Consider the following 117,645-nt stretch of genomic DNA (forward strand, 5'->3'; position numbering starts at 1 on the left):
GGACTTTCAAGGGGACAAGCTAATTAATTCACTGGGTAAGTGGCAGTTTCAATACTGTGTTTCAGGCTGTGTTGTGGTTATTGCTGGCTGTTTCAGTCAGCTTTATACTGAAAAGCAGGAGAAAAAGCAAAATAAATAAGACTTGAAAAACTTCCTTTTAGCTAAAAAAAAAAAGCAGGTGTAGAGTTGGGGATTAAGGAGGTGTGGTTTCTGAAGAGGTTAGTTTCATTCAAGTTAAGCACAAGCTGGGCACTGGTGGTTCAAGCATGTTAGGTGGGCCTAATCTGAATACATTCATCACTGGGGGGTGAGGGGGTATGTCCTTGGGAGCTCCAGTGTTGTCTGTCTATCTCTCTCCCGCCCCCCTCCACTTCCTGTCCACCATGAGGTGAGCAGTCTCTTCCACAACATGATCCCATAGTCACGAGGAAGATAAGCGACCATGGATGGAACCTTCTGAAACTGTGAACTAAAATAAATCCTTTGTCTAATTGATGCTTTTCTCAGGCATTTGGTCACAGAGACATAAAGTTAATGAACACAAAAGTCTTGCAGAGAGAGGGCACGTGACCTACCTGGCACCAGGAATTAAGTGGCCTACTCTGACCCTCTTGTAGCCAGGAACAGAGGCCCTCGCCAGCCTTGGGCTTTCCCAGGAATATGATACTTCAATGAACATCCACAAAAACCTGTCACCACATCTGGACACCCTGCTTGTGCCTTAAAGACTCTGAGGGTCCTGCACCCTTCCGATGCTATCTTGTGGCTCTCAGGCTGGCTGGTACAGTGAAGTGTATTACAGGATTAAGAAGACCTGACCTACCTCCCTGAGCCACCTGGTCACTCCAGATCTAACTGTAGAGGCTTCAGAAACAATCTAGGGGTCCAGGACCAGAAGAAAGCTACTTGTCAGCTGTGTATGGTGGTGGTGAGCTTGTCTCCATGGCAACAGTGCAGTGTAAAGGCATCCTGGCATCATTAGGAAGCGCGCTGAGTAGTATAAACAGAGGCTGCAGTAGATTACACGCCTATTATGAGCAGTCTCGGGCTCTGAGCACTGGTAATTATGCCTAATTGTGCATTTAATTGTGTAATTGAAAACTCACGTCTCTGGTTCAGGCTGGGGCTGCAGAACCTACCCCCCTCCCAAAAGAAAAGAGGCGTAGGAGCCAACCCTTATTCTAAATATCTTAGGGCTGCCTTTCCTTTTCAGGCCAGGGGTGGCCAGAATGACCTAAGGGGTGAGCTGCCTGAATCCTCCTGTTTCCCTGCTTCCTGGGCCCAGAACTCAGCCAGGCTATGATCTAGGGTGAGGAACGGGGCAGGAAGAAACAGGCTTATGGCTAAGGGACTCAAGAAGGCCATGAGATGTCCAAGGCTTTTCATTATTCATCGTAGACAATATTAGTGCTGCAGGCACTGTCCTCTCAAGTCCTTGAACGAGCACCCGGTAGTTCCAGGGACCTGGGTCATTACTAGATTTATTACATGTCAAAAAAAAAAAAGCCATCCAGCCTACACAAATTCTTCATCAATGCCAAACAGGAAGCTCACCACCTGGCCGTTGGCCCTACCTCGGCTGAACTTTGGTAGAGTTTGAAAACAGAGATAGAATTCAATACCATCTTCCAATTTCCCATTTCACAGACTGGTAAAAAGGAAGCCAAGAGAGGGCCCAGGGCCAGCCCAAAGTTGCACAGCCACAGAGCCTACAACCCTGGGGTTCTCATCTGCAGTGACAGCAAATTTCACACCCTAAGGCAACTCAGCATCTCGAGTCATGCCTGAAACTTGGTGGGCGCTTCATAAATATTTGCTGGATTTTACTGTGGGTAGGGGTTACCTAGTAGCAATGAGTAATTTTCAGCCCAAGAGGATTTATCTTTCTGGAGTTCAGGAAGCTCAGCCATGATGGCCAGAACTCTTCCTCCCCACCCCACAGCCATGCTGAATACTCTGTGGTCTGAGGCTTAGTTTTACAGCCAAGTGTGCCGCAAGGGCATTTGAAGTAGAGACCATGTAGATGGTCATAGAGGAGGCAGACAGGGGAAAGAAGGATCACCTGAATTCCAGACAACTTGCCGTCCAGGTGTGAAGCCTGAAGCAGGCCACTAGAGGTAGAAGCCCCCTCCTCTGCTCAGGCCTTGATGACCCAGCAAGGTGCAACTCCAACTTCTGCTGGGACTGCCTAGTCAGAGACAATGCAGCCCACCCTCACCCCTATGGAAAAGGCTGGTAGCCAGACCAGGAGGAAGCTCCCAGATGGGCTCCTGGAGAACACTGGCCTTGTTCACAGCTCTCCCTGCATTTTCTCAGTTGCACATACTGGTTCTAGGTCTTGAACTCAGGGCCTCTCTCCCTTAGCGTTTTCGGCTCAATGATAGTATTCTTCCACTTGAACCAAACTTCTACTTCCAGATTTTTGACTAACTGGAGATTAGAGTCTCACAGATTTTCCTGCCCAAGCTGGCTTCAAACCAAGATTCTAAGATCTCAGCTCCTGAGTAGCTGGGATTACAGGCATGAGCCACTGGCACCTGGCCTCAGGCTGTACTACTATTCATCCCATTTTACAGAGAGAGGAGCAACAAGATCAAGTCCATGTGGATTAAGCAAAGGCTGCTCTGCTCTACTCTGGCCTTTCTGGCTGAGAAGGAGGACACGTCCCATTCCAGCCTTGCAGAATTCAGCTTTGCAGAACTGGCTGCCTCGTACCCTGAGTGTGCAGGAGCGCAACCCCTCTGAGCTCCTGTCTTTCATAACCAATCTCCGAGGAGCTTCCCGACCACGCTGAGGCAGGTTAGCACTATCCTCATTTACAGAAGTGCACACCGAAGCTTGGAGAAGTCAGGGTCTTATCCAAGGCCACCTCACTACAAAAAGGCAGAGCTGGTACTCAAAGCCCACATCCTTGCCCCTGCATCTGGCAGCTGCCCAGAAGGCCAAGGAGACCCATTCAAACCTGCAACCACAGCTCACAGCTCTTCCAGAGCCTTGGGGTTCATTCTCCTGCTCTGTTGGCAGAGGCTCCAGTCCCTGGGAGGCTACAGTGCTGACTGAGCCTCCCTCTCAGACTCCAAATCCATCACTGCACCTCTCCAGGTCAGGAAAAGCCAAGATGAAGGCCAAGACTTCCTGAGCTTCCTGACCCAGAGCCAGGTCCAACCCATGGCTTGGAAGTAGTTTTCAAAAATAGATCTCTGAGGCAGGCACTTGTGGCTCAAGCCTGGAATCCTAGCTACTCAGGAGGCTGAGATCTGAGAATTGTGGTTCAAAGCTGGCCTGGGAAGAAAGGTCCGTGAAACTCTTATCTCCAAGTAACCACCAAAAATGTTGAAAGTGGTGCTGTGGCTTAAGTGGTACAATGCCAGCCTTGAGTGAAAAAGCCAAGCAAGGATGCGAAGCCCTAAGTTCAAGCCCCAGTACATAGTATTGTGTGCACACACACTCATGTACACACACACACACACAGGCACAAACACACTCACACAAACCTACACAGAATAACCTGTTGTAGTTGGAGCTGATTATCTCTGCTTGGTCAGTTTGCAACAATTGTTGTCAAATCCCTTCTAGTCCATGACTCATCTGGTGCCCAGACTGGATCTTCTGCTGCCTTGGTAACAAACTTCATTCTTCGGAGCCTCAGTAAACAGGGACACATCTACATTCAGGAGAATACGGTTTCTAACTTGCCCATGCAGGTTAGTTTCTTCCCTGGGTGACTTTTCCCCCAGCCTGCACTGTTCCCTTTAGCCCAACACAAAGCCATGCATGAGAAGAGCTGGAGAGAGGCTGTATAGGAACTAACACCTGATGGCTGGGGTGATTTTCATTTCTGTTCCAGTATCCTCACAACCCTGGTGGGGGAGAGCAGGACACATGTGGTAGGAGAGGTACAGTCCCAGATCTGGAGTATTCAACACACACACAAACACACACACACCACCACCACCATCACCAGCAGCAGCAGCAGCAGAGACAGTAGTGTTTTAACTCAAAGCTAGGCAGGTGCTGTACCAAGGAGCCACACCTCCAGCCCTGAATCATAATTCTGTACCTACTATTTATATGGCCATGCTGACCACAGATAAGCCAGATAGTACTTAGAGCCAAGGAATGTAAAGTGCATCATAAACCAGACATGGTGGCACATGCCTGGAATCCCAGCACTCTGTGGGCTGAGGCAGGAGGTTCTCTAGTTTGACATCAGCCCAGGCTACACAGCAAATTCAAAGCCAATGTGAACTACATAGAGATGCTATCAAACACACACACACACACACACACACACACACACACACACACACACACACACACACACACACACACACCGAGAGCCAGGGACTGGTGACTCATACCTGTAATCCTGGCTGCACACAGGAGACTGAGATATGAGGATTGTGGGCCCAAACAGGAAAATCCGTGAGCCTCTTATCTCCAATAAACCACCAAAAAAAGAGAGAAAAAGACAGAAGTAGGGCCATGGCTCAAGTGGTAGAGCACTAGCCTAGAACACAAAAACTCAGGGACAGTGTAGGCCCTGAGTTCAAGCCCCAGGATCAATACAAAAAAACAACCAACCAAAAGAAGAAAAAAAAAAACAAAACCCACAACCAAGCAACACTAAGCCAAAGGACATTATCTCCAATCTGGCTCCATATTTCCCCTATAAAGAAACAAAGACTTGGAGCATTCATGGGACTGACTCTGATCATTAAGACCTCTAATTCAGTTGGGTGCCAGTAGTGCCTGTAAACCTAGCTGCTCAGAAGGCTGAGATCTGAGAGCCATGGTTCAAAGCTAGCCTGAGCAGATAAATCCACAAGAGTCTCATCTCCAACTAACCAGTAAAAAGCTAGAGGTGGACATGTGGCACAAGAGGTAGAGTGCCAGCCTTGAGTGAAAAAACTAAGGGAGAGAGGCTCTGAGTTCAAGCCCTAGTATTGGTGTGTGCATACACATGTACACACACACACACAGACACACTTTAATCTAGGCAGAGATAGAGCTGAGTGACCAGTCTAGGTCACTATGTAGAGAGCCCAGCAGTGTGTCATATGATTTACTTCATTGGTTCCCCACATTGCCATGGGGCAGAAGCAGCTGTTCTGACTTCACTGGTAAGGAGACAGAGGTTCAGAGAGGGTGAGGGACTTCATGGGTGTCAAAAGCAAGGCACTGAAGCTGTGCTTCTGATCCCTGTTGCTTATTTCAGAGCAGGTGCCACTGTCCTGTTTAAATAGGAAATCACACACCCACCCCTGCAAAGGGGCAGCACTAGAACTCCTTCCTCCCCAGCCCCGCCAGCTTCATTCCACTTTACTCTTGAGTCTCATTGCCCACACCACCTAAAAGCTTCAGGCCGTCCATCTGGAACGGGCTTGTACTGCACAAAGGCAAAGTGAGGAACACAAGGAGCTGGTGTGGCCTGCCTAGTGTCCTGCTCCAGACCCTGAAGCCATACCCACAGACCTCAGCCCCCAGCGCAGAGCCAACCCTCCAGAGCAGCCCTGCAGATGCAGCTGCTTTGTGCACAGGCCCCTCCCCGCCAGAGCTGCCCCCTCCGTCTGTCTACACCATCACCATCGCTAATAACAACATCAATCAGTTGACCATGTTTCACACCATTACTCGCAGCTCAGCTGGAAGCCACAGATCTTCCCCCCTCACCCACCCACCACCTTCCAGAAGGCCAAGAGCTTTCTAGAAGGGAATAAACAATGCTACCAAGGCTTGTGTGGGTACCAATGAGGAGTATAGCATGCAGCTCTAAGGAGGACTTTCTACACTCCTTCAGGGAAGGGACCATGCTTTGTCCTACGCAGGAAGAAGCTGGTGCAAGGAGTGAGTTCATGGGTCCAAGATCGCAGGGAGCAGGACTGAGGCAAGAACTGCCACAGAAGACCACCAGTGCAAAGATCTATCACTGAGAGCTCACTGGCTCACAGGAAACTGAGGTCACACACTGACCACCCAAGAGCAGCTAAGCAGCCAGGCTCCAGCGACTCATACCTGTAATCCTAGCTACTCAGGAGCCTGAAATCTGAGAATCAGGGGTCAAAGCCAACCCAGGCAGGAAAGGTGGTGAGACTCTTATCTCCAATGAAACACTAAAAGCTGGAGGTAGAGCTATGTGGCTCAAATGGTAAAGTGACAGACTTGAGCTAAAAAGCTAAGGAATAATGCCCAGGCCCTAAGTTCAAGCCATAGCATGACACTCCCATATGCACATCCAGGGACACTCACATGTGTGTATGACATGTACACATATACACACACACATATATACACACACACAAAGCAGCCAAGAGGCAGCAGGTGATTCTGTCATGACTAGCTTGGTGACCGTGAACAAACCTCCTCACCTCTGGGAGCCTCAACTTATTCCTCTGAAAAGGGGATGATTAAAGTGTCCATCCCATTGTGTGGAATTGCAACAAGAAAGATAAAGATGGTAAAATGGCCAACGCTTATTGATCATTTAACATGTGCCAGGCACTTTGCCAAGCACTTTACATATGTAAGCTCATTTGGTTAAATGAGGTAATGCATATAAAATGCTTAGCACAGGCCTCCGGAACAGGAGTGATGATAATGATGATGATGATGATGATGAAGAAACTGATGACAATTCTCTGGGGGCAAACATCTCTAGTTAGTTCCCTTCTCTTCAGGAAGACCAGAGTGACTGCAGCTGGAAGATTTCAGGGAGGAAAAGGAGGAGAACTAGGACGGAAGGGCATGGATTAGACAGGGGAGGGAAAAAAAAAACGTAAGAATTAGGGAGTGAGAAGAGTTAATCATGTCAAGATGAGGAAGTAGAAGAGTGGATCAGAGGATAGAGCGTCATCCTTGAGCCATGTTCAGCTAATGTAATGCTAGCTACTCAGGAGGCTGAGATCTGAGGATAGGGGTTCAAAGCCAGCCTAGACAGAAAAATCTGTAAGATTCTTATTTCCAATAAATTACTCAGAAAAAGCTGAAAGTGGTGCTTTGGCTCAAGTGGTAGAGGGCTAGCATTCAGAGGAAAAGAAAAAAAAAAGCTTATGAACAGAACCTAGGCCCCGAGTTCAAGCCCTAGGATGACACCAAAACAAACAAACAAACATAAAGCCAACTGAAAGTATGAGGTCTTGAGTTCAAGGCCCAATTCTAGCACTAATAATGACAAGATCAAAATGATATACCAAATAGGAACCAGGAAAGCAAAGGACATGCAAGTTCTACAGAACAGACCCAAGAAGCAATACAGGTTTCAGACCAGCCCAGACAAGACCCCAGAAGGCTGGATCAACGGTTCTTCCCACTTTACAAATCAAGGCTTACGGTGAGGTATAACCTTGCTCAACTTTGCAGGATGTCAGTGGCAGCTCAGGGCCTGAGCCCAGGATTCCTGCTTCTTAGCTCAGCACCCAGCGATCAGCTGCTTCCCACAAAATACTGGGCAAGGGGACACCTGGATATGCTTGGAACCCAAGACTGAGAAAGAACCCCAGAGTATGGTTCCTTTTGAGTGTGTATATGCCAATACTGGAGCTTGAACTCAGGGCTTCACTCTTGCTTGTCACTCAAAGCTGGCACTCTACAACTTGAACCATGGCTCTACTTCTGGCTTTTTGCTGGTTAGTTGGAAACAAGAGTCTCTCAGACTTGTCTGGCTAAGCTGGCTTCAAAACCTGATTCTCAGATCTCAGCCTCTGTAGTACCGAGGATTACAGGTGTAATCTGGATTACTGAGAGATAATAATGAAAAGTTACCATCTACATACAGAGTGATTGCTGTACCAGGCAAGGAGAAATCATTACATGCATTTAACCCTCCCAAATAATCTTAAGAATAACTCTTATTATTATTTAACAGTTGGCAATACTGTAGCTAAGAGAGTCAGCAACTAACCCATCCATGACCAAACCCCGGAAAATGATGGAGCAGGACCTAGAACCCGGATCCATTTTGGCAAACTCAAGACCCTTAAGCTCCTACCCTACACAGGTCATGTCCATGATACAGTCCCTGCCTTTTCCCCAGACTCCCACCCCGCAGGCTCTACCCCCTCACCCAAAGCAAAACTAGTCCAATACAGAGAAGTGTTTAGAATTGGCCTGCTTCACTGTAATGCTTAAAACTCCATTTGTAAGAGAAAAAAACCCGGCAGTTTCTCTTCTTAAGTTTTCAGCTGAAAAATATTCAATCACCTCTTTCATCCCTCAGTTCTTTGGCTGGGAAAATGCAGCCTCCCTCTCTCCCCTCGGGCTGGTGAATTTAGCATCCCAGGAGCACTGGCTCTATGGGAGCTGCCAGGCAGCCGAGGATCCAGGGGGCTAGTGACAGCTGGAGAGACCCTCTCTGCAACCAACTCCGAGCAGCGGAGCCAGGAAACCAATTTCCAAGTCCCTCCTCAGAACACCCTCCAAATTGTCTTACAAGCTGCCCACGCCACTCAGGAAGGCCCTGGCAGACGTCGAGCTCCATTCAGGTCCTATGCAACACACTGGGGTGGGGGGGGGGGTGGGGGAAGGGTCACGTGGGGGACAGCTATGGAGGCAGATACAAGGGGGACAGGAAAACCTTCCAAAGTGGACCAGGACACAACTGTTTATTTTATAATTAAGAAGGTAACAGACAGCTGGGCACTTCTGGCTCATACCTACAATCCTCACTATTCAGAAGGCTGAGATCTGGAGAAGGAGATTCTAAGCCAGCCCAGGCAGAAAAAGTCCATGAGATTCTTATCTCCAATACACTACTCAGAAAAAGCCGGAAGTGGCGCTGTGGTTCAAATGGTAGAGTGCTAGCCTTGAACACAAAGAGGCTCAGGGACAGCGCCCAAGCCAAGTTCAAGCTCCAAGACTGGCAAAAAAAAAAAAGGAAAAAGACAAACAAGAGCAAAGGCCCTGAGTTCAAGGTCAGTTTGGGCATGTGGGTGCACACAGACACACAGGCACATACATGCACACAAAGAAGGCAACAGAGGATGCTAGTCAGATGCCTGGATCCCAGATCCCGTATAACTCTGAGCAAGTAGCATCATAGGGTTGTTATGAAGGTTACATGAGGTGATCCATTGAAAAGTACTTCCCAGAGCTAACCCTTGCTATCAGCAGCAGTGGAGAATGAACACAGAACAAAGTGCTAACAGGTTCAACTATGACGAGGGGCCTAAGCACAGAGAGGAGAAAACGTACTTTTATCTTCTTCCCTTTGTGACTGTTTACTCATTTTGTATGTGTGTGCACCAGTCACGGGCTTGATCTCAGGGCTTGGGTGTTGTCCCTTAGCTTTTTTGAGCCACAGCTCCATTTTCAGCTTTTTTTTTTTTTTTAAGTTTATTAAAGAGTAGAGTTTCCTGGACTTTCCTGACTGGTCTGGCTTTGAACCATGATCCTTGGATCTCAGCCTCCTGAGTACCTAGGATTATAGGGATAAACCACTGGAGGCTAGCTTATATGTTACTTCTTAAATTAAAAAAAAAAGTTTAAAAATATAAAAATTAGCAAACCTAGAGAAAAAAATTCCTGAAAGGTTTCAAATTTTCTTGGCATTTCATTTTCTTCAAAGTACATTAAGGGGGGATAGGGTGAGTTCCTTCTAAGAGCCAGAAATTGCCAATAACAAATTCATTCATTTATTTTACAAATATTAATGGCATGTCAGGCACCATTCCAGCTGCTTGGGATTTAGCAGGGAACAAAACAGGCCATTTCTTCCCTTTTGGAGTCTCCATTTGACAAGGTGTAATGAATTCCCTCTGCAATCAGCACGGATGAACATTTAGTAGGCAGACCCGGGCAGCCAGCTGAGGAAGTCACCAGGGTCACAATGTTCAGATACCAAGGTTTTCCTAGTGCTGCTCAAGAGGACAGGTCTATGGATGGCCTATCTGGGGCAAGTGTCCCCAAAAGGAGAGAAGCAAGCTAAGAGAAAAGGTCTGCACATCCCCCCAAACATTCCTCCTCTGCTCCTGTAGAAGGGAGAGGGAAGTCAGACACAGGCCACAGCGGGGATCCAGATGATGGGGTCCAGCATCACGGAGGTTCACATGCCCACAACTCATCTTAATATCAGAGTGCTGTCCTGGGGAACCCCCACACACTTCTGCCAAGAGAAGAAAACACTGAAGGTCCCTTTGGGCCCTGATTCCAAGAGGGGTGAGGAGACCCTGGCCTCTCTTTGGCCACCTCCCAAATTCACAGGCCAAGGCCTTCCTTAAAGGCTACACAAATTCACTACCCCAGGCCTTCCAGAGACAAGGACCCGAGTTCTCCAAGCCCCAAGCAGGCACCTCCTCCTTCGATGCTCAGATGTCCCCAAGCATCTAAGTATTCTTTAGAGCGGCTCTGCGCGGCCCCACCCCGCTGCTCTGTGGAACAGTGAGTGGCCAGGGACCGGCCAAAGCAGGAGGGTGGTCTGGGTGCCAGGCTAGCTCAGGATGGCCCAGAACTCAGAGGCGGTTCTTGGTGATCCTGGCTAGGGAGGCGGCTCTCTATCCCAGGCCACCCCATCAGGAAGGTGACGGTCGGGAGGCAGAAGTCGCACAAAGGAGGGCTGAGCTTTCTTGGAGTCTGAGATCCCAACACATGGATGAACATGGACCTGAAGCGATCAGAGATCTAGAGACGCGCCCGAGAGGCGCACACGGGGGCAGACACCGTGTGAGAGATCCGGAGGAGGGGAGATCCACACAGACGGCGACCTGATGGAAGACCGGAGCCGGGGACCTCGGCGCACCCACCCAGCGGGCTCGGACACACCCCCGCCCCCAGGGAGCCCGGGCCCCAGGGCGCAGCCTCCACCGGGGGACGCGAGGCCACCGCGGGCTGGGCGCGCAGATCCCGGGCACGGGGCCGGCCGGGTCCCCGTTCCCTCCCTCCCCCGCGGCGCAGGGGGTGACGCCGGGGGAGCGCGGGGCACAGCCGCCAGGAGCGCACACAAAGAGCCGGCCGGGCCGGCAGCGGGCGCAGGCTCCGCCCGTCCGCCCCCCGCGCAGGACTCAGCCCGCGGCCCCGCGGCCCGCCCGGCCCCGCCGCCCCGACGGGACGCGCGGCTCACCCCGCCCCGCCCCGCCCGGCCGCCCCGACGGGGCGCGCGGCTCACCAGCTGCAGGCAGCAGAAGGCGACGAGCGTGCAGCGCCCGCTGCACTGGCCCATGGCTCCGGGGCCGCGCGGGCCGCGCGCCTCCCGCTCGGCGGCCGCCGCCTCTTCGCGCAGCGCCGCGCGGGGTCCGCGTCCTCCGGCCGGCGTCCGGGGGGCGGCGTGGCCGGCGCCTAGGGCCGGGCCCGGGAGCGCCGGGTCCCCAGGGCCGGGGCCGGCCGCCTGCGCTCCGAGTCCATGGTCCCCCTCTCGCTGGCCCGCGCGCGGGCTCGGCCGCGCCTCCTTTGTCTGCGGGCGGCCGGGAGGCGCAGCTCCGGCCCCGGGCGGCCCGCGCCGAGCGCACAGCCCGCAGCGCACGCCCCGAGCGCCGCGCAGCTCAGCCCAGCTGGGGCGGCCGCGGCTTCCCGGCCCACCACGTGGCTCCGCCGCCACCGAGGAGGGGAGGGGAGGGGAGAGCAGGGGCGGGGCGGGGCGGCCGCGGGAGGGGACGGGAGAGGAGGGGGAGAACGGGAGGTTGGGGGAGGGCGCAAGAGAGGCGTGGAGTGGAGTGGGGAGAGCGCCGGCTAAGACAGCGCTGCGCACTCGCTCTGTGACCTTGGCAGAGCACAAGACCTCTCTGGGCTTCGGTGGTCTCCAGAGCGAAGTAGGAACTATGTCTCCTTAGGCCGTCGTGTGAATAAAGCCGGGGCTCACACCTGTACTCCTAGCTACTCAGGAAGCTGAAATCCGAGGATCACGGTTCAAAGTCGGCCCTGGCAGGAAAGTTGGTAATGCTCTTATCTCCAGTTAATACCCAAATGCCAGCCTCTCCACTTGGGATAAGTGGAAGAACCACGCAGAATCTCTGCTTTCCTTCACTGAGCCCAGTCTAGTGACAAACTGTCATTAAAACAAGGCAACAGGGGCTGGGAATGTGGCTTAGTGGTAGAGTGCTTGCCTAGCATGCAGGGGGCCCTGGGTTCTATTCCTCAATACTGCATAAAAAGAAAAAGCCCGAAGTGGCGCTGTGGCTCAAGAGGTAGAGTGCTAGCCTCGAATCCAAGCCCCAGGACAGGCAAACAAAAACAAACCCAAAACACCCAAACAAACCAATAGCCTGTAATCCAGCTACTCAGAAGGCCGAGACTAGAGGACAGTGGTTGGAAGCCAGACTGTGCAGAAAACTCCAGCAATAACCAGAAAAAAAGGAGTAGAGTAAGTGGATTAAGTGGTAGGGTGCCAGCCTAGCAATTTTGAGACCTTGAGGACTAGGGGGCTGGAGATATGGCCTAGTGGCAAGAGAGCTTGCTTCGTATACATGAGGCCCTGGGTTCGATTCCCCAGCACCACATATACAGAAAATGGCCAGAAGTGGCGCTGTGGCTCAAGTGGCAGAGTGCTAGCCTTGAGCAAAAAGAAGCCAGGGACAGTGCTCAGGCCCTGAGTCCAAGGCCCAGGACTGGCCAAAAAAAAAAAAAAAAAAAAAAAAAAAGACTAGGTAACCCATGGCTTATGCAACTCAGGAGACAGATCTTTTTTTGTTTTTGTTTTTATGTGGTTGCTGAGGAATCGAACCCAGGGCTTCACGCATGCTAGGCAAGCACTCTATCACTAAGCCACATTCCCAGCCTGAGACTGAGATCTTAAAGATCAGAGTTCAAAGTTAGCCTTGACAGACACGTCTCCTGTTAACTATCAAAATGCTGAAAGCAGAGGCATGATTCAAGTGGGAGAGTGCTAGCCTTGAGCAAAGGCCGCTGATCAGGTGTTCAAGGCCTTGAGGCTCAAACACTAATGTTTGGCATAAAAAATAAATAAAAATTTAAAAATAGAAGAGAGATTAGGCTGGGCTGGGAATATGGCCTAGTGGCAAGAGTGCTTGCCTTCATATACATGAAGCCCTGGGATCGATTCCTCAGCACCACATATATAGAAAAGGCCAGAAGTGGTGCTGTGGCTCAAGTGGCAGAGTGCTAGCCTTGAGCAAAAAGAAGCCAGGGAGAGTGCTCAGGCCCTGAGTTCAAGGCCCAGGACTGGCAAAAAAAAAAAAAAAAGGAAGAAGAGAGACTAGGTGTAAAGACCAAGTGAAAGACACTGGGAGGAATATTCTGGTAGATTCTGGTTGAAGAAACAAGACATTCTTTTTTTTTTTTTTTTTTTTTGGCCAGGGGCCTTGTTTGGCACTCTACCACTTGAGCTATGCATCCAGCCCTGCTTTTTTGTAGTTATTTTAGAGATGGAGTCTCATACTTTCTTCCAGGTCTGGCTCTGAGCTATAATCCTCCAATGTCAGGCACCTGAATAGCCAAGATTATAGGTGTAAGCCACTGGCGCCTAGCTATAGGCTGGCTTTCTTTCTCTTTTTCTTTTTCCCTTCCTTATTTTCTCTTCTTTTCATGCCATTACTGGGGCTAGGGCTTAAACTTAGGGCCTGGGTACTGTCCCTTAGGGGTTTTGTGTGTGTGTGTGTGTGTGTGTGTGTGTGTGTGTGTGTTTTGCTGTTTTTGGTCAGGGGGCTTGAACTCCTGGCCTAGCACTGTCCCTGGGCTCTTTTGCTCAAAGCTAGCTCTCTACCTCTTTGAGCCACAGTGCCACTTCTGGTTTTCTGGTGGTTAATTGTAGATAAGAGTCTCACAGATTTTCCTGCCTCCGCTGGCTTTGAACCACAATCTTCAGATCTCAGCCTCCTGAATAGCTAGGATTATAGGTGTGAGACCAGCACCTGGCCGGCCATTTTTTGTTTTTTCATTCAGGGTTAGTGCTCTATCACTCGAGCCACAGATTGATCCACTTCTGGCTTTTTTTGCTAGTTATATGGAGATAAGAGTAGCACAGACTTTCCTGGAGATGCTCAGATCTCAGTCTCCTGAGTAGCTGGGATTACAAGCATGAGCCATCAGCACCTGGCAAGCCTTCTGGACCCCAGCAGCCTGGTTGCAAGCCCAGCACTGGGCCCCTATTTGCTACAAGCACAGTGGGCTCTAAATGTACCACATCTTCCCCCTGAGGACTCACAGCACAGTTTGTGGAGCCCAGCAAAAGGCAAAATTCCTTGTAGAACAAGAACTTAGTGCTAGTGACCCAGCAGAGCTTGAGACAAAGCGCAGGTGGCTCGGTGTGACTGCAGAGGTTGAATGTTCCCAAAGCCAGCCCTGTCTTCCTTGGATACTACAGTGCTCACCTCTTCCCCTTCTGCACCCACTCCTAACATGCTGCTCTGGTTTTCAGGTACAGAACTAGCTCATGTGTACCCCACATCCCCGGGCACACCAGCAGCAACAAATGTCCACCGAGAAGCTGGGCCTTGGTGGCCCATGCCTGTAATCCCAGCTTCTCAGGAGGCTGAGATCTGAGGATCGTCATTTGAAGCCAGCCAGAAGCCAGGAAGAAAAGGCTGTGAGACTCATCTGCTGTGGACCAGCAAAAAGCAGTCAGTGGAGCTGAGGCTCAAAAGATAGTGTGCCAGTCTTGAGCAGAAAAGCTAAGTAACAGTGCCCAAGCCCTGAGTTCAAGTCCCAACACTGGCGCACACACACACACACACACACACACACACACACACACACACCCCACAAAGGTTACTTGTTTGCAGAAGTGACTCTCCACCTGTACTAAGCTCTCCACCAGTGCTAATCACCCAATGTAACAGCAGGAACTTTTCTCTGATGTGTCAGAAGAATGGCAGCAGTGCCCAGCCAGGTTCTGGAACAAACCAGACTTCCAGGAAATTATATGCAAAGTGTTTAGGAGCCAATGAGGTGGCTCAGCTCTTATAACATCTCCAGAGTGTAGGAAAGAGGTACAACCAGATGGAAGGGAAGGGCCCTGCAAACCCCACCCCCCCAACCACTGTGGACCCTTCCAGAAAGCCTCCAATACTGCCCTCGGAGGGGGGGGGCTATTCATGAGACTCCACAATCCTTGGCCAGCTACCTTTATAGTGAGCTCATACTCCAAGCCAGGCAACTGATCCACATCATCTTATTTAATGCTTACCATGACCAGGGGTTCTCTGGGGTTCTGGCCAAGCCTAACAGCATCTTGACTAGATCATACCATGCCTGTGACCCTCCTGGTTGCAAGGTCTGACCTGTGGGACCAGGGATGGCCTACTTGACCTCAGTGACCTCACCTCTGACCTGGCCATCCCTACTCAGTTCCTGTTCTGCCCCCAGGAATCCAGCAGCCACCATTTCCCTGCTTGGAGCTTGTTCTGTCTTGAATGCATCTTGCATTCAAGTTCTCAGCCAGGAGGACTCACTCAGCTTCCAAATCTCAGCTCAGATGCTGTTCCCTGGGAGGCCTTCCTCGATACTCTGCCATGTCGGGGAGGCCCCCTCTTTCCCGCTGCCCTGCAGTCTGTGCCACCTCTCCTAGCTCTTCCCAGAACTCCATGCATGAATGGTGTGACCTTATTTCTGTTCCTCAGCGGACTGTGAGCTCCAGGAGGACAGCCACGACAGTGTGGTGACTCATCTCCATCTCCCTCAGTGCTTGGGTCACGACAGGACAGAGAAACATGGCGGGGATGAATGATCTCACTCCCATCACTTCTTCCTGGCTTCAGGGTCCAGTGACCTTGGGGGCCTCCACCCCTCCCGGAAGTACCGGCTTTGAAGGGGGAGGCAACCCAACCAACCACAGGCACAGGAGGAGTCATCTTTGGCAAGAGGTTGGGGGTTAGGAATGGGGTTTGTCACTGTGAAGGATGATAGGGGACCAAGGAAGGCTGTGGGGGAACTGAGACAGGAAATAAAGGATGCACACACACACTTCCAGAGTGTGACTCAGCTCTGGAGAGAGGCCTGGTGACTGTGACTTGTGATGGGGGTGCTAGGAAGTCCCCTTACTCTAAACCTAGGCTAGGCAGGGTCTGCCCTCTGGGAGAAAGTGCTCTCATAAGATAGCTGAATGTTAAACCAAATTATTTGTCCTCTCAAGTTGAGGAATGAACATGTTCACTAATTATGTTTTCTGTCACCAACCAATTCTTCTTACCAGCTGGGTGTCTGATAATTGGATTCGGTTCTGACACTACCATGCTTGGTGCACGCCACACAGGTGAAACGCTCAGTCCTACAAAACTTCCCCTGCTTCTGAGGCCAGTTCCAAGCCTCTGGCCACCACGGGACACTATCGAGCCATAGGCTGTCCCCTGGGCCATACAGCCTCTTCCTCATGTTCCTGATTGCTAGAACAGCGAGCTCTCTGAGTCCTTGAATGTACTTTACTAGTGTTAACTAGTTATAAAGGACACCAATCAATCACCTGCCTCCATTGTGTCAGGCCTGCCATCCCAGCAGGCCTGATTGGAGGATGGCAGTTCAAAGCTCGCCCCAGGCAGGAGATACTGATCTTCCGTTAACTAGCAAAAGTGGGAAATGGAAGTATGGTTCTCAAGTGATAGAGCCCTAGCCTTGAGTGAAAAACAAACACCAGCGCCCCCCCCCCAAAAAAAACAACCTAAGCAAGAATGTGAGGCCCTGAGTCTAAGTCCTAGTACTAGCAATAAGTAAATAAATAGCTGGGCACTAATGGCTCACACCTGTAAGTCTAGCTACTCAGGAGGCTGAGATCTAAGGACTACAGTTCAAAGCTAGCCCAGGCAGAAAAATCCATGAGACCCTCATCTCCCATTAATTATCAAAAATGCTAGAAGTAGAGCTGTGGCTCAAGTGGTAGAGCTCTAGCTTTGAGCACAAAAGCTCAGGCCCTGAGTTCAAGCCCCAGGACTGGCACAAAAAAATAAATCGAAATTGATCAATGATCAGATGAAGAGTGCCTAGGGTAAGGTCTGGAAGGCTCCCCCATGGCAGGGGTTTCTGTTCCTGAGACAGGGGTTCTGGATGCATTCACCAGCCCAAAGCGCTCTGAATCTTATGGCTTGAAGATTTTCATCCAGTACAGTACCAAGGCTTTGCCTTTCCCAGAGATCCATTCTTCCAAACTGCCAACTGCTTGTTCTTTCTGGGGACCTGGCTCCATTTTGACGTTCTCACAGGGCAGCGCTAAGCCGCCTCATTAGCATAGATTCAGGCAGGACAGAAAGCAGCTTATGACTATCAAAAGACATCCTGGGTGGTGAATGTGGCTCAGTGCCCACAAGGCTCTGGGTTCTAATCCCCAGCACCACAAGGAAGAAAGAAGAAAGCTGTGTCACTCAGAAGGCTCCAGGGGTTTTGGGGTTCTGTGCCTAGAAAGCAAGGACAAAAGGACCAAATATGTTTTTGTGTTGACAGTAGTTGACACTTCCCAAGTGCCACAAGCGATTTCTGTATATTTTCTCCCTGAACCTCACAGCTCCATGTTCTAGGTGAGGAAACAGGCACCAAGAGGTTCACTCACTTGCCCAGAGTCTACAACAAGCAAATGGCTGAATCCAGGTGTGAACCCAGGCAAGAGCTATTTTACATATATTACATATGTAAAACATTATATATTCCTTATAGTTTTCCAACTTTCCTGTTCTTCAAAAGAAAGCATGCACTTCTAAACAGAGGGGAAAAAAAGTGGAACTGGCTTGACTCAGAACCAGCCACCCACAGCTCTCTGACCTGGTCACCATCTCCTGTAAAAAAAAAAACAAACCCAAGTTCATGTCAATCCAAGATTCCTGAGGAACAAACTGGCAAGATTTCTGGTCTACATGGTCTTTTAGGCACTCTTTATTTACTGAAGAGGGGAGAGATAAAGAGAGAATCTGAAGGTCAGAGAAGGTAGGTAAGTTCTCTGAAGTCACACAGAACCTTAGGAGCAGAGCACACTGCCAGCAGGGTGACAATGTCCAGTGCCTTTGCCTGTCTGCCTGTCTCCTTCCTTCCTTCCTTCCTTCCTTCCTTCCTTCCTTCCTTCCTTCCTTCCTTCCTTCCTTCCTTCCTAGATGGAGTCTCTCCTCAGCCTCCAGAAGAGCTGGGACCATAGGTTCAACACCCTTATTTGAAGCCTAGCAGATTCATGCCTTGCCTCTGGTTCCTGATGGCATCTGAGTCTGTGACTCTTGGGCCAGTTTTTGGAGAGGCAGAGTTCTTCAGACAAGCAGTCTGAGAGGTGCAGAGAAGAGGGGCACATCCATGGGTCATGGAGTCAGGATGGCAGAAGGAAGACATAGCTTTGCTTGGGAACAGCTGGTGAATGTACACTTTCAGAGGAAAGTGGTGGCTGAAATACAGGTTTCCAGACAAGAAGGTATGTGGACGTAAGTGCCAACTGCAAGGTGAGCCCCTCTCTTCTTTCACCCTCATTGGCAGCCTATGCCTCCTGCTGCCTCTTTACTGCCACCCACCCTCTCCTCCCAGCTCCTTCCAAATCCCCAGGAGGAAAGAGCAGTAGGAAAAAGAAGAGGACAGTGATATTATGCTACCTACTCAGGAGGCTGAGCTGTGAGGATCACTGATCATGGCAGGAACATCTGTGAGCACCAAAAAGCCAGAAGTGGAGCTGTGGCTCAAGGAATAGAGTGCTAGCCTTGAGCCTGGGACAGTGCCTAGGCCCTGAGTTCAAGCCCAGGCACAAAAAAAAAAAAAGGAAAAAAAGAAAAAGAAAGGGTATTTCAAATGGACGGGGAGTGCCAAGTAGCATCAAATTTATAAAGCTTATAGAAAACGTCTTTTCTTCGGGTGTGTGGGTTGAGTCTCCAGTGGAGAATCTGCTGACAGCTGAGACTAATCTCCTTTTCCATCCGCCATGGAGGCCATGTGGGCCCCAGTTCAAGTCTGCCCCGAGGCTGGCTGAGCTGGGACATTGAGAGATGAGCGGAGGCCCAATTGGCCCCACAAGGCCTTTGGGTCCTCATTATGCGGCACTGGGCTTGTCCTGGGGCCAAGAGAGGACAGGAAGACAGATGGAGTCAGGTCAGGCCTGATCCCTCAGCAGGCCCCAGATGCCCTGATAGGATTGGCAATTCCCCGCTGATTCTCCTCTCCTTGTCATTTTCCATAAGTCCTTCCCCAGGTGTCCATTCTCAGCCAACAGTCCACAGAGTCCTGAGATCACCATCCTAGAGATGGAGGAAAAGGCCATTTAAAAAATGCCATTTAAAACCAGTGGCAGAGATGAACAGATCTTAGAGGCCATCTCATGGAGCAGTTCCAAATGCAAACGCACTGACACTGCATCTGAACCAAGGCACCTGCCCAGCCCAAGCTGAGCTGTCTCTGGGTATGGGGCCCTAGGGCCTGGTTATGGTTGTGTGTGTGTGTGTGTGTGTGTGTGTGTGTGTGTGTGTGTGTGTTCTTGCTCAAGGCTAGTACTTGAAGACTTGAGCCACAGCTCCACTTCTAGCTTTTTGGTGATTAACTAGAGATAAGAGCCTCACAAACAGTGGGGAGCTGGCAGCTCAGCCTGTAATCCTAGCTACTCAGGAGGCTGAGATCTGAGGATTGCAGTTCAAAGCCAGCCCAGGCAAGAAAGTCCAGGAGACTATTATCTCCAATTAACCACTAGAAAACCACAAGTGGAGCTGTAGCTCAAAGTGGTAGCCTTGAGTGAAAGAGTTCGGGGGTAGCACCCAGGCCCTGAGTTCAAGCACCACAACCAACCAACCAACCAACCAACAACAACAAACAAAAAAAAAAAAAACAAAGAAAGAAAAGAAAAAGGAGTTTTACAAACTTTCTTGCTTAGTCTGGCTTTGAACCATGGTCCTCATTTCTCAGCCTCCTGAGTAGCTAGGATCACAAGCATGAGCCAGCTTTTACTACCCACCACACACTGTGGGTCATTTTTGGACACAGCATGAAAGCAGGTGGCCTATACTATCATCTATGTTTTCTCGGTTTCCTAGATTGTCCTTACCCCATGGGAGCTGCCTCCCTTCTCCAGGATGTCAAGTCCTCTAGGATTCACCTCTATTGTCACTTCCTCAGGAAAGCTTTCCCCAACTCCTCCAGGCACAGTCCCTGGGCTAAAGGCCTGCCTCTGACCTGACACCTATTAGATTGCATTTCAATTGCTTGTTTGTATCTGCTTCTCAGACAAATTAGTGAGGAGACTTGAAGCCCAGGATAAATGTGGCACATCTTCCAGGAGTGTCAATTTTACTTGGTGCTCAGTCATTTAAAACATTTAATGTAAAACAAGCACAACTACATTATGAAACATATTTACACTTATAGTGAGTTTCACTGGGGAAAAAGGTAGAGGGACTTGCGTAGATTAAGAGACACTACAGGGCTCATGACAAAATCAGGGACAGAGCTTTTTTCCCGCATGCTGGTCCTGGGTTTGATCTCCAAAACAAAGAATAATATTAAACGAACAAATTGAGGTGGGTGCCAGTGGCTCACCCCTGTAATCCTAGCCACTCAGGAGGCTGAGATCTGAGGATCAGGGTAGGAAAGTCCATGAGAGACTCTTAGCTCCAATAAATTACTCTGAAAAAGCTGGAAGTGGCACTGTAGCTCAAGTGGTAGAGCCTAGGCCCAGAGTTCAAGCACCAGGACTGGCAAAAACCAACCAACCAATCAACCAAATCAACACTGTATGGTCTGAATTTTTGCTGGGTGGTGGTGTTTGCCAGCAACCTCTGTATTTAGGAGGCCAAAGCAGGAGGATCTTGAGTTTGAGGCCAGTCTGAACTATAGGAAGTTCTAAGCCCAGCTGGGATATATTGTGAGATACTGTTCTGAAAACGATAAAGAAAATATATTTGAGAATAAAGAGATGCCTATATTTTTGTCTTTATGCTAGTACTGGGGCTTGAACTCAGGGCCCTGGGCCCTATGTCTGAGCTCTCTTACTCAAGATTAGCACTTTAGGGCTGGGGATATAGCCTAGTGGCAAGAGTGCCTGCCTCCGATACACGAGGCCCTAGGTTCGATTCCCCAGCACCACATATACAGAAAAGGGCCAGAAGCGGCGCTGTGGCTCAAGTGGCAGAGTGCTAGCCTTGAGCAAAAAGAAGCCAGGGACAGTGCGCAGGCCCTGAGTCCAAGGCCCAGGACTGGCAAAAAAAAAAAAAAAAAAAAAAAAAAAAAAAAAAAAAAAAAGATTAGCACTTTACCACTTGAGCCACAGCTCTGCTTCTGACTTTTTGGTGTTTAATAGGAGATAAGAGTGTCACAGAGGGGCTGGGGATATGGCCTAGTGGCAAGAGTGCTTGCCTCGTATACATGAGGCCCTGGGTTCGATTCCCCAGCACCACATATACAGAAAATGGCCAGAAGTGGCGCTGTGGCTCAAGTGGCAGAGCGCTAGCCTTGAGCAAGCAGCAGCCAGGGACAGTGCTCGGGCCCTGAGTCCAAGGCCCAGGACTGGCCAAAAAAAAAAGAGTGTCACAGACTCTCTCGTCCCGGCCAGCTTTGAACAGAAATCCTCAGATGTCATTCTTCTGAAAAGCAGGACTTCTCTGGGTGCCTGGCTGTCAGAAACCTTTTTTTTTTTTTTTTTTTTGGCCAGTCCTGGGCCTTGGACTCAGGGCCTGAGCACTGTCCCTGGCTTCTTCCCGCTCAAGGCTAGCACTCCGCCACTTGAGCCACAGCGCCGCTTCTGGCCGTTTTCTGTATATGTGGTGCTGGGGAATCGAACCTAGGGCCTCGTGTATCGGAGGCAGGCACTCTTGCCACTAGGCTATATCCCCAGCCCTGTCAGAAACCTTTGAAGGAACCTATTTCTAAACAAAATTTGAGTCTACCAGGCAGAGATGATCTGTAGTTTTGGGTTGCACCTTGGAATCATCTAAGGGAGCATCTACCAAATACTGAAATGGAGATTTTGGCATAATTTGTCTAGACAATGGCTTAAAGGCCTGTAAACCCCTCCCTCCCAGCCTCCCAGCTTTTGTGGTACTGGTGTTTGAACTCAGGGCCTGGGTGACCCTCATGTATACTCCAGATGAGAGACCATGAAGGGCCACACTGTGGTGGTGGTGGTAGTGGTGGTGATCTAGCTAGGTTTCCATTCTGCTGTTGGCACTTGGCAGCTGGATGATGTCAGGCAAGGCTCTTTTTGAACTTGTTGCTCCCCACATGAGACTCAAATTGGACAAGAACATGTGTAGCAGTGGACTAAAATTAATAGCGCAGGGTAACTACTGAGTAAGCACAGCGCCCCTGGGAATCATTAAAGTGGGCGCTGCTGCTTTCTGGTGTACTTGGGGATTGAGCCCAGGGCTTGGCAATTGCTGGATGAGCACTCTACTACTTGAGTCACATTTCCAACCTAGAGCCTGTCTTATGAAGGCAGGATCTTGTTATACAGTCCAGTGCTGGTCTAGAACTCAAGTCCTCCTACCTCAGACTTGGGAGTGTTGGAATTATAGGCATCTGCCACCACACTCAGAACAGGATTAAGGCTTCTGAGCTTTAGGATGAGGGCTCTCAAGCATTCATCAGAATCACCAGGAAGATTTGTCAAACTACAATTGTTCAATTGTTAAACATCTTTTCAAAAGTGTGTTCTCCCCTTTTCCTTCCTCTCTACCCCCTCCTCCTTTTGTGGTGTTGGAGATCCAATCTAGTGTCTTGTACATTAGGTAAAACCTCTGGTGTTGAACTACACTCGTCCTTTATTCCCCCCCCCCCCCCCCCCCGCCCAGTGTCTGATTTAGTAGGTCTCTGGAAGTTGTTCTAACAAGTCTTCAGATAACACTGCTGCTGTTGGGCAAGGGTGCACTATGAGAACCACTGCTCCAGGGATTGGGAGCATAACTCAGTGGTTAAGGCACTTGCCTCTCATGCATGAGGTCTTGGGTTCTATCCTCTGCAATGGGGATGGGAAGTCACTGCTGTAAAGCAGGTTTTTTTTCTTCTTCCAACAGCATCACACTGGCTTTTTAGAAAGCTAATTGCTTATCTCTGACCTCTAGCCATTAGAGCACTGTCCCCAGCTATCTCCAGACATTGTCCAATGATCCTTAGGGGACTGTCCCTAACTTAAAGGATGCAGGACTCTAGGTGGGTTGCAGAGTTGCGCAAAAGAGAAGCGTGAAGCCTAGGAGTCCTGTGTAGCACAGGGCTTGATGCAGAAGTGGGGACCTAGATTCTTTCAGAGAAGTCTTTACAAACCCAGGGGCTATGTGCATGCTAGGCAAGCACTCTAGCGCTAAGCCACATTCCCAGCCCCCCGACCCCGGGGCCTATCCTTTCTAGCTTGAGCTAGCTCTAGCGCCTGGGAACTAGTCCTGCCTATTCTCTGCTTACTTGGAAGAGTAGACAAGTGGATTTTCCTCTACAGGACTCACCCTTGCCTAATTCTTTGAGGCCCATGGGGGTCTCCAGAGGGTCTCTTCTCCCAAGGGGTAAGTTGTCCTTGTTCAAGTGTGAGTAGGTGAGGGAAGGCAGAACCAAACTTTGCTCTGAAGAGCTAGTTTGAAAATCAGTTTTAGAGGATTAGGACTAGGAGTGGGGCTACTGGTTAGGACAAAACATAATTATACCACAGAAGTAGGAAGAAAAAAAATGGAGAAAATGACCTATAAGCTTGACAGTTTGACCCACAAAAAGCTATCTAGCAAAAAAAAATTTTGGTTCTTTGTTCTGGTGTCAATGGTTCATGCCTACTAATCCTAATTACTCAGGAGACAGATTAGAAGTATTGCTGTTTGAAGCTAGGTCAGGGGAGAAAATTCTGGAGACCCTATCTCAACCAAATAGCTAAGCAGGATGCATATTTGTCATTCCAGCTATGGTGGGAAGCACAACTAGAAGGATCTCAGGCCAGAGATCTTGTCTCAAAATAATCAGAGTTGCCAGGCACCACCAGTGGCTGTCTATAATCGTAATTACTCAAGAGGCTGAGATCCATATACCACAGTTCAAAGCCAGCCTGGGCAGGAAAGTCCATGAGACTCTCATCTCCAATTAACCACCAAAAAGCTAGAAGTAGAACTGTGGCTCAAGTAGTAGAGTGCTCACCTTGAGCAAAAAAGCTCTGTGACAATGCCCAAGCCCAGAGTTCAAGCCCCAGGCCTGGCACCTCTTCCTACAAAGTAACCAGAATAAAAAGGGCTAGAAGCATGGCTCAAGTGGTAGAACAAAACAGCACTGGAGTTCAAGCTCCAGTAATAGCAAAAAAAAAAAAAAGAAGAAAAAGAAAATTTGTTCTTTCAGTGCCAACAATATTAAGCGCCTGAGACTAGAAGTCATAAAGGGAAATTAACTGAAAACCAAGATGCCATTACTCATCCGGGAGCAATCTATCTCTCCCAAAGTGGGAAAGCGATGGGCACCCTCGGGGGACGTTTTATGCTCAGATCTCTATTCCCCAGGCTGAGGTTTCTATTCTCTTCCAACTCTAAGTGGCACTGCCATTTCCTGCTAATGGCTCCTACCCAGCTTCTTGAAGAAGGCTCTGGGAAGGCCTGAAGAGGCTGAGGTTAGAGGAGAGCCCCAACACCTCCAGGACCTCTGGTCTTCCAGGCATCATCCACTCATCAAGGGATTGGGAGCCCCTTGAAAGTGTAGGGCAAGCCAGGTATAGGTGGCTTCCGCCTGTAATCCTCGCTGTTCACAAGGCTGAGATCTGAGGATTGCTGTTTGAAGCCAGCCATGGCAAGAAAGCCCATAAGACTCTATTCTCCAATTAACCACCATAGTCAGAAGTTGAGCTGTGGTTCAAGTGGTAGAGCACTGAAGCAAAAATGAAACAAAACAAAAAAACAATGAAAAAACCTCAGAGACAGTGCCCTCGCCATGACGTCAAGGCCCAGGATCCAGGGCAAGCCCCAGGACTGACACAAAAAGAAAAAAGAACCTGAAGCAGAAGCTCTCCAGGACCTGGACCTGGCTCTTACTTAAGCCTACAACCTTAGTGTTTGCTGTTCCCCATCTCTAATTACACTCAGGCTGTTTGGCTCATGCAATCTGCCACACCTTCACGTTTGTACCTGCTGTTTCTTAGAATGCCCAAGTTTTTGTCCACCTGGCAAGCCCTATTCATTCTCCCTCTCCCCATCCAAGCATTAGTGCATCATCGGTGACATTTCCTCCTCTCTCCCAGGTACAATAAATCGCTTCCTCCTGTGTTTCCAGTGCACTTTATTCAAACTTCACTCTATTAAAAGTAATTGGTTTGAGGGCTTTCTCATTCTGCTGGTTCCTTCGTTAATGAGTTAAATAAATCTTGGCTATGTACTCATATACACAAAAGTAATTTAAAACAATCTTTTCTACTGGTTTGTGCATTTCAAGATGGCAAAGACAATATCTTTTTTCTGTTCTCAGCAACAACTATCATGCCTGCCATGTAACAGGGTTGGTGTTTGTTGAACAACGATGGCCCAAATTCTTTTAGCTCATACATAGCTGGGTGTGGTGGTATACACGTCACCCCAGCTGTGAGTGGGCAGTGTAGAATAGTAGTCTAGGCTAGGCTGAGCAAAAAGCAAGACCCTGTCTTAAAATAACCACAGCTGAGAGGCTGGAGGTGTGGTTCAAGTGGTAGAATGTCTGCCGACCAAGTATAAAAGCCCTAAAATAAAAATTGATTAGCACCAAACAACAACAAAAATGATAAATATGTATGATTCAAGTTGAGAGATAAAAATATAAAGGCAAACTGCTCAGAACAAACAAGAGATGTGATCACCTTTCCGATTCAGAAAAATATCCAGTGTCAGCTTTATCACTCAAGGCTCTACCACGTTAAGCCACAGCATCACTTCCAAATAATCATTTTCTTAACATCCCTGCCTGTGTAGGGAAGGGCAGACAGTCACAAACCGAAGGCTCAGATCATAGCACGGTCAAGTTCCATCAAATATCCCCATACTCCATTCGAGTGTGATGCGGAGCACACGTCATTTCTGCCAGCGGGGATGATGGCAACTCTGCCCACCTGAGGAGCTCCAAGCAGAGCAAGGAAAGTGCTGCGGGCAGGAGGCAGAACACACACAGGCCTGTCCATTAGTCGAGGGCAAGTACACCACAGCCAGGTTCTTTTGGATCACCTTTATCTTCTCCTGGCTGCTCTGGTTCTAAGAGAAAAGTATTTATTGCTAAAAGAAAATTATATTGTTTTCCATTTTCATAGGAGCAAGGAAACCTAAAAAAAAAGAAGAAAAGATAGCAATAAATCTAATCCACAGACTCTTGTAAAAAGGCATCTATTTGGCTTTTAGTACAAAATGTCTCAGAGAAAGAAACATAGAAAGAAAATATCATACAAGCCAGTTACTGAATTAAAAACAAACAAGAAAAATGAACCCCCAACAAATTGCATTTGTCCTTCTGGAAAAAACTTATTATATATATATTTTTTTTTTAAAAAGGGAGAAAGCAGTCCCTGAAAGCTGGCAGGTGGCACTGGAGGTCACTGGGGCTTGTCTCAATCATCCTGTGAATGGGGTACCAGTGACTGCTGCGGTTCGGCCACACTTCTGCTTCTTGCTGGTAACGACCATTGAAGGGAGGTCGTCAGTCAGGGCGCCACTGATCAGCCACAGCCGATCATGTGGCTGGAGGCCTCCAGGTCAAGCAGCCTCGGAGCCTCTCATTTCACCTTCACTGGATCTCTCCCATGTACAGTCTCTTGTCACTGGATGCTGAGAGAACTGAGGCAAAAGGATAGAAAAGAGAATAGGAAGTCATAAAGGTGCTGAGAGACTGGGTGCTCAAGGGCTCTTGTGTCAAGAGCCAATTTTGGTATTTGAGAACAATTGGGTTTCCTCCTAAACACCATCCACAGGACACTAGCTTGGCTTTTCAATCTACGTCCTCAGCACCTTGAGGATGGATGGGCTATGGAATGTGCATTATCGGGCTCTAATTCCCGATGTTCCTTGTTAGTCCAACTCCCAAGAGATCTTCCCAAACACTCCAGAAGAATGGACGGCAGTGCCAGTTACCTTTATAAATGTGCACCTTCTATTTAACCTTGGAGAAAGTTATGTTTTCTCTTTAAATTTAAAGTCTATTATTTAGTTTCACTAGCTAATGCAATGGGAGCCATGAGTTGTATGAAACATTTTTATCTCTAGTCCTAGCTACTCTGGAAACTGAGGCAGGAGGTTCATCTGAGCTCAAGAGTTCAGGACAAGCCTGGGACACATGGAAAGACCATGTTCAAAACCAAATAAGAAGCAATAACCAGCAAAACCAAATAAAAAGCAAACAAAAAGCAACAACCCCTAAGCAACCATGTGTCCAAATACAGTACTGAAGCATAAACTTGAAGCAAGGAAACACAAAAGGAGGAGACAAGGCCTAGCCAAACTTTCCTCTTCTCACCAGTCACAGCAACGGCAAGGCTGTCATAGCTACCTAGAAAGATGGTTTGCATGGAAATTCACAGAAACAGTTCCTGCCTCAGTCCTCACAGGACCTCACTTTAGAGGCTGCCCCAGTTCCTCTTTCCCAATAGTCAGGACAGACTTACTGATGGGCTCATCTGGGTGGAAGGCTACTTCATTGATGGAGCCAGCATGGCCAGGCAGCTTATACAGGATTCTCCTGCTGGTAGTGTCCCATACATAAACAAACCTGCAAGGGACCATAAGAACACTGGTAAGGCCCTAAGGGTGGAGAAAGGGCAGAGGGATGGCTTGCTGAAGGATAGGAAAAACAGCTGTTTAATCACCCCGTATTTACCAAACTGCAAACATATTTAATGATTTTTGGAAACCAGAAACAGAGTTTGAGTAAAGACTTGGACCCTGAGTAGAAGACAAGGAATAGCTGCATACAGAAGCATTGCTGGGTGGCTGGGAATATGGCCTAGTAGTAAAGTGCCCTGGGTTCGATTCCTCAGCATCACATACATAGAAAAAAGCCAGAAGTGGCGCTGTGGCTCAAGAGGTAGAGTGCTAGCCTTGACCACAAAGAAGCCAGGGACAGTGCTCAGGCCCTGAGTCCACACCCCAGGACTGGCAACAAAAACAAAACAAATAAACAGAAGCATTGCTGGCATTCTCAAACCCCTTCTTCTGGATGATATCAAGACCACAAAGATGAAAAGCAAGTTCCTTGTGGACCCCACACAAAACCTTCCTCCAACACCACTGGGGATAATTAAGCTACAGTCAACATTATAATTAGCTAGTCTTAAAGGTAACTGAACTTACTGCAGAGGTCAAGAATCTAGGTTTAGATCTGGCTGAGCTCCTATTGTATTCAAATCACAGCACAGAAGTTCAAGGTCCTAAGTTTAAACCCCAGTGCCACCTATGTGCCCCCCCCCAAAAAAAAACCCATAAAGCAAAACCCTGCATCGTAGTGCTCTACTTACTTTGTAGTATTGTATTCTAGCAAAGCCCAGAGAAAGGTCAGGCAATTTCTGTTGTAAAAACATAACCCCAGGTGCTGGTGGCTCACACCTGTGATCCTAGCTACTCAGGAGGCTGAGATCTGAGGATTGTGGTTCAAAGCCAGACTAAGCAGGAAGGTTCGTGAGACTCTTATCTTGAATTAACCACCAGAAAACCAGAGTGGTGCTGTGGCTCAAGTGGTAGAGTGCTAGCCTTGAGCTGAAGAGCTCAGGGACAGTGCCCAGGCCCAGAGTTTAAGCCCCATGACTGAAAAACTCCCTCAAAAACCAAAACCCAAAGGCCAAAACCCCAAAGCCCAAATACTCACTTGAACCAAACTTTACAGTGAATTCAGGGGCAGAAAATACTGAAATTCCAGAATAAAAGAGGCCAACAGAAACCACAAAGTCTAAGTCCCTCATGTTTACAGGTAGAAGACTAGGGCACAGTGACTTTTCCAAGTCAACACAGTTCATTCATGACAGAAATAAAATTACTACTCTTAACATAATCTAGTATTCTCTCTTATTACTTCAAACATCTTGTGGAGAAGGAAAAACAATGTTCCTTTAACTTTCAACCTTAGGTGAGACCAAAATATTTTCTATTCATAAGATTATGCAAAAGCAATCTGCTGGCAGATTAAAGGGGCTATTGGTTTTAAGTAAGTATCAGCAGGACTTACAAGACACTTGTTTTGTTCAATCAAAAGTTCACGAGTATTTAATTAAAAATGCCCCTTTTCCCCCCTAGTCTTGGGGCTTGAACTCAGGGTCTGAGCACTGTCCCTGGCTTCCTTTTGCTCAGGGCTAGCACTGTACCATATGAGCCACTGTGCCACTTCCAGCTTTTTCTGTTTATGAGGTGCTAAGGAACTAAACCCAGGGCTTCATGCATGCTAGGCAAGCACTCTATATCCATAAGCCACATTCCCAGCCCCGCTGGTCTGTTTCTTAAGGTTTACCTACTGAAAAATCTCTTAAGATCCCCTTAAGGCAGCTCTCTACCCCATCAGGACTCAAATCATCACTGTAGCACTGTTTCACCTGGACACCATCCTTATATCACACAAAACAAACCCACCAATGTCCATTTTTCCTGGCATTAAATCTGTTAGGCAGGGGAGCGGGGAGAAAAAGCAGACTCTGGGATTTCCTTGTGTACACTAGTTGTGGACAGACACCAGACCATGGGGAAGCTTCTCCACTCAGTGCTGGCTCTCCAGAAGAAAATCTGAGAATCTACAGGATGCCTGGCAAGCTGGGAGAGGCCTCCTACTTATCCCACAGTGATTACTTTAGTAGGAGACAAGGATAGGATCAAAGTGAAAACGGCCAGCACATCTCCTGATGGACACCAAAGCCAGAGCTTGCCAGAAGGTCTTCTTGCACATTTGTAGCCTATCAGCCTTTGTATGTGGACATCTTGATTCAATCTCTAGTTCCTGCCAGGTACAGATGGCCATAGATACATAGAACGCAGCAGTAAGGGATGGAAGAATATTCTTCCCAGTTTAAATTCACACTGAAGAAGCCTTGGGCTATTAATTTGGCACACCTGGTAATCCATCATGGCAGTCCTACTGAGCCCAGATCTGCCTCTGAATCACCTTCAGTACCCACAGCTATTACCCAACGCCGAGCTGATATGGAGGGTAGAAGTTGAAATGATATGCTTGGTCAACATGGTGTTTAAACCCCTTCGTGCTTCAGCTATGAGTACAGCTATAACTCTAGGTCTGTTCTGGTCTGTATGGACGTTTCATGTTTTAAACATGAGAAGACCCGCAGAGCTCCATCATTCTTTACCTCACCCCCAGTAATCCTTACCTGTCCGCTGAGCCAGCTGCTATTTTGCTTCCATCAGGTGACCAAGAACATCTCAGGAGATTCTATAATGATGAATAAGCAGGAACCCATTGAATAGTAATGAACTAAACTCCTCCTTGCTAGACTACAGAATCACCAACTTTAAATTTCCTAAGTAGACTTTTTAGTTATTCTCCCCAGAAAGATGATCAGCAATTTTGAGGCCAAAAACAGCACACTTTGTTATTTTATACCACATAAAAACTGTAGAAAGTGCTTAATTTACAGTTATTAAGATTAGACCTGGCAACAAAAATTTGTTCTGCCTATAAATGGAGGCTCCCTTTGCTCCATTTATCTTGATTCTTGTTCAATTGTTTTAATTTTATTCTTTGCTTTATTCTTTTCCTGTTTAAGAAAAATATAACCAAACCCAGCAAAAAGATTTGTAAAGTAAAACAATCTCAATGAATTCTCAAAAGAAAAATATTCATTCCTTCACTCTGACACGAAAGCTTCTGTTAACATAGCTGATGTGGGAACTTAAGGGTTTGAGACAAATTTCTGTCTCTCAGAACTTAGGGTGCAGGGTGATTTTTGAGGGGATGGATGCATTCTCAGGGTTCTAACTGCTGATTATTGGGAACATGAGGGAGACCATTTGATGAACAGCACTGGGAGTCTGGGTCTCATATAGAACGTAGATCTAACAGGATTGAAGTTCCCTAGGAATAAAAGGGTATGAGCGGGGCTGGGAATATGGCCTAGTGGCAAGAGAGCTTGCCTTATATACTTGAAGCCCTGGGTTCAACTCCCCAGCACCACATATACAGAAAACAGCCAGAAGTGGCGCTGTGGCTCAAGTGGCAGAGTGCTAGCCTTGAGCAAAAAGCCAGGGACAGTGTTTAGGCCCTGAGTCCAAGGCCCAGGACTGGCAAAAAAAAAAAAAAAGGGTACGAGTGTCCTGTGGAAGGTGGACTGTAGTCAGTGGGCCTCAGTATGAGGGCTGGCCCCATTGCTAGCTAGCTATGTGACTGCCTTTTTAATATGCCTCTGTTAGCTTTATTTCTGGCAAGAAGAGAAGAGTTCTGAGCTATGCATGGTGGCATATAGCTATAATCCAACACACAGGAAATTAAGGCAGGCAGATTGCCAGGTCCAGGCCATTTCAGCCTACATAGGAGAAGTCTCAAAACAGAAAAGAATAGTTTTAATAAAGATTTACTAAAATCTAGCCCATTCTTAGCAGAGCAACCACTCTCTATCATCATTACTATCAGATTGCTCTGAATAAAATGGACAGTAAAACCTATGCCACTGAGCACTGGTGGCTCATGCCTGTAATCGTAGCTACTCAGGAAGCTAAGATCGGAGGAACACAGTTCAAAGCTAGCCTGGACAGTAAAGGCCATAAAACTCTTAGCTCCAATTAACCACCAAAAAGCTGGAAATGAAGCTGTGGTTTAGGTAGCACAATGATAGCCTTGAGCAAAAAAGCTCAGAGACAGTGCCCATGTCCTGAGTTTAAGCCTCAGTACTGGTACAAAACAAAACAATCCCAAACTCCCTGTCATGCAGCACTCACCTTCTCAAAGTTGTGCACATTTCCTTGAAATATCTTCACACATCTTTCTTTGGGGGCAAATGGCCGCACATCCCAGACACGTACTGAAAAGCAAATCCAGACCAATCAGCCCACTAACACATTTAGTAGGCAGAGGCCTCTTGAAAACTAAAAATAGCATCATGTCAATGATAAATGCTATTTTTTGTGTAGAGGAGGTCCAGCTCTTCTTTTTCTGGCTGGAATAAATTATAGTAAATGCCTGTTAACTGGGGTTAACAAAACAAAGGCGAGCTGAGGGAGTAGGAAGGAGGAAAAATGTATCAAAAATGTATTCCAACAGAATAAATCTGGATATAACACTGATTTAAAAAAAAACAAACAAGGGCTGTGAATGTGGCTTAGTGGTAGAGCGCTTGCCTAGCATGCATGAAGTGCTGGGTTCGATTGCTCAGCACCACATACACAGAAAAAACTGGAAGTGGTGCTGTGGCTCAAGTAGTAGAGTGCTAGCCTTGAGCAAAAAGGAAGCCAGGGACAGTGCTCAGGCCCCAGGACTAGCAAAAAAAAAAAAAAAAAAAAAAAAGTGGCCAGGTATTGGTGGCTCACATATGTAATCTTAACTACTTAGGAGGCTGAGATCTGAGGATTGTGGTTTGAAGCCCATCTTGGCAGGAAGTGAGGATCAATCTCAACCACAAGAAAAGTGGAAGTGGCTCTGTGGCTCAAAGTGGTAGAGTGCTAGTCTTGGGCAAATGAGCTCAGGGATAATGCCCAGGCCAGGAGTTTAAGCTCCAGGAACCCCCCCCCCCCCACCCACCCACCCACCCACACAACGTACTAGGATTTGTAGCTCACACCTGTATTCCTAGCTACTTGGAAGGCTGAGATTGTGAGGATAATGGGTCTAGGGCAATCAACAGTTAAGAGTTAGCAAGATCTCATTTCAGGGGCTGGGAATATGGCCTAGTGGTAAAAGTGCTCGCCTTGTATACATGAAGCCCTGGGTTCGATTCCTCAGCACCACATATGTAGAAAAAAGCCAGAAGTGGTGCTGTGGCTCAAGTGGTAGAGTGCTAGCCTTGAGCAAAAAGAAGCCAGGACAGTGCTCAGGCCCTGAGTTCAAGGCCCAAGACTGGCAACAAAAACAAAACAAATAAACGGAGATACATATTTTTAGACTTCCCAGACATTGTGCTGCAGATCTGTTGAGGACCACAGGGAGAAAAAAAAAAAAAAGATCTCATTCCAACCAATAAAGCACTGGGCCTGGTTTATGCTGGAAACATAAATAGGAGGATTGAAGTCCAGGCATAAAAGCAAGACTGTACTCAAAAATAACATAAACAAAAAGGGCTGGGAGCCCAGTTCAAGTGGAAGAGCATTGCTTAGGAAGCCCATGGTCCTGAGTTCAAATACCATTACTGCCCAAAACAGAAAGAACAAACAAAACCCCTGAATCCACCTTGTCTCCAAAAGCATTTTGCAAAATTATTTCTCTTGACAATTCAGTCAAATCTAGCAGTTTCCATATGATACTCTGACTACCAATGACTAATGAAATCTATTAAGTTATATTGACTATTCCTCATATGAACAGTGTAAATTTGGGAGTGGTAAAATATAGCAAAAGAAGATACCAAGAATCAGGAAACATGAATGCTGCTGTCCTGACACCCTCATTCTCACCTGCTGGGTGCTTAACTTGGGGCCTTACCCCTTTCTAGGCATGTGCTCTCCTACCAAGCCACATCCCCAGCCCCAGAAATGTGAATCTGGAACCTAATTTTAGCTCAGTTGTATATAGGTGATATCAGGTAAACACCGAACTTTTTGTTTTGGTTTCTGGCTCTGTAAAATTAAGTTAAAAATAGTATTTTAAAGTAATAAGCCTATATAAAGTATGACTACAGTAAAGGTAGAGTACCAGCCTTCACTGAAAAAGTCAAGCAAGAACACAAGGTCCTGAGTTTAAGTCCTAGCACCAAAAAACAAAAGCAAACAAATAACCTTGATAATAGAGTACAACTATAACAAATGCTTATTATTACTTTAATAGCTATTGAGGGAATCTCATTGTTTCTCACTAAAAACTGCTAGAATTAGTCAATGGTAAATGCACTGAGCTGAAATGGGCCTGAATGGTAAAGTCCAGTCTGCTGTAATTTTATTCATGCAGAAACTGATGCCCAGAGAAATACTGGGTGTTCAGTTGTTCAAGGACTACATAACAGATTTGGGACTAGAGTCCTAGGTTCTGGATCATCTTGTCCAACCCCTTTCCCATTACATGTTCTGTCAGGCAGAAGCTGTGAGTTACCCCTGGCCCTTTCCTTGATTTTCATGTATCCCAATGCGCTGCCCCCCCCGGCCCCCCCACCATGTGGTTCTGGGGATGGAACCCAGGGCTGCATGCAGGCTGGGCAAACTTTTTGTTTTGCCAGTCCTCCAGCTTAAACTCAGGGCCTGAGCACTGTCCCTGGCTTCTTTTTGCTCAAGGCTAGCACTTTACCTCTTGAGCCACAGCGCCACTTCTGGCTTTTTCTATGTATGTGTCGCTGAGGAATCAAACCCAGGGCTTCATGTATGTGATGCAAGCACTCTACCACTAGGCCATATTCCCAACCCCTGCGCAAACTCTTTAACTCTGGGATTCCCTAGCCCCCAGGACAGCTTTGTTCTCCACTGTTTACCTGTGTTGTCCATTGCATTGGACAAGAGGTAAGAGCCTTCAGAACTTAAACTCAGCCCGGTCACAGAATCTGCATGGCCTCTCATGGTGTAGGTTAACTTGTTCTGGCGCAGGTCCCAGACCTGCAAAACAAAAGTATGCTTAGAAATTAAATTAAGAACTAACAGAGAAAAAGAATTACTCCAATCAATTGCCTACAGAAACTGGAAGCCCTTCTTAAGTCTGGCTCTGGATCAAATATTACTTTACCACAGAATACAAGATTTCTGTGAAAGTGGGCAAACTTCTCATCTTTCTGAAAAGGTTCTCAAAATGACCATGTTTGACTAGACTGACATAAACTAATAAGTATAAAATATTAAGATAAAGTTTAACAAAAAATTGGAGTATTTCAATCAGAACAAAATGCATTAGGCCACTAAAGACAAAATAAATAGTATTTAAAGGTCTTAAACTGTGATTCGTAGCTATTAAAAAGGAGTTATTAGGGCTGTGGATTTGGCCTAGTGGCAAGAGTGCTTGCCTCGTATACATGAAGCCCTGGGTTCAATTCCCCAGCACCACATATACAAAAAATGGCCAGAAGTGGCGCTGTGGCTCAAGTGGCAGAGTGCTAGCCTTGAGCAAAAAGAAGCCAGGGACAGTGCTCAGGCCCTAAGTCCAAGCCCCAGGACTGGCAAAAAAAAAAAAAAGAAAAGGAAAAATTTATTTTTGTATGGTTCTAATAACTCCTTTTTTGGGGGGCAGTCCTGGGGCTTGGACTCAGGGCCTGAGCACTGTCCCTAGCTTCTTTTTGCTCAAGGCTAGCACTCTGTCACTTGAGCCACAGCACTACTTCTGGCCTTTTCTATATATGTGGTGCTGAGGATTTGAACCCAGGGCTTCATGTATACGAGGCAAGCACTCTTGCCATTAGGCCATATCCCCAGCCCATATTTTTCCTTTTCTTTCTTTTTTTTCTTTGTGCTGGTCCTGGGCCTTGAACTCTGGGCCTGGGTGCTGTCCCTGAGCTCCTTTTGCTCGAGGTTAGCTCGCCACAGCTTGGGCCACAGCACCACTTCTGGCTTTTTTGTGTGTGTGATTAATTGGAGATAAAAGTCTCGCAGACTTTCCTGCCCAGGCTGGCTCTGAACTGTGAACCTCAGCTCTCAGCCTCCTGAGTAGCTAGGATTATAGGTATGAGCCACTGGCGCCCAGTGTAATTTTTCATTTAATGTCATATGTATATATAAACATATATAGCATGTTCCATATTGCACATAGTAGATAAATATGTACACTAGCATATGTATACACAAACTGTGTTCAGGCAAATTTATTAAAAAGTAAAATATAGATTTATTACTGCCTGCAAGGTAAGATAAATGGTTCAGCTGAACACAGTGTAAATGTCAAATAGGGAAGAGAGAAGGTTTATCACGTTAGTGCTCATAAACACACAAATACCCTAAGTTCTCACACAGAAGACAGCATGGCAGGGTAAAGAGGAGAAATTTGGGTTAGAATGAGCTGGAGAGTAACAATAATATCTAGCTCTCTTCTTTTTGGCAATGCTGGTGATCATACTCAGGGCCTTGCTACATGAAGCATGTGCTCTATCACTGAACTATACTTGCAGCCTCAATAAGTAGTACTTACTCTTTAAGGCTTTCTGAAGGATTAGAAATGAGAATGCTTGAAATGGTTGACACTGTTCAAGCTGTTGTCCCTCCTCTTCAGCATATGCCAAGCACATGCTGTCAATGATTGATAGCTATTATGATTATTATTTTACATAAGCCAATGTTTCTATTTTCTGGAATTTGTTTCCATAAGTAGTATTTTAAATGTTCAGAGGAGTTGATTGCACCTTTGGGTTTCTCCCCTAAGAGTATTCTCCTTTAGTCTCACTGTTCGTGTGTAAATGCCTAGAGTCCTATATAATTTATCATACTCCAGTGTATTTTAGATTTAGTTTCTGCATATGAGAAAAAACATGCACCATTTGTCTTTCTGAGCTTGGCTTACTTCACTCAACATGATCTGTTCTATGTCCACCCATTTTCCTGCAAATGACATAATCTTATTCTTTCTAATGGATGAATAAAATTCCATTGTGTAAAAGTACCACATTTTTTAATCCACTCATCTATTGTAGGGTATCTGGGCTGTTTCCATAATTTGACTATTATAAGATAATGCAGCAATGTACATGGATATGTGTCTTTACTTTATCCTGACTTGTGATGTTCTGGGTAATTAGGTCATAGGGAAATTCTGTTTCGTTTTTTGAGATACCTCCAATTGTCATCCACAGTGGTTGTACTAGTTTATATTTCTACCAACAGTGCATACATTCCTATCAGCATTTGTTGTTTGACTTCTTGACTCTGGCCACTGTAACTGGGGTAAGATGGAATATTAAAGTTGTTTTAATTTGCATTTCCTTTATGATCAGGGATGTTGAGTATTTCCTCATATATTTATTTACCATTCTTACTTGTTCTGACAAGTCCCTCTTTAGATCCTTTGTCCATTTATGGAGGGGGTGCCCAGGGGTTGGTCGTGTGGCTTGAACTCAGGGCCTGGGCACTGTCCTGGAGCTTTTTTATTTCAGGCACAATGCTACTCCTGTTTTTCTGGTGGTTAACTGGAGATAAAGAGTCTCATGGACTTTCCAGCCCAGGCTGGCTTTGAACTGCAATCCTTAGATCTCAGTCTGACTAACTGGGATTACAGGTGTGAGCCACTGGTGCCCCATTTCTCTGTGTCTTTTTTATACTAGGCCTTTGTCATATATATTGCTGGCAACAATCTTCTCCCAGTCTGTTGGCTCTCTTTCTAGTTTAGTAACTATGTCTTATACAAGGCAGTAATTGTTAATCAGTCCCTAAAAATAACTCTGAAGCCCAAATGTAAAATTATTAACAGTTAATAATAAAAGCAAAATACATGTAGTACTCATATTTACATGAACTGTAACTATGTAAAATAAGTACTAATATAAACAGAAATGGTCTGGTTGTCACAAGGAAAAAGCAGTATTTGTGAAGGTCACTGGTATTACATAAAATTTCTTCCCAATTTTATTTAATAGTTCCAAGTGAAATACTTGAAATGTATTTCCTTATCCAGAAATGGTATGCTTTGTATGCCAGAGCAACATATAAGGGAGACAATTCCACTTTCTCTATCACAACACATTCATACTCTATATACCATCATTTCTGTGTGTCAAGATGCTTGCTCCCTCAGTAGCGAGAGCTGGATGCGACTGGCACTCTGTGCAAGCTGCTGCCTCTTCTCTCCAGGAGGCACTTCTCTCCAGGAGAAAATGCACTTTCCAACTCGCAGCACTGGGTGCTGCTTGCAGACTGTTCTCCTTGAGGCCTCTAGTTCTTTTTTGTGCAGAGCCAGAAAGTATCTAGAATTTGCTTCCAGAAAGAATGTCACATTAACTTAAGCCAAACATTTAACAAACGATCTAATCAGCTGTTTGACAAACATTTGGGCATCTGAGTAGTGGTAGACACTGCTGGAGATAAAACTATGAACAGAATTCTGGTCTTTTTTTGTATTTTGTGCCAGTTCTGGGGTTTGAAATCAGGGCCTGAGTGCTGTTCCTGAGCTATTTTGATTTAGGTTAGCAGTGTACCACTTGAGCCATAGCTACACTTCTGGCTTTTTTGGTGTTTAATTGGAGCTAAGAGGCTCTCAGACTTTCCAGGCTGGGCTGGTTTTCAATAGGGATCCTCAGATCTCAGCCTCCTGAGTAGCTAGGATTATAGGTATGAGTCACATGTGAACAGCTGGAATCCCTGGTCTTCAGTCTAATAAGGAACACATCCATGCAAACAAGCATATTGAGAGGCCCATGTGAGACACAGCAGCAGAGAACAGGCAGAAGAAGGTATAAGTCTTCATCATCATTATTTTGTCTGTTGTTGGCCTTGAATTCAGGGCTTGGGCCCTGTCCCTGATCTCTTTTGTTCAAGACTAGTGCTCTACCCCCTGGAGCCACACCACTTCTGGTTTTTATGGCTGCTTTGAACTTCAGTCCTCAGATTTCAGCCTCCTGAGTTGCTAGGATTACACGCATGAGCCACTGGCGCCCAGCCGCCTTTGTTATTTTCTAGGTAGTCTCTTTACATCCAAGCCAGCCTGGGGTGTGATCCTCCTGCTTGTGCTTACTGTGTCACGGAGGATGACAGGCTTGTGCCACTGGGCCCAGTCATTCTTCTCCTATAGTTGGAATAACAGGTGTGCCATTCCATCCAGCTATAGAACGAGATGGAGTCTTGAGAACTTTTATGCTGGAGCTGGCCTTGAACTGTGATCCTCTCTATCCTAGCCTCTCTCCTCTCTTTTTTCCTTTCTTGGGGACAGGGGTGAGAGGGTGGGGTGGGGTAGAGAGTAATTGGGATTTGAACCCAGAGGTTTTTGCTTACTTGGCTTGCTTGCTTGGTCTTGTTTCTCTACTACTTGAACCCCACAATCTTGTTTTTGCTAGTTATTTTGGAGATGAAGTCTAGTAGACATTTCTGCCTGGGCTGGCCTTGAATTTATGCTATCTTCTAGATCTCTGTAGTAGCTTAGGATTACATTATGAGCAAGAAGAGAGGGTTTTTCTTGTTGTTGTTGTTTTGGTGCTGGTCTGGGGCTTGAACTTAAGGCCTGGGCGCTGTCCCTGAGCCTCTTGGTGCTCAAGGATAGTGCTCTGCCGCTTGAGCCACAGCAACACTTCCACCTTTTTCTGAGTAGTTTATTTAAAATAAGAGTCTCACACACTTTTCTGTCTAGGCTGGTTTTGAACCATGGTCCTCATATCTCAGCATCCTGAGTAGCTAGGATTACAGGTACCAGCCAGTGGCGCCAAGCTTCCCTAAGCATTTTGCTGAAGGCTAGCACTCTACCACTTGAGCTCTGGTGTTTTTGGTGCTTAATTAGAGATAAGAATTCTCATGGGCTTTCCTGCCTAAGTTGGCTTCAAACTGTGATCCTCGCATTTCAACTTCCTGAGTAGGTAGGAATACAGGCATGGGCCACCAATACCCGGCTGGAATAGATTGTATTTTGTACTTTGTGCCCACTGGGCATTGAACTTGGGGCCTACAAAGAACTTAGGGCCTTGAGTACATACTTAGTTTTTTTTTTCTTGCTCAAAGCTGATGTTCTACCACTTGAGCCAGACCTCCACTTCCAGGTTATTGCTGGATTTTTTTTCTGCCCCAGACTGACTTTGAATCTCAGTCTTCAGAGCTCAGTTTTCTGAGCAGCTAGGGATTACAGCATGGGCAAGAGGAGACAGTCTTTACTTAGATAAAGTAGAAGTGTATTTCCAGGAAGAGGAGGTATGAGAGAGTCATTGCAAAATAGCTAGACTGGAAGTAATCGGGCACAAAGAGGCAGTACATAAGGGCTGAAATTTATATACACAGCTCATGAAACATTTTTTATGTCTGCCATCGACTTCATCTCTTTCACTGGGGAGTCTTTATAGCGAGTGGAAGCTGTGTTGAGCAAATCTGCATTCTGGAAAGAGCTTTCTGACCCAGATAACAGAAGAGATGAACCCAGAGAGTAGGAAATCAAGAGATTGTGCCTATGCTATCCCTTCAACCACTACATTAAAACAAACAAACAAACAAACAACTAAATTCTCCAATCTAGAACCCAGGATTACACAAAACACCAAAAGACTCCAAGTCCTCAAGCCTTCAAGCAGAGACCTATTTTCTTTTTTCCCTTGATGGTTCTGGGATATGAACTCATGGCACTGTACTTGCTAGGTGAGTACTGTCACATGTCTCCAACATTTTCTCCGCCCCCCCCCCCCCCCCGACTCCTTGATCTTAGTACCAGAAAGTCACAAGAGGGGCTGGGAATATGGCCTAGTGGTAAAGTGCTCGCCTCGTATACATGAAGCCCTGGTTCGATTCCTCAGCACCACATATATAGAAAAAAGCTGGAAGTGGTGCTGTGGCTCAAGAGGTAGAGTGCTAGCCTTGAGCAAAAAGAAGCCAGGGACAGTGCTCAGGGCCTGAGTCCACACCCCAGGACTGGCAACAAAAACAAAAACAAAAAACAGAAAGTCACAGAAAATTAGTAGATATTAATTTCTATTCCCTATTTACTTCTCCTTTTAAAAAAACAGTCAGTGTTAGCAGAGAAGCAAAGAAGAACTGGTCTTTTTATTGGCCAGGAGAGGGCTTGAGCTGGGATAAAACCCAGGAATGGATTATGTATGCTAAGTACATGCTCTACTACCATGGGCCCCCAAATCAGTTCTGTGAGAAGCACTTCCTGATGGGGTAAGGCACTGAAGTGATTTGTTAAGCAACTAAGTGCTCAAGGTTGGTGAACTCCTAAGTGCTTAAAAGGTACTTGTTAATTGATTAGAGGCAAAAAGATAGTGGAAAAATTCCGAATCCTCTGGAGAAACAGCTTTATTCCTGCCTCTAATACTAACTGAGTGATTGACTATGTGATTTTGATGGAATTGCTTAACCTTTGTGGGCCTCACTTTAGACATCTATAAAGCAGGAGGGACAGGTGGAATGTTCAAGGTCTCTTCCAGGTTTGACACTACCTAAGTCTATTTCTGGTCACAAAGGGCCCTTTCTTTTTTATGTCTGAGGCCTCAGGACAATTAAAGGCCGGTGGGTATAGCTTAGTGGGGCTGGTCTAGAACATGTGGGGCCCTGGGTTTGATCCCCAGCATAGAGGAAGAAAAGTGCTTCTGGGATCAGTGGCAGCTACTCTTCCCATAGTATATAACAACTGAGTATGTTTTTAGATAGAATACTATCTCCTTTTAGTTGTTTTTTTTTTTGGAGGGGGGGGTTGTTGTTGTTATTAGAAAGGTGATTAGAAAAGCTACAGTTACATAAATTGGATAATGAGTACATTTCTTTTTGGACAATATCACCTCTTCCTTTGTTCTCTCCCAGTTTTTCCCTCAAGTGCCCACCCACAGTTGTTTTTTGTCATTTTTTTGGTGGTGCTGGGATTGAACCCAGATCCCTGTACATGTTAAGCAAGTGTACTATCAGTGAGCTATATCCCCAGCTGAGAAGATTATTTTCTAATTAAATTCTAACAAGGTCTCATATCTCCTAAACAGGAGCAAAAATGAAGACTGAGTGTAGCAACCACATTGTATTAGATAACTGTACTAATTGCTGTAGCCAGAAAACAATCTATCCAAAATCTGAAGCATCCTCATACTTGCTAAAACATTAATTTAATGATTTTTGTAGTACTAGGGATCAGACTTCCTATTATGCATGTCAGGCCAAGTATTCTACCACTGAGCTACATTGCCAACATTAACACATTCACCTTCATCTGGAAATCTAGTCCAGAAAGTATCATGCAAATATACCTATAGTAGCATAATTAGTGACAGTAATACGTATGAAAAAGCCAGAAGTGGCACTGTGGCTCAAGTGGTAGAGTGCTAGCCTTGAGCAAAGGAAGACCAAAGACAGTGCCAAGACCCTGAGTTCATGAAGCTGTGGAAGAAGGAAGGATTTGAAATCCTTCTACTTACACAACTACCTCCAGACAAAAAGCAAGGGCATTTCATCCACAACAAAGGATATGAGGAGAGATGGGGAGGTATAATGCAATTTTTAGGTGGGAGCAATACAGGAAGCTGAGCATTATCTAATCGTTACTATGCTCACAGTAAAACAGAATAGAAGGACAATCTCGGAGACCCTTACGGAAGCCAACAATTAAGGCGGATGTGAACTGTATATCTCCAAATTCACCAGCACATCCTATCACAATCCTGTGAGGTGGGGGCTGTTGGTTATCATCCTTTCTATTCACATGAGAAAATAAGGGGCTTAAAGAAAAGAGGTTAAAGAATTTAAGAAGTTTGAAGCCACAAAACTAGAAAATTGTGGGACTAGACTTAGAACCCAAGTTAAGAGCTAGGATTATGGTTCATGGGTCATAGGGCTTTCTATGAAGCCCCAGATCTTGGGTTCAGTCCCTAATACCCACCCCCTTTTTACCTCCACACAAGAATTCAAGTCAATTACTTGAAAGCTTAAGCTATGCCGTACTGCCTCATGGTCTACTGCTTTTGACTTCAATACCATTACCTTCCTTCATTCTTAGAGAAGCTTAGCAAATGTTCTTTCCTAGTGCCAGAAATATACTGAGAGATGAGGGTAGACAGTCACTAATCGATTCACTGCTCTTTCATTAGACCAAGACAGTTAAAAAAAAGCTTTGAGGTATCTTTCATCAGGGGATGAAATGAATCTTGTTTTTCCACCCAGGCACCAACACTTCAAACTAACTGGCTGGTCCTTGATGGCATTTATATGAGCAGCAATGTTACCTGGGATTTAGGATTGGGACAGGAGAAAAAGAAAATAAGTTTCACGTTACTACAATCTACCACAACTTCACAAGTTTAAAAAATTCACTTTTTTTTTTTTGTGGTGGCAGCGTCTCCTCCCAGTACCTTTTGCCTTACCTAAAGATTCACTTTTGTGAGCATGCACAGGTGAAAGTACACACAACATAAACATCAACTATACCTTAATATCATTGTCTATGCCCCCAGAGATAATCTGATCGCTTGTGTCGTTGAAGGTCACTGCTAACACCTGGTATGTGTTCTGAAATGTCTGGATAGCTGCTTTCTTCCGGATGTCCCAGAGCTGAAACAGAGGAATAGGTAATCTATCATTAACATCACTTTAAGAGTATATCCCTATATTCAAATGGTCAGAACTTGAACAAATAATGTTGAGTGCGACAATCCTAGAACACAGAGAACAAAGGGGCATGGTCTTGTTGATATATGACTGTTGCAGGTGGGGGGGGCGGGAAGGAGAAACACGACAGTAGAGACCAGGTCTGCAAAACAACAAACTTCTTTTCAAATGGTATTTCCACATGTTTGAGTCAGCGACTTTACATTATGTATCTAAAACCAAACGACTACTAAACATAAAAAGGTCTAGAATAGACCTATCAGTGGATCACAATAGCTCAACAGCTATGTACACGTGATTATATAAGACGAGGATAAGCAAAAACAACTACAAGAGAAGGGACACAGGAGGATTCTACTATTAACGTTACATTTAAAGTTCCTGGTGAATTTCCTTTGGCGTACCCTATGTGTTACTGTATATGATTTTGGTACACTGGATATTGTATATATACCTGCCTGATCTAGGGAAGGGAAAGAAAATTGAGGGTGTAAGATATCACAAGAAATGTACTCACTGCCTTATTATGTAACTATACCCCCTTTGCACACATCTTGTCAATAAAATTAAAATATATAAATAAAAATAATTTTTGGTTTTGCTTGCTATTAAAAAAAAAGAGTATATCCTACATTCATGGCACGAATGCATCTCTAATAGGCACCACATTCCAATGCTTTTTGGATATCCCAGTAATACATGGTAGGAAGTGACTACAACTCAGTCAATGTATTTGAAAGTTGGTGGTACAAATTTTAGCTTTTTTAAAAAAAAAGAACTGGGATATGAACTACGGGTTCTATGTTAGCTAGGCAGGTACTCTACCAAGTCACACATACATACACACACACACACACACACACACACACACACACACACAAGTATGTCAGTTGTGGGGCTTGACCTCTGGGCCTGGGGTGCGGTCTCTGAGCTCTTTTGTTTATTTCTTTTGTTTTTGTTGCCAGTCCTGGGGCATGGACTCAGGGCCTGAGCACTGTCCCTGGCTTCTTTTTGCTCAAGGCTAGCACTCTACCTCTTGAGCCACAGCGCCACTTCTGGCTTTTTTCTATATATGTGGTGCTGAGGAATCCAACCCAGGGCTTCATGTATACGAGGCAAGCACTTTACCACTAGGCCATATTCCCAGCCCTCTGAGCTCTTGTTCAAAGCTAGCATTTTACCACTTTGAGCTATAGCTCCACTTGTTTTTTGAGTGATTAACTGGAAATAAGAGTCTCACAGAGACTTTTCTGCCTGGGCTGGCTTGGAATCCACAGATCCACAGGTCTTAGCCTCTTGAGTAGCTAGGATTACAGGCATGAGCCACCAGCGCCCAACTTCATTTCTCTATTTCTATGCATGCATATAAAGCACTTTGACCATATCCACCCTCATTCATCCACCATTCTTTCTTCCAAGAGCCTGTTTCATTCTCCAGTCTTTTTCAGCTGCCCTTGAACTCAGTAGTAGCATGTTACTACTTCCATTTCTTAAGCTTGAGGGCTGGTATTATAGGCATGTGTCACTTCAATACTCTAGGTATTCTCAACAGGTTCTTTGGGTGGGTCTCTACATAGACAGGTTGGAAACATAGGACTAAATGGTCTTTTAAGTTCTCATCTTGTGGTACTAAACCCACTTACTGAGTATTTTTCTATTTTGTGAGACATTTATGTTATTAGTACAGTTCTAAAGATTAAGACATGAAAGGTCAGAAAATTTAGCTGCTCAAGGCCATGAGAGCTGAGCCAAGAACTAAACCTATATGGTCTATTTTATCCCAAGTAGCAATTGATATTATAGCTGCAGTATTATTTTAAATGGGGAAAAATATTCAAGTTTTGGGAATGACTACTAAAACTAAGTTGTGGGAAGAGGAAGAAATAGCACAGGTGGGAGGGCAAGACAAGGGTCCCATCATGTCACCTCCAACTGTGACCCAGATGACACCTACCTTCACTGTACCATCGTCACTGCCAGTGCAGACAAGCTGGGGGCCCCTCCTGGCTGGGTAGCAAGAATTCACAAAGGAAGTGTGTCCCTTCAGCCTTTTGACCCTTTCGCCTGTTTCACTGTCCCACACTGCCACAGTTTTATCTGTGGATGCTGAGAACAGCATACTGGAAGGTAAGAGAAAGAACACAAAAGACATAAGTGAATATCAACGGTAAGGATCTGTCTTTTCCACTTGTCATAATATGCCATGTTCTTCCAGATCATTCAGTTACTGCGCTCTGTGGTTTAGCACCTGGTGCTGGAAGGCCTCAGCCTACCTCTGGAGATCCTATCCACGTTCTAGATTCTGGAGGTAAGGTTGACCCCAATTTCTATGACATACCACATACCTAATATAGTTTTTCTCAGTTCTTTCCTCTTCTGTGATAGCTAATACTTGATATGAGTAATATCGTCCCACTTGGTAATCTTTAACCACTCCCTGCTGTGGCAGAAGTAAAACAAGACTGGGACAATTATGGATCCAATACACGAATTCCAGTACTAGACTAATATACAATACACTAATCTAGTACACTAATTTCAATCCTTTGTCAAAAAACCAAAGTTTTGCTTCATGTCAGGGAATGATTTTTTTTTTTTTTTAGGTATAGAGGTGCTAGCCAGGTACTCTACCATTCTACCATTTGAGCCACATTCACAGGTAGGGTTTCTTGGTTTTGGCCTGAGTCAATTTGGAACTCCATCCTCTCTCATGTCCATCTTTTTTTTTTTTTTTTTTTTTTTTTTTTTTGCTGGTCCTGAGGCTTGAATTTAGGGCTTAGGTGCTGTCCCTGAGCCTCAAGGTCAGTGCTCTCTATGCCGCCATTTCAGGCTTTTTCAGCTGGCTTCCAATTGCAATCCTCAGCTTAGAGCCTCTTGAGTAGCTAGAATTACAGGTGTGAGCCACTGGCACCTGGCTCCATCTTTTTTGTTGAGATGGGGTCTCACTAACTTTTGGCCTGGGCTGACCTCACACTGAGATCCTTCCAATCTTTTCTTCCCAAGCAGCTGAGATTATAGGGGCGAGCCACTGTTGCTAGCCTCTGAGAATAATTTCTAAGTTACAACTGATTTTATAATGCTTTCATTTTTTCCTTGACACAGGATCTCCCTGTATCATTGGGGCTAGTATCAAATTTGTGATTTTACTCCATCAGCCTCCTATGAGCTGGGGTTATATAGGTGTGTATCACCATGCCAGCTATAAATGCTTTTTTTCTGTGCCAGTTTTGGGACTTGAACTCAGGTCTGAGCTTCTTTGGCTCAAGGTTGACATGCTACCACAGCACCACTTCCAGCCTTTTCTGAGTAGTTTATTGGAGGTAAGAATCTCATGGACTTTCCTGCTGGTGCTGGCTTGGAACTGTTGATCCCCGGATCTCAGCCTCCTCAATAGTTATAGGTGCGAGCCACTAGCACCCAGCTTATACATGCTTGCTTGCTTTCTTGCCTGCCTGCCTTCCTTCTTTCCTTCCTTCCTTTCTTAGCTTCTTTTGCTCAAGGCTAGCATTCTACCACTTGAGCCACAAGCCACTTTTTTGTTTATGTGGTAGTGAGGAATGGGACCCAGGGGCTTCATGCATGCTAGGCAAGCTTTCTACCATTAAGTCACATTCCCAGCCCTAAATGCTTGCTTTACTCAAATGTAAATAGTGCTATCTTCTATTTGATGGAGCACTATAAGATTTTAGAGGTCAGAAATATAAATCTGAAACCAGACATGATATGCGTACCTGTAATCCCAGCACTCCAGAAGCTGAGGCAGTAGGATTGAAAAGTCAAGGACAGTTTGGGCAATTTAGCCAGCCCCTGTTTTAAAAAAAATCAAAAAATGTCAGGCACTAGTGACTTATGCCTATAATCTTAGCTACCCAGGAGGCTGAGATCTAGAAAAGTCCATGAGACTCCATCTTCAAAATAATTAGCAAAAAAAGCCAGGCTGGAGGTGTGTCTCAAATGGTAGAGCACCAGCAGAGCAAGTAAGCAGGTCAAGGTTCTGAGTTCAAAACCCAGTATCAGGGGAAAGGAAGGACTGGCTCAGTGATAGAATGCTTACCTGGTATTTCCAAGGCCTTAGGGTTCAATCTCCAGTATTCAAAATGAAACAAAACAGGTGAGGTGGCTCACACTTGTAATCCCAACTACTTGGGAGATGGTAATAGAAGATCTTGATTCAAGGCCAGGCCAAGTTATCAAGACCCTATCTTTTTTTTTTTTTGAGTTTAAGTTACTACATATATTTCACAGTACGTATTTTAACCTTCACAATGATGAAAATCATCATTCTATTCTACAAAGCTTACGAATTCAATGAACTTTAACAATAAAACCATTTATTGCAATTCGAGTGGTATGTACATTTCTTTCCTTTTGTTTAGTAACATCTGTTCCCTCTTTCTTTCGCATTCCCTCCTTCCTATTACCGCCCATGATTTGCTTAGTTCACGTCCATCAATGTCCGATGTAGCTGATGGACCCCTCTGCTATAGTTTGTTTTTTTTTCCATCCACTTTGCACTCATTCTGTGCCCTCCTCCCAGCTTCCCTTGGATATACTTATGTGCACCCCAAGTATAAGGTAGGGAATATAGAGTCATCTAGAAATAGCAGGACGATATCAGAAGAAGTCCTTTGTTTCCTTGTCTTTGGGATTCTAAGAGGTGCTTGAGTCTTGCTACTTGGTGCTTTTCTCCCAAGGCTGTCTCTTCTGTAGACCCCATCTTAATCAATTTCAGACATGGTCACAATATATGCCTGTGATCCCAACTACGAGGGAACCCTCCCTTGTAGATCAAGGTCTAAGATGATTCCCCCCCTACCCCAACACAACCCACCAGAAAAATAAAGCATAAAAGAGTTGGGGAAATGGCTTATTTGGTAGAGAAGCTGACTAACAAGAACACGATCCTGAGTTCAAGTCTCGGAGCCAAAAAGAATACAGAGAGATTAAATGAAAGGATACTAAGAATCAGTAAGGGAAATGTTGTCATTCCACCATAAACAATGCTCACCTGCCATCCGTGTTATAATGTAGTTCCATCACAGCCCCACTGTGGCCCTTCAAAGTGGCATAGTTATCACAGTCACCATAGACATTCCACAACACTGTTAGGGAGATAGGATTGAGCATTATTAGGGCTGGGAATATGGCTTAGTGGCAGAGTGCTTGCCTAGCATGCATGAAGCCCTGGGGTTCAATTCCTCAGCACCACATAAACAGAAAAAGCCATAAGTGGCGCTGTGGCAAGTGTTAGCCTTGAGCATAAAGGAAGCCATGGACAGTGCTCAGGCCCTGAGTTCAAGCCCCAGGACTGACAAAAAAAAAAAAAAAAAAAGCACAGAGCTGATGATGGAGAGGTTACTTATAAATTACAGAACAGTATTTCTTATATTCCCTTGGAACACTACTGGTTCTACCAAGTGGACCAATCTTCCTGACACTAAAATAAAAATAAAAGCAATCTTCTATAATTCATAATTTTTTAAAAAGGCGGACATAATCTGACATTTAAAATTTTTTCCTGTAATTTAAAAAAGGCTGGCACTTACTACTATGCTTCCTGAGTTTGTAAGCAGACTGCAAAGGATAGACTTATGGAAAACCTAGGAAGTCACACCTTGAAGGTCACATGGCAGACATTTTGTTCTAATTCTATGACATGCTAAATACTGAAGTAAATAAGTGAACATAGCTATTAGACTCATTGAGTTTGTTTGTTATTTTTCAAACATCAATATTCCTAATTAGCTGAGAGTCTGGTAGCAGATACTAATAATGTTGAGGTAGATTATCTAAGTGAGTCACTGCTTTAGGATCCTCCTTCCTTCTCTTGTACTAGGATTCTTGGTGTGGATCAAGAAGAGGGCCTCATATCTTTGGAAACGGAAAACTTTTTTTCTCATGATTCCCATTAACCTGTTAAACTTAGGCTGTTTGTTTCAATAAATCAGCTCAAGATGTGTTCCATAAAGAACACAAGCATTGCAACTTCCCAAGTAGCAAAATAATTCCTTCTGTATTTACCATACTTAGTTCTATATCCAAGTGACCATTTAGGTATATAACAATTATGCCAGATTCAAAAATTATGTCTTACATATAAGACGGTCAAATCCTGCAGATGCTAAGGTGGATCCATTGGGGTGAAACTTGCAACAGTAAACTTCTCCTTCATGTCCTGAGAGCAGCATGATAGGGGCTTGAAGGGAGGAACACCTTGGAGGACCCTAAACAGAAAAGAAATATGAGTTAGAATACAGGCAGAGGAGGCTGAAAAATTAGGGGTAGGGTAGGGAGTACAGTGAGAAGATGAGGCAAATAATGACAGAGTGAATGTCCTGTAAGTTACAGAATAACATCTCTGCTCATATGCCCTAGGCCTTTATATGACAATCTTCTGGACATTCCATTATCTGCAAGTTATGCTAACTCTCCTCCTTCCTCCATCAGCTTTTGTTCCACAGCTAACTTTTCACTGCTCATTTCTGCTTCTGGATCTTTCTTCTTCAGAAAGTCTTAAGCACTCAGGTTCGCACAATATGAAACTCCTCACTATTACCTCCACTGGATTCCTTCAGAGAACTTAGTATTACCTGAAACTATCTTCCTATGTAATTGTTCGCATATTTTGTCTGCTCCTCCAGAGCATCACTTCCTTAGTCTTTGGTTCATTTAATGAATGAATGAATGAATTGGGCTTCCTAACAACTCTGCAGAATACAGATTATTTGCCAAAGTAGTTTACTTTTTCAAGACAGGGTTCTCACCTTGGTAACTCTAGTTGGTCTTAACCTTGTGATCCTCCTGCCTCAGCATCCCAAGTGTTGGGATTAGGCTGCTTTTGATTACAGGCACACATCACTCTACTCATTTTAGCATATAGTTGTTTTTTTTTTTCAAATTTTTATTATCAAACTGATGTACAGAGAGTTACAGTTTCATACATTAGGCATTGGATACATTTCTTATACTGTTTGTTACCTTGTCCCTCATACCCCCCTCCCCCCAGCATATAGTTTTAAATTCTAAGTTCAGGCTTGGTAATTTGCCTAAACCTGGACTGATATTCTTACTTTCCTTATCTAACAGCGTCTTACTGTGTAATTCAGGCTGGCCTAAAAATTCTTCATCCTCAGCCTTTTGATGACAGAAATATGTGTGTCACTGGGCTATTTTCTTTTTTCTTTTAAGATAGAGTCTTGGCGCTGGGAATATGGCCTAGTAGCAAGAGTGTGCCTCATATACACGAAGCCCTGGGTTCGATTCCTCAGCAGCACATAAATAGAAAATGGCCAGAAGTGGCGTTGTGGCTCAAGTGGCAGAGTGCTAGCCTTAAGCAAAAAGAAGCCAGGGACAGTGCTCAGGCCCTGAGTTCAAGGCCCAGGACTAGCAAAAAAAAAAAAAAAAGATAGTCTCCCTATGTTAACCAGGCTGATTTCAAACTCAAGCCTTTCTTTCTGCCTTAGACTCCTAAGTAGTTGGGCCCAGGGGTAAATCAGGAAGATGTCAATAGGACTTGCCGATAGGCAGATTAAGGAGTTGAGAGAGGGGCACATATATTTCCTCCCTTTGAGTCTTAACAGCCTTAGTAGAAGAGGTGTGTTTGCTTAAGTTGTTAGCAAGAGGCACTGAGATATTACATATACAAGGTTAGTTGCTGTTAAGATAAATGTAGGGAGAAATAACGGGATAAGCAACTTGTCGTCATGCCAAGGCATGCCAGGAGCATTCATTTCCCGTCTTGCTTCCCCACCTCCCTTCCTCATTCATTCAAATTGTTAATGTTTGTTTCATGCTGGATCCCGTGGCAATTTAGGATGCAGAAGCCTGGGTCCTGATTTTTTTTTTTTCATTATTAGCTGTAAGTAGTTGTACAAGGAGGTTACCATTCACTACATCAGTTTATAAGTACAATGCCTCTTGGTCGATGTCGGCCCTTTCATCACTCTGCCCCATCCCTAAACCTACCCTTCCTTCAATTTCCTTGGTTTCATGGGCTATGCATTGAATCTTATGACTGCAATCATTCTTCCTTAGGCCCTGATATTGAACCCAAGATTTAAAAATAGTTCTAACGCTACCCCACAGGACGATCCAAGACTGAAAGGAGCGTTAAACAAGGAAATGTACGAAACAAGAGATACCGGGTACTTTTATAGTGCACCTTTTTTAATTTTAGGTACTCTTCTGTTCTGTCTCCTCAGTGCAGGATCGCGACCACCCCGAACTGCGCTCAGAGGAGACCCACGAGCGGAGGTCGACGGCCACAGGCCTCTTTACTCACCGCTTGCAGCAAAGCTCCAGGCGTCGCCTGCTGCTGTCCAGCTCCGGGGCCCGGCCCCGCCGCTCCCAAGAGCAATTCATGCCGTGGCCGCTTGATTGGAACCAGCGGCAACTCCGGGCCTTTACGCTTCTGCTGCTCTATCATGGCGCTAACCAGCTCTCCTCAACGCCGCCACTGACCGCGCTGACGGCCTCCGGCGCCACGCGATTGGCTACAACTCAATCCTTCCTAGAGAATTTCCGGCTTAAACCAACCAATGGGCTTTTAAAAAATCCCTCTTGCAACGCCCTTCTAGACAGTCTCATATTATTGGCCACTTCTTTCTGACGTCACGGGAGCGCGATTCCGCGATTGGTGGTTGGAGTTGGCGTTCCCTCCTAGGCGCGCTATGTCTTGTGGGTGGGAAAAAACCGAGTGGGCTTGGCGTTCCCAGCTATTCCGCGGCTCCGGGACTTGGAGCGATCGCTGAGTCAGTGAGTGAGGGGAAAGCGCTGTGGGGAGATGGGTTCTCGGACCTGGACGCGACGGCCCCGTGGCGCGGCCCGAGCCTGTCATTCTCAGGCCCTGTCGTTCTTCCCAGGCACTGTTGTGAAGGCCGGGACAGCAAGGAGCGGGAGGCGGGCCCCCTCTCTTCCAGCTCTGCCCGCCGGCCGAAAGGTAGTTTCGGGGGTCTCACACCCTGCGACTGCTGGGCCTTGCTGGCCGGGTGCCCTTCTTCGGCAACCCCCCTCCACGCCCAGTCCTGTGCCTTGCTGATCGCAGGGGGAAAGGCCTGCTTCCCAGCCCCCTTCAGTGTTGCGTTTAGCTGAGGAGGCCCGCCGGATTCTGCCCCTAATTCTGCAATCTATTATTAGGGCCTCACCTGTGCTTCCCCCTCCCCCCGCCCCCCGCGTCCCCGAGAGACAGTGATAGAGCAGATCGATCGACTGGTCCAGAGCCTAGTTTGGCTGAGAAATTGGAGGCTCATACTTGTGTTCCGAACCTTCAGTCTTCCACCTACTATTGTGCGGGGGGAGGGGGGACACATTGGGAAAAGGGACTCCTAACCCCATAGCAGCGGATTCATCAGGGGTAGAGAAGATATTAAGAACCTCACTAGTAAATGAGGGCTACCTAGGAGAGATACCTGATGGTGAGTGCCTGAAATAAACAGGAAGGCTTTTCTCAGGCAAGGATGCCTGAGCCTTATGTACCTGATGGAAGAGTTCCAATGACATGGCAGCGCTTCCCGTACAGAACAGCGCGTGTAGAGGTCTCCGCTGTCCGTTGAGAGGAAATGACTAAAAGGCACAAGGAGCCAGTGTGGCTAATACAGCGAATAAAGGGGAGTATGGTATCAGAGGAGGATTACAGGGATTGACAGCTTTTACTTCAAGTCGGTAGGAAATGATTGAATGGAACCCTTCCCTGGGCTGGAGAGTCAGGAGTGGGGTGTGGTGGAAGTGGCTTGATCTCCTAGGTGTAATGGTGTGCACAGATTGAGGTGGCAAGGGGGGCTGTAGTAGGTGCAGATAGACCACTTAGGATGTGTAGTAATCTTGGTCAGAGATGTGAACAGGACTGAGAAAGCAGTGGAACTGCAGATAATTTGGTTCTGGAGCTCCTTAGGAGGTAAAATGGGTAGGATTTGGTGATGGGTTGGGTCAAGAAAGAGGATTGGGAGCTCCTAGGCTTCTGGTTCATGTAATTGAATATAAAGAGGTTCACTGAGCTAGAGAACACTAGATGACTTAAGCCAGTGTGTGTGTGTCAACAAGGAGGATGCTTGAAATACTTCTTTGGCATTCAGAAGACATTTGTGTTGGAAATATAAATTTGGAGATTAGCATGTAATTAGCATAAGGAAACCATAGTCAGCTAAGTTGGGACTGTGACTTGTTCAAACACTTAATGGGGAAGAAAGATGAATGAATCTACAGGAGAAACAGAAGGGGAGAGAGAGAGAGAGAGAGAGAGAGAGAGAGAGAGAGAGAGAGAGAGAGAGAGAGACCTAAAATATCCTAGAAGCAAAAAGATGGCCTGTGATAGAAACTCCAGGGATTTAAGTAATGTAAAGATTAAAAAATGTGTATTGGCTTTATCATGGAGGCCATGGTAACCTTAGCAAGAATTATTTTGTTGTTGTGATGGTCCCAGAAACCACATTCCAGGCAAGGATTCAAGCAAGGAAATGGACAGTATTTCTCATAGATGTAATTATAAGGAGAGAATGTGGCAGTTGAAAGGCATGAGGGCTATCAGGATCCAGCTGAGAGAGCAATGAAGAAGGGAGTATGTCAGAGAGAACTGGGTCATTGATAGTATAAGACTTCCGAGGATATGGGAATGGATGGTAGAGGAAGAGGCATGAGGAAGATAGTTTCTTCATTTAACAAAAGGGACGAAGGAAATGAAATCTATAGATGGTTGTGTGTTTGGTATCGATAAATGAATTCCTGTGTCATGGTATTATTTTCTTTGTGAAGGAGGAAGTGGATCACAGACTAAGAGAAGGTTCAGAGATAGGTGAATATTGCAGAAGACTGGAGCCTAGCCATAACTTTTTTTTTTCTTTCTGTATTGGGATTGAATTTAGGGCCTTGCACTTGTTAGGCAGGCATTCTAACACTTGAGCCATATATCCAAATCTTTCTGCTTTAGTTATATTTCAGAGGTCTTGCTTTTTTTTTGCCCAGGCTGTCTTCAGAATGTGATCCTCTATGCTTCCCGCTTATCTGGGATTACAGCTGTGTACTACCACACCTATAACTTTTTCTTTTTCTTTTTTTTTTGGTGGTACTAAAGTTTGAACTCAGCCTTGTGCTTCCTAGGAAGGTGCTTTACCACTTGAGCCACACCATTAGCCCTTTTTGCTTTAGTTAAGACAAGTAAAGCTCTTAGATTAATACATGCAAATAAGCACTCAAATGTTAGCCATTAACAGAGGACTGTGAAGGGGTGACTAACTTCAAGTAGTGTAAGGCAGTCTGGTAAGTGCTGGTCTTGGGACTAGTGACAACCAGTATTGCTAACTGTGAGTGGATCTGGGCTGCTGAGGGTACAGATGCCTGCATGGCCCTGCTCCTTCCCACACTGGACTATGACTGTAAATTTCTGTCCTCAACCAACCCAACTCTCACCTTCTGCTGGGCTACCTACCATTTCTCCCTCCTGCATCTCTTGGCTCCTATTTATATGTTCCTTGTGCTGTCTCTTGCTTTGAGAAGAAGCTGGCCAATAACTGGGCCTCCATTGCTTCTCTACATGGTACAGTTGTTTAAACTACTTCAAGGCAACAAAGCCTCAATACTTCTGCTTCTAAAACTGTTACAAAGTAACCTCAATAAGATATATCAAACCTTGTCATTTTTTTTTCTTTTTGCTGGTCTTGGGGCTTGAACTCAGGGCCTAGGCACTGTCCCTGAGCCTTTTTTTTTTTTTTCAAGGCTAGCACTCTACCACATAGAACCACAGCGCCACTTCTAGCTTGTTCTAGTTACATGGTACTGAGAAATTGAACCCAGCGCTTCATGCATGCTGGGCAAGCACTCTACCACTAACCCACATTCCTAGCCTTTGTTCAGTTTTTTTTTGTTGTTGTTTTTTGGCCAGTCCTGGGCCTTGGACTCAGGGCCTGAGCACTGTCCCTGGCTTCCTTTTGCTCAAGGCTAGCACTTTGCCACTTGAGCCACAGTGCCACTTCTGGCCGTTTTCTGTATATGTGGTGCTGGGGAATCGAACCCAGGGCCTCATGTATACGAGGCAAGCGCTCTTGCCACTAGGCCATATCCCCAGCCCCAAGTTTGTTTTTTTTTTTTACAATCAGAAAAGAGTTTATTTGGAAGCCGCACTAGAGAGTAGGGTGTAGTGTATGGCAGCTCCTTGTTAATTTTTTAAGTCTTGCAAATTGAAAAAAAATCTTTGTATATGGCCCTATCTGTTTGAATTATATCTAGTTCACTGTTTTAGAAACTTTTGTTCATTTTTGAGATAATGTATTGCTCTGTAGCTTAGTTGGCTAAACTCCCTATGTAGGCCATGCTGTCCTTGATCAAACTCATGACCCACTCTCTCTCTTAGAAACTTTTTTCTAGTGGCAGCCTCCCTCAAGTGAAATCTTATATACAGAAGCTTCATGGGTAAACTAGATCAAAGCAGAATACCCTGATAGAGTTTCTGCTCTTTTAGTGACCCTCAGCCCCTTCCCCTTGTCACCATGGCCCAACTTAGAGCTGAGAGGGCAAAGGGGAATCATCAGTCATCAGTCTGTGCCCATTTATTGAGGAGAGGTGTTTGCCCTCTCAGCAGCTTTGAGTGGCACTTTCCCCAGGTCTGGGACATGTGGTATGGAGGCTCACCTCTGATTGGTGGTCTAAAGCCAGCCTCTTTGGTCTTCTTACAATGAGGTGATGTAGATGTTTCACAGATGACTTTAAAATATTAGTTATTATTATAAAGGTGATAAACAGAGGGATTACAATTACACAAGTCAGGTAATGAGTACATTTTCTTTCATACAGTGTCTTCCTTTGCGCTTCTGAATAGCTACTATATCCTAGGTTTCTATGGACTACAACTTGACAAAAGTTTTAAATATTTTCTAAACAGCAAGCATCTGCTTTCCTAATATAGTTCATCTGTTACTGGCCTCAAGCTTTCCCTCAAAGAAGCACCCCCCCCCTTTTTTTTTTTTGCTGGTCTGGGGCTTAAATTCAGGGTCTGGGTGTTGTCCCTGAGCTTTTTTTTTGGGGGGGGGGCCAGTCCTGGGGCTTGGACTCAGGGCCCGAGCACTGTCCCTGGCTTCTTTTTGCTCAAGGCTAGCACTCTGCCACTTGAGCTACAGCGCCACTTCTGGCCATTTTCTGTATATGTGGTGCTGGGGAATCGAACCCAGGGCCTCATGTATATGAGGCAGGCACTCTTGCCACTAGGCCATATCCCCAGCCCACTTTTTTTTTTTTTTTTCTGAAGACTAATGCTCTACCATTTGAGCCACAGCTCTACCAGCTTTTTGCTTTTTTTTTTTTTTTTGACAATTTATTGGAGATAAGAGTCTCATGGATTTCCCTACTTGGACTGGCTTTGAACCATGATCCTCAGATATCAGCCTCCTGAGTAGCTAGGATGACAGGCATGAGCCACTGGCGCCCAGCTTGGTTTTTTTTTTTTTTTTTTTTTTTTTTTGCCAGTCCTGGGCCTTGAACTCAGGGCTTGGTCACTGTCCCTGAGCTCATTTTGCTCAAGGCTAGACTCTACCACTTGAGCCACGGCACCACTCCTGGCCTTTTCTGTTTATGTGTTACCGAGGAGTCCACCCAGGGCTTCAGGCATGATAGGTATGCTAGCACCCTACCACTAAGCCACATTCCTAGCCCCTTGGTTTTCTTATTGATAGAACCTACATGTTGACAGTTTTGAGGATTAAGTGAGATACTCAATGGCTATTGCTTAGCATAGTAGCTAGACATATTAAGTGTAAATGTTAATTCTTACTAATACTGTTTGAAATCCAGGCACACATACCCCTCCCCCCACTTCCAAAAGTCTATCTCTGGCAAAATTGTAGCAACAGCAGCAATAAAAAGAACCAAAAGCTAGCCAGGGATGGTAGTACATGCCTGTAGTACCAGCTACTCACCCAGGAAGCTGAGACAGAAGGATTGGTTGAGCCCATTAATTAGTGGGAAAGCAGGGTCAGCTAGGGCAGTATAGCTAGATTCCATCTCAAAAAACAAAACAGAGCAAAGCAACAACAAAAACCCCAATAGTCTAATGGCTTTAGATCAGTAACATTGAAAAAAAATGAGATCAATTGATCTAAAACTGGGTTGGGGGAATGGCTCAAGTGGTAACAGTACCCCTAGTTCATACTGTAGTAACAACAACCACGAATTTCCAAAACGTCCTATGATTACAATGACAAAAGGGATTTGGATGAAAGTATGGGATAGTCAATCTAGTAAGTATGATTTTGTAGAACTTAACTGTAGACTGTCTTCATTTCTTTTCTTTTCTTTTATGGTTCTGGGGCCTACCTTAGGGCATTAGAAAGCATGCTAGGCTAGGGCTCTGTCTCTGAGCTACATCCGAAGCCCCATTCATTTCTTCTCTAGTACAGATATCTCTCTAATTGTTGCTTATGTTTTTGTGGCAGGACACTTGTATTAGCTTTTGCAGAAGAGAAATGGAGGGGCCATAGAACCTTAAGATGAATTCAGGGAGACCTGAGACCATGGAAAACTTGCCGGCGCTCTACACAATTTTCCAAGGAGAGGTATATCCTTTTGGTCTTTGAAACCTATTATTTATAGACTACTAAGAATAGAGGGTAAGAGGAAAACAAAAAGGGGAGAAAAGCAAAAAGAATAGATTGAAAGTACAAAGCACCTAGGTTTAATGCTGCTTTCCAACCTGAGACCATCTTGCACATTATAGCATAAATGGATGGACCGGCAGAGCTTCTGACAATGCTCTAAGCTGCAGACATCTAACTGCATACTTGCCACCTTCATTTGCATATCTAACAGCAACTCTAACTCACCTTTGAAACTGAATTTTTAAGTGTTTTCACTAAATCTCTTTTAGTCATTTCTGTTTTTCTATTTCAGCAAGTGGAACTTTTATCCATTCAGGTACCTACCCAAGCTAGAAATCTGGGCTTTTTTTTTTTTTTTTTTTGGCCCGTCTTGGGTCTTGAACTCAGGGCCTGGGCATTGTTCTTGAGCTTTTTGCTTATGTCTAGTGCTTTTATTTCAGCTTCCTGAGTAGCTAGGATGACAGGCGTGAGCCACTAGTGTCCTAATAGGTTTGATTCTTAATACTACAATCCATCCATTCATAAAATTGATTGGCACACTCAGCTCTCCATAGGCCTCTCATTTTACCTGAATACAAACTCATTTTCATGATCTGTTCATTACTTGGTCCCTACCCACTTTAGCAGTTGTTCTACCCTGCTCATGCTCCAGACATGCTGGCTACCTTAGAACTCTACACATTCTAGGTTTACTTTCTTTTCAGGACCTTTGGATATTGTTTGTCTTAGTCCATTTATGCTGTATAATAAAATACCTGGATTGGGTAGATTATAAAGTACAAAACCCTATCCTCTCATACTTTGGAGGCTGGGAAGTCTAAAATCAGGATGCTAACAGATTTGGTGTGTGGTAAGGGCTGCTCTCTGCTTCCTTGATTTGTCTGTTGCTGCATCCTCTAGAGGGGACAAACGCTGGGTCCTCACCTGGCAAGAGTCTGAACTGAGTCTTATGTTTGCTAGGCAGGTACTCTTCTCTCGGCTCTTTTCACTTTTGTTATTTTTCTACTAGTATGTCACATTTACGTGTGGGGCATTCTGGACCATAATCCTTTTATTTCCCCACATAGGTGGGATGACAGGCACACACCACTGCACTAGACTTCCATTGGTTGAGATGAGGTCTTGTGATGCCTGAACGGGCCTTGAACAACAATCCCCCTGATCTCTGTCTCCCTAATAGCTAGGATTTCAGGGTGAGCAACCATATCCAGTGAGAAATAAATTCCTATGATAAATGATCTGGATTATGTTTTTGTTTTTGTTTGTTATAGGGGTAGAAACCAACTAAAGCACTGTTCCCTCTCATCACCAGATAGTGAGGACCAGAACATGAAAAAGGGTCAAAGAAGTGATTGCACTCAGATATGAGTGAATATATGAATTTACAGTTGGTGCTCTGGTTGATGCCTATAATCCTAGCTACTCAGGAGTCTGAGATCTGAAAATCTTAGTCTGGAGCCAGTCTGGGCAGACAAATCCAAGAGACTCTAATCTCTAATTTTCCAGCTAAAAGCTAGACTCAAGTGGTAGAGTGTCAGCCTTGAGTGAAAAAAAAAAAAAGCAAGAGTACAAGGCCCTGGGTTCAAGTTCTGTCCTGTGTCTAGCCATACTGTTTTCTTTTTTCTGTCTGTCTGCCTATCTATCTACCTACCTATTTACCTATCTATCTACTGAGGTAGTGTATCACTATGTAGCCCAAGCTGGCCTTAAGCTTGCAATCCTCCTTTCTCAGCCTCCTGAGTACTGGGATTATAGATGTGTACCACCATGTCTAGTCTTTGACTGTACTACTTTCTAACTTTGTGACAAGTAACTTAATGTCTCTCCGCCTCAAATAAATCATTCATATTATGGGGAGAACAAGTTTCAAGGCCAGTGCCACCTCTAATCTGAAAATGAGAAATTAATTTTACCCAAGGCCTGAATTCAGTTGAGATAATTACTGAAATTTTCCCCCCTGAGCCACTTGAGTAATTATCTTTGGGACACCAGGCAAACTGTGTGAGCAGCTAAGGCAGGTGCCATCCTCTTAATTTCTCTCTGACTGTACCCTAGGAGACATAGTGATAGAAACACCTGGTACTGGGAGAAGGCAGGAAGGCCTTCCTAATTGAGCATTCGAGCCCATCTTTTCTGAAGCACATTAGCTTTTCCTTTTGGGAGAGGCCAAATTAAGGTCTGTTATTACCCTGAAAGATCAAGGTGTGACTCTGGAGCTTCAGGATTGAAGTAAGGTTGTCTTAATTTACAGCAGCAAGGTGATTTGGGCTCTTTAGCTTCCAGATGCTACTGTTAAGTGTATTAGATAATTATACTCCTTAATAATGTAGTTACACAATATGAGACTCCTCAGCCCTTTTTTCTAGACTAGTGAAGCAAAACCTCTTAGTCCACCTTTGGTTGATTCAGAAAGAAGGAATTTGCTCTTGTTTTTATTAAAAAATGGAAAGACTTTTAGGTTCTTCACCTTGGGTCCTTTTTCGCACCAAACAGATTGTTCAGTAAACTTGTGTAAGCAGTTTGTGCCTGTATACTCCTCATTTGAAAAAACGATAGGACTGGAGGAGCTAATCTCTAATGTCCTTCCTCTGGCTCTCCCTTGCCTACATAGTAACTATCAGCATGATTGTGCTGTACTGTGTTCTCCTCATTATCTGGTCCTTACGTCAGCATAGCTTGTTTCCTGTGGGAAGCAGGAGTTTAGAGCTTTGGGGTTATAACTTGTGCTTTTTTTTTGCCGGTCCTGGGGCTTGGACTCAGGGCCTGAGCACTGTCCCTGGCTTCTTTTTACTCTAGGCTAGCACTCTGTCACTTGAGCCACAGCGCCACTTCTGGCTGTTTTCTGTATATGTGGTGCTGGGGAATTGAACCCAGGGCTTCTTGTATACGAGGTGAGCGCTTTACCATTAGGCCATATCCCCAGCCCTAACTTGTGCTTTATACTGTGTCTTGGAGTAAGTTTGTGTTCTCTATCCCAGTATCTCCATTAAAATATGAAGAAAAATAGGCTATAGGAGTAGCTCAAATAATAGAGTACCATCTGTGAGCAAGAGAGCTAAATAAGCACAAGGTTCTGAGTTCAAGTCCCAGTACTGGCAAAAACAAGCAAACCAAAAAAAAATTAGGAAAATGAAAGTGTTTTGTTTTTTGGAGTTGGGGTTGGAACTCAGGGACAAGCACTTGACAGAGAGCCATTTGAACCATACTTCCAACCCAGAGAATGAAAGGTGGGTTTTTTTGTTTGTTGTTGTTTTTTTTTTTTTGGTTGTTGTTGTTTGTTCTTTTTTCCTGGTCCTGGGGCTTGGAAACAGGGTTCTGTCTCTGAGGTCTTTTGCTCAAGGCTGGTGCTCTACCATTTGAACCACAGCTCCACTCTAGCTTTTTTGGTGGTTAATTGGAAATAGTCTCTAGGGAGCCGGGTGCTGGTGGCTCACACCTGTAATCCTAGCTACTCAAGAGGCTGAGATCTGAAGATCACAGTTTGAAGCCAGCCCAGGCAGAAAAGTCTGAGACTCTTAACTCCAGTTAACTACTCCAAAACTGGAAGTGGAGCTGTGGCTAGCCTTGAGCACAAAAGCTCAGGGACAGTACCTACACCCTGAGTTCAAGCCCCATGACATACAGAAGTAGTCTCAAGGACTTTCTTGCCTGGGCTGGCTTCCAACTGTAATACTTAGCTCTCAGCCTCCTGAGTAGTTAGGATTACAGGTGTGAGCCACGGAAGATATTCGGTGAAATGAGAACTGTAAGTCAGAGGACCCAGATTCTGTCCCTAGCTTTCATCTAGTTTTTATTGTGTCATTTTCTACCAGTTGCTAATCTTTTTGTAAAATAAATATATGTTTATCATGTGCCATACATCAGTTTTTATGTATCATTTGTTATCTGTGGAAGCAAAATGAACATAAATGGCACTCTGGGCCTTGAAAGGCATATTGCATCCAATATTTCTTTCTTCTTATTGATTGTCAAAGTGATGTACAGAGAGGTTACAGTTTCATACATTAGGCCTTGCGTACATTTCTTGTACTGTTTGTTACCTCCTCTCTCATTCCCCCCTCCCTGCATCCAATATTTCATAGGTAGGAAATGGCACAGCTAGGAGCCACATCTTTCACTCCAAATTTGGTGCTCTTGGGCTAGGAATATGGCCTAGTGGTAAAGTGCTCGCCTCCTATACATGAAGCCCTGGGTTCGATTCCTCAGCACCACATATATAGAAAAAAGCCGGAAGTGGCACTGTGGCTCAAGAGGTAGAGTGCTGCCTTGAGCAAAAGCCAGGGACAGTGCTCAGGCCCTGAGTCCGTGCCCCAGGACTGGCAACAAAAACAAAACAAATAAACAAATTCTTGGTGCTCTTTCTACACATCTGCCTCATCTGTAGCACACAGGTTCCTGCCATGTATTTTTTTAAAAATTTTTATTGTCAAACTGATGTACAGAGAGGATACATTTTCATACATTAGGTATTGGATACATTTCTTGTACTGTTTGTTACCTCCTCCCTCATTCCTCCCTCCCCTCTGCCATGTATTTTTGTGACCTTGTTCTAGATTGTTGTCAGGAGGAGACCAGATATCAAATGTTACATTACTTTGGCCATTAGAATTTTGTCTTTAAAGTGGAACCCAAGAGCAGCTTTAGTATAGGACTTGGAGTTCAAATTCTAGTTCTGTTACCTACTAGCTTTGGCCTTCAGTAAAACTTTGTTTCTCCACCCATCAGTTATTATCTGTTCAATGCAATTCATAGTATGACTTATACAGAGCCACAAGGATTTGAATAATGTTTTGCATATAGAGTATATTCAATACATGTTAGTTAATAGCAGTGCAGCAGGGATTGTCTTAATGTAGTCCCTTGTATTAGTTCTGTGAAGCTAACACAGAATTGCTCAAGATCAAGCAACTCAAAAGATCAAACAATTAAAAGGAATAAAGGTGTTTTTGTTGTTGTTGTTGGTTATGAGGCTTGAACTCTGGGACTGGGTGTTCTCTCTGAACTCTTTTGCTCAAGGCTAACACTCTACCACTTTGGGGCACAGCTCCACTTCTGGTTTTATAAGTGGTTAATTGGAGATAAGAGTCTCACCAGGACTTTTCTGCTCAGGCTGGCTTTGAGCTGTGATCCTCAGATCTCAGCCTCCTGAGTAACTAGGATTACAGGTGTGAAATAACTTTCAGGAAGTTTTGTAGCAGTGGTCAGAACCAATTAGAAACTCAGAGACTAGCTTAAATGCTCTAGCAGAAAAATATCCATTTGTATGACATGGATTTTTTTTTAATCTTTGTAGGTTGCTATGGTGACAGACTATGGAGCCTTTATCAAAATCCCAGGATGTCGGAAGCAAGGTAGAAATTCAGCCCTCCCATTTTACTCTCCACACTTTTCATACAGTTTTGTCTTATTTTCTAGTTACTGTTTTGTTTTTAGCGTAGTGGTTTTTGAACACAGACAAGTGGTAACAGTTCATTTCTTAAAAATTATTCTTTATTGTTATTATAAAGGTGATATAGAGAAGCATTACAGCTAAATCAGGTAATGAGAACACTTCTTTTGGTACAGTGTCACCCCTTCCCTTACTCTCTCCCAGTTTTTTCCTCTCCTCCCCACTCACAAGTTGTATAGTTCATTTTCAACTTAGTGACTAGTGAGTACCACTGCCATGTTTGTTCCCCCTTTGTCCCATCCCTCCATTTCTGTGTCCCTGCTTACCCTCCCAAAGATAGATAAAACAAACAAACAAGATTAAAAAAAGAACACAAAAACAGCAACCTAGTTCATTTTTAGCAGGCCCTTTTTGTGTGTATGCTAGGGTAAATCCCGGGGCTTCTGCATGCTCAGCCCATGCTCTGTTGCTGAGCTACATTCCTGTCCCATGTATTAGGTCTTATCTCAGAAAAACAGTGCTCTTATTTTGTTGGTTTCTTTTTGTGGGCAGAGCTAGGTATTAAACCCAGCGCCTTACACATGCTGGACAAGTACTCTACTACTGAGCTACATTCCCAGAGAGGATGGTGCGTTCTGGCTTGGGGAAAAGGCTGGGGTATAGCTAATTGGATTTACTCTTGGAACCAGATTCTCCCTACATGTCCTGTGACCTTAGGGGAGTCACTAAGAATTTAGAGATAGCAAGGAAATCCTCTGAAGCTGACATTGTGTTTTCTAGTATGAGTGTGCAGATAACAGATAGATAGATCATCTGTATATAGATATGTGTATATATACATGCATGTATGTATACACATAAGTACATAGGTATATAGGTATATGCACAAACGTATAGATGACCGTTGATGTATAATTTGTTGTTGGATGTATGCTTTCATTAGGTATAGGGTATATACCTAAAAGTAGGCTTGCATGCAGGGTCTACCAGATCTTTCCAGACTGCATCACTTTACCTTTCTCTCTGTTTTTGCCAAACTTATAATTATCTGATTACAGCCACCAAGTATGAAGTAGCATCTCGCTGTGCTTTAAAAAAGAAAATTTTACGGTTTAGCTGGGCGCTGGTGGCTCATGCCACCTAGCTACTCATGAGCCTGAGGTCTGAGGATTGAGGTTTGATGCCAGCCTGGGCAATAAAGTCAGTGAGACTCTTATCTCCAGTAAATTACTCAGAAAAAGCCATAAGTGGCTCTGTGGCTCCAGTGGTAGAGTGCTAGCCTTGAGCACAAAGAGGCTCAGGGACAGCACCCAAGACTGGGGGAAAAAAATTATAATTGCCTGAGTTGCTCTTAATTGTTAGGTTCTCTTTTCATGTGGTTATAAGCTATTTATATATTGTCTTTGGAGAAATGTATCTTCCTTTGCTCTTTTAAAACTGAGAAATTGTTGTTGTTGTGCTACTCTCATATTAGGAAATATTTTTTTATGTAACATTCTTTTTTTTTGCGTGAGTACTGCTGCTTGGACTTAGGGCCTCACGCTCTCTCTTGGCTTCTCCCCTCCACAGCTACTCCTGTGGCACTCTACCACTTGAGTCACATGTCCAGTTCCTATAATGACAAACGAATGCAAAGGTTTGCAAAAGGAGAACAGGTCCTAATGCTGAGATTAAGGAGGGGTAGGCACTAACATGAAGGATCCTGGAGAACAGGAACCTGTTCTGTATCCTGACTATGGTGGTATTTGAACTGAAACGTAGTAAAATGATGTAGAACTAAGTATATGCTAATATACGCAAGCACAAATAAGTCTCAGTAAATCTGAGTAAGATTCAGAAGATTGTATCCAAGATGTTTGTTCCAGTCCTCTGACTCTAACATCAACTGGATTCTAGCAAATCAATTTAACTTTGAAACTACTTAGTTGTTAGCATAAGGTTCTTTGTATTTAAGAGCTCAAGACCACCCTCGTTTTAGAAGCCAATCCTAAGAATCAAGTCTCCAGATTGTACACATTTCTGTCTGGCTTGGCTACAGTTTAGGGGTACCTACCATACCCAGGTTTGATAGTTTGCTAGAACAACTACTAGAACCCAGGGAAAGAAATGGTATGCCTATGGTTAGTTTGTTGTAAAGGATAGAAATAAACAGTGAGATGAGGAAGTATGTGGAGTGAGGCTCTCCAGCTTTCAGGGATTGAGGTACACACCACACTCCTGGCAGTTGAAGGTGTTCACCACCGATTTTCCAAGCACCATTGCTTAGGAGTTTTTATGGAAGCTCTATTAAATAGATAAATGATTAGATCATTTGCCATTGATGATTGATCTCAATCTGTAATCCCTCTTTCTTGACCTAGAACTCAGAGGAAGGGGCTGAAAGTTCCAACCCTTTAATTTTTGTTCATTTGTTTGAGTTTGTGTGTGTGTGTGTGTGTGTGTGTGTGTGTGTTGGTACTGGATCTTGAACTCAGGGCCTGAGCACTGTCCCTTAGCTTTTGCACTCAAGGCTGACACTCTACCACTTGAGCCACAGCTCCACTTTTGGCTGTTTGGTAGTTAACTGGAGAGTTGAGTCTCATTGACTTTCTTGCCTGGGGTGGCTTTGAACTGCAGTCATCAGATCTTGGCCTCCTGACTGGCTAGGCTTACAGACGAGCCATCGGCACTCAACTTTCAAGTCTTTAATCTTACTGATTTTTCTTGTTACCAGTCCCCATCCAGAAGGTAGAGACCAGGCTGGGAATATGGCCTAGTGGTAGAGTGCTTGCCTCACATACATGAAGCCCTGGGTTCGATTCCTTACCATCATATATATATGGCCAGAAGTAGCACTGTGGCTCAAGTGGTAGAGCAAAAAGAAGCCAGGGACAGTGCTCAGGCCCTGATTTCAAACCCTAGGACTGGAAAAAAAAAAAAAAAAGATCACCTCCTCAGAGGTCTGTTTCCACTTATTTGGGCTGGGAATATGGCCTAGTGGAAAGAGTGCATGCCTCCTCCAGAAGGTAGAGACCCCCACTAACGGTTACCAAATTCCTATTATGATGAAAGGAACTTATTAGGAATAACTAAAGATAGTCTTGTCAGGGAAATTCCAAGGGCTTTAGAAGCTGTGTACCAGGAACAGGACAAAGGCCAAATATATGAATTTCTTATATTACAGTATCTGTCAAAGTCTAGCAGATGGTCTTTGTAAAATAAAGCCATTCCTCTAGCCTTGGCGACTACTGTGCTGCATATTGCATCTATGCATTAGAAATGACTTAACAGTAGTTTTCAAGCTGGCAGTTAGCAATCTGTAATTAAGTTTCCCATTCTGTGGTAGCCGGGACTTAATTAGCTGGAACTCATTCCCATCCCTACAGGATGTTTACTTCTCTCTGGCTGAAGACAGATTTTCTTTTTCTTGTTTAGGTACTATGTCTGTAAGTGCTGTCTTTTTTTCAGGCATTTTGTGCCATTTTGGAGACTGTGTGGGATTAAAGGCCTGCTACCTTTCAGCAGTCAACTTAAAACTCATTTGTGTATATACCCCATCTGATAACATCTCAGATTGTAGCTGACAGCTTACAAGTAAATCTGTCAGCTTGACAGCTGTGCTGAGACAAGCCTTAGAGGGAGAGAGTGAGCTCAGGGACATTTTTTGGTAGGCTTGTTTGAACAATAACAGTTGACTCCCTCACAGTGTATCTTAGCTTCTCTAAGTGGGAAGATCATTACTTTCACCTAGGAAGGACTGAGAAATAACTGTCTTCAGATCAGAACATAACATCTTTGATTTAGGAAGGTAGGCCTTAATTTGAATTAGTTTCCCAAACCTTTTTTAAAATTATTTATTTTTATTGTAAAGGTGATGTACATAGTAGTTACAGTTACGTAAGTCAGGTAATGAATGCATTTCTTTTTGAACAGGTTTTTCCCTTTCCCCCACAAGTTGTATAGTTCATTTCCAACATAAAGTCTAGTGAGTATCACAGCTACATTTGTTCACTCTCTGTCTCACCATTTTTGTGTGCTCCTTATCCTCACCAACCAAACTTCTATTATCATAATTCTTTCATAATTACTGAGTTGAAAACTCCTTATTAACATTCAGATCTAAATTATATTTTCTTTCCTCTCTCTTAGTGTTTCTTCCCACATTTTATTAGCCTTAGTTGTACAGTGGATTTTATTTTGACATGTCCATATGTGCATGCCAATTACCTTTCATAGCCTGGTGCTGGTGGCTCATGCCTGTAATCCTAGCTACCTAGGAGGCTGAGATCTGAAAATTGCAGTTCATAGCCACCCGTCCAGGCAGGAAAGTCCATAAGACTCTTACCTCCAATTAACTACCCCCAAACTAGTTGTGGAGCTCAAAGTGCCAGTAAGTGCTAGCCTTGAGCAAAAAGGCTCAGGGACAGTACCCAGGCCCTGCGTTCAATCCCTGTGACCAACCAAAAATAAATTAAAAAAACAAACAGGCTAGGAATGTGACTTAGCGGTAGAATACTTGCCTAGCATGCATGAAGCCCTGGATTCAATTCCTCAGCACCACACAAATAGAAAAAGCCAAAAGTGGCATTGTGGCTCAAGAGGTAGAGTTCTAGCCTTGAACAAAAAGAAGCCAAGGACAGTGCTCAGGCCCTGAATTCAAGCCCCAGGACTGGTAAACAAACAAACAAAAACTACTCATGTAGAATTTTCTGTGTTGGTATACATGATCTCTATGTCTTCTGATTTATTTTCTGACACTAGCCAATCAATCCTTCCTTCTTTCCTTCCTTCCTCTTTCCTTCCTCCCTTCCTTTCTGCCAGTACTGGGATTTGAACTTGGGACCTTGCCAGGCAGGTGCTCTACAGCTTCAGCCACATCTCTAGCCCTTTTTGCTTTAGTTATTTTTGAGACAAGGTCTTGTGTTTTGCATTGGGTAGCCACTGATACTTAGCTCTCTCTTATTATTTTCTTCACATAGTTGTATAAAGCAGTTTTGGTTTAACATACCCATTTGTGTATATAGGAATCTTGATCAATGTCACTCCTCTATCCCACCCTTTACTTGTCTCCTCGTTTCCTATTTTCATTTTCATGTATGTATAAATATGAAATTTTAAGAGTAGATATTATTCAGTGTTAGCATTTAGCCTTCCTTGCTTATGATAGAAGATCATATTTAGTAGTGAATTTAGTTTAGTAAATAATTACTGAGCTCCTTCTAGTTTCCCTTTCAAGTTGAAATGCAGAAATAAGAAAACGTCAAGCAAGGAACTGGTTGGTCATGCTTGTAATCCTAGCTACTCTGGAGGCTGAGATCTGAGGATCTGGGTTTAATGCCAAAGTGGCATTGTGGCTCACATTGGTAGAGCAGCACTAGTCTTGAGCAAAAGAGCTCAGGAATAGTGCCCAGTGGGTTTGTTATGCCAAGTCGCGAAACGACCACCAAGAAGGCCAACGAGACTCAGACGTTCCGAAATGCAAAAGCAAGGCAAGACTTTATTCAGGCGAGCTGCAACTCGGGCCTCGTCCTACCCACCGACACAGTGGAGGTTAGGCGGAAGCCCCGAACTGCAAATGCACAGGGCTTATAAAGGCAAAAAACAAAGTTACAGCCATCAGGTGTTCAAGTAAGACAAAAAACAAAATTACAACCATCCGGTGTTCAAGCAAGCAAGATTAGGACACGGGTACAAATCTGATTGGCTCAGGGCTCGAGGCACAGGGCTTGAGGCATTCTGGGGGCAGTTAGAGTTAAGCATTCCCAGCAGTTAGAGTTCTTGACCGGCTGGGCCCTAATAAGCTTGTCCTGGGTTTGCTCACAGGGCCTGCTTATCTCAGGTTCGCGTGGTAAAGTGGGGTTCGCGTGGTAAAGTGGGGTCTGACTTCAAAGTCTGGCTCTTCAGGTTTAAACCCCACAACTGACAAAACAAATAGGTGACTTGTCCAAGTCAAGATATTAAATGGAGCTGGGCACCAGTGGCTCATGCTTATAATCCTAGCTACTCAGGAGGCTGAGATCTGAGGATTGTGGTTCAAAGTCAGCCTGGGCAGGAAAGGCTGTGAGACTCTTATCTCCAACTAACCACTAGAAAACCAGAAGTGGAGCCGTAGCTCAAAGTGATAGAGCACTAACCTTGAGCAAAAGAGCTCAAGTACAGTGCCCAGGCCCATAGTTTAAGCCTCATGACTGACAAAAAAATTTTTTTAAAAGATAGTAAATGGCAGACCTGGGACTAGAATTCATTTATTAAATGTGATTTATTTTATTTTTCTGGAGCTGGGAATTAAAGTCAGGACCTCACACAAATGCTCAAAAGTGCTCTATTGTGCTAAGCTACAGCCCTGAGTCTAGCCTTTTCCTTTTCTTTTTGGCAGTACTGGGTTTGAACTTGCTAAGCAAGTTCTCTACTTCTGAGTTACACCTCCAAACCTTTGTTGCACTGGTTATTTTGTAGAATCTTGCTTTCTGTCTAGGTGTATGTCCAGACCTCCATTCACCTACTGTTGACTTGCAGTCATAGCTGGGGTGACAGGTGTGAGCCACCCTGCCTGGCTACTTACATTGAGACAGTCCAGGATGGCTTGGAACTATTCTTAGCCTCTCTTAGCCACTAGTGTGACAGACACATACCTCTGTGGCAATGGGTTGAGAAGGGATCTCATGAACTTTTCTGCCCAAGTTGGCCTTAAACTGTGAATACCAGCCTCAAGTAAAAATGTTAAGGAACAGCACCCAGGCCCTGAGTTCAAACCTCAGTACCAGCACTAAAAGAAAAAAAAAATCTTTAGTTTGTAGTTTTAAATTAATTATATTTTTTTACTGAAAAATTTCCTTTTGTCTTGCATGTCTTTTCCTAACCCAATCATTTAGTGAATACATACCAGAAATGACCTCTGTTTTGTTTTGTTTTTCTTTCCGTGCGCAGGTCTGGTCCATCGAACGCACATGTCATCCTGTCGGGTTGATAAGCCCTCTGAGATAGTAGATGTTGGAGACAAAGTGTGGGTGAAGCTTATTGGCCGTGAGGTAAAAGTCTATACAGTTTCATAGGGTTAGAAAAGATTAGGAGGGGGCTGGGAATATGGCCTAGTGTTAGAGTGCTTGCCTTGGATACATGAAGCCCTGGGTTCCATTCCTCAGCACCACATATACAGAAAAAGCCAGAAGTGGCACTGTGGCTCAAGTGGTAGAGTGCTAGCCTTGAGCAAAAAGAAGCCAGGGACAATGCTCAGGCCCTGAGTTCAAGCCCCAGGACTGGCAAAAGAAAAAAAAGAAAAAGATAAAGAAAAAATTAAGAGGCTAGGAATGTGGCTTAGTGGTAGAGTACTGCCTAGCATGCATGAAACTCTGTGTTTGATTCCTCAGTACCACATAAACAGAAAAATCCTTGAGTAAAATAAACTCAAGGACAGTGCCCAAGCCCTGAGTTTAAGCCTCAGGACTGGCCACAAAAAAAAAAAAAAAAAAAAAAGAAAACTAAAACTGGATGCCTGTTTGTCACCATGCACCAATATCAACTCAAAGTGGATCAGAGACCTCAGTGTCATACCTGAAATTTTGAAATTATTGCAAGATGGAATAGGAGAAACATTAGAACTTATAGGCACAGACAGGAACTTTTTGAAAAGAGTCCCAGGGCACAACAAACAAGAGAGAGACTTGACAAATGGGACTATATCAAAATAAAAACTTTCTGCACAGTAAAGGACATAGTTACTAAGAAGATAGCCAACAGACTGGGGGAAGATCTTTACCAGCAATACATCAGACAAAGGTCTAATTTCTAAAATATACAAGGAGCTCAAGAAATTAACCCCCCTCAAAACTAATAAACCAATTAAACTTACCCCAGTTAGACTGGCCAACATTGAGAATTCAATCAACAATAAATGTTGGCAGGGCTGAAGGATGGGGAAAAAGAAACCCTAGTACAACCACTCTGGAAGGTGGTTTGGAGGTTCCTCAAAAAAACTAAAGGTAGATAGATCTTCCCTATGACCCCACCTTACCACTCTTGGGATTCTACCCAGAACATTACAAGTCAGAATACAATAATAAAGACATGTACACATCCATGTTCATTGCTGCACTATTCACCACAAACAAGTTATAGAAACAGCCTAGATGCTCTACAATAGATGAGTAGGTTAAAAAATAATGTGGCACTTATTCATAATGGAATTTTATTCATCCATGAGAAAGAATAAGATTATGTCATTTGCAGGGAAATGGATGGTCCTAGAACAAATCATGTTAAGTAGGATGTAAGCCAAGTGCAGAGACCAACGGCACTTGTTTGTTCTCATATGTGGAAGCTAGATCTAAAATACAACTGGACGTGAAAACTTGTACAGGATTCTAGGCATTCACCCACAATCACCTTAATAATAACAATACAATTATATTTTTTTGAAAAGCTGGGCATAAACTGGGATAGCACCCAGGACCAGAGTTCAAATCCCAGGGACTTGCAAAAAAAAAAAAAATACCTGGGCTTACATGCCTGTCCTCCCAGGTACAGGAGAAGTATAAAGAGGAGAATCATTATCCAGGCCAGTCCAGATAAACTCAAGACCTTATTTGAAAAACAGAATAAAAGGGGCTAGGGATATGGCCTAGTGGCAAGAGTGCTTGCCTCCTATACATGAGGCCTTGGGTTCAATTCCCCAGCACCACATATACAGAAAATGGCCAGAAGTGGCGCTGTGGCTCAAGTGGCAGAGTGCTAGCCTAGAGCAAAAAGAAGCCAGGGACAGTGCTCAGGCCCTGAGTCCAAGCCCCAGGACTGGCCAAAAAAAAAGAAAAACAGAATAAAAAGCTGAGAAAGTATGACCCATTGGTACAGTAATGGTACTGCCTAGCAAGTACAATTCCATGAGTTCAAAATGCAGTACCCCCAAAAATAAAAGATAGAAATAAAATTAAAATATCTGCCCAGTTGCTGATAGTTTATGCTGAAATCCTAGCTATTTAGGAGAATGATATCTGAGGATCAAAGTGTGAAGTAAGCCCAGGCAGAAAAGTCTGTGAGATTCTGATCTCCAGTTACCCAGCAGAAGTGTGGCTCACTTACTTAAGTGTGGTAGAGTGTCAGTCTTGAGCAAAAAGATGAGGTGAGAGTGTGAGGCTATGAGTTTAAGCCTCAGTGCCAGCATAAATTAGTAAGTGAATGAGCAAATGAATGAATAAAAAACAAGAAGAACATTTCTGGGTGTCATGCACACTCAGAAGGAATGACATGAGCTATGAAGTGCTGCAGTAAGTGCTTTTCCCTGAAGTTTATCTCATGAATTGAACAAGAAGAGTAGAGAAAATAACCAAAAGGAGTTATAACCAAAAAGATTACAGGGCTCACACCTGTAATCCTAGGTATTCAGAAATCTGAGACTTGGAGGATCATAGTTGGAAGCCAGCCTGGGCAAAAAACACTGTGAGACTCCACCCCCAATTAACTAGCAAAATGCTGGAAGCATGGCTCAAGGGGTAGAGAGCCAGCCGTGAGCAAAAAGTTGAGCAAGAGCCTCAGTCTGAGTTCAAAACACACACACACACACACACACACACACACACACACACACACACACACACACACACACACACACACACACACACACACACGAAAAAGGGAAAATTAACCAGAGTGAGAGAAGGAAACTTAATCTGTGGGACAAATCTTTATCATAAACTTTAAAGAGTAGTTGCCAGGTACATTTCAGTTTGGGCCAGAACAAAACATAGCTATTTTTCCTGGAATCTATCATGCACTATGGTAGAAGTGAGAACAATATGAGTAGCAACTCAGCTGAGGGTTATAAAGGCCGTGAGCATGCATTTGTCCTGTCCTTCCACCTGGGACCTGAAACAGCTATTCTTCAATAGAGTGTGAGTGTGTACTGTATGCTTGGTTTGGGGGATACAAGAAAGGATCAGATACTGGGCATAATGACCCCTACCTGTAATCTTAACACAGGGGAGGCTGAGGTACTATCTTGAGTGCCAGGCCAGCCTAGGTTACATAGTAAGACGTTATCTCACAAAACAAAAAATATGAGCCAGACATAAATGATCCTAGGTACTATGGAGCTTAGATACAATATAATTGGTGGACACTTTTTGAAAGTAAACACATATATGTATGTATGTGTGTATATCTATCTATCTAAACAATTGCAGATAAGTACTATAATCTATTCAAACTTTATTGAAGATAGATTTAGATAGTTGTCAGGAAAGGGCTCTTGAAGATGAGACCCAAAGGAAAAGTTCTTAGTCATATGGAGAGTTGGGATAAGAACGTTCTAGGGTGAGAACAGCTAATGCAGACTGAAGTGAAGAAGGGCTTCATGTGTCCCAGGAAGCAGAAAAAGTGTCATTTTGTTTAAAGTAGTTCTAGACCAAGTCCAGAAGGAGATCTACTCTCCAGGATGTTTGAAGAACTAGTTTATGGATCTCTGAAGTTTTTTTTTTCTTCCTGGTCAGTCTTTCAGGCCTTGGATTTCTGAGCAGAGGACAGGATGAAATGCAGGTCATTTCCTACAAAGTTTCTGCCATCGGGTCTGCCGGTTAGGCTTCTTTGTACTCCCAGGGTTCCTAGTATAGCACTTTGTCCATTACAGGAGCTCAGCGTTGTATGATGATAATAACTGCTCCCTAGTCTGGTAGTTGTATGTTAGCAGTCTCAATTATATACTTAGAATATTTGCTGACTCTACTTTTCTTTTTTTTTTCCAGATGAAAAATGATAGGATAAAAGTATCCCTCTCCATGAAAGTTGTCAACCAAGGGACTGGGAAAGACCTTGATCCCAACAACGTTATCATTGAGTAGGTAAAGGGTTTGGAAAGGCTCCAATCCCACTCAATCTGAACTGGAACTTCTAGCATTTGTCAATTTAGGTGTTGATGAGTTATGCCACTTTTGTGATCTTTAGTTTTTATGGATATGAAGTATACATAACACTACGATGGAATTGTTTCTTTTCTTTTCTTTTTGTTCTAGTCCTGGGTCTTGAATTCAGGGCCTAGGCACTGTCCCCAAACTTTTTTGCTTAAGTGTATTACTCTACCACTTGAGGTACAACTCCACCTTTGGTTTTCTAGTGGTTAATTGGAGATAAGAGTCTTGCTCAGCCTTTTCTTCTCCTGGCTGGCTCTGAACTGTGATCCTCAGATCTCAACCTCCTGAGTAGCTAGGATTATAGGCAGCGTGAGCCACTGGCACCTGGGTAGAGTTATTTTTGATGTTGGATTTTAATTTTTTTTGGTAGTCTTCCTATACATCCCATATCTTCCTGCCTCAGTCTCTTAGTGTTGGGATCATGAGCATGTACCCCCCACCCCCCAACTTATTGCATCAAGTTCTAAGATAAAATACTAGGATGAAAATCTCTTAGCATAGTAGGGCTCCAGCACTGGTTTTGTTTCCTCCTCTGTCTTTTTCTGCTTCTATTCTTTATTCTGTTAACCTCCAAGTATTCATGAAATACTCCTACTGGTTTCTGAAGACAGGTGGAGCTATGTAGGAGAATGGGGTCGTCTTAGAGCAATTCTAGTGGTGCTTAGATTCTAACATCTTCTGAATACAATACCTTGCCTTTTTAAAAAAAGAGTTAGAGGATTTTCTTTGATCTATGATAATGTCATGAAAATTGTTCCGCTTCAAATACTTCCTTAAACTTTAACCAGTGGTTCTTGAATCCCTGAGATCCTTTGAGGAATCCTTTGGGAGTGCTACCACTGAGCCATGCCTGCGGCCTTGAGGAAACTTGAGGGGCTTATTAACTGTTTTCTGTTATCTCAGAAAACCAATAAAAATCATACACTTATCCTTAAGTTACTCATGATGTTTTTTTGTTGCCTTAAATGGTGAAATATATTATTCTCTTTTGCTAATTAGATGCCTTCTTTGGCAGTTAGGTCACTAATAAAAATTTTTTAAAAGCTGGATGTGGTGACACATGCCTATAATCCTAGCACTTAGGAGGCTGAGGTAGGATGTGAGTTTGAAGCCAGATTGGGCTACACAGTAAGACCCAGACTCATAAACAAGCAACAACAATGAAAACAAAAAAGTAATAAATGACATTTGAGTGAGATATTGTTTCAAAACAGTTCTTTGGAAGGGAGGGTTGTGAGTCTTGAACTCAGGGCCTAGGCTCTGTCTCTGAGCTTTTTCACTCAAGGCTAGTTCTCTACCACTTTGGACCACAGCACCACTTCTGGTTTTCAGGTGGTTATTTGGAGATAAGAGTCTCACAGACTTTCCTGCTCGGGCTGGCTTTGAACCGAAATCCTTAAATCTTAGCCTCCTAGTTGCTAGGATTACAGGTATGAGCCATCGGCACCTGACTCAAAAAGTTTTGAATCTCTCATGTTTATAGTTCCGAGCAATATCACTTTGGATATGAAAGAATTTTTTTTCTGATATTTATCAAAAGTACAGTGCCGGCAATTCACAATAGCCAAAATATGGAAACAACTCAGATGCCCCTCCACAGATGAATGGATCCAAAAAATATGGTACCTATACACAATGGAATACTACATAGCAATTAGGAATGGTGAAATATTGTTATTCGCAGGGAAATGGTCAGAACTCGAACAAATAATGTTGAGCGAGACAAGCCTAGAACACAGAAAACAAAGGTGCATGATCTCCCTGATATATGACTGTTAAGAAAGTGCGACAGAGAGACAGTAGAAACCAAAACTGTGAAACCAAAAACTGCTTGTCAAATGGTATTTCCCACAGGATTGGGGCAGCGACCCAACATTATGTAACTAAAACCAAACAACTACTCAACATATAAAGGTCAAAAATTGACCTCTCAGTGGAATACAATAGCTCAAAAGCTATGTATGTACGTTCATATAAGACTACTGTCGACATATTGTCTAATATTGACATTACATTTAAAGCCCTAGGCGAATTTTGTTGGGCGTAGGCCATGTGGATACGGTATATGTTCTTTTTTTTTTTTTTTTTGGCCAGTCCTGGGCCTTGGACTCAGGGCCTGAGCACTGTCCCTGGCTTCTTCCCGCTCAAGGCTAGCACTCTGCCACTTGAGCCACAGCGCCGCTTCTGGCCGTTTTCTGTATATGTGGTGCTGGGGAATCGAACCTAGGGCCTCGTGTATCCGAGGCAGGCACTCTTGCCACTAGGCTATATCCCCAGCCTGACCTAGGGAAGGGAAAGAAAAACAGGGTGTAAGATATCACAAGAAATGTACACACTGCCCTACTATGTAACTGTACCCTTTTTGCACAACACCTTGTCAAAAAATTTGTGTTCAATTAATAAATAAATGTAAAAAAAAGTACAGTGCCGGGAATTATTCAAGGCACTGTATGTATGTACATTAATGCATGCAATTCTCATAACCATCTGTGAAGTAGATGTGTATTTCTGTTTTCTAGCAGTGCTTGATGAGCAACTAGCCTGTGGTAATGGAGTGAATCTAGGACCAGTGTTAAAGTTATGCCCTTTTTGCCACCAAATGCTTCTAACTAGAGCATGTGATGTAAAGGTTTTCATATTCTGTCATAGCCTGCTCTCTAAATATTGACGTTTGTAGGGCTGATTATTAACAAAATACTTTGAGTTATAGTGGAAATCTTTTACAACTCAGATTTCAGAGAGGTTATTTAGGTCTGGCACTAAACTGATGACTTTGTAATAAATTGCTTTTGTTCCAAAGAATTCTGTGTGCTTTAGACTAATTCCAAAGCAGTGAAATTTCCCAGAACCATACTTAACAATGGTAAAGTATAAAACAAGATAATGAGCTAATTGCTTTTCAGAAATAGGATAGGGCGAGGGAAAGGCTTCTGGTTTGAGAAGTGACTGTGGGGGGGGGGGCTGTGTCTACTTATAGCCATGTGACTGAAGCTGTGACTTTTGTCATAAATGGTGGCTGTGGGCACATCGAGGAAAGTAGCACCATATAGTGAAATGAATGCAGGTTTGAGAATGAGACTTAATCACAAAGAATTCTAGTTCTGTTCAAAATTAGTATATGACCTTGAGCAGATTGTTTAGTACACTTAACCTCAGCTGGGCTGGGAATATGGCCTAGTGGTAAAGTACTCGCCTTACATACATGAAGCCCTGGGTTTGATTCCTCAGCACCACATATATAGAAAAAGCCGGAAGTGGCGCTGTGGCTCAGGTGGCAGAGTGCTAGCCTTGAGCAAAAAGAAGCCAGGGACAGTGCTCAGGCCCTGAGTTCAAGCCCCAGGACTGGCAAAAAACAAAACAAAACAACACTTATCCTCAGCTTCTGCAGAATGATCACAAATTCAATGCTAGTCTGGGCTACCCTGTGAAACCCTGTTCAGAAGCAAGGAAGGAAGGAAGGAGAAAGGGGAGGAGGAGGAAGTTGAGGAGAAAAAAGAGGAAGGAGAGGAGGTAAAAAGAAGGAGAAGGAAAAGGAGAAGAGGAAGACCTAGAAGAGGTGGTAGAACTGAACTTTAAAGAAGTTCCACGTTTAATGGATGGGGCAGAATGTGGAGGATCTTAGTCCTCTCCATTTCCTCCTTTGAGCCCATGGCTCAAGAAAGTGCTGACCAGAAGGATGTGAACTAATTAGCTCTGGCCTGCCTTATATAGCTGTCTTGCATTTCTCTGGGTAATGTGGCTGAAATTTCTCAATTTCAATTTGTGGCTGAGTATTTCTCAATTTTTACTTAACTATAAAGATCTAGTAAATAAAGGGGTTGAAAATCTTAGGTGATCTATACCTGGGTAACAACTATGGTAATGGACAGTAAAAAATGATTATAGTCATAGACTATAGAAATAACCATGATAGTAGTAGAAATGCCATGGTAACTGTTGGGTTGGTTTACTTATGATTGAGTACTGGATTGTTTTAGCCTGCTCAAGCTTGCTTAGTGGTAATGGAAAAACATGGTCGCAATTGTTAAAATAAAGTTGGTACTAGGTCAGCCTGACCGTGATATTCTGCTTCTGTAAACGGCTTGCTTAACCCATTTGTGACTTGCTCTACCCCCGGAACTAACCCCCTGCATCAGTGCTACGTGACCACCTGTTGTCAATTCCTGATATCGAGGCCAGTTCCCGATATCATAGCCAAAATAGATAACTGAAAGGGTAGATAGCCAATAGAAATAGGACAAGACTTGCTTGCTAGATGCCATCCAATCAAGTATCTACCAAGTTGGAAATACCCTGCCCCTGTTGTAATCACAATAAAAACCCTGCCTATCTGAGGGTCAGGGCTCTCAATCCAGATCTGCTGTGTCGGTGACGGTTGGGAGTCCAGGCTCGAGCTTACAATAAAGACTCTCGTGAGTTTGCAAAAAAAAGAAAAGAAAAGAAAATCTTAGGTGAAGCTAGAGTCTAACATTAGAGATTCATGTGAGAAAGAATATTTGGGAGCTAGCAGAGTGGCTCAAGTGGCAGGGTGCCTGCCTAGGAAGCAGGAAGCTTCCTAGCTGAATTAAATCCTAGTAACACACACAAACATACTCACAAGAATATTTTTTGACTGTGGATATAAATCATAGATATAAAACATGGTAGAATATCAAGTTCTGGGTTTGGTTCTTAGCACCATAGAAAAAGGGCAGGAAGGGGGAGAGAAGGAAGATTAGGAAGAGAGAGAGAGAGAAAAAAATGCTTTTTATGAAGAGCAAAAAAGTGCAATGCATGTTTATTGGTGCTTATTGTGTGTTTTGAGCTTTGGGTTAAGGTGCTAGGGAATGAAAATAGTAAAGATACTGTAACTCAAACAGCTCACCATTCAGAACCAGGCATAATAACACTTGGGAAGCTGAGGCTAGTGGATAACAAGTTCAAAGCTAGCCTGGGCTATACATTGAGACCGTGTCTTAAAAATGTAAGTAAAAACATCATCCAGTAAATAAAGTAAATAAAAAGTATAACATGTGCCAGGATTGAAGTATGTGTAAGAGTTTAGAAAAAGGAATTGATCTAAAATGATGTTCTTATTAACTACTTTATGAGCACCTTAGTTGTAGGTCCTGTGTGTTACAAGAAAGGTGAAAAAATAAAATCTCTTGATATTGGGAGCAGTTAGACTCAATTGATTTTTCAGCCTTGTTCATTCTACCCTGTACATTTTCCTTCTCTCTCCTGTGTTCCTGACAGAAAAAAAAAAAAAAGACAAACCCAGCATACAACATTACCTTGTAGTATCTTGCCAAATCCCTTAAGAGGGTCAGCAGTCGTGTCTTCTTCATTACAGGCAAGAAGAGAGGCGGAGACGGTCCTTCCAGGATTACACAGGGCAGAAGATCACCCTCGAGGCTGTCTTGAACACGACCTGCAAGAAGTGTGGCTGTAAAGGTAAGGACAGGCCTGCCATTTCTGTGTTTTCCTCCCAGTGGATGGACCCTGCCTCAGGAAGGAGATAGCTCAGGGTTAGACTATCTCACTCTTTAGCCAACTGATGGCTGTGCCTGCTGGTGCTGTTATGCATTAGAGAGTGTGATCTGAAGCTGTTTCTGTTTCCTTTCCTGAATGCTGGCCCTGCAAGATTCTGAGTAACTGCCATTGCCTCCCACACACGCTGCACCCCACTTTCTGCACTTAACCTGTCTGGTTAGGTCCCTGTGTCCTTTGCTGTAAGAGGGAAGAATAGAAGAGTATTAGATTATGATTTATACTCTTTTGTGTTTTTTTTAAGTCTGCTGTGGGTGCTTGAACTCAGGACCTGGGCACTGTCCCCGAGCTCTTTTGCTTAAGGATAGCACTTGACCACTTTGAGCCACAGTTTCACTTCCTACACTCTAAATTTTATCTCCAGGGACAATTATTGTTGTATAAAAATTAAATGAGGATCCTTGAGGATCCAAGTTGAGCTCTGTCTTCCTCATCTTTATGTCTCTAACTTCAAACCTCTGAATATAATATCCTGTTAGTAACAACAATACAGGCTAGTCACTTCCTTGCAGCTTGATTTCCTCAGGTTTCCTACTAGTCTTTCAAATATTAAAAAGCTCTGTCAGCCGACTTCCCTTGTTGGAGCCATAAGAAGGATTGCCAGTTTCTCATTTTCAAAGTGACCTCAATTTGTCACCTCTTCTCCCTAGCCTTCCATCTGCCCTGCTCTGTTCATTTTTCTGCAATGACTTGTGGCAGATTTGCGTCCTGGCTGCAGTTATGGGATTTTGAGCCCCTATTTATTATTGATGTAGAGGGAGAAGGGAAAAGTAAAACTGAGAGAAAGAATATCTCCTCAGAGGAAGGGTAGGTGTATACCATGTATTTGGAGAACTCAGAGCTGCCCCCTTTCCTGGAGTCATTCAGCTTCTAGACTCAGGGATACAAAGTAGCTCGCACATAGCTTTCTGGTTATGCAGTTGTGTCTGCTCCTGAGATGGGATCTGTGGGAAGCTTGGACAAAACTAGCTGTGTAGTCCATGCCATCTGTTAAAGGATCCTTCTATAGCACTACATGAAGCAGAGGAATATAGAAAATAATAATGAGGATAATAATAATAATTTGTTCCAATCAACAAAGGTCAAGCCAAAGATAGCTGGTTTGGGTGTAGCTAAAAAGCCCAGGGAGGCATGAAATCTGCCATGAGTAGCTCTGTTACTGTGCATAACCTTGAGCTGTTTCCTAGCTGTAAGCTTCAACTCCTCTGCAATTGCAGGATGTTGGCTCTCATGATTCCTCAGGCTCTTGCCAGACCTGACAGTCTGAATGTTCAGTGCTCCTCAGTGACTGTGCCTGTCTCTGTGTTGACTTGGCTATGAGTGCCCACTTCCTGCCAGCTATCTTCCTTTAGGACTTGGCCTGCCACTCAGCTCCTCCTGCTAAGCATCCTGCTCTCTGGAGCAGCTTTTCACTGTCAGCAATGAGTTCCAGAATAGAACTCGAAAAATTAATAAGTCCCTTTGCTAATGGAGGGCAGCACAGTCTGCATTCTCCTCCGCTGCCATTTCTAAAGCAGTACCAGACCTCCACCAGCTTTAAGACCAGCTGCTCCCTGGCCTCTGCTGAGTGAGTAGTGCCATCTTGAGGTGGCAGAAAATCTGTTCTGAATAGACTCAGTAATATATTCTGAGCCACTGGGCCCATGTCAGGAGCTTCTGAGGAAGACCTGCCTGCTCAGAAGAGGAACTGCTTACTCCTTTCCTACCCTCTCTGCTTCTCTTGTGCAGGCCACTTTGCAAAGGATTGTTTCATGCAGCCAGGTGGAACCAAATATGCTCTCATACCTGATGAAGAGGAGGAGAAAGAAGAAGCAAAGTCAGCAGAATTTGAGAAACCGGATCCCACCAAGAATTCCTCCAGAAAAAGAAAGAAGGTAAGTTCTATCTTTTTTTTTTTTTTTTTTGCCAGTCCTGGGCCTTGGACTCAGGGCCTGAGCACTGTCCCTGGCTTCTTCTTGCTCAAGGCTAGCACTCTGCCACTTGAGCCACAGCGCCACTTCTGGCTGTTCTCTGTATATGTGGTGCTGAGGAATCGAACCCAGGGCCTCATGTATTCAAGGCAAGCACTCTTGCCACTAGGCCATATCCCCAGCCCCGCCATCTTTTTTTTTTTTTCTTCAATCTTTTCTTGTTTGTTTTAAAATGAAAATGTGCATTTTGCAGAAATGCTAGCCTTGAGCAAAAAAGCTCATATACAGTGCCCAGGCCTGCATTCAAGCCCCAGGACTAGCTCAGCAAAAAAAAGCAGGTTGATTGAAAGTAATAATACTCAGTAATAGGAAAGTAAGTTTATAGTCATACAGCCATGGGGTAGAATATTTCATTGTTATTTTTTTTGGCCGTCCTGGGCCTTGGACTCAGGGCCTGAGCACCGTCCCTGGCTTCTTCCTGCTCAAGGCCAGCACTCTGCCACCTGAGCCACAGCGTCCCTTCTGGCCGTTTTCCATATATGTGGTGCTGGGGAATTGAACCGAGAGCTTCATGTGTAGGAGGCAAGCACTCTTGCCACTAGGCCATATTCCCAGCCCCTCATTGTTCTTAATATCAAAACTTTGGAAGAACATAAAAGGATGTCAGAATATAAGAAAAATGAATATTCCTTGCCCAAAATGACCATAATCTTATTTATCTATATGTACAGCTTTAGATGTCTATATTTATTATTACCTAGCAAAATGGTTAGAATATAAATACTGATAAAAATCTCTCAGTGAAAAGATTACTGGGGATCTTGGTTTTCTTCTTTGTTTTTCAATGTCTGGCACTAGGCCCACCCTACCTTTTAGGCCACTTCATTACTATTTTCTTTAGTTAAGTAAAACTATTTCCTTAGGAACCAATGGATTGTGCTTGTAATCCTAGCCACTCAGAAGCCTCAGATCTGAGGATTGTAGTTGAAAGGCAGTCCAGGAAAGTTCATGAGATGCTCATCTCCAATTAAGCAATAAAAAGCCAGAACTGGAGCTGTGACTTAAGTGATAGAAGCTAGTCTTAAGCACAAAAGCTCAAGGACAGTGCCCAGGCCCTCAGTTCAAGCCCAGGAGGAAAAAAAAAAAAGACTACTACCTTAATCCTTTAAGGATGCTAGCCAGGTGTGATGTGCCTGTTTGTAATCCCAGAACCTGGAAGATAGAGATAGGAGGACCATAGTTGAAGGCTAGTCTGGGCTACATAAAAACATTATCTAAAGAAGGAAAAAGAAAACCTTTGAATGGGAGTTCCAGTGGCGCAATTGGTTAGTGCTGTACTTATAAGAAAACCTTTGAATGAATGAATGATTGATTTTGTCAGTCATAGGGCTAGAACTAAGGGCCTGGGCTCAGTCCCTGAGCAATTTTGCTCAAGGCTAGTGTGTCTTCACATTGAGGAACAGCTCCATTTCTGATTTCCTGGTGGTTATGGAGATCAGAGTCTCATGGACTTTTCTGCCTTGTCTGGCTTTGAACCTCAATCCTCAGATCTCAGCTTCTTGAGTGGCTAGGATTACAGGTGTGAGTCCAGCTTTGTTTTATTTTTAAATATTTGGCAAACTTTTATTGAATGGTCATTTGTGCCAGGCACTGCAAACTTCCCCCTAAAATGAAGAATCCATTTTGTAGAAGAGGGAAAGGGCCCGTTATACCATTGTAAGAACTAGCCAAGTATTTGGATGGCTATGTGTATATTCTCTTCCTGGGACTTTAGCTAACTGATGACTTTCATTCCCTAACTAGGGCCTCCTAGGTCCCACAGAGTTGGTTCAAGTCCTTTAGACCTAGGTTTGAGGCTCTTATGTATGCATTTGAGCTAACTTCAATTTGTTAGTTTGCAAAATAGGATTGTTTGTTTGTTTTGTGTGTCATAGGGCTCAAACTCAGGGCCTGGGTGCTGTCCCTGAGCTTTTTCACTCAAGATTACCACTCTACCACTCAACTTCCAGATTTCTGGTGGTTATTTGGAGATAATCATCTGAGACTTTCTTGCCTGGGCTAGCTTTGAACCGGGATCATCAAACCTCAGCCTCCTGAGTAGCTAGGGTTACAGGCATGAGCCACTGGCACCTGGACTTGTTATGTTCTTTGATGACAGTGTTACTTGCAGAAGGATGCTCAGCTCACCAAAATAAATAGAGAGCACCTGATAAGTAAGTTTCTAATTAAATACCAGCTGTCATGACCACCACAATATGGGCTAGTGGTAGAGTGCTTGCCTAGTATACATGGAGCCCTAGGTTCGATTCCTCAGCACCACATATATAGAAAAGGCCAGAAGTGGCACTGTGGCTCAAGTTGGCAGAGTGCTAGCCTTGAGCAAAAAGAAGCCAGGGACAGTGCTCAGGCCCTGAGTCCAAGCCCCATGACCACCACCAACAAAAAAAAAATAACATTTAAAAAAATCTGACCATTTGTTGATCAAAGTTAAGTGAGATACATGTGCAAAGCCCCAGCCCAACATCTGTATTATTAAGCACTGTATTAGTGGCACACTGCTGTAATTCACTCTTCTCAGATTTTGCTCTTACTTTTGTTTTTCCCTTACATTTGGTTATTAATCCGTTTCAGAGTCATCCCTTGCTCTAGCAAGGTCTATTTGTTTTTCCTAGAGTCTTAGAAACAAGTAGTGGCTTCTTTTCAGTGCTTCTCTTCCTTGTTTGCCTTAGGCTCATACCTTGGGTCTTAAAAACAAACAACAAAAAACCTTTTGTCTTTGTCCTTTTCCCAATGAAATACAGTCTAGGTGCCCAAAACTTCTGACTCTCAGCCTTCTCTACATACCTCCCAACTTTCCTGTTGACCTTCAGTTTATGAAGGAACCATTCTTGTGTTTTCTAACTCAAAGCTAGGCCCAGCACGCATGCTGCCACCTGCTGGAGTGTGAGTTGTGTTCCTCCAGGCTGCACAAGAGCTTCTGCAGCAACTGAAGGCTGCTTAGAAGGCCTTTTTTCAGTCCTCAATTGCCAGAGTCCACACTCCAGTGCACCAGAATTCTCAAGCATTTTGTTCTTCTCCTGAGCCTGCATCCTTGAAAGCAAAGTTGAAAAAGTGCCAGACTCAAAAAATATGCCGTTCTTGTTGCCTTGGCTTACCTCAACTTGGCTTTTCTTCTCTGAATTACAGGCTTCCATCTGTAAACTGTGAATAATAATCCATGAATTTTAACTGGTACAGTGGTACCTAGCTATAATCCAAGCTCCTTGGGCATGTAAGGCGGGAGAATTACCAGTTCAAAGTCAGCCTGGGCTGTCTAGTGAGACTCCATCTCAGCCAAAATAATGAATTTTGACTCTTGACAGATTGTCTTTTTAAATTAGCATTTATTAGTTGTACAAAGAGGTTTTATTGTGATATTTCCACACATGTATACAATGTATCCCAATCAACCTCACTCCTTCCATCACTCTCATTTCCCCTCTGAAAACCATTTCAAAGGGTTCCATTGTTGTATTTTCATATACTGACCATATTCATCCTCATTCAAACGCTCTAGCCCTCTCCCTCCCTCTGTATCTACCGAATTCCCATCCAAGCCTCTTACTTTCTCTAACAATATTATTATTGAGAAACTGTGACGTGTTTCTTAGATGTAAGGCAGCATTATTCTCCCTATTTCGTATTCATGCTGGATGAGGCTTGGAAGGAATCAGTACCTGGCTGTACATTTGCGTATTTGTTTTCCTAAGACCCTTTCCTATGTAAAGGGCAGAACCTAGTGAAGCTCCCAAGCCCTGATGTCCTCTGATGGGGGATGTTATATAATATAACCCAGCCTTGTCATCAAGAGATATTCTGGGGCCACAAGCTGGGCCATGGGTGTCCCTGCTCCCAGCTCCTGGCCCTGTGCCGGGCTAGCTTCACTTCCCCTGGGTCTGGGGATGTTAAGATTATCCTCGGGGCTGGGGATATAGCCTAGTGGCAAGAGTGCCTGCCTCGGATACACGAGGCCCTAGGTTCGATTCCCCAGCACCACATATACAGAAAACGGCCAGAAGCGGCGCTGTGGCTCAAGTGGCAGAGTGCTAGCCTTGAGCGGGAAGAAGCCAGGGACAGTGCTCAGGCCCTGAGTCCAAGGCCCAGGACTGGCCAAAAAAAAAAAAAAAAGATTATCCTCTCTTAAGTGTGTTTCCCTTTTCACCCTCTCCCCTGGGCGCCTGGCCTACGGGCGCCCAGGGTGGAGTGACGGGGACACAGGTAAGCCTCAGTCCACGTGGCCGAAGGAGACTCCTCAGGCCCTTCAAGAAAGACACTCACAGACGCATGGAAGTCTCGGAGAAGACCTCAAGGGCATTCTGATTTATTCAAATGAGGGGCCAAGAGATATACCCCAAAGGCGGGCACAGGAGAGGGGCCCCTGATTGGCCACAAGGGCTGTCCCTCTAGTGATGTCAGGGGACTTCCTTTGTGGGCGGAGACCCAGCCCCCCCAAGGACTGGGTTCTGGGGCCCCTGGCCATCAGACACTGTTAAAGGCGGAAGGGGAGGGGACAGGCTAGAGCCAGCTGTGGCCTCTTTTTGCTTTTTGTTGTTTTTTTTTGGCCAGTCCTGGGGCTTGGACTCAGGGCCTGAGCACTGTCCCTGGCTTCTTTTTGCTCAAGGCTAGCACTCTGCCACTTGAGCCACAAGGCCACTTCTGGCCATTTTCTGTATATGTGGTGCTGGGGAATTGAACCCGGGGCCTCATGTATACGAGGCAAGCACTCTTGCCACTAGGCCATATCCCCAGCCCCAGCTGTGGCCTCTTAAAGGCACAGCTGTCCCCAACAGCCCTGCTTGCTTTGTTCCCACACATCCTCTGTCCCATTGGCAATGTCAAGAAAGGGTTTTGGTTTAAATGTCTTTTAAAACTCAGACTCATTTGCTGTAGCTAATTTAGCTACATTGTAAATGCATCCTGGGAGTTCTTTGAAAAAGGAGAAAAATACTTCCTATGGGCTGAGGGTGTAGCTTCATGGTAGAGTGCTTGCTGAGCATGCTCAGAGCCCTGGGCTCAATCCTTGGCACCAGAAAAAACAAACAAACAGAACCTACCACAGTTAGCGCTTACTGAATGTCTGTAAAGTATCAGGCACTATAGTTAGGACCCATTGAATTACCATAACATCCTTTGAAAAATATATTTGTAAACATTTCCCTTTTACTGAAAAGAAAACTGAGCTTCAAAAGTGTTAAATCCTTAACCAGGTGCCAGTGGCTCACTCCTGTATCCTAGCTACTCAGGAGACTGAGATCTGAAGATTAGAGTTCAAAGCCAGCTCAGGCAGGAAAGATGCTGTGAGGCTCTTAACTCCAATTTCCCCACTCCCCAAAGAAAAAAAATCCAGAAGTAGGGTAGAGCGATAGCCTTGCATGAAAAAGCTGAGGGACAATACCCAAACCCTGAATTCAAACCCTAGTACCAGAAAAAATATATATTTCTTTCAAGTCACATAGAAAGTTAAGTGGCAGAGCTTGAATTTGAGTTTAATTTTATCTTACTCTAAGATTATTGTTCTGACCTCCTTACATTTCTCTATGGGAAGAGAAGCCTTGTGCTATACAGGATAACTCAGGGGACTGGAGATTTCCATTCACATCTCTTGCGTGTGTGTGTGCATGTGTGTATCTGTGTTTGCCCGCGCCATTACTGGAATTGAACTCGGCCTGGGTGCTGTTCCTGAGCTTCTTTTTGCTCAAGGCTTGTCACTTGAGGCACAGCTTCACTTCCAGTTTTTTGTTTTTTGTCAGTCAATCATGGAGCTTGAACTCAGGGCCTGGGCACTGTCCCTGAGGCTTTTTGCTCAAGGCTAGTGCTCTACAACTTTGAGCCACAGTTCCACTTCTGGCTTTCTGGTGTTTAATTGGAAATGAGAGTATCACAGACTTTCTTGCCCAGGCTGGCTTCAAACTGATTCTCAGATCTCAGCCTCCTGAGTAGCAACTAAGATTCCAGGTGTGAGCCAGTAGTGCCTGGCTGACTTCCATTTTTGTTGTTGTTGTTTTCTTGTTAGTTGGAGATAAGAGTCTTAGGGCCTTTCTTGCCTGGGTTGGCTTTAACCACAATCCTCAGATCTCAACTTCCTGGGTAGCTAGGATTACAGATGTGAGGCTCCATTCATATTATCTACATTCAGATCCCATGCAGAAGAAGCTGGAAGCTACTTGCCCCAGATCCAAGAGGCAGATCTGGGGCAAGCAGCTTCTACCCTCTCCAGACAATAAATACTATGTCATTCAATCACAGCCATGTGACACAGGTGCTATTTTTATCTGGTTTTCATTTGAGGAGGCTGGGCCTCAGTGGGGTGGGATGATTGGCCAAGGTTACAGATTCGTAAGAACAAGCAGGTGGAGGTCTAACAGCTGTTCTTTCTACCCTGTCACTGCTGGCTTCTGATACCCAGCTCCAGTTGGAAGCCAGGAGGAACAATAGCCTTGTCCTTGTTTGTTCTTGCCTTTTCTCTTCCCTCTATTCTTTCTCTTTCAGAAACCTTACTGAGGCAATACAGATATTTGAAATTCAAGGAAAAGGCTCATGCAGTGCTTAAAAACTGCCTCACAGGAACCTGCCTCCTATGTTTCTGTGGGCTGTACTGTTACTCCGGCCCCATGATCTTTGGGGGACTAGTTTTTGGAAAGTTCTTAGTTTTGTTCTTTTTAATTTGTGTTGAGATAGGGTTTCACTATGTAGCACTGGCTGGCCTGGAGCTCACTATGTAGTCCTTGACAGCCTCAAGCTTGTGATTCTTCTGGCTCTGCCTCCCTAGTGCTGAGATTATACGTGTGTGCCAACACTCCTGGCCTAAGCTTTGTTCTTTATCAATGTGCTTGTGCGATGTTGTTGCGAATGTTAGAGATAATAGATATTCAAGAGGACTGGGAGCCATGAATCCTAAATCTTTGGCACATTTATCATTATTAATTGTCAAAGTGATGTACAGAGGGGTCATGGTTTCATATGTATGGTAGTGAGTACATTTCTTATCCAATTTGTTGCCTCTTCCCTCATTTTTCTCCCTTTGGCACATTTTTGTCCCCATGAATTGGTGATTGAACACACAGCCTCAGGATTGCTGGGCAAGTGCTCTAACACTTGAGCCATGCTCCAGTCAAAATCTTCTACTTTACCCTGTGCCCTCAAACTTGGGGCCTCTCAGTCTCGCTTTCTCACTCAAGGGTGGGATTCTACCACTTGAGCCACAGCTTTTTTTCCAGATGTTTTTTGCTGGTTAATTGAAGATAAGACAGACTTTCCTGCCCTGAGTGGCTTCCATTCAGATCTCAGCCTCTTGAGTAGCTAGGATTATAGGTGTGAGCCACCAGTAACCAACTGTTCTATGTCTCTGCATATGTAAGTCACTGTCTTTAGATAGACTTGTCTATAGACCTTTTTCTGAAAGCTTTAATAGTCTTCACTTTCATAAGTGGAAGCAGTAGATAGATGCTATTTCTTTAAATTTAAAAAAAGGGAAGTCAAATTGGACAGATTCATATGAAGTAAAAAGTTAAAAACCTTTGTCCTTCTCCCCACCCACCCCCAACCCCCACCCTTCTTTTTGCCAGTCCTGGGGCTTGAATTCAGGGTCTGGGTACTGTCCCTGAGCCTCTCTGTGTTCAAGGCTAGCACTCTACCACTTGAGCCACAGCACCACTTTTGGCTTTTTCTGTTTATGTGGTACTGAGGAATCGAACCCAGGGTTTCACACATGTTAGGCAAGCACTCTACCACTAAGCCACATTCCCAGCCCTTCTCTCCCATCCTTGTTATTAAGGTAATACTTGATACCAGTTAGTTATGTTCTTTCCAGTGTATTAAATATATGCAAGTGTGCTGGGTATAGTGACACACAGGCCTGTAATTTAACTCATAGGCAGAGGCAGGAACATTGAGTTTAGACTAACCTGGGCTGCATAGTGAGACCCTGTCTGAAAAGGTAATACAGGACTAGAAATATACAATCCTCATTATGCATGCATGTATGTACACACACACATATATACACACACACACACACACATATTTATGTTATGTACACTGGAATTCCCTCAACATGGCTTTGGTGTCCTGGAATCCATGAAACATAGTCTAGGATCTTTCACTTGTTTTAGCTATCTTTTGTCAGTATGTAAAGGTTTACTGATTGTTTTTAATTGTTTTCTAATTTATTTAGTATCCCACTGATTACTTGCTTTTTTCTTTTCAGTTGTGGGGCTTGAACTTGGGGCCTGGATGCTGTCCCTGAGCTCTTTTGCTCATGGATAGTGCTCTATTCTTAGAGCCACAGCACCACTTCTAGTTTTTGAGTGGTTAATTGGAGATAAGAGTCTCATGGGGACTTTTCTGCCCAGGCTGGCTTTGAACTGCGATCCTCAGATCTTAGCCTCCTAAGTAGCTAGGATTACAGGCCACCAGCACCTAGCTCCTGCTGTCTTTTTAAAAGCAGGTACATACCCACAGTCTTTCATTTTTGAACTTTTCAGGAAAAGAAAAAAAAGAAACATCGAGACAGGAAGTCGTCTGACTCTGACAGCTCGGACTCGGACAGTGATACTGGCAAGAGGGCACGGCATGCATCAAAAGACGGCAAAACATCAAAGAAGAAGAAGAAGAAGAAGAAGCATAAGAAGAAGCACAAGGAGTGAGCAGAGGACACGTGGGGGTGGGGAGAGAATGGGGAGCCAGGAGCATCGGGCTTGAAGCCCTGCCTCCTGGAAAGACTCTGTGGTGAGAAGGTGGTCTCCCACCCATTGACTTCTCCTGGAAATGGCTTCTTCATGCAGCAGGCAGATTTGGGAGCTAGAGGCCAAAGGCAGATGCCTGAATTGAGTTGTTTTCTTTCTTTCTTTTTTTTTTTTGCCAGTCCTGGAGCTTGAACTCCAGGCCCAGGCTCAGACCCTGAGCTTCTTTTGCTCAAGGCTAGCACTCCACCACTAGAGCCACAGCGCCACTTCTGGCCTTTTCATGTATGTGGTACTGAGGAATTGAACCCAGGGCTTCATGCATGCTAGGCAAGCACTCTACCATTAAGCTACATCCCCAGCCCTTGAGTTGTTTTCTTTTGTTCCTGACTCCTTTGCAAGTGTCCCCTGCAGCCTGCCATTCATTTACCTAGCTTCTTCCATACAGCTGCCACTGCCTGAGCTGGATTCCTTTACAGGAGTTCAGTCTAGAGCCCCAGGAAGTGCTGTGGTGAGCTTGGCTGTTGCTGGGGAAGTGATGGAGCCCTTCCTGTTGGCCTGTACTGGCCAGTTGGTGGGTAGTCTCTGCTGCCTCCTCCAGGGTAGGAGCAGAAGGCAAGAGGCCAGCAGTGGGTGGGAGAACATGGGAAGAAGTGGCATTCACTTTTTCCATGTCCTGTGCTCGAAGTGACAGCCAGTGGCCACAGCCAGAGAACAGTCATTTGCTGTGTGACTTATCTCGTGTATGACATTCCAGCAGGCCGCTGAACCAGACATCTGAAGCCAAGATCATTGCTCTATTTTCTATTTATTACTATTTGAGTCTAATTCCACTTCAGGCCCCTGCTTAAATTCCTGGCACTAAATGGAAGTGTGTTTGGTTTTAAATTTACCAAAAGCCCTTATTCTTATCCTTGTCTCTGGGTAAATTAACAGACTTCAAAGTCACTAAGCATGCATTAGCTGACCAAAGAGCATTTAATATGTTACCTACGTCCTTGGAGAAGGGCCCAGCTGAAGTACAGAGCAGAGGAGCTAGCAAGTCACTGCCTTCTTGGGAGCTCACTTGTAAGCCCTTGCTTCTATACTGATCAGATGACCTTTTACCCCAGAGTCTTATGTGCCAATCAGATGACCTTTTCCCCAGAGTCTTTTAGAGAACAAGGAATAGCTTGGAACCTTGGGTATTAGCCTGAGGTATAGGTGAGAGCATGTTGTCTTAGGCAGTGAAGATCTCCCACCAAAGTGGCACAAGCTTGGATCCCGTGTACCTAGCCTGAATTCCCTAGAGAGCTAATATTTAGAACAGGATAGGCCTAAGGCTTGTGACAGGGCAGTGGCCAAGCCTGGGACACTTCAGCACAGACACGACCAGCTCATTTAAGGTGATGTCTAGATGCAGCTGTTCCATTATTGAGTGTGTAAGGCAGTCTGGCTTGCTGGCCCTGAGACGGTCAGTCCATTTCAGCTTCTCATCCAGGGCTTCATCCTGATAGCCTTGAGGCAGCCACACAGGGGAAACAATTCCCAGAGCCATGTCACGAACAGCAAACGGCACCAGCGTGGCCTTCGCTCTGCTTTATTGACTTCAGTGTACCCTTTGGATATCATTTAGAAAACAAAAAAATCATATACACAGTAGGAAGAGGAACTGGATCTAGGCTGGTGCCACTGACCCAAAGAATTCCCCAACCAAAGTGGATTTATACAAAATGCCAGAGGGAAAAAAAAATGAGGCAATGCGGTGCTGAGTCAGTGGGTAGCCAGTTGGCAGAGGGGCAGTCCATGATGGCGTGGGCAGGTCATGCCTCCTTCTCGTAGGTTCGAACGCTCACTGCACTGCCATGGGTGAGTGTCTGGAAGGAAAGACAGAGACGGGACAAGGGGGTGGGGGGGCTTGCACTCTCCTCTTCCCTCATCCCCTCATTTCAGTCTGGCATATAGAGCCAAGCCCATGCTCTCACTGTAGTCTTGAGTACCCAGTGAGTATTTGGTCCTGCATGTTATAATCTTACAAACTAGACCCCTCACTCCCAATCCCAGCCTCATTACAGTGCGAGAAGTCAGCACATTCTGCTGACGCAAGGACGTCAGCAGTGTAGAGGCCCCACTGAGTTAGGGGACTGAGTGGCTGCTCCTGGTATGCTCCTGGGTCTGAGGACAGTTCGGTGAAGGCTCCATTGGGAGTACAGTCCCTAAACTCATCCATGGTCCCAGACATAGACCGCACTGAGAGGAGGTGGGCTTGGGATGGCGAAGGCTCCTGCTGGTCAGTGCCCTCATGGAACACCAGCCTGCCCTGCACGTGATCGTGGATGGGGTGGGAAGAGGGAGCTGCTCCTAGAGAGCCCTGCTTGCTGCCTCTTAGAGGAGGTGAGACAGCAACAGGAGGGAGAAATGAAGGTTGTAGGTCACCAGCCCTATTCCTCCCACCTCCCTGATGCTTTCTGCTATGTACACACAGTCTCTTTCCGAGTTCTCAGCAGCCCGCAAAGGTTGCTGTGGTGATTGCTCATTTTACAGTCTCACATAAAGTGAGGCTTTAATCCTAGCCCTGTGTGATGCCAACCCTGCGTCTTGTGTCCCATCTTCAGCAGCTCTTAGAGGCTCTGACTTTCCAGAACAGGCTTCACTGAAGGGGCAGTGTAGTCACTAAGCAGGAGAGGCTCCCAACTTGCCCGTCTTACCAGGATGAGTTTTCCGTCACTTAGCTCCCGTACAAGCGTCGTCTCTTGCCCATCCCACTTCTGCACGTGGATAAGTTTGCCTCCATCCAGCGTCACAATGGACTGTGGAAAAAGGGTTGAGGCATGAGCAGTGATCTTGAGCCAGGATGGAGGGGCAGGGATGGGTTCAGGGCCACAGAGGCCAGGCTCTAATCCAAACTCTAGTGATAGTGCTAGTAGCAGAGGTCAGGCAGCCCACTTCCATCCTAACCCGTCAGCTGTTCTGGTTGCCCTCAGCCTCTGGTCCATGGTTGACTGGCAAGGGGAGGGGCCTAAGATAGTAAGTAAAGAGAAAGCAGGCAGTGTGGCAGAGCCAGAGTGCCCAGCCACGAAGCACCGTGATCTCTGAAACAGAGGCACCTGTGCTGAAATAAAGCACATGTGTACCATGCGCAAGACCCTGGCACCAGTAAAAATAAATAAGGATCCCTTCCTATGAGGAACCTGTCCCTATCCCTGAGATGGACACTGAGGAGGAGTCCTGGGAATCTCCAGCCTTGAGTGTCATCACTCAGGTCTATAAGCCCCTTAGAAGATTCTTCTAAGGAACTTTCACTTCCCATGTGATCCCTTCAGCTGACGGTCTTGGAATGGATTGTCCTTGGAGTGCTCCTCAGCCCTGGCTCCAAAGCCCACTTAGTCCTCTGGTTGCTGCCAGCCTGCATCAGCTGGGTCGCACTGCCAGCTCTCCCAGGTCTCCTCTAGAAATTTAGGGGTGCTAGGCCAGTCTCGGGAGCCTTAACTTCTCAGGGTTCAGTAGGAGACTGGGAAGGTTGTGAGTATATGTTGGGGTCACTCATCTCTTGCTGTCCTATCTATATACCACTTTGCCCCTCATTCTCATTCCCCCAGGTTTTTGCCACTCAGAATAGATCGATGTTGGTCTTAGAGGGCCATTGTGTTTTATTGGGGTTCTTGCCCCCAAGATTTTGAGTCCAAAAAGGTAGTGATACATATGGTCGGCAGCCACCTTTGTCCTATCCCAGCTCCATTGCCAGCCTGCTGTGTGATTCCGGGCTGGGCCTAGCTCCTCTTCCTGTGCAAGCAGACCAGCCCCTACCCCATTCCTGGAGGCAGCTGTGAGGAAGAGAAGACCCCCGAGGAGCTGAGTTTTAGGGTCATGGAGGAGAGGATGCTGCTGTAGGGATGCCCTGTCAAAGCAAGGCTTCTGGTTTTCTCTCTCATGCCTGTCCCAGTGCTGGTGGCCTGAGGTGAGCTGCCAGGACAGGCACAGAGGGCTGACAGCGCGGAGACTGGAGGCAGGTGCCCTCCTAGCCACCCCTAGGAAAGGGAGCAGATACCCAGGACTGCATCAATACCCGTTCTAGGACAAAGCTCTGCCTGTCTGTTCACCAGCCACTGGCGAGCCTGGGGGCTGCAGCCTGCACAAGAGGACGCATCTGAGGGGCTCAGCCTCTTGTTGCCAGGTGTCACCTTTGCTGCTGGAGGCCTGGATGACCTCCCTCAGGAGAGGGCCCTGGCTTCTCCTGGGCATCGTTCCTAAAGCACTTGAGGTCACCGCCATGGCCACAGAACTCCTCCATCTATGGAAGAGGAAAGAGCCAGAGCTGCATACCTTGCACAAGGTCACCCAGCTGGAGCCTTGGGGACACTGAAGTCAGAACATCCTGGCTTCGGGTGCTGCCCACTCCAAGGCAGCCAGCAGGGCTTGCCAAAAAGGGAGAGGAAGAGAAGGACCAACTTAGACCCTGGGGTACCTCAGCACTGAGCAGCTTTGTGACCTTGTTTTATTTAAGCCCCCAGCGTTCAACGTCAAGGAAGCAAGGAGCCAGCCAACCAGTCCCTTCAGGGTTTCAGCACCCTCATTCCCCCTTCCCCTTCCCACTTCCCTCACTCACCTTGACCTTCCTGTCGTCGGCAGTGGTCTCATCAAACTCCACCCCCAGCTGAAAGCTGACTTCCAGGTTCTTGAAGGTGCTGTGTGTTTTTATGGTGATAATGTCCCCATTCTTCTCGATGATTGTGGTAGGTTTGGTCATGCTCGCTACCTGCCTGGTAGCAAAGCCCACACCTGTGGGTGGGGAAGGGAAGGTTAAGGAGTATAAGAGCTGGGGCAGGGAGGCACTGTACAAAAACTGCTGAGCCTCATGCTTTCTGGGCAGGCTCTCTGCTACTTGAGCCACACCCTTTTTTGCTTTGGTCACTTTTCAGGTAAAGTGTCAAGTTTTTGTCCAGGGTCAACCTCAGACTCTGATCCTCCTGCCTTTACATCCCAGTAGCTGGGATCATAGGAGTGAACAACCACACCTAGCTTATTTGATGAGATGGGATCTTACATTTTGCCTAGGCTGGTCTGAATCTGAGCCTCCCTCCCCATAGTCTCTGCCTCCAGAGTAGCTGGGATTACAGGTATGTGCATCCAGTCCCACTGGGAGCCTTTGGGTGGCTATTTGATTTATTCAGTCTCCCTCAGTTCTGTGTGCCCAGTACACAGATGGGAGACAGGCCTGCCACATCAAGTTAGTAAAAGAGCTGAGATGAGAATAAAGTACTACTTTGGATGGTACCCCCCCCCCCCCAAATACCTGGCTCAGACCTTCCTGTACCCTTGAAAGCCTGATGCTTCTGCTTTACAGATGTAAGCGCTGAGCTGGATGCAAGCCCAGGTTATAAATCAGACTGAAGCCTTGGGCTGTTTGGCTCCAGAGCCCATTTAACTGCCCAGCCATGCCATGACCTGAGGCGGAGCACCAGGCACCTGGACAGCTCCACCTGTGGGCTGGAGCAAGGATAAGCCGAGCTCTGTCCTAGGCCGAGGTGAGGCCAGCTCTCAGAAGGTACCTGACCACAGTGCTTGCTGCGAGGTGCACTGAACATGCTCCCCATGGTTGTACTTAGTGCTGGGACAAGCCCTGAGAGTAGGCTTTGTTGGTTTTTGGTTTTGGTTGTTTTTTTTTTGCCAGTCCTGGGGCTTGAACTCGGGGCCTGAGCACTGTCCCTGGCTTCTTTTTGCTCAAGGCTAGCACTCTACCACTTGAGCCACAGCACCACTTCTGGCTTTTTTCTATATATGTGGTGCTGAGGAATCAAACCCAGGGCTTCACGTATGAGATGAGCACTTTACCATTAGGCCATATTCCTAGCCCGAGAGTAGGCTTTATGACTCAGTTAACAAATGATGCTTACTGAGCAAGGTGTCTGTCCAAGATAGGCGTGACTGACCCAGATTCTCAGTGTCCACTTATTCACACATGCCATCGGGCCCAGCCTGCATTCAGCCCAGGTGCCAAGGTCGAACACTGGGTTTAGGGCCAGAGGGGCTTCCCCTGCTGCTGTGCTGATGCAGCCCACTGGCCTGCCACTGGGGGCCTCCACTTGGCTTTGCTTCTGGTAGCAGGGCGTCATCCCTGAACCAGGAATGTCTGCCTAGAGCCTACCCGGAGGTGTGGAGTGTTGCAGGAAGAAAACACTGTGCTATCCCAAGAGAAACTAAGCAAACTGGCTGACAGAACTTAGAAGAGTTGAGTTCCACTTAGCAATGAAGCCAAAGCTATTTACTAAGAGCTGGGTGGGGTTTGCACTTCCGTGGGCCTTCGCCTTCCCATTTGTGTGATGAGGAAAGCTGGATGGGATTTCAGCTTCCTAACCTGAGCTGTCCTCGCCTGGACATGCAGTTCGTTGAGCACATAGTAGAGCATGAGCTTGGCATGCCAATGTTTCAGACCCCCAAGTGCAAACACAGCAGGCTTTTGGAGACCTCCCTATTCCATGTTGGAGCAGCAGGAGGGAACAAGGCTGGTTTAGCTGCTGCAGCTCAGCACAGGGATTCAGCTGTTTGACTCAGTGTTTGCTTTGCAAACGAAACCTCGACAGTCCAGTTTCCCCAACAGCTTCCCTTAAGAATGGTTGTCTTACAGCTAAGGCATGGCTCAAGTGGTAGAGTGCCAGCCGAGGCTCTGATTTCAAACCATGCTACTGCCAATACAACAAGAAATTGCCTTAGCAAGTGTCAATAGTTCACTCTTGTAATCTTAGCTACTCAGGAGGCGAGGATGTAGAAAACTGTGTTAGGAGGTCAACCTGGGTATTGGAGATACTCCATCTCCAAAATAACCAACACAAAAGTTGGGCTGGAGGTGTGGCTCAAGTGACAGCACTAGCTGAGCAAGTACAAGTTCCTGAGTTCAAATCCTGGCATAAGCCAAGCACTGATGGCTCATCCTTATAATCCTAGCTACTTCTGAGGCTGAGATCTGTGGAGTGAGGTTTGAAATCAGCCTGGAGAGAAAAGCTCATGAGATTCTTATCTTCAAATAACCAGCAAAAGGGGCTGGGGATATGGCCTAGTGGCAAGAGTGCCTGCCTCATATACATGAGGCCCTGGGTTCGATTCCCCAGCACCACATATACAGAAAATGGCCAGAAGTGGCACTGTGGCTCAAGTAGCAGAGTGCTAGCCTTGAGCAAAAAGAAGCCAGGGACAGTGCTCAGGCCCTGAGTCCAAGCCCCAGGACTGGCCAAAAAAAAAAAAACCAAAACAAAACAAACAAAAAAACAACAAATAACCAGCAAAAAGTGAGAATTGGAATTTTGTGTTTCAAATAGATAGAGTGCCAACCCTGTATAGAAAAATGAAAAGAGAATGACCAGACCCTGAGTTCAAGCCCCAATACTGGCACAAAACAAATCCTGGTACAAGTTCAAACCCCAGTACCATCAAGAAGAAGAAGGAGGAAGAGTAGTTGCTCAGTGTAATCCTTGAAAGGATCATGGAGGCTAGGCCAAGCCATTCTTACCCAGTAAAGAATAAGTATGGTGTACACACCCTTCATCCCAGATATGGGTAGAAGAATAAGATTGCAGTCTCCTGGATCAAAGAGTAGAGTACCAGTGCTAGGCTGAGTTCAAACCCCCCATACCACCCGAAAAAGAATGGCTGCCTTCCTGGAATCACTGGGCACCATGCCCCAGGATGAGGTAGGGCCTCCACCGCTACTGTGAGCCCTGTTCCAGGATAAGACCAGAAGTGGGGGGGAGACAGATCCCTACACACATTCCTTTTCCTATCTGCTGTGATCCGGGCCTGTGTCCTTGGGAGAAAGGCCTTGGGACCTAGCACAAGAGTCACCACCACCCCAGTCTTTGCCCTCCAGGACTGGTTAACTGGGACAGTGCAGCCAGGAAGCTCAGGGAAAGGATTCCTTGTCTCCATCTCCTCTCCAGCCAGGAGAGCAGCTCAGCCAGCCTCTGGGTGAGCGTTCCTGCCACTCTCCCTCTCCTGGGGCCTGCAGTGCAGCCAGAAGGGCTGTGGGTTGTAGATCTAGAGATCCTGTTTTCATCTTAGTTCTGCTGTGGAATCTTTTATGACAGATTTCCATCCTTGGGCCTTTCCCTAACTGTTGAGGTAGTCAAGGTATGAGATCCCCAAGGTCTTTTTCCAGGAAGAGTCTTAGGAACTGTTTGCACCAACACCAACCACAAGGCTCTCTACTTCCTCCTAGATCAACAGGTCTAGGTTTTACTCTGGGCCCCTCTGCGGCACCCCAAAAGTCCGGAGGCTTTCTTGCAACTGAATAGGCCCCTAGGGCAGGCCTGGGTGGGGATGGGCCTTTAGCCCCACCCTCTCACTAGACTCCTGGGCAGCCATGAAGGCTTGGTTACATACCACTGGGGGGGCAAGGTCAGACTGGTGAGAAAGAGGGCACTTTCCCTAAACCTGGTCCCTGTGTCCCTCTCCCCCATATTCTATTCGCTTTTCTTCACGGAACCACCTGTTTGGGGGGATGGCACACTCCCTGTCTACTCCGTTCCCTTCCCAGACTCAGCTACACCCCTCTCCCCCCAATTTCCTGGCCACCCGTGTCTCTTAATTTTCTTCCCCAGCCTCCTCCCCGTCCAGATCCTGTACCCCGCTTCCTAGAAAGCGCGGGTGTGCCCAACATCAGTGCACAGCCGCCGCCTCCCCGTGCCTCGCTGCCTGGGTACCTTTCCCACGAGCCAGCCCAGGTGGTGGAGGCGGCGGCGCGCGGAGCCCGCATGCTGGGGCGCAGTGCCCGGCGCGCGGCCAGCCGCTCCCCAGCTCCGCGTCCTGAGCCCCGCGGCTGGCTCACCCAGAGACTTGAGGTAGTCATCGAAATTCTTGCTGTCTACTAGCTTCCAGGTGCCCACGAAGGCGTCCACCATGGTGAGCTGGGCTGCGCTGAGAAGGAACCCGGCGAGTGGGATGGGGAGCTGGGAGTCCCGGACTGGCGGCTCCCGGCCACGGCGGCTGCTTTAAATAGCCCCGGCATCACGTGATGAGTCCGGGCCCACCCCCCCCCCCCCCCGGCTCCAGAAATTGGAGGCCTCGGGCGAGCGCTGCCCCGGAGGGGCCGGCCGGCCGAGGGGGAGGGGACGGCGCCCCGCGGGCCTGCGTCAGCACCCCAAGCCCCACCGGCGCCCCGCCGCTGCGCCAAGGCAGGACCGGGGTCCCCTCCCCCGACTCCCATAGGGGAACCTGGGGCACAGCCAGGGCGCACGCCGCCGCCGCCCTCTTCCATCGCCCCGTGCCTCCCTGAGATGGAGCTGGGGGAGAATGGGAACGGCCCGAGCCGTGCTGGCACGGCTGGACGCTGGGGACACTGGCACCGCGGTCCGCACGCGCGCGTGGAGAGCCCGGGGCGGGGAGGGGGGTGGGGGACGGCCGGCCAAGGTCAAGCCTACTAGGTGAGTCTCGTCTCGCTGGCTCCAGAGCCCCAGTCCCGCGCGGGCACCGCGGTGTCTGAGCGGCCCCGTGTCCTCACCTGCTCGGGGAGGAAGCGTGACCCTTCCCGCGTGCCCGCCCCGCACGTGCCCGCCCCTCCCTGCGGAATGGCTCCCGCTGGAGCCGCCTTCCCCCTCCCCCTACCCCCCCCCCGTCCCAGTCCCCGCCCCCGCCCCCAGGTGTTCCGCATTTTCCCCGACCTCTGACTCCTGGGCTCAGGTCCTTCCCCCTCTCCCTCACCAAATGGAAATTCTGCCCCTCCAGATGGTTCCTGCAGGCCCCTGACAGCCAGCGGTCCGCAGAGACTGACCACCTTCTTAAAGAGTTTGCTGTGCAGTTGACACTTTAAATAACTTTAAGGCTCACCTTGCATTGACATTTGTACATTTGTACCTGGACACATGGAGCTTTTTTTTTTTTTTTTTTTTTTTTTTTTTTGCCAGTCCTAGCACTGCCCCTGAATTTCTTTTGCTCAAGGCTGACACTGTTGCCCTTTTCCGGGTATTTCTGTTTATGCAGTGGTGAGGAATCCAACCCAACGCTTCATGCATGCTAGGCAAGCACTCTACTGCTAAGCCACATTCCCAGCCCCCACATGGAGCTTTTAAAACAAAATCCAGGGCTGGGAATGTGGCTTAGTGGTAGAGGCAAAAGCCAGAGATGGGGCTGTGGATCAAGTGGTGGAGTGCTAGCCTTGAGCAAAAGAAGCTCAGACAGTGCCCAGGCCCTGTGGTCAAGCCTCAGGACTTAAATAAATCCATGAAGTAGGTGTTGGGTATTATCCTTCCAACTTTATTTATAGGTGTCCCTTTTATAGGAAGTTGCACAAAAGCTCATTCATTAATTTAGGACTTTTAGTTTCTCTCTCTCTCTCTCTCTCTCTCTCTCTCTCTCTCTCTCATCTCCATCTCCATCTCTCCTCTCTCTCCATCTCTACACCTCTCCTTTCTCCTCTTCTCTCTCCTCCTTTCCTTTGTGTAGCTCAGGCTATCCTCAAACATGCCATCCAGGACTAGGGGTGGGGCTCAAGTGGTAGAGTGCTTGCCTAGCAGACAAGATGCCCTAAGTTCTATTCAGCAGGAAGGGAGGGGTGAGGAAAAAGATCCTTCTGTCTGCATTTCCTGTATGCCTGGCTTAATTCAGCAGTCATCAAAGCACTCAGCACAAGGAACCGGACACCCACTCAAGTAGTCCCCTCCAGATGTGACTGGAGTTCTATGCCAGAGCCTCAAGGGGTCCCAACATGTCACTACAAAGAAAGCAAACAAAAGAAATGGTGAAAATCTCTTAATCAAAATGACATTCTCCTCTCTCTCTCTCTCTCTCTCTCTCTCTCTCTCTGTCCCTCTCTCCCTCTCTCTCTCTCTCTCTCTTTCTTTCTTTTTTCCCCTCACAGTCGTGGGGCTTGAACTCAGGGCCTGGGCACTGTCCCTGAGCTCTTTTGCTCTAGGCTAGTGCTCTACTGTGAGCCACAGCTTCACTTCTGTTTTTCAGGTGGTTTATTGGAGATAAGGGTCTCACCTACTTTGCTGCCTGGGCTGACATTGAACAGAGATCCTCAGATGTCAGCCTCCTGAGTAGTTAAGATTACAGGCATGAGCTGCTGGTGCCTGGCTCAAAATGACAATTTTGGGAAGACAGAAAAATAAACATTTTAGCCCATCTTGGGGGTGCTGCCCTGAGCTTTAGATTTAAATGGAGGAAGACAGGGAAGGAGGTGAGAGGTCTACATAATTCAGCAGTCTTAGACAAACTGTGGACTAGTTGATCTCTATCTCAGTTCTAGTTCTGCAAGGTGATGGAAGAAGTCTCTAGTGATGGAGGGGACGATGCAGTTCCTAGGTGGTGATTTTCCTTGCCTGGGGGTGGCCTCATCATGGGGTGATCTGTCTCAAAGCTCTTCTGTTCCTGGAGTCCAAGATGACTGCAGGTGACAGCTACAACCAGAGACTTTCAGGTTTTAGGAATTTGTGAAAGCGGACAGTTCGAGGCCCCAGTCATTCTGATCTGTGTGCCTTCTGCCTTGACAGGGATGGGTTAGGTGCTCCTGGCTGATAGCTGACGGGCACAGCTAAGCAGGAGTCTGACCCAAAGTTCTAAGACAAAGGAGACAGTAAACGAGGGCGGGAATGCCCTGTTTTTCTCCTGCCTTTACTTACTTTTGGGCCCCAAGTAAGGAGTCTGTGCTTTTCAGCAAAAGCAGTGTCGAAGTATCTATTAGACAGGGAACAGTCACACACTCATGTGGCAACTCTGGGAAGCCTATCCTGACTTGGGGGCGCAGAGTGAGAGGGGTATAAATGAATTCCTGACCATAGGAGGGTGATGTGAACTGAACATCAGCCAGCAGAAGGTGCCCAGGGTAGACACAGGGCAGTCAGCACTGAAGCCCTGGGGCCAGGCCAGCTCTACCACACATCTGTAGTGTGTGTGTGTGTGTGTGTGTGTGTGTGTGTGTGTGTGTGTGTGTGTGTGTGTGTGTGCAAGCCCTCCTTCCTGGGCCTCTGTTTGTCTGCATGCCTCCCTTCCTCTGACTGTTCCGGGAGGAAGGCCAGTGAGGAGGAAAGAGTCCTTTCTCACACGCCCCTACCTAAGGCTTGGATTCCTTTGAACAGTCCAGTTGCCAGCACGGAGAAGTTCACTTCTGCCAGAGCTACAGGGACAGGCCTGAGGGCTGGGCATGGATCCCCAATAACCTCACCACCAGAGCAGGTGCCATGGAGGGGAGGGTAGGACATTGTTTCTAATTCAAGGTCATAGCCTTTAGAGGGCGACACAGGGTCTCCTTATGTGACAACTGAGTGGCCAGGCGCCCAGGGGTGTCTCCACATGGCCCTCCTATTGCAGGGTGGGGAGCTATGGACAGACTGACCTGCAGATCTGTGTTCCAGTCCTGATTTCAGTGGATACTAGTGGTGTGGCTTTGAGTTGATTTAAGCCGATCTCATCTCAAATGGGAGTATTTGGGCTCACTTAACAAATGCTCACTGCTGCTCGTGTTGCTGTTGTCCCAACACTTGTTGTGTGTTTTGTTTTTGAGAAAGTGTCTATTATGTACTCCAGGCTGGCCTCAAACTTGAAATCCTCCTATTTCAGCCTTAAGTACTGGGATTGCAAGCCTGAGCCATCATGCCCAGCAAATGTGGGTTTTGAGGCCTCTCAGACCAATTCCTCTGCTGCAGGGACCACGCTCTGACCCAGGTCATTGAAGTTGACTCCTTTCTTTCTGGTTTCCATCCTTCTAAGTATGCACTTTTCTCCACACCCCTCAAAATATTTGCATCCTCTTTGCTCCATTACTATTCTGGGAAAGGAGGATCACCCTTTCCCTCTTCTGCTCTCCTTTTGCCTTCAGTAGAAACTAGATGGTACCTGCAACATGTGGCAGGCAGGAGAACCCCAGTGCCTGTCAAAAGCAGCATCTCCCCAGCCCTTTGGTGATGTCACCATTCTGTTTCCATGGCAACAGTGGGCCAGGAAGATGGAGGAGAGATGAACAACTAGGAGGGAGCCAATGAGATGGGGCAGCTCCACCGGATGATCCGTGGGGCCACGGGGAGGGGGGCAGCGGGAGGCCTGCTCAGCATGTTCAGCTGTTTCCTGGGCCCTCCCTGCCATCTGGGTGCCTTCACAGGAATTGTGCTACTAGCATGGGAGAGAGCCTAGAGGTGGAGGCCAAAGCAGCTGAGCTGGGGCTCTTCTGACCCAGGAACACAGAGACCTCATTTTACCCCCCCCCCTCCTGTCTCCCTCCATCCATAATACCCCCCATCACATCCCTAATATCTACATCCTGGAGGTTTTCTCTTTTCCTGGTCTTGGTAATGGGGCCATGGACTCAGCAGGTCTTAAGCAGTCTTTCCCCCCAGCTTCTGTACCACTCCCTAGGTGCATAGAATATTCAACTGGGAAAGAGGCTTGATTCTACATCCCTGGCCTTTCACTTAATAGCTATGGCCTCTGAGTCATCATCCTTCCCCTCAAGGGAGGGGGACGCCAGACGCCACCAGTTTCTCAGGGTGGTCATAAGGATTACAGGAGAGAATAAATGGAGCTGGGGGATAGCTCACTGGTGGAGCTCTTGGGCAGCGTGTGTGAGGCCTTGGGTTCAATCTCCAGCACTGCTGAAAAAAGAGAATAAATGGTAGGCTGACATAGCTAATGTTCAGCGAGTATAATTCCCTTCTCTCTCCCCCTTCCAGGCTTCCTTCCCAGGGCGGTGGGATGACCAAATCACTGTGAAACCCTGGGTCAACAGGAAAGGACCTGTGACCGGCTTCTCCTGAGGCCACGGAGCTGCTTTCAGATAATGCAGATAAGTTTCCCATCTTTCCCTCACTCCCTTTTTCAATAATTTGTCCAGCAGGGAGTGGGTGGCTCACACCTGCAATCCTGGCTACCCAGGAAGCTGAGATCTGAGGACCATAGTTCAAAGCTAGCCAGGGCAGGAAAAGCCATGAGATTTTTCAAAAACACCTCCAATAAATGACTCAGAAAAAGCTGGAAGTGTTGCTGTGACTCAAGTGGTAGAGCACTAGCCTCAAGCACAGAGAGGCTCAGGGACAGAGCCCAGGCCCTGAGTGGAAGCCCCAGGACCAGCAAAAACCAAAAGCTGGAAGTGAAGCTGTGGCTCAGGTGGCAGGACACCAACCTTGAGCATAACAGCTAAAGGATGGTGCCTAGGCCCTGAACTCTAGCCCCAGTCCAGGAACACACACACACACACACACACACACACACACACACACACACACACACACCATCTGTCCATCCTACTATAATGGTCATCTCCCATGGCCAGGCACAGTGGTTGGCTTGGAAAGGAAAACAGAATAGTGCAGCACAGCAGAGAGGGATTCCCACCACAGGAGAGTGTTCCTCCTATGGTTAGAAACCTAGTTCCCTGTTCCCCAAGGGTTTAGGAGACTGTGGGTCTGAGAGGACAAATGGGGGCAGTAGGTACAGGTGTACTCCACACTAGTTAACTTCTGAGAAACTGCTGCCTAGGGCAAGCACTCTCCTGGAAAGAGACCAATGTCCTTCCCTGCCCTGGGACAGTGAGAGCCCAGAGACGCACCCTCTTCTTCCCAGAAACCAACCCTTTTCTCTCAATGACTAACAGAATGAAGTCCTAACTCCTTAGCCTGCTGTCCTCTGTTTCATTCATCTAATCCATTACCAAAATCCTGAGACTCAGGCCTGGCAGCTAGTAGAGAGTTCAGCATCTCAAATGAATGAGTCTCACTTTCAGGGCTCTGGACTTGAGTTCTAGTCCTGTCTTGGTTACTTATACACCAGCCAGTGACCTCCGGCAAGTCATGATCTCTTTGGATCTGTTTATTCATCTATACAACAAATAAACAAACTCATCAGGATCTGCACTTAGCCTGCCTCCCAAGGACTCAGAGTCAGAGACAGTCTATGTGGTTGGGAATGCAGGACAAAGGTCTCCCTTCCCAGCCTCTTTCCTGGGCTGCCATCTCCCTTGCACAAGTCCTGCTTCTTATCATGGCCCCGTGCCCTAGCACCTGCTGCCTCTCCGGGCTCCCTGTACTGCAGCCACTTCCCTTTTGCCAGGGCCCCAGGCTTCTGCTGCTTGCCTCCCATGCTGTTCCTGCCTAGCCCCCTACTCTCTTTCATTTCTTTGTCTTTATTTATTTAGTACCAGCCCTGGGGCTTGACCTCAGGGCCTCGGGCTCTCATTTAGCTTCCTTTGCTCAAGGCTGATGGTTAACCACTTGAACAACTCTTCTACTTCTGGCTTTTTTGCTGATTAAGTGGAGTGAAGAGTCTCACAGATTTAGCTGCCTCAGCTAGCCTTGAACCAGGATCTTCAGATCTCAGCCTGCTGAGTAGCCAGGATTACAGGCATGTGCCCCTGGTGCCCGGCCCCCACCATCTTTTAGTTAATACCATGAAGTTTTCAGTCTCTGGGCAGCCCAGTGTCCGGTGCCTGTTCTCCTGACTTCTGAGTCTGTCCTTGCTTTTGTAGCAGCTCGCTAGCGTTGAACAGGCCTGTGTCGCCCTCTCCTGTGCGGGTGGCCTGGTGAGGGTTTGGGTAGTTGTTGAACCTTACTTTCTCCACAGCAAGGAGAGCTACTTGTCCATGCCAGTGTTTTCTTTGTTTGAAAATTCTTTTCCTTCTCCATTTTCCTCCTCCTTTCTCCCTGAAGACCCCAGGGCCAGGACAAAGGGCCATTTCCACGTAGGATGTGGGAGGAACGGAGTTCTTCGGGCGAGACTCACCCTTCTGGGCGCTCCTGGTAACCTGGATCTCAAAGGCACCTTTCTCCGAAGATAGCACTATTCCCAAGAAATAATGGGACAAGGTCCCAGACTCAGGGTTGACTCTGTTTCCTCCCCACCCCCACTCCAGCCTCCCCTTCAAAGTATAGTTTCCTCCTTAAATGAAGAAGCTGCCCTGCTAAAATTGAAATAATCCCCAATGTTAGATTCAGTAGAGTGCTTTTCAGATTGGTATCTTCCCTCCCTGTTGTCTGGCCTCCATCCCCTAACCTTTTATCCCCTCCCCTGGCCCTAGTGGTGCCATGGCCATACCTCAGAGTGCACTCTGTTCAGGAACAGTCTGCCCAAGGTTCTGGAAAGATCCAGGAAGTTCCAGGAGGCTTGATGAACCTAGCTGGTGAGGAAATGTGACCACTGTGTGTTCTGGAATGAGGAGAGCTGGCAGGCCACTGCAGGGGGCTGGCAGAGGGTGGATGTTGGCCCCAGCAATCCAAGGCCAGGTGAGTTCCAGGAAGCAGGTAGAGAGCCAAGGCCATAGCCTGGCTCTGGCTTTCCTGGGGACCTATGACCACAAGGGTGTTATCTGGAGGTTTAGCGGGGCAGCATGCATGGACTCCATAGTAAACAAAGACACTAGGTTGGCAGAAAAAGCTCACCTAGCTGGGCTTTGGTGGCTCAGCCTGTAATCCTAGCTACTCAGGAGGCTGAGATCTAAGGGCTGTGGTTCAAAGCCAGCCTGGGCAGGAAAGTCTGTGAGACTCCTATCTCCAATAACTGTCACAAAAACTGGAAATGGCACTGTGGCTCAAGTGGTAGAGCACTAGCCTTGAGCTGAAGAGCTCAGGGACAGCACCCAGGCCTAGAGTTCAGGCCCCACAACTGACAAAAGAAAAGAGAAGAGAAAAGAAAAGGCTCCCCTCCAATACTGGAGTCCCTGGAGAGATTCTCTCATTGTGCTAGCTAAAGTCTAAGGATCCCTTGCCACATGCCAGCACTGAACTTCCATGGTGGTTGATTTTCATCTCCATCCTGGTACTAATCCAGCCATGCAGGAACTATATGTGCTTCCTCTCCTAGATTTCAGAGGAAAGCCAGGACCTGAACTCAGCAGACCAACTCTAGAGTCTCTATGGCTTAACGGCTGCTCTACCCTTTTCCTGTCTTCCTCCTGTACTTCTTCCTACATTGTGACCTTGGACCCCACTCTTCCCTTCAGGGTCTCAGCTCCATAGTGGGCGTGGGGGAGGGGTAGTCGGGCTGACCATCTCTTCATCCTTCAAGTTTTGGTGATCCATGGCTCACAAAGGTAATTTCCAAGTGGGGAAGAGGGTGACAAGAGCAGAGAGAGGACAAATTTTTCCAGTGTCCTATCTTAGGATTGGCCCTTCAGCAGACTGGCAGGTTCCCCTTTGCCCTACAAGTGGGGCCAAGGGAGCAGGTGATGCTCAGCCCTAGCCCAAAATACTCACTGGTCACTGGGGGTCACCGAAGTCTGAGTGTCAGCAGTCAGCCAAGGCCCTTCTACTTTGGCTAGCGCACCCAGAGGGCTGGTGGCCCAGGCAACAGGGCCACAGCCTGCCTGAAGCACATGCTCCAGTCTCCACCCACCTAGCACCCCTTTGTGTGGGCACTAGGCCCGGTCTGAGGCTATTTCTAAACATTGTCACTGTCTCCTTGTCCTGGGCCTCCAGCCAAGTCAGGCCATTCATATATACATACACACGTTCTCTCTCTCTCTCTCTCTCTCTCTCTCTCTCTCTCTCTCTCTCTCTCTCTCATTCGCTTGCTCTGTTGCTCACTCAGGCTCTCCTACTTACTGAACTTGACTGCCCTCTGGCTTGATGTTTGGCCTCACGCTGAACACCATAACTAACAGATGGCCTACACTTGGTCCCTACCTTCAGGATGGGGAGATGACTCCATCTTTAGATGGCAACAAGACTGAGAGGCAGAGGCTCCAGAGAACTGTAGGTGTGACATGGAAGCAGAGGAAAAAGCCACTTGCCCTGCTGAGATTGTTAAGAGAGGCTGCACACCGGAGGTACACCTTGGTTTGAGCCTTCAAGGATACATAGGAGTCTGCTGGAAATGGAGCGAGAAACTGGAAAGGCAGAGAAGGAAGGGCTAGATGAAGAAGGATGAACTTTTCCTGATGACTGGCCTGGGGTGAGGGCAGAGGATAACATCAGAGAGTTTAGAGCTAGACAGGAGCAGGTCTTCCCATTATGCAAGTCTGGTCTTTCTGCAGGAGGCAATCAAGAGGAGCTCCATGATCTGCCTCTTGCCATGGGGCTGGACAGGAGATGGGCGAGGAGCTGTGGCAGCCATGTAGACTGTGTGGTCCACTCTCACTCACACCCGCATGAGCTGGACAGAAGAGGACACATCCCATTTAGCTAAAGGCTTGACCACAGAGTAGCCACACATTCGCATCTAGCCACAAGGGAGGTTGGGGAGTACAGCCATTATTCTGTACTGCTTTTTAGAAAAAAAGGAGAGTAGATATCACAGGACTGGAGACTCAGACACAGGGGTTGAAAATCTTGGCCTGACATCACATTTACTGAGTTGAAGTCCCACTGTACCACCAGTCAGCAGGGCAGGCTAATCATTTACTTACACCCTCAGCTGTTTCTCAGTTACCTCAACTAAGGGTATAGTGAGTGAATACACCCCAGGGGCTTAATGAACAGTCTAAGGCCCAGTGAGAAAGGGGCTCCTGGGGCCCCTGTTGTTTGAGTCCCCAGGTAGAGCTGATGGAGTGGACATCAGGTGAGGGCTGCCAGGATTCAGAGCTGTACCTTCGGACCCCTGCCCTCCCACCCACAGTTTGATTGCACGGATGCATAAGAGGTCCTGGGAAAAGACAGAAAGATTGACTAGGGAGAAGAGGGGGCTGTTGGTTCAAGCCTGAGTGGTCTAAGAACTGATGCCTTAGGATCCAGTAGGTTCCAAGAGCCTGGAGCCCCTTCTCCTGTTGTGTCCACAGCACCTCGGGGGAGTGAGCAGAGCTGAGACCACGGGTTGGGCGTCAGGGGCAATGGAAGTGGACCTCAGACTCACAGCTGCTGTGAAACTCCAGACCTCCTCTCAGGACCCTGGTCTTCCCATTTGGAAACTGGGGATGGATTGCTTATCCTTTATCTCAGGTGACTTTGAAGATTAGATGTGAGTCTTGTTTCCAGAATTGAGTTGCACCCTGCAGGACGGAGCACTTTGGAAGGGGTGCCAGCAGCCATCGACAGTGCGCCCCCTCCTGGAAAGGAGAAGCATCACAGCTTGATCCTTATGAGCTGCCCCCTGCTGGTCTCCCTTGACCTGAACACCTTTCCCCAGGCTATTGTTTATAAAATGGGGCAAGAGAAGAATAAAGGGGGATGCACCCCCTAGCTACTTGGGTAGATGAGATCTGAGGATCACAGTTTGAAGCCAGCCTGGGCAGAAAAGTCCATGAAACTCTTATCTCCAATTAACCCCCCAAAAGCCAGAAGCTTAAATGACTAAGTGCTTAAATGATTGAGCAAAACAGCCAGTTGAGAGCACAAGGCTGAGTTCAAGCCCCAGTATGTGCATCTCCTCCCCGCACCCCACGAAGAGTGATGGGCAAGGGAGACAAGATGATCCAGGGATATTCCTGTAAGAGGAAGGAGAAGGGAGAACAATGGCTTCTGGGAAAAGGCAAATCATGAGATGGAAGGTTCATTGGGGGTGGGGAGGGCATTTGTGTGAAAAGCTAAAGGTGAAGAAGGGAAGTTCTATAAAGAAGCTATATTCCATGTTAAAGATTGTAGCCAGGTGCTGTGGTTCACATCTGTAATCCTAGCCACTCCATAGGCTCAGATCTGGAGGATTGCAGTTTGAAGCCAGCTTGGGTAGAAATCTGGCAGATTCTATCTTCATTTAACCAGCAAAAATGCTAGACTGGAGGCATGGCTTGAAGCCCTAATACCCAGTGTGTCTGTGAACACACACACACACACACACACACACACAACCACTGCTGTAGATTCCTGAACTTGGCTGCCTAGAACATAGAGGTTGTAGAGAGATGGAATGTAATAGATCTAGAATCAAGACTTCCCTGGGTGTCTAGACCCAATTATGCTAACTTTCCTGCCTGACTTAGCATTCTAGAGCCTCCTTACTAAGCTTTGCTGACCCCTAGCCTCCACCAATCCTAATGCTAAAAACACTGCAAATTGCCATCTTAATCGCTGAGGAGGAGAGATTTGACACTCCCTCCCTTGTCATTGATAAGTATATCAATTTATGACTTTTTTGTGACTAAAAACATTCTGGTAACCTCTTTCAAGGTCAAACATGCCCTTCAGTGTAACATGAATCCTATTCTCAAGCTACAGTCCCTCATTTCTCTCTCTCTGTGTGTGTGTGTGTGTGTGTGTGTGTGTGTGTGTGTGTGTGTGTGTGTGCCAGTCCTGGGGCTTAAACTCAGGACCTGAACACTGTCCTTGAGTTTTTTTGGTCAAGGCTAGTGCTCTACCACATGAGCCACAACTCCACTTCTGGCTTTTTAGTGGCTAATTGGAAATAAGAACCTCATTGACTTTCCTAGGCTGGTGGCACACATCTATAATCCTAGCTACTTGGGAGACTAAAATCTGAGGATTACAGTTTAAAGCTAGCCAGGGCAGGAAAGTCCATTAGACTCTTATCTCTAAATAACTAGCAAAAAGCTATAACTGGAGGCATGACTCAAATGGTAGAGTGTCCACTGTGAGCACAAAAGCCAAGTAGGAGCATGAAGCCCTGAGTTCAAGCCCCAGTACCAACAAAAGGAGATGACATGAAAATCTATGGATCTCCCCACTTTACTGCATCCTGCCTACTTAGAGATCCCACCTATAAAGTTTATGAAGACATTTATTCATGAATTTCTTTTCTGTGGCTGTAGAAGTTCATCTCACCTGTCCAGACACTCAGGGTAACTGGAGTCCATGTGCCAGACTGTGGTAACTTCATCTGCCTCAGAAAATAAACTGTTTCCTTAAAGCAGAGTTGGTCTTTTTCTGTTCAACAGTCAGATGATGGACAGTCCACATGGTGGCCTGTTACCTGGTGCAAAGGACTTTCTTATGACTGGAAGGAAGGAGACTCACTTATGACCTAGATTGAAATCACAGACCTTCCCAAGCAAACTCAGCCTGCTGCGCCCTCCTTCTCCTTCCTCAGGAGGTACCCTCTCCTTCCCCATGAGGCCCCACCTCCAGCATCATAACTACAACCCATTGGTCCAGGAATACTTACCTGATTCAAACAGGCCAATCAGATTCTTCAGATGGATTTATATGCAAATTTGAGGATTTTTCATTACCAAGTGCTCAACAGACATGCCTAGCCCTCGGCCTCAGCTCATGGCCTCACCTGATTCATCATGGTCATTAGTTGCCTGTGTTCACCCCAGGTTTTAGGAGGAGCGGTTCTGCTCTTCCTTGCATTTTACCATTCCTACTACAGTTTGCTTGTCTGCTTTCCCACTGAAGGGTAGGACTTTCACTAGGATCCACAGGCAAGAAAGGCTTTTATTTGTAAAAGAATGCAGTACCTGTTAGTTCTTTCACACCTTAAAACCTGCTCACCTGTCACCTCCCTTCTGATACCTCACCTTCTAACAGTAGCATGACTGATGTGAATACATCCTGCTGTGACTTGTTGAGACCAGAGGGTAAATGTTTATACACTACCTAGGCTCGGCTGCCCATTTTTTTTGTTTTCTTCAAAAGCAAGGACTGTGTTTTTCTTGTGTTTGTGTGTGTGCACACATGCTGGTACTTGAGCTTGAGCTTAGGGCCTGATGCTTTCCCTTAGCCTTTCCTGCTCAAGGCTGATGCTCTACCACTTGAGCCACTTTTGGTTTTTAGTGATTAATTAGATATCAGAGACTCATGAACATTTTTTCCTGCCAGAGCTGGCTTTGAACTGTGGTCCTAAAATTTCAGCTTCTAAGTAGCAAGGGTTACAAGTGTGAGCCTCTAGCACTTGGCTGTCCTGCCTAAGGCTGAGTCTAGAACTAAGCATATTCCTACTAAATTTGGCAAATTAAAAATCTGAGTGTATACTTTTGATGCCAAGTTGTCTCTTTTTCTTCCTCCCTCCTTCCTTCCTTCCCTCCTCTCTCTCTCCCTCTCCCTCTCCCTGCTCTCTCTCTCTCTCTCTTTCTCTCTTTTTATTTGCCAGTCCTGGGGCTTGAACTCAGGGCCTGAGCACTGTTCCTGGCTTCTTTTTGCTCAAGGCTAGCACTCTGCCACTTGAGCCACAGCACCACTTCTGGCTGTTTTCTATATACGTGGTGCTGAGGAATCGAACCCAGGGCTTCATGTATATGAGGCAAGCACTCTTGCCACTAGGCCATATTCCTGGCCCCTCTTTCTTATTTTCTTTCATGTTGATATTGGGACTTGAACTCAGGGTCTGGTCACTATCCTTTTGCTTTTCACTCAAGGCTAGTGTGCTACCACTTGAGCTGCAGCTGCACTTCTAGCTTTTTAGTGACTAGTTGGAGATAAGAGTCTCACAGACTTTCTGCTGGGGCTGGCTTTACACCTTGATCCTCAGATCTCAGCCTCCTGAGTAGCTAGGACAACAAGCATGAGCCACTGGTACCCAGTGCCAGGTTATCTCTTACTTACTCTGGGAAACAACTTTGACTCAGTCCTTTCTTCAAGAAACTCTTTTTGGGGTCACTTACATCTTTTCTTTGATGATTCTGGGGTTTGAACTCAGTGTCTTGTACTCATTCAGCTTGATTGCTCAGCTGGTGCTCTCTCAGTTGAGCCTGGCTTCCAGCCCAGCTTTTGGGCTTTAGAGATGGAGTCTGGTGGACTTTTCTGCCCTGGCTAGCCTCAAACCTCAGTCCTCCGGATCTCAGTCTCCTGAGCAGCTAGGGTCACAGGCATGAGCTGCCGGATGTTAGCACTTTACATCCTTTAATCTCTCCCAAGCTCTTGCTTCCATTCCTGAATGGCACAGCTAGAAGAGTCCTGAAATCAAGACCTAGTAACAGGGCATGGCAGGCCTAAGCTCACACTTCTTATCCAATTTTTGTTTTTAATGCAGTCTTTTAGTCATGCTGCTGATAGAACTCAGGACCTGGAGCCTGCTGGGCTGCACCCCGGACTGGGCTCCCTTCGAAGAGGCCCAGAGCTGGGTCCAGACAGGAGTGGGGGGGGTACACAGAGCAGGTGTCTCCTTTCGGGACCCCTCCCTTCCTTTTGGGGCGTAAAGGAGGCCTGTGGGCTCTCCATCCACGCGTCCAGGGCCGCGGGTCTGCTCTAAGGGGCCATTCCTGGCCTCCTCTCCTGGGAAGCGGCGTGCTCACCGGTTTATCCACCAGGGGGCAATCGAGGCCCGCCTAGGAGAGCGCGGGGCCTCGGGCGCCCTGAGCTCTGATCGATCCGCACCCGGGTCGGGCACGAAAAGCGGGGTGGCTGGAGCTGCGGGAGCCGGAGGCGGAGCTGGCCCTGGGGCCTGGCTCCCTGGCACTGGCCCGGGCGGCCGAGGCGCCGCTGCCCGCTCCGGGCCGAGGTTCTTCTCTGCTCCTGGGCCCGGCTGCGCTGCGCCGGAGCCGGGGGTTCCATCCCCTCCCGGGGCGCGCGGGCCAGCGGGGCGCGGCCCCCGCCTCGTCCCGCTCCATCCCGGCCTGGGCCCCCGGCCCACGAAGCTGTAGGCAGAAAAGAGCTGGCTGGGGTTAGCTACATCTGGGGGCCCAGTGACCCGCCTTGAAACTTCCGATCTAGTGAAACCATGGCTCCGTTAAGCGTGCCGGGGAAGCACATCCCGCCTTCGGGTACTCCCCAATCGGCCCAAGGTTGTGTCCAAATCAGGGTGGGAGCCGCACTGGTGGCTCATTCCTGCAACCCTTAGCTAGAGTCCAGAGCCAGCCAGGGCAGGAAAGTCTAGGAGACGCTTAGCGCCAATGTAACCAGCAAAACGCCGGAAGTGAAGCTGTGGCTCAAGTGGCACAGTACCCTGCCTTGAGCAGAAAAAGCTCATTGACAGTACTCAGGCCCTGAGTTCAAGACCTAGTGCAAAAAGAAAGAGGAAGAGGGAGGAAAAGGGATTAAAAAAACAAAACCCTCGAGCCCCCCCCCCCCCACAGACCTGGAGTCCTTTGGTGTTCCTGGCTCTAGTTCAGCTGGTAGTTGTTTGCTTGTTTGCTTACGCGCTTTAGTAATGCCTGTGCCATGTGTCCCCACCCCCACCCCAAGTGTTATCTTGATCATTCAGAGTGTCCTGGGGGTAATGAGCACTAAACAGGAAAAATATTTTTTCTTTAGCGATTTTGTGCCAGTACTGGGGCTTGAACTCGGGGTTCTGGTAGAAAGATAGACTGGAAGAGAGCAGTGACCATCATGTGAGGTCTAGACTGAAATCTGCCAGTATCCGTGGTTGCTAGTGCAGGGGTCACCGCGATGCAGGGGTCCTTCCTGGAAATGTTTCTGTGCTGCCTAGTTACACCACATTAATGGTCTGCCATAACTTCTACAGGCAAGGGTTGTGTGCTTGTGTGTGAGCAAGTGTATCAGGAGATGAGTGTGCATGGGGATAGGGCACAGTCCAAGAGATAGAGCATTTGACTGCAAGTGTGAGGTCCCAAGTTCAGTCAGACAGACAGACAGACAGAGATTGTTGATAGTGTGGTGATGCACGCCTGTAATCCCAGCACTCAGGAGGCGGAAGCAGGTAAGTTTCAGTTTGAGTCCAACCTGGGCTACTTAGTGAGACTCTACCTCAAAAAATAATAAAATAAATACATACATAAATAAATTGCTTATCAGTAGTGTATCAATTTAGCATTAGGAATGGTGCTGCACCAAATACAGATTTCTAGGTAAGTGGTTGATATATAAATGACAAATTTTTCTGATGGCTCAGTACACAAAATTACAGGACATTATACACAAAATTATACCAGGATTTTCAGGTATGGTGTATTAGTTGTATATGAAGATAAATTTATTTTGTGTCTTAGACTTCTGGTCCATTTCCAGGATATCTGATTATGTAGATAAATATTCTATTTTATTTTTGCCAATCCTGGGCCTTGGACTCAGGGCTTCTTTATGCTCAAGGCTAGCACTCTGCCACTCTGCCACTTAAGCCACAGCACCACTTCTGGCCATTTATGTAGTGCTGAAGAATTGAACCCAGGGCTTCATGTATAGGAGGCAAGCACTCTTGCCACTAGGTCATATTCCCAGCCCTTCTAATTTTTTTTTTTTAATGTCAGTCATGGAGCTTGAGCCCAAGGCCTGAGCACTGTCCCTGAGCTGTTTTCACTCAACGCTAGCACTCTACCACTCTGAGCCACAGCATCACTTCCAATTTTCTGGTGGCTAATTGGAGATGAGTCCCATAGATTTTTCTGTGCAGGCTGGCTTTGAACTGTGATCCTCAGATCTCAGCCTCCTGAGTAGCTAGGATTACAGGTGTGAGCCACTAGCACTTGGCAAATATTCCAAAATTTGAAGAAATCCCCCCCCCCCCACCACCAAATCTGACACTCTTCTGGTCCCAGGCACTTTGAGTAGAGATAGCCGAGCTGTACGGAATCTCTCAAGGGCTTTGCAACCCACGAGGCCCCCTTCATGGCTGTGAGCCTATAAACTCTCAGTCCTCTGGGCTGGACACTCACTGCTGGGCTGTTCCCTTCACCCCCCCCCCCAGCTCTGCCTCCACTGGTCCTGGGACACTGATGAGCCTTCAGTTTGGGGATGGGAATGTGGGGGTGTGGAGCTGACCTGCAAGGTCTTGAGGCCCAGAGAATTTGCATCAGCTGATGGGCACTTGGGTCACAACTGCTGACCCCAGGCCAGAGGTATATGGTAGCCAAGCCACCTTGATTGGGTCATTAAGATCACCATGCCTTAGCCTCCTGCCCCTGAACTGAGCTTTCCCATTGGCCTCTTGACTTCCTAGCCTGACCCTGGCCACTCCCCAGTGTCAGGAGAGGCCAGGGAGGGTACTAATGAGCCCTTCCTTCTGTGGATGCCAAGGCTTTCTCCTGAAGACACAGCTCTGACCAGAGGACGGCCACCGCCCTTCCTCTTCCGCTTCCCTGGGTTCGGTGCTGAGTTGAGGCTGCTGAAGATGCTCTCCCAGAGCCCTGCCTAAGAGAAGTTTTTGCCTGTGCTATTCCTTTTACTAGGAATGCCCTCCCAATTTTTCTTTTGTTGTTGTTGTGAGACTGGGACTTGAACTGATCTTTGTCCATCGGCTGACCCTCTACAAACAGAGCCATGCTTCCAACTCCTCAACTCTTTTGAACTCAGGGCCTGGACACTGTCCCTAAACTTCTTTTGCTCAAGGCTAGCGCTCTACCACGTGAGCCACAGCACCTCTTCTGGCTTTTTCTGTTTATGTGGTACTGAGGATTTGAACCCAGGGCTTCATGCATGCTAGATAAGCACTTTACCACTAAGCCACATTCCTAGTCCCCCAACTTTTCTTACACTCAAAATTTCTCTTACCCTACTCTTCATTGTATAACAGGCTCCTGCCTTCTTTCCTCTCATTTTTTTCATTCGTTCCCTCATTCACGTATGTGTTCATTCATTCATATACTTTGGATGTTCATTCATGCATCCATCCATTTGTCCTCTGTGGGGTACTTGGGTACTGAAGGAGTTCAGATGGCCCTAAGGTCAAGAGTGCATCATGCTGTGTGAGAGGCCCAAGGCATGCAAGCACCACGTGCTACCTAATTGGCAGTTTCCAGTGCAGAATGGAAATGCGGTGCCCCTTTACAAATAAAATTAAATGATGGATTTCAAAACAGGGACTGCAAAGCATGAAACCAGTTCAGGACCTTTCTGCAGAGGCAAGGCACTGTGCCGCTGGCCCTGCTGACAAGTGTCCCCTTGGAGATGGTGGTAGGGGTGGGTGATCCTCAGGGTGATGTTGGTGTCCGCCATTTAAGCCAGGAGTAAAGCCAGGAGGCTATTTCTGGGAGGCAGGAAATTGTTCCAGACAATGTTGAGACACAAGGCCAAGAGCTGCTGGGGTCAGATGGTGGGGGACCAGTCAGGGAGTTGAGTTGTTTATTTTATTTATTTATTTATTTATTTATTTATTTATTTTTGCTAGTCCTGGGGCTTGGACTCAGGGCCTGAGCACTGTCCCTGGCTTCTTTTTGCTCAAGGCTAGCACTCTGCACTTGAGCCACAGCGCCACTTCTGGCTGTTTTCTACATATGTGGTGCTGGGGAATTGAACCCAGGGCTTCATGTATATGAGGCAAGCTCTCTTGCCACTAGGCCATATTCCCAGCCAGTTGAGTTGTTTAGAAGGTGGGTTTGTTTCATTTTGTTTTCAGGGCTCACTCTAGCACCAAATAAGAAATGTGGATGAAACAACTGGGCATGGTGGTATATGCCTATAATCCCAGCACTTGGGAGGTTGAGGCAAAAGGATTTAGAGAGGCCAGCCTAGACTAATAGAAAAAAAAATTCTATCTTTAAACAACAGCAAAAATAGGGAGGGAAAATACTGTGTGTGTGACTAATCAAGTTACATTGTACACATAAGTGGACATGTTAAATCAAAACCCATTTGTACAACTGTTTGATGATAGTAAAAAAAAAGGGGGGGGGAAGAAATGCAAATAAGAAACATGAAAAAATGCAAATGATAATGTGAATAATACAAAAGAAAAATGTGTATGGAAAAGATCTCACTACTAAGAAAGTTACATTAAAAAATAAAAACCTAACAAGCTCGGTGCTGGAGGGTCATGCCTGTGATTCTAGCTACTCAGGAGGCTGAGATCTGAAGATGGAGCCTGAGAGAAAGAAAAGCAAGCAAGCAAGAAAGAGAATGAAGAAGGCGGCTGGGAGTGTGGCTTAGTGGTAGAGTGCTTGCCTAGCATGCACAAAGCCCTGGGTTTGAGTCCTCAGCACTACATAAACAGAAAAAGCTGG

General features: G+C 46.1%; 3 protein-coding genes across 3 annotated transcripts; 1 reads left to right on the top strand and 2 right to left on the bottom strand.

Annotated features, from left to right (window-relative positions):
* Nucleotides 1-26,098: 26,098 nt before the first annotated feature.
* Nucleotides 26,099-51,534, bottom strand: Snrnp40 (small nuclear ribonucleoprotein U5 subunit 40). The gene is made up of 10 exons (XM_048350730.1): nt 51,316-51,534; nt 49,129-49,258; nt 48,043-48,136; nt 44,989-45,154; nt 42,855-42,977; nt 34,319-34,439; nt 31,647-31,729; nt 30,083-30,144; nt 27,386-27,489; nt 26,099-26,561 (listed from the first exon to the last, which is right to left on the bottom strand). The coding sequence occupies exons 1-10, from the start codon at nt 51,457-51,459 to the stop codon at nt 26,512-26,514; spliced, it is 1,077 nt and encodes a 358-aa protein (XP_048206687.1). The 5' UTR covers nt 51,460-51,534; the 3' UTR covers nt 26,099-26,511.
* Nucleotides 51,535-51,701: 167 nt separating this feature from the next.
* On the top strand, nt 51,702-90,184 carry Zcchc17 (zinc finger CCHC-type containing 17). The gene is made up of 8 exons (XM_048350732.1): nt 51,702-51,788; nt 57,449-57,568; nt 62,904-62,961; nt 69,906-70,006; nt 73,712-73,803; nt 79,209-79,309; nt 81,134-81,279; nt 89,838-90,184. Exons 2-8 carry the CDS (start codon nt 57,503-57,505, stop codon nt 89,997-89,999), a joined length of 726 nt encoding a protein of 241 aa, XP_048206689.1. The 5' UTR covers nt 51,702-51,788; nt 57,449-57,502; the 3' UTR covers nt 90,000-90,184.
* A 1,414-nt stretch (nt 90,185-91,598) lies between these two features.
* Fabp3 (fatty acid binding protein 3) lies at nt 91,599-98,987 on the bottom strand. The gene is made up of 4 exons (XM_048350733.1): nt 98,833-98,987; nt 94,621-94,793; nt 92,723-92,824; nt 91,599-91,891 (listed from the first exon to the last, which is right to left on the bottom strand). The coding sequence occupies exons 1-4, from the start codon at nt 98,903-98,905 to the stop codon at nt 91,838-91,840; spliced, it is 402 nt and encodes a 133-aa protein (XP_048206690.1). The 5' UTR covers nt 98,906-98,987; the 3' UTR covers nt 91,599-91,837.
* Between the last annotated feature and the right edge of the window lie 18,658 nt (nt 98,988-117,645).

The sequence above is a fragment of the Perognathus longimembris genome, chromosome 7 (assembly GCF_023159225.1).
Source record: "Perognathus longimembris pacificus isolate PPM17 chromosome 7, ASM2315922v1, whole genome shotgun sequence".
Taxonomy (NCBI): Eukaryota; Metazoa; Chordata; class Mammalia; order Rodentia; family Heteromyidae; genus Perognathus; species Perognathus longimembris.

Bases quoted from the DNA above. Each gene is read 5' to 3' on its own strand.
- Snrnp40 (XM_048350730.1), bottom strand. From the start codon at position 51,459: ATGATAGAGCAGCAGAAGCGTAAAGGCCCGGAGTTGCCGCTGGTTCCA. The intron at 34,440-42,854 runs GTATAGTTGATG...TTTGTTTTGCAG, and splicing joins GCATAGACAATGATATTAAG to GTCTGGGACCTGCGCCAGAA. The intron at 26,562-27,385 runs GTAAGTCTGTCC...CTTTTGCCTCAG, and splicing joins CCACCCAGATGAGCCCATCA to TTCTCTCAGCATCCAGTGAC.
- Zcchc17 (XM_048350732.1), top strand. From the start codon at position 57,503: ATGAATTCAGGGAGACCTGAGACCATGGAAAACTTGCCGGCGCTCTAC. The intron at 57,569-62,903 runs GTATATCCTTTT...TAATCTTTGTAG, and splicing joins ACACAATTTTCCAAGGAGAG to GTTGCTATGGTGACAGACTA. The intron at 79,310-81,133 runs GTAAGGACAGGC...TCTCTTGTGCAG, and splicing joins CAAGAAGTGTGGCTGTAAAG to GCCACTTTGCAAAGGATTGT.
- Fabp3 (XM_048350733.1), bottom strand. From the start codon at position 98,905: ATGGTGGACGCCTTCGTGGGCACCTGGAAGCTAGTAGACAGCAAGAAT. The intron at 94,794-98,832 runs GTGAGCCAGCCG...CCCCACCCACAG, and splicing joins TGACTACCTCAAGTCTCTGG to GTGTGGGCTTTGCTACCAGG. The intron at 91,892-92,722 runs GTAAGACGGGCA...CTTTCCTTCCAG, and splicing joins GTGACGGAAAACTCATCCTG to ACACTCACCCATGGCAGTGC.